The sequence below is a fragment of the Hippopotamus amphibius genome, chromosome 3, assembly GCF_030028045.1.
Source record: "Hippopotamus amphibius kiboko isolate mHipAmp2 chromosome 3, mHipAmp2.hap2, whole genome shotgun sequence".
NCBI classification, from domain to species: domain Eukaryota; kingdom Metazoa; phylum Chordata; class Mammalia; order Artiodactyla; family Hippopotamidae; genus Hippopotamus; species Hippopotamus amphibius.
The window spans coordinates 122163141-122302639 of record NC_080188.1 but is presented as its reverse complement, the minus strand read 5'-3'; the positions used below and the strand labels follow the sequence as shown (position 1 = coordinate 122302639).

The following is a 139499-nucleotide window of genomic DNA, read 5'->3' as shown; positions in this document are numbered from 1 at the left end:
GAACGAACCTGCGCCCCTGTGGAGGAGGCAGAGTCTTAACCATTGGACCACCAGGGAAGTCCCGCCTTTCTCTTCTTTAGCCTCTGCTCTCACGTTTCCCTGGCCCCCATCCTCTGGGATAGGAGCTCTCTGGGCTCACCTAGTGTATAAGCCCTTGGAAGACAGAGACCTGCTGCCTGGCTCAGGACTCCTTCCCAGATCAGGGCCTTGGTCAAGTTGGCTGAGCAAGGAGGTGCCACTGGAAGATGCCAGGAGAGGGGTTGGGCCAGGTTTCCTCCATTGCCTTTTCCTCTGTGGTGATATCTCTGAGGAGACAGTGGGTTCCTCCCAGAGGGGTCTGGGGCCAGGTAGGTGGCACCTCGTGGTCCCCTCATGATCTGGATACCAGATACCGTGATCTGGAGAACAGGGGCCCTGGGGACAGACTTCTCATTGCCTGGTCCACTGTGAGCCCTCTGACTTCCTCCCTCCCACATCCCCTCTTTCAGCCTCCCCTGACCTCCAGCCCTCGCCCCAGCCCTCAGCTCCCCAAGCTCAGCACAGTTGCACATAACCACTGAGATTCAGGGAACCTCTGGGGCCACCCTGCCTAGCAAGACCACTCTTTCTCCTTGTACTGTTCTTTGGCCAAAAGACAAAATGATCAAGCTGTTCCCTTGACCTGAAGGTGTGAGGTGAGGAGAACAGAAAGTGTGCACTGGAGCCCACAGACCTGGGGCAAACTCCAGTCTCACCATCCGCCAGCTGTGTGACCCATTCTGGCCTCAGTTTTCCTTATCTGTAAAATGGGAACAGTTAGGGTTCTACCTCACAGTGTTGCTGTGAGGATTAAATGAGATAATGCTTCATATGGAGGGTATAGCAAGTCCTCAGTACGTGGGGTTGTGATGGTGAATCATGAGGATGATGATATGATAGTCATCATCGTTATCATCCTAAACGTACATAAACTTGATCCTTACTATTCACTCACTCAGTCAGTCAACAGGCACATAATAGTGCCACCAAGCACAGGGTCTAAATATCCTACAGTGGCCTAGAGCAATGGAGACAGCCACAGACAGATTTCAATCAGCATCTGTGAGAAACACATTTGATCACAAGTCAAAGAAAGCCTGAAAACTGTGGCTTAAATATTTCAGGGCTTCCTCTTCTCATGTAACAAGCAATCTAGAGGTAAGCTGCCCAGGGCTGGCTTCATGATGTCTTCCACCATCCTCAGATTGTGGTTTTCAACCTCATGGTGCCACAGTGGCTGCCATACCTCCAGGCATCATGTCTAGGTTCCTTGCAAAAAAAAAAAGGGGGGCGGGGGAGGTTGGAGTCAAAAGGAAACCTACCAGCCCAGTCTGCCCCTTATTAAAAAAAAATAAAAGCAAAAACTCTCCTGAAACTCCACCGTCCACTTCTGTTTTTGCCTCATTGGTCAGCCATAGACTCGGGAGAAGCTGGGAAGTTGAAGAGCATGATTAGCTCAGATTAGCTCTGATCCATCCATGGGGATGGGGGACAAGGCAACCCCGAACAAAACTGAAGTGTGGTTAGCAAGGGGTGGGTGAGAATTAGGTGGGCAGTCAGCAGAGTTTGCCACAAGTCACACGATGGAGGGGGCTTAAAGTTCATCCTTCCTTATGTGTGTATTAGGGCACAGGGATTTAGAGAAGGGAAGTGACTTGCCAAAGGTCACACAGTAAAACAAGGGAGTACTAGAACCCAGGGCTTCTAGGGCCACAGGCAGAACTCTTTCCACCATCCTCCCAGGCCAACATGGTATGACTTCATTGACAAGCCTCCATGAGAGGACTCAGGAGCTGGGGACCCCAAGGCTCTGGCACCCAGAATCCTTCTGGAGGAGGGGAGACATGGGTCACAGTGGGAGGTGAAGGAGACCTTCCCTACTGTCCCCATCTCCCAGGGGCAGAGCCGGGCTGCTCGGGGTGGCTAGCTGGCAGGCAGTGAATTACCCTTGTCACCCACTGTTTTCTGGGTGAGACAGCCATATAATCTGCCTGTCAGCTGGAGAGAGGGGGGCCCTCGCCTCCACCCCCTGCTGAGGCTGACACTTGGCAGATAGGGTGTGGCAGGGCAGCCAGTGAGGGTGGGGGTGATGGGGGGCCAGCTGGTAGGTAGATAGAAAAGTAAGAGAAGACAGGGGCACCAGGGGCAGAGTAAGGATGCCAGGTGCCACAGCATCGCCATGATGGGTAAACTGAGGCAAGACCGAGGTTAGACCTCCGCCCCAGGGATAGAGTGAGCTAACATGTAGGACTTCCCACGTGGCTGGGTCTCCAGGCTCCTTGGGAGACGTCCCTGGGAGGCCCTGGTGGGGGACACCCAACCCCAGGTGGGGGCAGAGGGTAGGGAAGATGATGCTTCAAGTTGGAAGAAGCAAAGAAGGGCATCCCAGGCAGAGGGGACAGCGTGAGTGCAGGCACGGGGGACTGCCAGCCTGTCAGCGTCCGTTTTGCTGCAACTTCCAGTGAGGGGCAGCGAGAGGCACACGGTGCGGGTAGGAACCACTTATGTAGTACCTGCTAAGCGGATGATTTTCACCACCTTGTGAAACCCTCCAACAACCATGGGGGGGGTCCTCTTTGCAGTCCCATTTTACAGGTGAAGACGCTGAGGCTCAGAAGTCACACAGCTAGTCAGCAGCAGAACAGAGATTCAAGCTCAGATCTGCCTCCCTCCTGAGTCTGCGCTCTTAGCCTCCATGTGGCTCGGCTGCCTGCAGTTGGAAGGGCAGATGAGGGGCTGATAGAGGAGCCTAGACTTTGACAAAGGGCAGCCACTAAAGGTCTGAGCGAAAGGATCTTCAGCTGTCTTTCTAAACGCCAGCCCCAAAGTCCAGATTCTTGATTTTCCTCCTTGATTTTCCTTCAAGGGCATGTAGAATGGTGCATTAAGTGCATGGGATCCAGAGCCCAAGTGCCTGGGTTCAAATCCTCTCCCTGCAATACGCCAACTGTGTGACCTCAGGCAGACTATCCAACCTTTCTGTCCCTCAGTTTCCTCTTCTGTAAAATGGACATCCTAAGAGTACCTACTTCGCAGTTTTGGTGTGGAGATTAAAATTGTTATATAAAAAGTCTTGTAATGGTGCCAGGCAAGTAGCGAACACTCCGTAAAGGTCAGCTACTGTTAGCAGAGCGCCTGTCTGATTCTACACTTGTTTGTTAATGGGTCCCATCTCCCTTTGCTGCACTGCAAGCTCCAGTAGCTTAGGACCCTGTCACTCATTGTATTCATTTCCTAGAGCTGCTGTAACAAAGTACCACAGACCGGGGGGTGTCACAACCACAACTGTATTGTCTCACAGTTCTAGAGGCCAGAAGTCCAAAGTCAAGGTGTCAGCAGGGCCCTGGTGCCACTGAAATCTGTGGGGGAGAATCCTCTCTTTCTCTTCCTAGCTTCCGGGGTTGCCGGCAGTCCTGGTATTCCTGTGCACGTAGGCGCATCTCTCCAATCCCTGCCTCTGTGGTCACATGGTGTTCCCTTCTAGTGTCCGTGTCTTCACACGGCCATCTTCCCCATTCTTATAAGGACACCATCAGTCATATTGAATTAAGGGCCACCCTACTTCAGTGTGACCTCCTCAACTTGATTACATCTGTAATGACCCTGTTTCCAAATAAGGTTGTATTCTGAGGTCCTGGGGGTTAGGACATCAACGTATCCTCTGCAGGGACACAGTTCAACCCATAACACTCATCAAGGCATCCCCGGCACCTGGTTCTAGAGAGATCTGCGGGACAGACAATAAAAATGAATAAATGGGGTCTTCCAATTGTGAGCCCCCAGGGGTAGGACTCAGTGTCCCCATCTCCGTGTTCCTAGGACCCAGGGCAGAGGAACCTTCTTGGAGGGCCTTAGATGGATTTTAATCTAGATACATCTTGGGGAATTTTCCCAGCCAGCTGGCTGACCAAGCCACCCGTGACAAGAGTCCTCTGGGTCCGGGAGGGGTAGGGGTGGGCCCGGGAGGGGCTTCTGTCCCTCAGAAGGGCAGGCCTGACTGCTGAGCCCACAAAAGCTGCCAGTGTGCTCAGCACTGCTGTCACTCGGCACAGACGGGGCAATCCCTGGGGAGATGCCAGCCGGGGGCGACTGATGTCTCAGTGACATTGCTAATCTGGGGGCCCAAACTGCCCGTGAGTCAGGCAGTGACTGGGCGGGGACGGGGGGTAGCTGATGCTGAGTGGGTTCCCCCTGCCTGGTGAAGAGGCAGGGCCCAGCTCTCAGGCCCCCTGCCCAGCAGCTCCTGGCTCCCTGCCCCCTGCCCCTCCTGCGGTTCTACCACAAGCCTCCAGCCTTCTGGGGACGGCCAGCCAGGCTGAGCCCAGAGGCCTGAAAGGGGAAGGAGGACCGAGACAGCAGCTGCAAAGGTCAGCAGCCCTTGGGGCCGGGACCATCCGTGATGCAAATGTGGAATTTACACTCCCGAGTGCCCGCTGGCCAGCCTGCCTGCCTGTCTGTGTGCCAGCCAGCAGACTGGGCAGCACAGGCACAGCAGATGTCCTGGGCCGTGCCCGGAACCGGGCAGCTCTGGGAGTCCCCGCTGCTGCGGGCACCTCCCTGAGGAGGGCCCCGGGGTGTGGTGGGGGGAGCGGCCCTAGCAGGGCCCCAGGCAGCGGTGCTCTGGCTGGTGGGGTGGGGCCCATCCTGCTGGACCCTGGCTGTCTGCCTGGGATTTCCACCACCAGCTCTCCTGGATCCACAGCTGAGAGCGTCTAGGGGCCGGACAAGAACAACGGGACACCAGTCAGCTCTCCTTACTGCTTATCGAACTTCCCCCAGATTCTGTCCAGGGTCAGTTCCATTCAACAAGACTTTACTGACCTTCCTGGGCAGAATCGTGGAGCCCTGGCATGGGCCAGGGCCTTTCTTTTAAACCTGCTAACATCCTGTTATTTTTATCCTGCCGTCCCAGGAGAGGAAACTGAGGTTCAGAGAAGAATATCCCCTGACAAAATCACACACCGATGGAGTGGCGGGGCTGGGACTCAGACCTGGGTATCCATCATCTCCGACATTCAGGGAGCAGGTTTCTACGCTTTACTCAGAACCCACCATTCCTGGCCACCTTCCCTCAATCTGCTTTAGCCCAGCAGACCCAAAAAGATGTCCTCTCCACCCTGCATCAAGCACCGAGAGCCTGTGTGTGTGTCCCACTCGGCTGTGCGGTACGCGGTGCTCTGCAGCGAGCACTGGGCCAGGAGTCCCAGGCTCAGGACCTGATCCGCACTTGCCTTGCTGAGTGACCTCAAGAGCTTCACCTAACCTCTCTGGGCCTCGGACTCGGCAGTGACCCAAGGGCGATAGTCGGATCTTTCTAAGTCGGCCCCTGCCCGCTCCTCCGTGTGTCTGGAATTCCCCAGGGCTGAAGTGACCTTTTTCTCTCTTTACTCTTTCAGCTCCCACCTGCCCCCAGCAACCAGCGCAGAGCCTGACACCCCGTGGGTGCTTGATACAGCTCATCCCTGCCTGAGTAACAAACCTGCCACCCTGAGTCCCCCAGGACTCTGCCCACAGCCCCCTCAGAAGGCTTCCAGGCAGAACACTTCTCAGGGCTCAATCTTCGTTTGCAAACGTACTCATTCTCTATCTCTCTCTCTCTCCCCACCCCTCGCATGTGTGTGCGTGCACACACACACACACGCACGCATGCACACACCCACCCCGGGGAGCCATTCTCCACTGTCCATCATGTCACGTCACATCACTCTCAGCCACCGGACCACCAGAGCCTTTATTCCTATCGACATTCAGTTAACATTCTGCCGCTGTTGACAGAAGCCCCTGCCCCACCGTGCTGGACAGGCTGGTTGAGAGTTCAGAGTTGATGCTGGGTTTCTGGGGCCTCAGGGGAGGGAGGCCGGGGGAAAAGGCCTTAGCAGTGAGGCCTCAGAAGAGGCCTTAGTAGAGCTGCCTGTTGGGTAATATAAGGGGACCCGCCCCTCCTGGGCAGCTGGACCTTCTTGGGACCGAGGCCAGACTGGAAGAGGGGGCAGATCAGGAAGGCACTTGATGCTTGCGGGAGATGTAGGTGAGGTGAGGCTGGGGAGGCTGAGGGACCTGCCCAGGGCCACACAGTGAGGTGGCCTCCTGACCTCTGGCTCAGTGCCTTCCCTCCCCCACCTCTGGGCTGGCCGGGGAGAATCCAGAAACACTCACCAGCTGGTTGTTGGTTGTGCCAGAGAGATCTGGGGGCGTGGACTCAGAGAGCAGAGGGGCCAGGCCTGAGGGACCCAGCACCAAATGTGGACAGGCCGCTGGGGCTGTGGGTTGCCTGGGGAGGGCGGGAGGGGAGGGCTCCGGAAAGGGAGCGGCCTGGGGGAGCCGCCCACGGAAATTGCTGCTGGGAAACGAACCCCCGTGAGCACCACGGGAGCTGGTGTTGGCTCTGCCCTCCGGGGATGCCAAGCTGCATGGAGCTTAGGACCAGCGAGCCCACCTCCTTCTGAGCCTCTGCCCTGCTGAGACCCTGGGAGTCCTTCTCAGGGAGGCCCCACCCCCAGCCAGGGCTGTGGGGGACCAAGTCTTGTCCATCACCCACTCCTGGGGAGCGACATCCTCTAGTGGACCCAGAGCCCGGGTGGGGTTGGCGAGACCAAGGAGAGGATGGTTCTCACCCTGGGAAATCTTCAGCAGCCCAGCCGTGGACAGCAGCCAGAAACGAGGAAGGAGCATGGGCTCCAGGCAGACAATCTGGGTTCAAATCTCCCCTCTGCCTCTTCAAGTCTGGGGGATCTTAGGGAAATACCTAACCTCTCTGAGCTTCAGTTTTCTCCCGTATAAAATGGGACAATTGCTATCTGCTTCACAACAGTTCTTTGTCAGGAAATGAGATGTCACATGCAACATGTGCTTGGCACGGTGCCTTCCTGCTCAGGAAACAGCCACCGATATAATTGCTGTTTTAAAATTTCTAACCACAGTGACATACCATTATTCAAATATCTGATTGGCAATGCTCACAGAGTTTGATAAAACACTGTGCTGGCAAAACTATGGGAGGACAGGCAAATGCAGACCAGGCTGGTGGGAGCGTAGCATGACACTGACCCAGCGAGGGCAGTTTGACCCCCTCCGTTCCTTCGTAGCCACGTCCCACCCAGCCGTTCCACTTGTGGGAATTTCTCTACAGGTTTGAAGTGGCATACGTACATGGTTATTTATTATCATATTTAATGCAATTGCTCGAGACTGGAAACAAGCTAAACAAGCATCAGTAGATCAGTTGAATCAGGGGTCCCCAACCTTTTTGGCAACAGGGACCGGTTTCACGGGAGACAATTTTTGCACGGACGGAGGGGTGGGGGTGGTTCAGGAAGTCATGTGAGCGACGACAGGGAGTGATGGGGAGCGGCAGATGAGGCTTCCCTCGCTTGTCGCCACTCACCTCCTGCTGTGCTGCCTGGTTCCTAACAGGCCGTGGCCCGGGAGTTGGGGACCCCTGAGTTACATACTTTGTGGTCTCTCCATACAATGAAGTAATATGCGACCATAAAACAAGAACGGGGAACTGTTTTTGAACCAACATACAATAACCAAGAGATAGTTTTAAGGGAAGAAAGATAGGTACAGAACAGGATGTGTATGCATTTTAAAAGGAGGGCAAATGAGAACAGGTTATAAAAGTGATGCTTGATATATAGAATGTCTCTGGAAGAACACACAGGAGCTGGTGACGGTGCTCCTTTCTAGAGAGGGGACCTGTGTGGCCGGGCTAGCGTGGAGGAATGACCTTCCACTGTATGTTCCTTTCGAATTTTGAATCGTGTGAATGCATTACCCATTCAAAATACAAAGGTAAATTACTTTAAAAATTAATTTTGTAAATTATTATTTTTTTAATATCCATTTTAAAAATTAGACTCTCCTATGGGAATTCCCTGGTGGTTCAGTGGTTAGGACTCTGTCCTTCCACTGCAGGGGGCAAGGGTTCGATCCCTGCTCGGGGAACTAAGATCCCACAGGCTACACGGCATAGCACCGCCCGCTCCCCCCGCCGCCCCCGCCGCCCCCGCCGCCAAAAAAATAGACGCTCCTGGCTGAGACTGCGCTTCAAACGTGTTTTTGGCTCTATGTTTTCAGGGGTGGGAGTGGAGACCTGGGAAACTCAGAAGCTGGGCCTGAGAGTCTGGGCGGTGAGGTGGGACCTTCCAGCAGCTGGGTGGGCCAGGCCTGGGACCTCAAGTCCACCGCAAAGGCAGGAAAATGTTGGGATTGAGGAGCTGTGTCTGCACCTGCCAGGCCACGGCCCCAAAGCCAGTATAAAGTCCCAGAAGACAGGTCGGCCCCCGTTACATTCTGCCCACGTCCGGCTGAGGCTGGCACAAAGTGGACAAGCTGAGGGGGGAGTGGGTGGGTGTGAATAGGTATGGGGGGGGTTCTGGGACTAAGGTCACCGCTGTCCCTCATGTGCAGAAGAATGAACATGCCCCATCTTCCCAACCTCCACTGACAGATGCCCACTCCCTCCCCTGGGCATTCTGGCCCTACTGGCACCCAAAGTGCTCAGAATCCCATCAGAGAAGGCTCTTCCCACTCACCGAGCACCTGCTAGATCCCTGTGCCAGGTGCTTTCCCCTCACCATGGAACAGGCCCAGGGCAGCCAGGACCACAGTCTCACCTGCCCACGCTCCCTGGGCGGTGGGCTATGCTGTCACCTGCCCCTGGCACGTGCACACCTGGGCCTGGGCCTGGCCCTGTCTCCAGCCTCCCTGGCCGGACCCCCGGCCCACTCCCAGGGTGTCGTCAGCCCTGATACCAAAGCGCCTGTGGCCGCCGGGTGTGACAGCATCACAGACACCCATGCAGGGTGAGCAGCAGAGGCTGTGCTGCCAGGAGACCGTCTCCCTGGATTCTGACTCTTTGAGGAGGCAGCGATGTGGAGGAGGGCGGGTGTTGCCCACCCCCTCCCAGAGCGGAGGATGGTTGGTGCTGGGCTCTCAGAGATGGGGGGAGGGCCCTCTGCCAGGACTGGTCACTGGGAGCCACCTGGTGTATAGAGAAACCCCTTCCCAGTCCTGCTCTTAGTGATGGGACCAGAGCAGAGAGGGACTGAGGCTAGGTGGCTCCCTAGGGACAAGGGCCTCAGGTGATGGCTTTTCTGGTATTGCCAACAACAGAGGGTCTTCGCTGGACTCCACAAATGGAGGAGGGATCGCCCTACACCTGTCACAACAGGTGGTTCTAGGCCTAGTGCGTCAGGACTTCACCTACATCATCATTAAACCTCATGAGAAGCTGAGATGAATGTTTCCATTTTGCAGAAACTGAGGCTCAGAGAGATAATGACCTACCCTGAAGTCACATACCTGCTCCCAAAGCCCCCCATCTCTTTTCTGCCTCCCCCCAGCTGCCTCCTCCCACCGTGTCTCCGGAGGGGCTTGTATGTCCTGAGTCAGCTCAGCTACACAGGCCAGGGGCATTGGAGCCAGGTAGAACCTGCAGGAATGAGTATTCCGGGAAGAGGGCACAGCCCACGCAAAAGCGGGACCATCCAGAAAGTGGACAAGAAGTGCGAGGTGTGAGCTTGGTCTCGACAGTGTGGAACATAAGTGTGGGGAATGGAGGGAGGCCGGGAGGCTGGTCAGGAAGGATGGGGTTCAAAAGCCAGGCTAGAAGCATTGGGGCACCATGGAGGTTTCTGATTGGGCGACAGGCGTGATGAGACGTGTCTTTCTCGAAGATGATTCCTAGAGGAGTCACAGATGCCAGTGGGACACCAGTGGGGTGCCAGTGGGGCACGAACTCAGGAGGAGAGGCCATGGGGCAGATGCAGGGACAAGCAGAATATGGTAGTTGAAAGAGAGGCTTCTGGAGTAAGGATGCTCGACTGAAGCCCAGCTGTACTGCTCACCAGCTGTGGGACCTGGGGCCAGTTCCTTAACCCCTCTGGGCCTAAGTCATCTCATCTATAAAATGGGGATGTAATACACCTCTTAGGGCTGTCATGAAGACAGAGTGAATTAAAACACATCCAGCACTCAGAACAGAGCCTGTTAGAGCGCAGTAAGCACTGAGTCTCAGCCGTTGTTATTATTGTCACCCTGGTACTCAGCCCCAAGCTATGTGACATGTCAGTTCTCTGTTCCTGCTCTGGGGGGAAGATGAGAAGACAGGAAGCCCAGCGGGAAAGGAGGAGCTTCCCTCCCTGCAGACCGTGGTGTCTCTGACCTGGATCTAGGTGGTCCCTACTGTTTTCTGATGCCTGGTCAAGGTGACCAGACAGGCAAGGACTGGTCCTGCCACACCCTGTCCTTGCCCCAGTTCCAAGTGGATGGGGGGGACTTTATACCAGTTTCCCTGGACAGGGATCCTGTGCCCACCTACCAATGCTCCAAGGCAGGCTCCAGTGCCCCATCCCACCCCACCCCACCCCCCGCCAAGCCTGGGGAAGTGGGGGAAGGGTGATGTCTGAGCAGAGGGCTGGCAGGCACGCCCAGGACACTCTAATGAGGCGTGTGAAGGCCACAGAGGCTGCCTCGGAGTCGCGGTTCCTGGAGGGCAGGGGCGAGGCGTGACGGCTGTGGCAGTCTTGGTGATCAGCCCTTCGCTGGCGGTTGCTGGGGTGAGCAAGTCCGCTCCGAGTCATCCAGCTGTAATAACTCTAATCCGCTCATTACCACTCCTGGGCTGCCAAGGGTTCCTGCCTTCCTAACCCCCATTCCACCCTCCCTCCACCCCTCACATCTGTGCAACAGCTGGGCTCCGAGACAGCCGGTTCTTGGCAGGCCCCCAGCATCTGCTTCCCCTGGGGAGTAGGCTCCGCAGAGGGTGTGCCAGGGTGCGTGTGCCCCTGGAAGGGCGGGTGGAGCTGAGGTTCGCCTGGCCTGGGGTTCGGGCCTTGGAACCTCACTCTGCTCCCTACAGTGGGCCGGGGTCCAGGCTGGGGGCTCAGGAGGCTGGGGTCTGTCTCTGACCCCTGATGGACATTCAATGACTTGTTTCCCTGACACTTGAACCTCAGGGTCTCCATCTGCACAGTGGAATGGCTGTCCAGACCCCTCCTGGCTTCTCCAGCCAACTGGATCTAGTGTGTGCAGGTGTTCCCCTGACATGTGTTCCCTGGGGCTCCTGTGTGTGTTGGGGTCCAGTAGAGGACATTGAACTGCTGACTCCCCTGCGGTGTGGTGCAGTGGAGAGGGATGGGAGCAGAGGTACCTGTTAGCTCCACCCAACCCTGGGCTACTCACCAACTTTGGGGTCCTCAATCCCTTCTGTCCCCCTACTGCCTGGATCACAGGACTTGATTTCCACAGCTGTCCCTTCCCAGAATTGGGAGAAGCCATCAGGACCCTCAGGAATAACAATAGCAAATGAGGCTTACAGAGCACCCACCCTGCACCTTTTGAAGGCTTTATGCCAGGTGGTCTCATGGGTGGGGTGTTCTCATCCACAGGTGATGGGCCTGAGGCATAAAAGGCCCCAGAAGGTCGTACGGCTAGCAAGTGGCAGCCTGGGGTGTGAACCATGGCTTGTGTGAGCCTGGAGCCCCCTTACCAATCCACAGAGCCACACATGGCCCCAGTGCAGGCTCTGGGAGCAGGGGCTCCCCTTCTCAAGCGGGAACTCAGCTAGGCTGCCCCATTAGACTTCATACCCTCCTGGCACGGAGGGAGCACTCAGCAACTGTTCCGTGCAGGAAGGAATCCTCAGACGAACTGCTTAAAGCAGAACTGCTCTGGCCCAGGCTTTTTGGCACCAGGGACTGGTTTCACGGAAGACAATTTTTCCATGGGGCAGGGGGGTGTGGAGGGAAGAGGATGGTTCAGGCGGTAATGCAAGCGATGGGGAGTGATGGGGAGCGGCAGATGAAGCTTCATTTGCTCACCTGCCTCTCATCTCCTGCTGTGCAGCCCAATTCCTAACAGGTGTGACCCAGGGATTGGAGACCCCTGCTCTGGCCGAAGCAAAGATGGGATCCCATTGGAAAATTGCAAATGTGCTTCTCTCCCTGCCTCTCATTTTCAGAGAGTAAAACTGAAGTCAAGGGAAGGAAGGGACTGACCGGGGGGTCACCCAACAAATTGGTGGCAGAGTCAATATTAGACCCAGGTGGTGGGACTTCCCCAGTGGGACAAGGTGGAGACTCAGGGCTCTCTCGCCTCCCAGAGGGTGATGGTCTCGCTCCCCGCTCCCCGCTCCCCCTCCCTGGCCCCATGCTCAGGCTGAGCCAGAGCCCAGGAAGACGGCTGCAGACTCAGCTTGGGCCATGTTCTCTGAGCGCCTCCACTAACAGGCGGAAAGGGCTCCGTGGGTGTATCAGGCTTCCTGGGCTCCCACCAGCCGACGCCCTGTGTGGTGCCCTCCATGACTCGCTCCAGGGACAGCCCATGTGTGTGTGCAGTTCAAGGCCACCTCCTTCCCCAGTGTTGACACACCCTTCTCCCTTATTCCATCAGCAAACACTGTGCCTGGAGAGACCGTCTAATTGGCTGGCAGTGTCCTACTCCCAGCTCCCCTCCTTGCCTAAACACACAGCCCTGTTTGTCCTGTCTGCCCAGCCATCAGGACCTTGCTGTCACCCAGATCCCTGCCCCATCAGCGACTCACCCCCATCTTGCTCCCACAGAATCCCTGCAAGAGCAGGAGAGGCCCATGGAAGACTCCTAAGAGTCTTCCAAGCAACACCACCTCCACTTTGACAGATGAAACAACCTGAGAGGGAAGGGAGTGGCCTGAGGTCACAATGCAGGAGGACAGGGCCAGCTTGCAACCGCTCGCTGTTGTTTGAGCACTGCCTCTGTGCCTTTGCATGTGCTGGTCCTTTTGCCGGGAAATCCTTCCTTGGTACAGCCCCAGCCCACCAAATGAATGACCTCATCGGCACCCCCGCATCACCCCCCATGACTGACTCCTTTACAAAAATACCCACTGCCTTCTATGTCACCTTGCAAATTCCCAAAGGCCAAGACCCAGGTGATTCATCTCCAGGCTCCCAATCCCAGCCCAGGGCATCCAGAGTGAGGCCCTGGTAAAGGACTGGCAATGAGAGAATCAGTGGGCTTGAGCCAGATTTTCAATCTTGGTCCAGCCTGGCCCATCCTTGGTCCCTCAAGTCCCTGTGTCTGCTCCCCTGGCAACGGCTATTCCAGGAGCCCTTTTGCGCACCACTCCCCTGGTTCCAGGATCCCAGCGAGCTTTTCAGACCACGTCTCCCTCACTTCCCCAAGCCTGGGCCCAGCCTGGGCAGAGCCTTCGCTGGGCTGTTGTGGGTGAGTCACAGGCAGACTGTAAACAACTCTACAGAGCACTGGCTGTACCACCAAGGCCCTGGCACTCGTCTTAGCCATGCCGGGGGGATCTAAAAGAAGCCATGGCTGGCTCCCACGCACCCACTATGGAAAGGAGAGGGTGGAATAGAAACAGGGGAAGCTTCCAGATTTGCATATCAACCTGTGCACAGTGGTCTGCAAAGCAGCCCCACCCAGGAGGGGACTAAATAGAACCTGGGGGATGGGAGACCCCAGTTAATCAGGAAGGGACATGCCTGCTGGGAGTTTAAATTTTTTGAGCACCTACTATGTGACAGGTACCGCTGCAGTGCTGGGGATACTGAAGTGAACAAAACAAGACTCTATGCTTTGGGGAACAGGGAAAGCAGAGCAGGGTAAAGGAGGGTGTGGGGTGGTCACCTCATTTATCATTTGAAAGATATTGCAGAAAAATGAAATCTTGGAGTACTTTTCAGCCATTTGACAAATGGGGAAACTGAGGCCCAGAAGGCTAAGTATTTGCTTGAGATTGCACAGGGAGACCAGGCAGAGGCAGGCCCCAAGAACGTGTGTGTGGGCTCAGAGGTGAGGCTGACCCCAGTGTGGTCCATATCGTCCTGGGGGGTGGAGGCTGGATGAGCTCAGGACCCCTCGCCTCTGCCTCTTGGGGGATGGGCTCCCAGGCACTCAGCAGCAGCAGAGGCTCCTGGGTGAAACCAGGCTCTGAAATCACTCTGCGGTGGGTTCCCACGGCCATCCTCTTCCGTCTCACCATCCGCAAATGGGCAGCTCTGACTCCGTGCTCCTGAATGGCCTTTCCAGGACCAAAAAAGATGCTTCTTTACTCCCCGGGGGAGCAGCCAGCTAAGCCTGCCAGGATGGTCTGGCGTCTGAAAACTCTCCCACCTCCACTGCAGCCCGGGCCCAGAGTTCTAGGAACACTGAGTGACTCCGTTGCCACGGCTTTAACAGCCTTGGCCGCTGCAGGGTCAGCCCGCGAGCACTGACATTTCAGAGGCTCGCGCTCTGCTAAGTGAACATTAGACACAGCTTACTTAGCCGCTGAAATCTGTAGCTGCCTCCTACATGCTGTTTGATAAGCCTTTATTGTCACCTCCCTCTGGTGCTGCATCCCTGGGACCTGGGGCAGCTTGTTTGCCCGAAGCCAGGGGGCTGCCCGGTCGGGGGACAGGGCAGTGGATTGCACAGAGCCCTGGCCAGGAGCTGCTGCCCAGCTGTGTCAGCTTGAGCACAGGGCTTGCCCTTCTGGTCTCACCTGGAAATGGCTCTCCATAACGTGACCCAGCTTCTCTGTCCAGCAGCCCTTTCGCCAGTCCACTCCTGGGTGTGGCCCCAAGCTTGGGACAAAGCAACCTATCTTTGGGTCACTGAGCCAGCCCCCCACTCCCAGCCCTAACCCCTGACCCAAACTGTTTGTCATTTCGGGGCCCTCGCATCCCTTCCAGGCACAGCCTCCTAGGATCCCCTCCTCCAATGCTGCCCCTCCCTTTTTTGAGCTCCCTGCACGCTCTGTCCAGGCTCACTCTGGGGAGTGTCCTGGGCCACTGTGCGTGTGGGTGCCCCATGGGGCTTGGGCTCAGTCTTAGTAACCACTGGACGCCTTGCATGGGCCTGGGACATAGTTATCTCTATAGATGTTCATTCAGTCATTCAGTCATGCAACAGACAGCTCTTGGGACAAACCGTGTACCCCACTCCATGCTGGCTAATGGGATACGGATATCAGAGGCTAACAAGACACAGCCTTACCCTCAAAGAGCTCCCAGTCTGCTGAGGAGAAACACAACTACACAGCAGGCGATTAGCGCCCTAGTGGCGGAAGCCCAGGGAGAAGCGGGAGCACACATCAGGGCTACTGGACCCTGGGAAAACCAAGAAAGACTCCCTGGAGGAGGCAACATGTCAACTATGACTTGAAGGATCAGTAGGAGTTAGCAAGGTGGAGGAGTGAATTCCAGGAAGAGGGAACAGTCCAGACAGTGGTCTGGAGTATAGAGGAAGCACGGCACATTCTGGGAACTCTCAGCAGTTCTGGGAACTCTCCTGATTCTCCCTATTGTCTGACTCTTTCCCATCCTTCTAATAAAAGAAAGGGAGATCATTCTCTCCCATTGGGTGAGCTTCCCAAATTCCTATCCCTGCCTGAACAGACCAGAGGACTCCCAAGAGGCTGGCCATTTGCCTCATGCTCTCCTGATCTGCAAGTCACTTCTCTACTCTAAGCCTCTGTTGCCTCATCTGTTAAATGGGGTGGGGTCCCTCTGGCCCACATGGTTAATATCTTGAGAGACCCGAAGGAGAAGAGAGCAGGCTCAGTCCTTTCTCTGCCTGGCCAGGGGTGCAGCCTGAGTTGCGGCCTGGGTCCACAGGGGTGGGATGTGGGGAGATCATGCCCACCAGTATGAGCCCAGGCCGTGGACCCCTGTCTCAGGAATCTCTCTTCCTGGGCCCCCCTCTCTCCTAGCCACTTTGGATGAGGATAAAAAAAGAAAAGAAATGGTCCTCCCACCAGCTGGCAGGCATGCCCACGATGAGAAATGCCTTTCTGCTGAGCCTCGCCACCACCCAGCCCTACCTGTCGTGATCTTCTGGCTGCCCGCCCCTTGACTGACTGGGGGAGGCGTGGAAAAGGCATCCCTCACTTGGAGCCTGGAGCCTAGGTGTGAGGGCAAGAAGGACAGAGGGGTGAGAGGGGAGCCCTAGGAACAGCGTGACGTCAGTCATTCTTCCCTCCTGGTGTATAGGGAGAGTATGGGGAGTCCAGGACCAGCAGACACACTGAGCCCAGCTTGGTTCCCGGAAATCCTGCTCCCCACCCCCCACCACCACCATGAAGGGCTTAACAAGCTTATGGAATCACATTGGCGGAGTCAGGGGGGGCATCAGAAATGGTCTTCGTCCAATAAATGGGAAAACTGAGGCCCAGAGAGGAGCCAGGGCTTCTTCAAAGTAACACAGCAAGTAAAAGGAGGCAGAGTCAGGACTAGAACTTGGGCCTCCTGAGTCCAGTCCCAGGGCTGGGACCAGGAGTGAGGATGGAAAGCAGGGCCACCTTAAAGACTGTGACAAAGCCAGGCCAGGCTGCTGCGGGGTCAGGATCCAAGCCCGACCACAGCTCCTATGCCTCTCCTATGCTGAAAGATTTGTCCATAGGTGGGCTGGGTTCCTGTCCCACCAACTGGGGTGCAATGGTAAGTAGAAAATATTCTGGGAAGCCAGACTTCCAGAATCTTTTGACATCCAAAATTACAGAAATGCTAGAAGGAACCTTCTGGATCACCTATGATGGATGAGGGAATGAGGCCCAGGCAGGGGACGACTGTCCCAAAGCCCAGACCCCAATGAGTGGTCAAGGCAGGTCCTCTGACTCCCAGTCCAGGCTCTCCTGGTATATCAGTGATTAAGAGGCCAGGCTGTGGATGGAGTCGAACAGACTTGGGCTCGAATGCCTGCTCTGCCAGTCACTGGCTATGGAGCCTCACTTCACTCCCCAGTCTCTCTGAGCCACAGTTTCTCCATCTGTAAACTGGGGATAACAATACTACCCACATAGGGTGTTCTAAAGATTTAATGCCGTAACACGAGCCCCACAAGGGTAGACTTGGCCTCATTCACCACTGTGTTCCCAGCACCCAGAACGATGCCTGACACACAGAAGGCCCTCAGTAAAAGGCAAGAGTTATCGTCGCTGTGTGCCGTCTACATCTGACATGATATCACTAGTGGAAGAAGAAACAGGTAACTTCTTTAACTGCCAAGTGCCCTGAAGGAAAGTGGAGGAATCTGGCTGCTGAATAGGGAAGGAGCCAGTATCCTACAAAGGATGGCAGTGTGTCCTTAGGCAAGTCCCCTGCCCTTTCTGTTTGGTTTCTCCCCACAGTACAGGGTGGGCATTGTTGAGTGATAACTGAAGTCCTCCAGCTCCAGGAACTGTTCCTGGACTTTGTGCCATGGCCTTGCCTAAGGGTGCTGACCCTTACCCTCTGGGGTCTCTGGAGAGGGGGTGCCGAGGGGCAGGGCTGGACATGAGAGATGGAAATGGGGCAGTAGCCAGTCTGCAAGACTCCTGGGAGCCTGGGCTCTATGAGGCTGCCTGCTTGCAGCACACAAGTGATCAGGGCCCCGAGGCATCAACCAGGCCCGAGAGCCAAGCTGATGGTGGATGCTGCCTGTCCCATTAAGGGGGTGAGGGGCAGGACTAGGGCCTCGCTGAGCACTTCATCAGCCCCCACTCCCACTTCAGCCTCACCACCACCCGGCACTTAGCAGCTCCCTCCCCACCAGGCATTTGGGAACATAAGGAACATTGTGGATTTCATAACAGACTACAGAGCCTATTCTGGCCATTAGCTCTCACTCCTTGCAGGCCCCCGTGAGAGCGTCTACCTACAGGCTGTAGGGGGTGTGGGGATGAGTGAGGTTCCTGGAGCAAGAGGCCCCAGCTGGGTGTGGCAGAGCAGGTCCCCGTGCCAGGGCTGTGAGCCCCCTCCTAGGGATGCCGGCTCCCATCCTAAGATCTATCTTTCCGTGGTGTGTTGCCCCCATGAATCCCTCTATCCCCTCCCTTCATACACACACACACACACACACACACACACACACACACACCCCACACCCTCAGCAGAGCCCCCTGTATCATAGCCTCAGAGGCGGGGCTAGCCAGTGGTCTCTTTTCTAGGGGTACTGAAGGCCCACATCTATCTGGAAGTCTGCAAGTCTAGAAAACTCTGGGCTCTGGGGGCTTCCCTGGTGGTGCAGAGGTTAAGAATCTGCCTACCAATGCAGGGGAAAACGGGTTCGAGCCCTGGGCCGGGAAGATCCCACATGCCTCAGAGCAATTAACCCTGTGTGCCACGACTACTGAGCCCACGCGCCACAACTACTGAAGCCCGAGTGCCTAGAGCCCATGCTCCACCACAAGAGAAGCCACTGCAACAAGAAGCCTGCGCACCACAATGTAGAGTCGCCCCTGCTCTCTGCAACTACAGAAAGCCCGCGCACGGCAACAAAGACCCAACAAAGCCAACAAAATAAAAAATAAGTAAATAAATAAATAAAATTATATAAAAAAAAAATTTTTTTTTAAAGAAAACAAGAAAACTCTGGACTCTGGAGAGAGAAAGCAACGTTCTGTCCTGATCCCTTGGAGGAAATGGCCTCCAGGGGCCAGGGAGGAAAAACAGGAAGGGCCAGGCTGGGCAGGAAGCCCCGAGGGTGCGGCCAGGCCAGAGGAAGAGGTGCCAGAGAGTGGCCAGTGTGGCCCTGGCGAGGGCTGAGTTAAGGACTATCCTGGACTGTGCTGGGGGGAGTTTGTCCCCTGTCGGCTGCTGCCCACGTGAGCGCTCCCAGCTCTCCCAGCTCACAGGGTGAGAGCTGGGTGCAGGGCTGGGGAACAGATCTGACACCAGCCCTCTTCTCCCCACTCCTCGACGGGCAGGGGCCCAGAGCAAACTCCCCTCCCTTCATTCACGCCTTCACTCTTCACCCACCGAGCCCTCCTCCACGCCAGGCAACAACACTTACCATTGCCCCTAATTCACAGATGAGAAAACTGAGGCATAGGCACACTAAAACACTGGTCCCCCTTTACACAGCAAATGAGTCATGGAAGAGAATTCAAATGTTGGCTGCCTGACTGCACAGCCTTTGCTGGTAACGGGAATGCTAAGGAAGAGACCCTCTTCCGGAGGAAACAGGGCAGTAAACACCTAAAATTCAGCCGCCCTGGGAGCTGGGAAGTGGGCAACCGACCTAGACCTGAGCAGAGCAGGAAGGCTCACTGCCGCAGATCCCTTCCCAACGACCACCTCCTGCTCACGGGGGACTATTTCTCACGGTCTCCTCTCCTCACACCCACCCCCGCCTGCCCCACCCTCGCTCTCAGCTGTGATCTTGTATCCCACCCCCTGAAGACAATCCAGCCTCTCAGAAGTGCTTCCAGATTCGCAGGGGCACATCCGCCCCCACCAGCATCTGCACCCACTCGCCCTGCCTCCCTGGTCCTAGGAGACACGACTACCCACGCTCCCACCACCGCCACTCAGGAGCCCAGCCTCTGCTCCGCTCAAGGACATAGCTCCAGCAAGTCTCCCCACCCTGCAAACTCGCTCTCTCTCCCTCCCTCGGCATCACCGGTTTTGCCCTCTCCACCAGATCCTTCCCATCCGTGAACACACTCGCCGTTCTTCCTCCCATCTTAAACAAACCTGTCTTGATCCCACTTCCCCTGCCAGCTACCACCATTCCCCTGCCTCCCTCTGCTGGGCTGTATCCTGCTGTCATCCGTGTTTCTCCTCCTGTTTCTCTCAGAGCCACCCCAACCTGGCCTCCCCACCCCCCACTCCATCGGAAGTGCTCCTGTCCAGATCTCCAGTGGCCTCCGCATGACTAAACCCAGCAGTCAGTTCAGCGTGGCAACACTGGCCCTCCCCAGCGCACTGGCCAGTTTGACACCCCCTGCCCATGCTGTTGTGCTCCCCTGGTTTTCTCCAACTCCTCTGGACATTCCTCCTCAGGCTCCTCTGCTGGTTCTTCCTCTTCTCCCAGACCTTGGGGCACCCCAGGCCCAGTCTCTGGTCCTGGTCTCTCTCTATGCTCACTCCCCTGGGCCACCCTACGCATCTCACTGCTTTACACCAACCATTTCTCTCTCTCTCTTTAATTTTAGGACTCTCAATTCTTTTTTTATTTTATTTTGTTGGAGTATAGTTGATTTACAATGTTGTGTTAGTTTCAGGTGTACAGCAAATTGATTCAGTTATACATATATGCATTCTTTTTTAGATGCTTTTCTCATATAGGTTATCACAGAATATTGAGTTCCCTGTGCTATACAGTAGGTCTTTGTTGGTTATCTATCTTACACATAGCAGCATGTGTGTGTGTACATCCCAAGCTCCTGATTTATCCTCCCCCCCCATTTCCCCTTTGGTAACCATAAGTTTGTTCTGGATACCTGTAAGTCTGTTTGTGTTGTAAATAAGTTCATTTGTATCTTTATTTTTTAAATTAGGTTCCACGTATAAGTGATATCATATGATATTTTGTCTGGCTTACTTCACTTAGTATGATAATCTCTAGGTCCATCCATGTTGCTGCAAATGGCATTATTTCATTCACTTTTATGGCTGAGTAATATTCCATTGTATATATGTACCACATCTTCTTTATCCATTCCTCTGACGATGGACATTTAGTTTGCTTCCATGTCTTGGCTATTGTAAATTACACCAACCATCTCTATGCAAATGACTCCCAAACTCATTCCTCCAGCTTGGACCTCGAAAGCCCAGCTGTCTCTTGGACACCCCCCGCCCCGTCCCACACTGGCATAGACAGCTCAAATTCATCAGATGCTGATTGTGTTCTCACTCATGCAACTTGCTCTAACACAGGCATTCTGCATGGAGGCGCCGTCTCCCCCAAGGGAGCAAAAGTTGGTTTTGTAGGGAACAAAAATTCTTAGATATTGCAATGGTGTGTGACTCTCCAAAGGGCCAAAGTACATAAACATATATACATCACAGCTGTGGAATTACAATTTCATAGGGAGGGGGTGATTAGAGGAAAAATGTCTAAAAAGGCTCCTTGGGGGTGGGTGATAGTTTTTAAAAAGGCTGAGAAGCAGTGTTGCTCTAACACAGATTTCTCTTTCCAGTGGATGGCAAGCTCCTCCTTCCACTGCTCAGTCCAAAACCTTGGAAGTGATGTTGCCTGTTTCCTTTTCGTCACAACCCCACATTCAATCCATCAGGAAATCCTGTTGGTTCTGCCTTCAAAATAGATTCAGAATCCAACCACTTCCTTCCTCCCTCCCTCCAACCCTCCACGGCATCTACCCTGATCTGAGCTGCCTCATTTCTCGCCTGGATTACTGCAGCAGCTTCCTCACTGGTCTCCCTGCCCCTGCTCCCTTGACACATAGCCAGAGTGATCCTTTTACAACATAAGTCAACTCATGTCCCTCTTCACTAAACTCTGCAGAAGCTTCCCATCTCCCAAAGTTCTCATGACGGCCCTTGCTCCCAACTCCCCCTTCCTCTCCTGAACCCTCTGCTGTTCCTCTCTCTCTCACTCACTTTTCTCCAGCCCCACAAGCCTCCTGGCAAAGCCTCCAGGCACAGTCCCACCTCAGGGCCTTTGCACTGGCTGTTCCCGATCCCTGGTACACCCTTACCCAGACGGACAGCCACAGGGCTGAATCCCTACCTCCCTCAAGTCTTTGCTCAGATGCCACCTTGTCAATGAGCCATGCCCTGACCACCCTGTCTTAAGGTTGCAATCTGTCCCCAGCATTCCAGATCACCCTTACTTCTCCAGACCTTTCATTTTCCACAGCAACATGTCACCTTATAGCATACTAGGACATTTACTTACTTTGCTTATTGCTGACTGCCCATCTCCCCTTGCTAGAAGCCAGCTCCCCAGGGGCTCTCGGTTTGGTCACTGCTGTCCACTAGCATGAGGAGAGTGTTGGCACAGAGTAGGAATGTCTGCTACGCCCTAGACACCCACCCCACGCAGGTTGCGGACTTTTCTCCCACCAGGCTCCATCACATCTCCTATCTTTGCACTTGCCCTTTGCTTTCTCTGAAATGCGCCACACACACCACCCCCCAACTCACACACATACCCAGACACTATCCGTTACACAGAACCCTCTCAAAGAGCACTTTATCTCTCCTTGGCCAGGAAGGGCCCGGCCTGCTGCGCAGGGAGTGAGCTTTTCTCCAAGACCAATAGGAATTCACAGAAGGGATTTGAGCTGAAGAGCGACATGGTCACATTTGTGCTTTGATGCCCATGGATGGTGGGTGGGAGGGGAGCCAGCTGGAGGCAGAGGAGGGGCCCCGGGGAGACAGCTGGTAAGAGGTGAGAGGACCAAGACTAGGGCAGTCGATGGGGGATGGGGAGGGAGGGGAGGCTGAGGAGGACTAGAGAGGTAGCCAGGAGAGGGGAAAGGCCAGGCCATGCCACCAATTCACTGTGGCAGGTAAGGAAAACAGGGGTGGTAGGAACACAGCCAAGGTGTCCGATTTACAGGGTTGGATGTGGTAACGAGTTAGCCAAGCACAGGAAATGGGAAGAGATCACACACTTCCCAGGGGAAAGGAAGTTTATAGAATAAGCTTCCCTCTCCCTCAGCTCCAGCCTTCACCCCTTTTCACTGGGGCATCTTGTACCCCAACACTTCTGGCCATCAAGGGGGCAGCCCATGGGGATTTGGAGGATGGGGTTTCCCCAGAGGAATCCAGACCTTGGACCTGTGATGGCAGGGAGGACCCCACAAAGGGGGCTTTTTCAGAACACAGGCCTGGAGCCTGTGCCCCTAAATTTACAGGAGAACTTCCGGCTGAAAAGTCCACACTTGCCTCACTTTCTGCCTGGCCTTGTTTGACCAGAAAGACCAACAGGACAGGGAGTGGCCTTTGTGACATCATGGGGACTCCCGAGCTCAGCCCAGGGTGTGGTGGACAGGAGAGGACAGAGGGCATCTCCTGGTCAGACACAGCTGTCTGATAGAGCCCCTCCTTGGAGGAGTCAGACATTCAGAACCAGCTCATCTCACATCCGCATGTTGCAGATGGGGAAACGGAGGCCCAGAGAGAGAAGCAAGTAGTCGTTAGGGTACATCTGGTTTTCCCGGGGGGAGCTGAGGCTTCCTGGAGAGAAGGACTTACTACTCTGATGAAGATAGACTAACAATATCAACATAAAACTCATTTCTTCCCAAGAGTTCAGAGAGCTGCACATCCATGATCTCATCTGTCCACAAGACATCCCACTGGGATGGGTGGCAGGGCCACGTCATGCAGATGTTGTGAAAATGCTCAGTCATTGCCCTCCCCTCCATAACCTTCCTTTTCTTCTTCAGTCTCTATTATTTCCCCTTTCTTCACCTATCCAATTTAATTCAGCAAAGATTTAAGAGGCCCCCCCCCCAACTTCGTGCAAGGACTGGGCATTTGAGAAGCTTCTGGATTTCCCCAGGGCCAAAGTCACTGTTCTGTTTTCTGTGGTCTCAGCACTTTGTTCATACCTGCATCCTGTTTCTATAGATCAACAATCCTGGAGGGCGGCCTTGGTCTTATTCAAGCTTGCATTCTGCCATAGTGCCTAGGCCAGGGCCTGGCATTCACGAGCCTGGAGACATGCCTGCCTGGGCATGTTTGCCCAGAGCATCTCTCCATTAGTGTACTTGTCTCACTGTATGCCAGTTACCCCCCAGGGGATGAGCCCAGGTAGGGGTTGTGTATATGCAGTACCTAGCATGTAGCAGCACAATGTCTGCTGAACAGATCAAATCAAAAATTCAAAAAATGAAGGAATTGGGACTTCCCTGGTGGTGCAGTGGTAAAGAACACGTCTTGCAATGCAGGAGATGTCAGTTCGATCCCTAATTGGGGAATTAAGATCCCACATGCCGCGGGGCAACTAAGCCTATGTGCTGCAACTAAAGAGTCTGTGTGCCACAAACTACAGAGCCCACGCCCTCTGGAGCCTGTGTGCCACAACTAGAGAGAAAAAAAAATGAAGGAAGGAAGATGAGGATGGGTAGAAATGGGCTATCCTTGCCTTTAAAGAGCTCCTGATCCATTGCATGAGTGGGGGAGGTGGGCAGAGAGCAGGACTGGAGAGGTGTACGAACACTATTAGACAGTTCCATCAGAGTAGTGATGAAGAAGTACCGTGGGCCTGCAGAGGAGGCGAACCACCTGGGAGAAACAGGGGCGGCTTCCTGGAGGAAGTGGAATTTGAGATGGGCTTTGAAGGGTGGAAACACATGGCAGAAACTCAGGAACAGTTTTTAGCTGAAGGCAGGGCATGGGGTAAGACAAGGAGGGCAAAGTCCTCAGGTTGGTTGCGGGGGGGCTCTGTATCAGGCAAAGTTGCCTATACCTGACTCCACAGGCAGTGGGGAACCATTTACGTCCTCGCGGCCAGAGGTCAGCATGATCAGATTACCAGAAAATCAGTGAGAAGGACCCTGAACTGGAATGGAGGCAGGCAACTGGTCAGGAGCCACTGCTGAGGTGGGGGGTGAGGGGGTGAGTGTCTGACATAGGCAGCCGCTGAGTTTGCAGTGAGGGTGTGAAAGCCTCCACAAAGAAAGGGTCCGAAGGACCTGAAAACCCATTAGATGTGGGGGCAGAGCAGGGAAGGCTCTGGGGAACTGATCTGGAGTTTGGGAGAGTAATGGGGTCTTAACAAGGCATGGTGTGTTCCCAGGGAGGGGCTGCTTCCCAAGGAGAGAATGAGCTCACACCACCTGCGTGGACATGCTTCATTAGGAAGGCAGATGCCAGCTTGGGAGGGAGGTCAGGGCCCCAGAGACAGAATTGGGAGCAAATGCAAAAGCTGAGGCCCTGGCAGTAGATGGGCTCATGCAGGAGAGAGTGTGGGGTGAGAAGCAAAATGGGACTAAGAACAGAGCCTTGGAGGACTCTCGCAGTGTGGGGGGACAGGAGCAGGAAGAGAAGGGATCCGGGAGGAAAGGGAGCCGCCAGAGAGGTGGAGGTGGTTCCCCCACCTTCTCCCTCTTTTCCAGCTCTGCCCCACCTCTGTTCCCCTCTTACCTCTCAAGAGCGAGGCCAGAGGGACCCTGGTGCGTGCCCAGCCTCCAGAAGACTCCAGAGTGAAAGGCACTCAAGTCAGCGACTAGAGTGCTTGGGTTCTAGAACTGGTCGCAGCCAGGGAGGTTGGGGCGTGGGGACTGCCCCTTCCCTCACCCTTCGGCTGTGTGACCTCAGACGTGCCACACCCCCTCCGATCCTCAGCCTTTTTGGCTTCCCGAGGGGATCACAACAGGATTTCTTCATTGGGCTGCTGTGACTATTAAGTGGGATAATGCGTGTTATGCATTCAGCACTTGGGCCTGGCAAGCCCTCAGAGCTCAATAAATGGTGGCTGCTGCTATTATGATTATTACAGGGCCGGGATTGGATTCTGGCACTCGGGTCTGGCCGGGCCAAGGAGCCCAGCAGCCCCCGGAGCCTTTAGCGAGGAAGGGGGCCTGGCGACCTGAACTCGCCCAGTTCCCAGAGTGCTGGGGTCCCTCCTGTTACCCCCCCAAGCGCAGAGCCAGGCATCGTGGAACTGGGGCAGACAGCTCTCTGGCCGCAGATTACCCTTTCACCTGCTGAGAAAGGGGACCCCACCCCCACTGCAGTCTTCAGCTACAGATGGGGCCTCAGTTCCTGGGCGTGTCGTGTCCCCAGCTCGGTGCACCCTCGCCTCCCGCAGCGCCTCCTCCTCCGGGGCGGACGCGGACGCGTCCTCTCCCTTGCGCGGTAATTCACCAGCTTACGCGGGCTCCGCGGCGCCCCCTCCGCGCACGCGCATCCCCGCCTCGGCCCCCGCCCGGCGCGAGACTCAGCTCCGGGCGCTTCGGGTGGGTCCGTCCAAGTTGACGAGAAGGACAGCCACTCTGGGGGCGCCCGTCGCGGGGGCTTATGTCCCTGAACCTGATGCCTCGTCCCCCGCCCCCCACGGATTCTGCAGCAGGGGCCCACCCCAGCCCGCGCCTTCTGTGCAGACCTGGGGGGAGCGGGAGCGCGGAGGGGCGAGTGGCGCCGGCTGTGCTGGGGGCTTGTGGAGCGGGCAAAGGTCTTGAGTCGGTGGGTGCTGGCTCCTGTCCCCTTACACACCGAGGACCTGCACCAGAGACTTTTCAAAGCCTCATTTCCCCCTTCTCAGCCTCAGGCTAAGGGATCTTTCGCTGGACCCTGGAAACAGGTTAATCGATCTCTTGGGCCACGTGCCCGTCTATGCAGCCTCAGTAGGCAGGGAGGAAGAGGCGTGTTCACTGGAGTCTGGGGTATACTAACTCCGACCCCATCCTTATCTGGACCGGATGGGGGCTCCCTGGGAGGAGTGGGGCTTGACTGAACTGGCCCCTCTACCAGCTGGGCTCGGGTCTGGGGTCCTGCCACTAGAAGCGGAGCCGTCTAGCGCTGGACAGCCCCCGTTAACTAGGCCACCGCTGGGGGTGGGCGGTGGCGGCTGGAGCTGACCGGCTTGGGTCTCTGGGGGAGGTGGCTGCAAGGGCCAGGGCTTTGAACAAACCACAGAAGGTTTCTGCAATATCAAAAGAGCTCTTAGTCACTAATATATGGGGGGAGGGGGGCCGTTGGTGAAAGAGCCTCTGCTTGATTCCCATCAGCAGAGGATCAAAAAGCATTTGGTCAAAGAACCTTTAAATACCTTGAAAGGCAGGTGAAGCCTGTTCAGGAGTCTCCAGCAGGTACTGAAACGCTAGTCTGAGCTGCCGGCAAGCTGGCTCCAGCCACAGCGAGTGCTGGGGGAGGAGGCTCCTGGGGCAGGAGGGAAAAATGGTGGGGATAGATCACCAGCCCACCCCACCATGACCCAGGAATCACTGTGGGGAGGGTGAGTAGGGCAGAGAACTGGGCTTAGACTGTCACAGCTGGAAGCGAACTTGTAAACCTCTGGGTCAGGGTTTTTTTGTTTTTTGGGGTTTTTTTGCCCCAAGGCGATACACATGGGATCTTAGCTCCCTGACCAGGGATCAAACCCGTGCCCCCTGCATTGGGAGCACGGAGTATTAACCACTGGACCACCAGGGAAATCCTGAGTCAGGGATTTTTATCTGGAACCTGTAGGACCCCCTCCCACCCAATTACAGACAAGATGCTGTGTCTGTATTTGAATGTGTATTTTTCTAGGGAAGAGGCATCCATGGAGTTCATAAGATTCTCCAAAGAGTCCAACACCAAATCAAGACTAAAAATCAACATCCTTATGGTACAGACTGGTAAACTGAGGCTCAGAAGGATGGAATCACTTACCTCAGGTCACCCGGCTTGTAATCAGCAAGCCAAGGTGCTTCCACAGTGCATCCTGATAAGGGCATCTCACTAAGCCCCCATGGCTCTGTCTGTCTCAGGGGCCCAGAGCGGCCTGAGACTGAGGTAGGGGTGTCTCAAAACAGAGGCCTAAGGCCAAGATTCTGACAGTGGCTGGAGCTGTGGCCAGCAGAGGCTGGCAAGGAGAAAGGACACTAGCTTTCATCTTTTGGGGTGACAACGGATTTGAGCAGCTGAGTGAAGTCCTCAAGGGTGTCAGGGAGACCATGGAGAGAGAGAAAGGGACTCAGAGCCAGAATCTGGATGGGGAGGAGGTTACAGGGAGAAAGGATGTGGTGGGGTGGGGAGCAGGGAAGAGATTTCTGGTAGGAGAGAGTTTCTGGCCCTGTGACGTGACCTGAAGATGTGGAATGGGAGTCCAGGGCTATGGGAAGTCAACTGGGGGCAGGGTCTTTGGTGCTTGGTGTCACCCTCAGGGAACCAAGAAAGATACGCAGCTTTTGCCTTGCCAGCTCCCCAGTCTATTCTCACAGACCCATGTGGTGCAACAATTAGCCCTATTTTATGGATGAGAAAACTGAGGCCCAGAGGTGTCAAGTAACTGGCCAAGGCCAAACAGCTAGATAGTGGCAGAGGCAGGACCAGAATTTAAGTCTAGGACTCCTCCCTGGATGCTGAGGGCCAGACCCTGCCTCTTTAGCATCAGGTCTCCAAAGCACGACCCAGCAGAAGTTGTGACAAGTGTAGGCCCTTGGGTAGATTTCTGAGATTTGGGGGTTACTGGGTCTCCATTGTGAGGAGGTGGGCAGAGAGAGGGCTGCAGCTGCCTTCTAGGGGGTTGCCGTTGCATCCCTTCTGGGGAGAGGACATCTGTTAATGTTATGCTTTCACCTTGTCCAGATTCTTGCCCTCTGTAGATGAGGAAGGGGAAGCCTGGGGAGGGGGTAGCTTCAGGGATGGGAACAGGGTGGCAGAATATGTCGCTTCTGGTCTGGCACATCGACAGGCTCTGCTGTTGCCCTGCACAGCTGCCTTCTGGCTGATCTCTGAGACTGCCCCCCTACATCAGGAGAATGCTGAACCTGAGTGTCTTGCTACATGGATGGTGGCAAGGAGAGAGGTGTGTTTGTTCTGTCACGTGAACTGCACAAACAGCTTCCTCAGCATTTTATTAATAATTCAGCCCATGGCCAAGAGGGCGGGGTATGGGGGGACAGGAGCTATGGGGAGATAGCAGCATTGGAGACCATGCCAGCTGGAGGTCAGAGGGGAACCCAGGAGCCCTGCCTCCAACCGTGACCTAGCAACGGAGCCAGGCAGCCTCAGGGGCCCTGTTTAGGAGAGTGCAGGCCTGGCATCTGCTCCTGTGGGACAGAACGTCCCTCCCTGCTTCACATCCCTCCCAAAGCCGACCCAGGACATCTGGGCCCTGAAGACAGCACCAGATCAGAAACAGGCCCGAGGGGTCCACAGGATGCACGATGACACTCTTTGGAGAACCAGATGCTGCCAGCATTTCCTGCCATGTCATGGAACCCAGGACACAGGGCCAGCAGCATCAGAGAATGAGGGTGGGACGGGAAGGAGAGAGGCCAAATCCCCAGGCCCTCACCTGAGAGGGACCAGGCAGAGCAGGGGTGATTCACACCCTCTGATCTTTCTCAGAGGACCTGCTCGCTCCCCCAGGCTTCATTTCCTGCTTGTTGCCCAGCCCTCAGTGAGTGCTCAGAAGACAGGAACTCACAGTTGGCTTGGCTCTCAATGATGCTTCAGCAGGAGGGAGTAACCTTCAAATGCAGGAGACTGGTTCAAGGTTAGACATCTGGAAGAACTTCCCTGACAGGCAAAACATGGGAATGGGGAGTATGTGGTGTCCCTGTTAAGCATAAACAAATGGCAGTAATGGCATTCAAAATTGGTCAAGAATAAGTTCTGTGCTCCCAGTATCATTTTAAGTGCTTTAATTTTATCATCTCATTTAATCTTTATAATAGTTGAAGGAAGTAGGCGTTATTATCTCCATTGTATGGATGAGGAAACTGAGGCCCAGAGGTGTCAAGTAGTCTGCCCAAGGTCACACAGCTATGAATGGCAGAGCCACATACATCTGTATACTTTCCTCTTTCCAATGACTCTGCATCCCCTAGACAGAATGACTGAGACCCAGAGAAAGGGTGGCTTCAGAGCTTTTCCTGTGTCAGTGATGCAGGCAGATGCCCAATGACTGAGGTTCCCAATGCCTGAGGTTCCCAATGCCCCAGAGCTCAGTTTCCACAACTATACCTCATGGGGTTTATCCAGTATGTCTGAGGGACTGTCCAGCTCTGACAGTCTGGAACAATGGTTGGCTAATGCCTGCTGGCAGTGGATAAGACTGAGATTTTTTACTTTTGTAAGGCATAGGCTGTAAGCTCTCGGATGGGAGCAAGCTTCTCACAAATCTCAGATTGGTCGGCAAAAGGCAGGGAGTCAGGATCAAGGGTTCTACCCCTGGTTCTCTCACCAGCTCCCTGGGCTGTTAGCTCTGGGCCTTTAGCTTCCCCTCCAGAGGCCTCATCTTCACCATCTGTCACCTGAGGAGTGGCCTGGGTCATCTCTCAGAGGCCATCTCCCCACCAACTCTGAAAAACTCCATGATTCTAGATGCTTATAAAGATCTGTTGAGTTGCAGTGATGAATTCTGCTGTCCTCCTTCTGGATTCTCAGATTGATGGGTTCGGAAGATTCCCAAACCGGGAGTCTTTCTGTGTGGTACCCATTCACGACAGGGGTGTGGGCAAAGGGATGGGGAGGGGTGGGGGTGGGAGGGGGTGAACTATTTGCTCTTCACTAGGGCAGTGAGAGCGGCAGCTGGGGGTGGGAGCAGGAACTAGCTAAGCCTGGAGACTATGGAGTGGCAGCCTGTTGGCTTGGCTTTCTGGGGTTTGCCAAAAAGAGGTGTGTGGATAGTACCTGAATTCTTGGTTGCATGTGGGTGAGAGTGGCTGCAGGATGTGTGAAACATAATGGCCCTTGACCAGGGGATAAGGAGCTGAGATTTCTGGCCACTGAGGAATTATGGGCTAGAACCTACAGATGCTTTTTTTTTTCCTTCCATTTTTAATTAGAACATTTAATCCAAGGAAATCTGTTCTCCACCGGAACAGTCTTCATGGAGGTTTGCTTGGGGGAATTTCCTTGTGTTTCTCAACCAGAGAAGCTGTGGGTGGAGGTGAATGTGTGTGTGTGTGTGTGTGTGTGTGTGTAATAGGCTCCATGTGAGTTCATGGGGATGGGGTGTGTGTGTGAGTGTGTTGGAGGAGACTTGAGATGGAGGTTTGTCCCTGCGGATGCTGGCAGCCTGATGCGCTGTGGGAAGGTGGAGGTGTGGCCGGGTGTGAGCTGTGCAGTATAAAGTCCCTTTCTTGGGGGTGACAGTAGGAATCCTTGACTCTGGAAAGCCTGGTTCACCTGCGAATTGTGTTCTCAGTGGAGGGGAGGGGACGATGTGCAGGAGGCCCCGGGATTTTGCCCTCCTGTTTATGCCCTTCAGTTCAGGGTAGGGGCAGGCCCTGTATTGTGTGACGCTGCAGTGTCTGTACCTCTTTGTGCAGGAGGTGTATTTGTGTGCCTCTGTGTGTGTGTGGCTGGCTAGGGGTGGGGGTGGGGGCTGTACCTGAAACCACCAATGATTCAGTTCCAGGCTTTGCAAAGCCCTGGGATATGGGCCCTTTCTCCTCCGCACCCCAGAATCAAACAGCTCCAATTCTGTAGAGAAAAAGGAATTAGGGTTCACCTGATTTGGACTGTGCTGAGCTGACACAGGGGCAGAGAGGGCCAAGTGAGCCCCAGGGTTGGAAGGGGAAGGAGGCCTTTCCTTCTTACCCAGTGAAGTTCTGGGGTCAAAGAAAAGGGGGTGGGGGGACAGTGGAGCAGTCGTTTGAGAGAAGCAGGGGCAAAGGCTGAAAGATCTGTTTGCTTCTACTGTGCGGCTGGGTTAAGTGGCGAGGGTCACTAGGCCTAGTCCCTCACAGAGGGTGGAGATCCTAGACCTTTTGGCTCCAGCTGTGCACAAGCTCTGGGGATGGCCAGGCTGGCAGAGCCAGGCTCAGCTCTGGCAAAAATCCACTCCTGGTTTTTACACGCACCAGCTCCCCTTCCCGGGACCGCCGCGCTGTCGAGTCCCGAGCTGACGCCCTCCAGCCGCCACCTAGCGGAAAACCCGGAGTGGATCTCCACGCCTTTTGGAACGGAGTCAAAGGGCACCTCGGAGGAGGTGGCCGGCCGGGTTCGAAGCCGCCGCCATCAGGGGCTCACCGGCTGGGTGGGTCGCGCAGTGCGGCGGGACTCGCCGGCCCGAAGAGCCCAGCCGGCGGGCTCCGTGCCCTCCCTGCGGGGGCTGCGGGCGGGGCGCGGGGCGGCGGCGGTGCCCTCGGGGCGGCTCCGCGCGGCGGCGGGCTCTGGCTGCAGTGCGGCGCGCGGCCGGCAGCGGGCGGCAGCGGGCGCAGGCGGTGGCGGCGGCGCTGGGCAGCGGGGCGGGCGGCGCCGGCGGTGCCCCGGGCGCGCTCACACACGCGCTCACACACACACACACACACACACACACACATACACACGGCCTCGTACACACTCACACACGCTCCGGCGCGCACACGCGGCGCGCAGGCCGGAGGGAGGAGGCTCGGCGCGGCTCGGCGGCGGCGGCGGCGTGCTCGGCGGGCGGGCGGGAGGGCTGGCGGGCGGCCCCCGCTCCCCGGCTCCGCGGCTCGGTGCAGCCCGCGCGGCCCCCGCCCTCGGACCCGCCCCCGGGGGTCGCCCGGCCCCATGCCCTGCAGCGGCGGCGGAGCAACGCTTGGCCGCGGGCGGCTCTGAAGAGCCCGGAGGGAGCCGGCGACGAAGGGACCATGTACCGGGACCCGGAGGCGGCCAGCCCAGGTAAGCGCGGCCCCGCGCGGGCTGGGGCGCCCCGCACCGGCGGGCAGGACGGCAGCAGCGCCGGGCTCCGTCTCGGAGCCCCAGCTCGGGGCTGCTGTCCACCGGAGCCGCACGGACTGCCCCCCCCCCCCGCCACCCCACGCAGGGTCACCCCAGCCCCGGGAGCGCGGGCTTGAGCGACAGCAGCTCGGACCCCGGCCCCCCGCAGTCCAGGCACTGCCAAGCTTGATGCCGGGCGCCGGCTTCGCAGTGTCCCCACAAGGACCTCCCCCCCCAACCCCCAGCAGCCCAAGGACAACGTGTGTGGCAGAGCGAGGAGCCGCTGCCCCCGCAGTGCCCTCAGAGGCACCCCTAGGTCCCCAGCACCAGCGCCTCCCCGGTGCCAGTGCTAGGGGACCCCAGGACAAGGATCCCAGGTAGCTTTTTCGGCCAAGGTTGTGGGCACGGGGAAGCGGAGTGACATCGGAGGTGCCAACTGTGAATGGAGAGGGTGCCAGGGGGCAAGTGGGAATCTGGTGCAGCAGCAGGGGAGGGGGGCTCCTGGGAGGTGGTGAGCCGTGGGAGCATTGAGGAGGGAGGCAGGGGTACCTGAGGCGAAAGAGAGCAGAGATTGGTGAGAATAGGGGTACCAGGGGAATGTTCTCCTGGGCCTGGGGAGGGGGGAAGCAAAGAACCCCAAACTCACTCCAGTCCTGTCGGGGGTGGGAGGGGGAGGGGCCGCGCTCCTTTGCATTTCTCCAGAACCCAAGCCCCAAGCCAGGGAGTGGCCTGGGAGCCCACGTCTGCTTGGCATCCTGGAAGCCAAGCCGAGGAATCTTTCCACCTTCCTGGGGAAATTGCTCTGCCATTTCCTCCTTGGCTCCCGACGCCTCCTCACACAGTGCCCACCTGTAGGCAGGTCCCCTGCAGCTCCTGCCCAGGCTCAGTCTCAGCTCCCACCTGGGGTGCCCCACCCCAGATCCAGCACCCCCGGTCTTCCAGCTCTGGTAGCAGCAGGGTCTCTGCTTCTGGGTTTCTCTCTGCTGCTGAAAGCACGACACCCCAGCCTGAGGACTTGCTGCCAGACGAGGAGCCTCCAGGCTTACTGCTGCTGACCTCTGGGGGTTGGGGGTCCTGGGAGGAGGGACAGCTCTAAGCCCCTCCACAGAAGGGACCTAGAGCCCCAAGGCTTTTGAGGGCAGTCCAGTGGGCACCAGCTTTTCCCGCTCTTGCCCCGGCCCCACAACTGCTCCTTCCCTCTAGGGGCAGCCTCAGCCTGTCCCTGCCTCCGTCCTCACCCTCATCAAGTCATGGCAGCCTGAGCCCGCTGAGGAGGACCTCCTGGGTGCCAGGCATTGCACTTATTCAGCGCTTGCGTATATAGGTGGAGAAGTCTGAGTCTCCCTCTCTGGAACCTCATGCCCATCTATAAATGTCCTCTAGGTGATGGCTGAAGGGACATTGCCTTTGGAGAAGCCTCCCTTCATCTCTCTGGACCCAGGTCACCTACCCTGGCATCTTCCCCCAAGAAGATGCCAGCTTCGAGCGCTTGGACCAAGCACAGAGGCATTCTCTTGCTTTGATCACCCTCTCAGAAGCCAATAGCTTAGTTCAGAGACCAGTTCCGGGGCTTGAAGATGGAAGGAGGGATGCAGTGAGGACACTCCCCTCCCCCGCCCTGCCCTGCCGGCAGCCTCCCCTTTCCTGTTAGGCCAGTGGCCTGGGGCCCTGCCCTTGTCCCCTCTCCCTCCCTCCTCTTTCCTCCCACGACTGAGCACCATGACATCACCACTCCTCCAAGCACCTCTGCCCTCTCCACGGAGGCCAACTTGATGTGCTTGGCATCTTCTGGGCAAAGGGCCTGGAACCTAGTGCTGCCCCTGACATGCTGGAAGCCCCCAGACTTTTCCCTCTCCCCTTTGAATGGGCCTCCCCGTCTGGGCTGGAGACCTGACTTGCCCACTCCGGTTGCAGGACCCACCAGTCCTGTGGCAGGGCCAATTCTGACTGGGAAGCAGACTGGCCTGAGGTTTATGTCTCTCTGATGTGGACAGTGGGCTGGATGGGGTCAGCAATAGGCTGGAGAGGGCAGAATTTGCTTCTGATCCTAGTCCCCTGGGGATCTCTGAGGGGCCAGGGACCTCAATCTGGCCTCTGTGCCACCTGACATCCCTGCCCACCTCCTATAATCCCTACAGTGCCAGGCCAGACGTTCCCCCCTCCCCAGCTCACCCCGGGCTCCCCAGACTCTGCTCCCCCAGGCAGGATATGTGTCCTCCAAGGCTGGCACTGGGTGGGAGTAAGATATGCAAATTAATTCGTGTGTGATTCAGGCTCATCCCTCCGGTCTCCCAAAGGCCAGTACCTTTCACATCCTCATGCCCTCATCCCACTGCCTAGAACACCTGTGGCCCAATTCTTTAAAAAAATATGTTAATCTCCTGTCTTTTGCTCCTCCCCCATATTCCATCCTGGTTCCAGAAGGTCCCTGTGGTACCCCCTACTTCAGCCCACTCACTCTGCAAGTCCCCACAGGGCTCAGCCTACTGCCAAAACCCTTACCCCGACAGGGGGACAGGTGCAGTTCCTTCCCCATGGGGGCCCCTGGCCTCCAGGCAATTCTCTTCCTCATCTGTTGTGGCTGAAGCAAAGGACTGTGGGGGAAAGCCAGAGCCCAGTGAAGAACAAAGGCCAGCCCCCCCACCCCCCTCACTTCTGCTCCAAACTGTCCCGCCTCCCCGGCCATGCCTGCAACCTCCCCTCCGTCCACACCGACAGACAGGCGGCCCTCTCCCGGCCCTCAGCCTCCATCCTCTGTCCATCCCAAAGCTGGCCTGGCCAGGCCTTCCTGTGTCCCTGTCCCCCCCGGCAGGGCAGGGCCTCCGCAGGCCCGCAGGGGTCAGCGTTGCTGTGGGCAGGCAGGATAGCATCAGGGAGAGAGGGAGGGAGAGGTGACCTTGTGGTGAGTGAGTGAGCAAGGCCAGAGAGGGAACGTCTGGGCTGGTGCAGCAGCTCCAGGAGAGTTCAGGTCCTGAGGGCCACCAGCCCTGCCCCCAGCCCTCTGTGAACTTGTCCCTGGGGATAGTAGTACTTGACGTCCTCTCCGTCTGTCCCACCTGTTAGTGGGCTCTGCTGCCTACAGCAACTCTGCTGGGCAGTTCATCCCTGGGGAGTGGGGGGGCCTTGGCAGAGCGGGTCTTCTCTCTCATGGCAGAAAGATCCACACGATTGTCTAGGCCGACCCTCCACCCACTGGGCACACGTTAGGGGCAGAGGCTGTTGGGTGATGTGTGGGGCAACATTCAGGGCCCAGCTGAAAGGGCAAATCAGTAGTATATGCTGTGAAGGCCGTAAAGGTTAGGGACAGGGGCTGGGGGGCGGGATAGTCCAGGGAGAATTGAGTGACCGTTTCTCTGACAAACTCTCCCCCTACCCCCCACCTACCTCACCTGCACAGGCCCAGACCTCCCTGGGCTGCCTCCTGGGCTTGGGTCAGAGTCTGGGACTAAAGATCAAGGGACCTCCCGACGGACCACGGTCTGGAGGGGGACTTGGGGCAGAGCAAGTCTGAGATGCAGGGTTGGACATACGGCTTCTGTGGGGCTTGGGTCAGGGTAGCCAGTGCCCCCAAGCTGTAGTGTTTCCAGGGAGACAGGACCTCCCCCCTTGGCCTTGGGTCATGCTGTTCAGTGGCCTTGGGGGAACTGCTTGCCCCACGGGCTGGGTGGTCAGGACTGGGGGATGGTGGAGAGGGAGAGAGCCTTACAGCCCCTTCTGGTTGGGGAAGAGGCTGGACTGGGGTGGGAACCCACAGGCCAGCAGGTGACAGGTGAGGGACAGCTGGAAGGCAGAGGAACAGGTGGGTGTCAGGTGGACAAAGACAGGCCCTGGGCAGCTGGGCCTCGCCCCTGGCTGACCCCAAGCTCAGGCCGAAGTGGTATCGAAGGCAACACAGAGTGACAGTGGAGGACTGTCCCCTTCTCACCCCCTCCAGCCCTGCCTGAGGGACAGGCAGAGGAGGCGTGGGTGGTTCCCCCCTTCCCACGCCTTTCTCCACCCCCACACCCCACCCACCCACCCCCTATTCTCTCAGGGACTTTGAATCCTTATTGAATCTGATGGAATGTTTTCAATAACTGCTTCTCCCCCCAGGGGAGTGAGGCCGGGAACAGCAGGGAGAGGAGTGGTGAGGGGAGCCTCCACGTATGTGTGGGGGCTGGGGGGGCGGGGGGGGTGGTGGCGGGGGCAGAGGCCCAGTGCTGAGCAGAGGACTCTTGGCTGGAAGAGGAGTTGGGTGCACAGGCTCCTCAGAGGCATTGAGGCATCTCAGGTGGGCCTGGGCAGCCCTGCATGGAGCTAGTGCCCTGTCCCCTGCGCAGTGCCCAGCAGGTGACACATGCCACTGGTAAGGCCAGCGCTGTCTGTTGGGGCGGTCATTGGTCTGGCCAGGTGCCGGAGCCAGCCTGTGCCAGGCCCAGCCCGGGCACCTGCCTGCCTTGCCGGAGAACCCCAGCCAGTGGTACCAGGTGAACTGTGCCAGTTCCATGGACATGGACGTCCCTGACCTTCTGGGCAGCAGGGGCAGCCTTGCTGGGCCCTGTCCAACTTGTGTCTGGAGGGCAGGACTTCGGTCTCACCCAGCAGAATTCCCCAAGGGTTTGAACAGAGTTGGCAGACAGCATGGGACCTGTGGAAGGGGCTGGACGGCACCCAGAGCCTGTGTCTGGAACTCTGGACCCAGTTGGCCAGAGGGTGGGCTGGTTCGTCGGGCCTGCCCTGAGGGGCTCTGCAGCTTCAGCCTGGAGGGACCCCTTGGAAGAGGTGTCGGGCTAGGCCGGGAGCCGACTGAGCGGTATGGTGAGCTGGGACGTTTGGGGAATTGACATACCCGAGGGGTTGAGTGTGTGGGACCCTGGACAGGAAGCGTGGGGCTGGTGGGCAGAAGCGCTGCGCTGTGTGTGTACCTACGTGCGCGCGGCGGGTGGCAGCTGGACAGCCGTGATAGCTGTGCTCATTTGAGCGCCGTGCCCGCTGTAAACAGCAGCTAATGAGTGGATTTGTAGCGAGGTGCATCGAGGTGCACGGGGAGCTGTGACAGAAAACATTGGGGGAGGGTGGCTCCCCTGGCCCTGTACCCAGTCAGGCGGGGCCTGTGCCCTCCAGGGGCCCTGCCTGCCCCCTGCCACACCCTCCCACCTGCCAGCCTGGCCGCCTCAGGCCTCCACCTGCTGGGAGCAGGGCCTCACCTGGCTGTGCAGCACGCAGGGCCGCAGACGTGGAGGGGTTGGAGCTTTGGTGTGTACAGATACGGGCATGTCCCCAGCCACCTGTGGGTCTGTCAACATGTGTGTGTGTGTATAACGGAGCGTGCATATGTGTTTGTCTGATTCAGGGTGTGTGTGTGTGTGTGTGTGTGTGTACGCACTCCTCACCAGAGCCCTCAGAGGAGAACTGCCCTCCCCATCTTGGTAGTGGCCCTGCTCCTTTGATGCCCTTTCTGGAGTGCAGGAAGCAAGGGTCCTTCAGCTGGCTTGGGGAGCTGCCCATCAGAGGAGGTAGGTTGGAGAAATCTGAGTCCCAGCCCTGAGTTGCTGGTTCCATCAGAGAAAGGGGAGAACTTTGGGTCTAGAGAACCTCTCCAGCTCTGTGGTTCTAGAGCCCTCAGGAGCCCCCAGAATGAGAGAGGAGGGGTCCCCGGGGGTCTGTCCTAGCAGGCAAGGGTCTCACAGTGCTGGCTGGCAAAGCAAGCACCCTGCCTCCAACCAGGGTGGGGTGGCGTGGGGTGTGGGAGGCCAGGAGGGGCGCCTGCGTGAGGCCGTCCACGAGGGGAGCAGAGGAGAGAGCTGTGAGGCTAATGTGTCCAATTAAATTACTTCAAACCCTGCCGTGGCAGCTGCTCCCGGCGGGGCCCTGGGTACAAATTGGATCCGTCTCATTACCACAGGGTGTTGTCAGCAGGGCCGGAGAGCGGTGGCCAGCCCAGCCAGCGCACGGCAGGCCCTCTCCCGCTCTGCCCAACCTGGGCCTGCCATGAAACCCACGAGCACTCACTCACTCCAGCATCCCTCAGGTTCCTCAGGTCCACCAGGTCCAGATATTGGGGCTCCCTGTACACCTTCTTGCCATCCTGACCTCCATCCCTGGCAGCCCAAGAGCCCCTCTGAGCCCTTACTTTCTTTCTCCAGGAAAATGGGAGTCCTCTGCTTCATAGGGGGTCCAGCTAAGGAAGCCCCTCTTAGGTCACCCAACATACCCTGTTCCTTCCCCTGATAATAAGAATAGTACAGTAACAGCAAGTTCTTATTTGTGGACTGTTCAGTATGTGCTACTTGCTTTACGTCCACGCAGGAGGGGACAGCTTGCTTGAGCCAGGTCTCTGGGGTCAAACAGCTTCTGGCAGAGACATCTGCGACTGTGTCCCTGAAGCCAGTTACTCCACCAGCCTGGCCTCAGTTTCCTCCCCTGTTGAACGGGTATGATGATGGTTCTTACCTCCCATGGGGTTGGAGGATAAGATGAGGCAGAAAACATCTTTAGCAGAAAGCCCGGCGCATAGTAAACACTCAGTCAACGGCAGCTGTTCTCAACATCATCCTGCACGAAGTGACTGACGTCTGAGACGAGGGTTCCGGAAGCTCTGAGGAGGACCGCCCGCCTCAGCCCTGGTTGGGGAGCTGTGGGGTGGGCTTCACTGAGGCAGTGTCAGTCAGTTACCATCAGAACAGCAAAGATGTGTGGAGCAGAGTGTTCCGTGGGTGCCAGGTGCTGTTCCAAGCCCACGATGTACGGTAGCTCGTCCATCATGAGACCACCCTGGGACGGGGCCCTTGCAGTTAGAAGTTGATTTGGGATTCCAGCCACACAGCCAGACCTAGGAGCATGAGCGTTGGGTCCAGGGCTTTGGGTCTCAAAGGAAGAATAAGAGCTTGCCATGTGAGCAGGCAGGGAGGAGGCGTTCCGTGTGGTGGGGACAGCACGTGCAATGGCCCCAAGGTGTGACAGGTCGAGGCAGCGGTGACTGTCTGAGCGTGGGGGCTGGAAGGGAGGCCTGTGGGGGGCAGTAGTAGGAACGGAGGCTGGGCCAGATTATCAAGGTCCTGGCATTCTGAAATAGGAAAGCTGGACTTTTTATTTCTTTTTAATGGGCAATGGTGGGCCACGGAGAGCTTTCAAGCATATCTCTCTAAAGAGCTTTAACTCTGCGGCCGTGTGGAGGGCGGGAAGCCTGGAGGCAGGCAGGTACACGAAGCTGGAGTTCCAGCCGTTAACATATCTGTTCCCACCTCTGTCCAGCCCCTCCTGTCTCACCTGCACAGGGCTGTGTCCAAAGCACCCGTACCAGGAGGTCTGCGGCCCTGCCCTTGGAAAGCTTGTGGTGGGTAATGGCCAGTCAAGGGGACAGCCTGGTGCAGATGGGCGTGGATTTCCTAGGGGGGCTTACCTAGGGGCCTGGTGTATCAGAGAAAGCCTCCCGGGGAGAGAGGTAGAGCCAAGGTGAGCAGGCCCAGGGCCCGGTAAACACAGTTAAGATTGCTGAGAATCGCTTCTGCACCGCCATTCCCCCCCCCCCCCCCCCCCCGCCCACCGTGGGCATCAGGGCCCAGCCCTGGAGGAGCCACACAGCTTGAGCTCCAGCTGCCAGGCCTGAGCTCCAGCGCCCCGCCAGAGCCAACCTGTCTCCACAGCAACTAGGCAGGCCGCCCCCTTCTCCATGCCCACGGCCCCTGGCACAGGGGCCCATTCGCAGCAGGACCTGGGTATGTCTTCCCACTTCCCGGGGAGGGGGTCATCCCAGCGCAAACGCCCTCACACCCAGGCACGGGCAGCGTGCGAGCGTGTTGGCATGTGGGTCTGTGTGCACACGTGATATGTATATGTGCCCCGCAGCAGGAGGCAGGGGGGCGGGGAGGGTCTACATTTTCTGCCCACCTTCGCTGGGGATTTGTTCCCCTGGGGGAGGGGGTCTGGTGGGCACCAAAGAGCCAGGGTGAACTGTGGGCTCCTGACTCAGGGATCACAGTAGGGAAGGCAGCCCAGAGAAGGAATAGTTGGGAGGATTTGCCAGTAGGGGCAAGCAGCAAAGGAGAATCTCTTAGCAGTGCCTGGTGGGTCCAAAGACCACCTCGTTCTCCCCACACATCTTTCATTTAATCGTCACAGCAGTCCCTCAAGGGAGATATCATTACCACTGTTGTACAGATGAGGAAACTGAGGCCCAGAGACGTGGAGTGTCTCAGCAGGTCACTCAGTAGAGCAGGGATGAGATTGCAAGTCAGCCTCACGCCCAAGTCTAGCTCTTAACCACTGGACTACACTACCCGGTGCCTCCCTCATCCCACTAGGATCTGAGCCAGCCGTCTCTCGGCCCATCACTCAGAAGGGAGGGCTGGGAATTAGTATTGGCTGCAGAGCTGGACTCAAAGGGTGTCCCCTGCACCTGCTTTAGTGCTCCGTGTCCCCTAAAGCTTTGTTCTCAGGTCCCTGGAGTGGGGCAGAGCCTCCTTCCCATCCTGTCTCCTCTCCCTCTCTCCAGGCACCGGGGAAGGATCCTCTCACTCAAGGGGAGGCACCCCTTACTCCCTGCTTGGCACCTGCCAGCCCTGGAGGAGCCTGATGAATCGGCTGTGTGTGCCCCCCCCCCCACAACCCCATCCCTCTCTCTCCAGCCCCCGCCTGGTTAGGGAGGTGCGAAGGGAGCGATTTCACAGCCTGTCAGCTGAGGCCTAAAAATACCCAGAACTCCGAGATGCTTGGGCAGGGGGAGGAGAGAGCAGGGACCAGGGATGGGGTGGTGGGGGGTGCAATGGTAACTTGGCCAGAGAAGCCCTCTTGGCACCCCAGTCCTGCTCCGGAGCGATGAGCAGACCCTCTGCCCCTGGTCCCCCCTCTGGCCCCATATCTGGCAATGACAGAGGGGGGCTGGCATCTCTAGGGTCTTGAGTGCTCAGCTCTGGTGCTCAGACCTAAGGGAGGGCTTAGTCTCAGACGGCAACCATGGCCCCCGGGCCCCCAGAGCCTCCAAGTGATGCCTCTTTCTCCCTTTCCGCCCCCGGGTTGGCTGGCATCTTTGGGCTGTGGGAGCCAGGCTGGGCCGGTGCCTGCTTCCTTCCTGGAGAAGGTGCCTGCTTCTGTTAGGGGAGAGGCGTGAGGAAGGCAGCATGGATGGGGGTGCCGGCAGGTGCGTGATGTGATGTGTGAGCCACCCAAGCACTGGAGGGGGGCAGAGGAGAAGGGGTGTGGCAGCCCACGTCACGGCCACGTGGCCCTGTGCTGAAGCCTGGCACACGGCTCCCACGAGTCAGCCAGTGCCCAGAAAAGGGGGCCGTGTGTGCGCTTGCATGTGGGCCTGCTGGTGCTGGCCTGTTCTTGCGGACATGGATGGCCGTGTGTGGCTATTCCAGACAGAAACTGGGTGGAAGCACAGGGCAGGCGTGGAGGCATGAGCAAACGTATGTCAAGTCATGCGGACACATGACGGTGCTTCCCACGTGGAAACATGATGGCGTGTGTGCCTGTGCAGGGGGACACGGGCAGATCTCTCTGGGGCACCAAGCAGGGGCTGAGAGAGTCACTAGGGAAATAATGCAGAACAGCAGCCAGAGCATGGGCTCTGGATCAAAAGCAATGGGATCCAAATCCCAGATCGGCCAAGTATTGATTAGCTTTGTGGCCTTGGGCAGGTTACTTAACCTTTCACTGCCTCGTTTCCCTGTCTGTAAAATGGAGCCAGTACTTCAGAGGGCTGCTGGGAGGGTTCCCTGAGTTCGTGTCCGTACATTGCCTAGAACCATGCCTGTCACAGAGTTAGCACCATGTATACTAGCTCTTATTATCTCGTTCTACCCTTTGATGATATAGGTGGGAGCACCAAGGCCAGAGAGGTTAAATGATCTGCCCAAAGTCACACAGTAAGTTAGTGGCAGAGCCAGGACTAGAACCCAGACTCCAGCACCTTAAGACAGGGCTTATTCAAGTCTAGGAGCTCCTTTGGGCCACAAGAAGGCCCCACAACACAGAACTGTAACCCGATTGGCATCTGGGGCCTGGATTCTGCCAGGGCTGGGCTGGGATGTTGGGAGCTTGAGGATCTGATAATATGAGGCTGGAGAGGTCCTCAGAGCAGTGGCCAACTGCCTGAGTTAGAACCAGGCCACTGGTTAGTCTGCGGACTTGGCCAATTACTCAACCCCCCTGAGTCTCACTTTCTTTCCCATAATAGAATAACAGTAATATCTACTTTATAAGGTTATCGTGGGGATTAAATGAGATCTGCACATAATGTCTTAAGTGGCTGCAACACTGTACCTAGTAAGTGCTCAATAATGTTAGCTGCAATTATAACCCATGCCGAACCCTCCCACCCAGTGCTCCATAAATGTTGACTTCCTTTGCTTCCCTTCCAGCCCCTGGCAACCCTCGCTCCCTTCTACCTGCCACTACACACTCCACAGCTTAGACTGATCAGGGACTGACTTGCTCTCAACCAAGACCCATCTTGTCTCCTGTTATTAGCTTTGCCCAATAGGGAACAGGACCCACCATTGCAACTTAGCCCCTGAGCCCTTTTCATCTGGCCTCATCACTCACTTGCTCTATGACCTTGGACAAGCACTGTTTCCTCTCTGGGCCTATGATCCTCCCTCTGTAAAGTGGAGGGGCTGGACCACACAGTCCCAGAGCCCCTTGGTCATGTTGCTTTGTAACCCAGGAGGGTCCTGGCTTAGCCTGCTGGAGGGGGTGGCAGGTTGGCAGGAAGGAAAGTCAGCTGGCTGCCCTGGGTGAGTGGAGCATCTGGGGCCTGAGCCGGCTGGTGGCCTGCCATCATGCCCGCGCACACCTGTAGCTGCGTAGGAGGGCGTGCAGGCCCGACTGGCTGGGTGCTGACATTGGGGGAGGCTCAAGGACAATGACGTAGAGAGAGCCCTTCTTGGGGCCCTAGGAGCTGCCATTCTAGCCATCCTCCCCCGCTCTCCTCCCCTTCTCCCCGGGGCTTTCCTTCAGCAATTCCTCCTTTCTCTCTCCTTCCCCTTCCCGGAGTCTCCTAGTGTTTCCCCACCTCTACCTCTTCCACTTTCCGTAATCTTGACCATTTTCCAAGATGCCTTCTTTCTCTCCCTTTGCAGAGGGGAGATCTCTCCCTCCTCCTCTGTCTCCCTGCTTCCTGAGATGCCTCCTTTTTCCTTCCTATGACGTGTCCTCGTTTCTCTGGATCTTCCTGGCTCTCCCTGCTGCTCCTGAGCCCCGGTCTCTCTCTTACTGTGCACAGCATGTCTAGGCTTCTTCCAGCTTCTTGTCCCCTGGCTTTCTCCCACTTTAGTCCCTCCCCCCTCAGCATCCCCACCGCCCTTCTTCCCATTCCTTGGAGCTTCTTACTCCACCTCCAGTCCCCCTGCCCTCAAAAGTTTCCTGGCCTCCTACAGATGATGGGTCCAATTTAGGCAGATTCTGTGGCTGGTGCTGCTGCCTAGTACCTCAACCACCCCCCACCCCTGTGAGTTGAGAAAAGGGGTCAGCCCGGGGCCCAGGGACTGGCAGTCTTGCCTCCTAATTAGCAGGAAGTAATTGCCTGGAAAAAAATTTTCATTTAGAATGAGACTCTGAGACTCCAAGTTAGAGCTGAACCAACTGATGGCCCCCAGGGAGCAGGAGGAGGGAAGCAGCTCAGGTCAGGGCCTCAGGAAGCCCCTCAGGAGATGAAGGCCCATAAGACCCCCTTTCTGGCTTACCTGCAGGACCCCAGGCTTGAAGAAGTGGGGAGAGAGAGCACTGGGCTGGGAGAACCACCATCTTCATCTGAGTTCTGGCTCCACTACTCATTGTGTGACTTGGGACGAAACTTATTCCTTGGAGCCTTAGTTTTTTTCCCTCCTGTAAAATCAAAAGAGGGCCTCAGTATCATGAGGGTTGATTTGGACAGTGGCTATGAAAGCACTTTGCAGGCTGTAAAGTGCTGTGGGAGTGTAAGGTGTTACTGTCTTCCTCCATGTGACTCTCAGCTGAGACATGAGGATGGTGGGGGGATGGGGTGGTCTTGGAAACACCTAAGGGGCAGTGAGGCTTCATGAAGAACATGGAAGGATGGTGAGGTGGACCCAGCTGAGCTGCAAGACTAAGGGCAGACATATGTGGTTTCCATGCTGGTCTTAGTACTTGCCAGCTGCACCACCCTGAGTAGTCACCTCACCTCTCTGAACCCCTTTCCTCAGCTGTAGGATGCTAATGATGATGCTTCCCTGGGGGAAGGGGGTTTGGTAAAGCTAAATGAGATCATGTTCACAGAGCTCTTAGCACAGTACTTGGCCTATAGTAAGTACTCAGTATATGATATTAGCTATATCTACTGTAACTAATGGCTATTATATTTACTCCCTGCCTGGATCCAGAGAAGCTGATTTGGGGTGTTGTCTTCAGGTAGTTTTATTTATTTTGCTGTTTGTTTTTTGGAAGAGGGGAATTTCTACACCCAGTTAGGCTAATATCAAGCAGTCCCTAGAGACACCAAGCAGATCTACTTCTCAGAGCCCGTACCTGTTGGGTGGGGGAACAGGAGTGGGGTGCAACTGTGGCCTTCTCCCCCAACCCCCACTTCTTCCTAGGGAAGAGCTGTGGGCAAGTTTCTTACTTGGGTCGGTGTGAGGTAGGGAGCCTCTGCCCTGGTGGAGGCATATTACAGGCCTTTGTGTTCATCTTGCTAGGAGTGGCCCAGCAGCGGAGAAAAGGTTGTGTTTGTTTAAACAGGTCTACTCCACCCACCTTGGAGAAGGGAACAGGAAGTTTCACCTGGTACGATCCAGCAACGTGGGTTGAGTCTTTGCTGTGAACGGGGCAGTATGGCACCCCAAGGTGGCCGGAAAACGTTCAGACAGCCGGGAACGTTGGGGTGTTGGGCAGCGCTGCAAGCTCAGAGCTCCAGATTGCCCTCGGGAAGAGTGAGGGGGAGGCGGGGGCCCGACCGTCTGCCACTCCTTCCCTAAACGCCCAGCGCCACCGCTGGGGACCTTCTGTGTTCCTGCTCTGAGCGCAATACCCGCGCCAGCCGCCAGGAGGCAGTGCGGCGGGGCTCCCCGAGGGAATGGGATGCGGTATTTACATTAGCGGAGAAGCTCTTTTTGTCTGGAGTAGGGCTGCTGACTGGGGTTCTTGGCATCTGCGGACCTCATCCAAGAAAGGGGGCCCTCGAGGTTGGCTGCTTGTGGCTGTGGCTTCAACTCGGGACTTATCAGGGAGTAATTAACAGAGTAAGGTGGGACCGCTACGCTGCAGTCCTGGAAAAGTTTCTGGTTTCCTGAATTCTGCTCGCCCGGGGCAATGCACGGGGTGGTCTGGAGGAGGGCGCAGCTTCGGGACTGAGTTCTGTTTCAGCACCAAGGACAGAGGCAGCGTGCGGCTCGTTTCAGCACCGCGGACAGAGTTCAGAGCCGCGGGCTCCGTGGATCCGTCCAAATATTTGTGGTGCAAATAATATCCCCAGAATATGGAAAAACGGCACCTCCAAGAGGGATTCTCAGACACCTTATATTCTAACGAGGAGACTTAGGACTAGAGAGTTGAGTTAGTTGCCTAAGGTCACACAGCCACAGTGACAGTGGATGGCAGGACTGGGTTCAGATCCACAGTGGTCTCTCTCCATCCACCTCTCCCACACCTAGATTGCCACTAGTTATAATCCCTCCTTCCTGAATATCTCTGAGAGCAGCTTCACATTATTTTGCATCCCCAAGAGCCCTTGAGCTGGTGAAGATTAAATGGGCCCCCTCCCCCACCAAAAGCTCAAGTCAAGAATCTGAATCCCAGGATAGAAGATTCCTAGCCCCTGTGGCTTTCATGGCTTCAAGCCCCAGGTGGGAGGGTGTCAGGGCAGGACAGATGCCCTGTCCTGTAAGGAAGCCTATGACTTGGGGAGGTAGAGTTGAGTCATCAGCCTGAGGAACTCTTAAGTGCTCTGAGATCCTCAAATAAAATACAGCACACCGTTCCAACCCTAGCTTCTTTGCAGCCGTGTATTATTAATAACAATAAGATGCTGATTTAGTCCAAGGCACAACAATACATTATTCATAAGAGTAACTAGTGGTCAAGGCCTGCACTTAATCATCACACATCCCTGATTCTGCCCCCGCTCCACACTCCTGGTGGAGAGGCCCTCCATCTGATCTCCTCCTTTTCCTGGGCTCCTACTGCTCTGATGGACATGATCATTTTCATAGCTGCCCAGACAGCTCATCAGCTTTGGGATCAGGGTAGGTGGCAGGTTCTGGGCTAACTTCTGGCTGGACACCCTTCAGTCTGGGCTCCCTGCTCAGAGCTGGCACCTGGCCCTGTCTGTCCTGAATGGCTTTGACCCTGATGACTTCCAGACTCAGCAGCTCTCTGGGGTCTCTGTTACCCTCCACCCCCCCTTTTGAGGCTGAAGACTGAAGCCAAGTGCACCAGGCTTCCCTAAGCCAGGAATTGTGGAGTTGGGGGGGAGGTCACCAGGCAGAAGATTCCCCCATCACCTCCATTATATGTGACAGTGGATTAAAAACCCTCGGTAAACTCTGGAGCACTTTGTAAACTGTTCTGCACTGAACAAACCTGAGCCGTTATTACCAAAGCCATGCTGTCTGCTGGAAGAGAGAGCAGAGGCAGAGAAGGTGTGGATGAGGCCCTCGTATCTCACCAGGCCCCACTCCCTGATGAGGAGTCGGAGCGCTCGTGGATCCTAACATGTCCCCGTCCAATTTCTTGCTGGAACAGCTCCTGGCCCATCCGGATAATCCTTCATTCGCTGTTTACTCACTTGGCATCTCCTCTGAATTCTAAACCGTCTGCATCCAGCCGGCCTCTGCGGCCCCTGCCAGCACACTCTCCCTAGCTCACTCACGCATTATCTGTTTTTATTACAGTCAAGGTTGAGGAGGCTTGCTTGTGCTAAGCCCCTATTTTCAGCCACTTGTAACTTTCCAAAACAATTCCCCTCAGGCCTCCTCTTTTGGCAGCCTTGTTCCCGCCCCAGGTGAGGCTGGAGGGGTTTTGGGTGCCTCCACTGCTTTCTGAAGGACACTCAGAGAGACTGTCCGGAGGGCGTGGGGGCAGGGCCAAAGCTCAGTTCTCCTGGGAAATGAGTGCCAGGCTCTCTTTCCTCTCCTTTTTCTTCTTTCCTTCTACCCACCCATCTCATTTTCTTTTTCCTATTACGAGGAAGGAGCTGCCCCCGTTCCCAAGGTGGGTGGCCTGGAGTGGTGAGTTTTAGAGTGAAGAGAGCGCAGAAAATTCAGCATGACAGGAGGCCTGGAGCTTTGCCTGACAGTCTGGGGTTCAGAGTTTAGCTCATTGGTTTTCCGTGGCTTTCTCCCACACTCTGCCTTTTTCTGGCTTTTTTGTGCATGTTGGGTCGAGAAGAGGAAGGGAGGTGGCATAGGCACCAAAAATGTTCCCCCTTCCCATGCCCAGATAGCCCTGGGGCTGGTAGGCTCTGCCCTTGCCCTGCCACCTTCCTCTGTTTTCATCTGCTCTGCATGCACATGGAGGGGTTCTTCCTATGGAAACCTGTGACTCCAGCTTTCACTGTTCTCCACCTCGAACATCATCCTGCAGCCACCAAAGGATGGTGAGGGGAGGCGTTGGGGCTTGACACATTGTTGTGCAGAATCAAGTGGGAGGAGGCAGGATCAGGATGGGAATGTGATGGCAGATGTAGCCCCAACCACCCCCAACATCACTGCTTTATCTCTGGAACAGTGGTTGCACCCTAGTCAGCAGGGCCCTGGGAAAGTCTCTCAGGTACCCCACTGGCCTCTTCTTCCCGCTCCTACCCTGTCCAGCCCCAGGAACCCAACCCCCAACATGTTCTGAGACCTTTAGAACATCTAAGTATCTATCTAATGAGGATGCTTTACTGAGGCCAACGGCTGGAGCAGTGGAGGGAGGAAGGAGCCACGGCAAATGTGTGTGTGTAAGAGGGGTCTCTGAAGTGCTTGGGGAAGTCCGTGGGGAAGTGGAAGCTGCTTTTTATTTTGTGTTCACTGTTTCTTTCTTCCCTTCTGTCTATCCTTGGAGCGACTTATTTTAAGGCTTAGCTCTCATGAAGTGCAGAGCTGAGGTCTTCCAGACTACAGGTCCAATCCTGGCTTTGTCTCTCTTCTGCTATGTGCTCTTCGGGAAGTATTTACCCCCTCTGAGCCTCAGTTTCTGTCTTTGTAAAATAAAGATAAGAGGATTTACCTTCAGAGGGATGCTGAGGGCTGTGAACATGATCCAGTATTGCACATACATTAGTTACTGTGATTAAAAGCACTTGGTGAGGAAAGCAAGGGCCTGGGATGTGAGGATGCCCAAAAGAGGGGGACAGTCTAGGTTAGGAGGGTGTGGAGATGGTGAGACAACTTTGGAAGGGCTAGACATGGGGTGTATGCGTGTCAACATCTGAGAGTGTCAGAGCAAGTGAATTCTGGATAAAAGAGCCTGTGCGCCCAGATTTCCAGCATGTTTGATGGCTTCTCCATATCGTGTCCTGGGTTGTGGGCTGTGGGCGACCCCAAGCAATGAAGAGAACCCCTTGGCTCTGCTTGGAGGACAGGCCTACTCCCAAGAAAAGATGGCTGGACAGAGGCAGTTAATTCAAGTTTGGAGAAGGAAAAGACTTCTGTGAGCACTTGTCATCAGGCAGGGCTTCCTGGAGGAGGTAGACTCACATGGGGCCTTGAATAATTTCATGCATTTGTTTAGCATGTATTTATCCAGCCTCTCTTGTGTACCAGACCTGGGGCTACAGAGATGAGTGAGGGTCTCAGCCCTCCAAGTGTTCCCAGTGGGAGAAAGATATAGAAAATGCTAATTATTAATCCACAATGATGAATTGCTGTAGCTACAGGGGGTGCAGAAAGGAATGTGGGAAGGAATGAAGACCAACTTTGTGCAGAGATCTTGAGAATAGAAAGAAGAGAATAGAAGGTAGAGAATAGAAGGAAGGGCATTCCAGGCAGAGGGAACAGCTTATGTGAAGCCTCAAGTGTGAAAGAGGTTGGCCTTCTTGAAGGAAAGAGGGAAGTGGAATGTGGCTGGGTCACACAGTGTAGCATGTTACGGAATGCTGTCACGTGCTTCAGCTCAGAGGGGGGCAGCCATAGCAGGGTCAAGGACAAGTTCAAGTTGCCTTAATTCTCCATGCCTGTTTCTTCCTCTGGAAAATGGGAATAATAATGGTAAAGGTTGTGGAGATCCCATGAGATGGTGCATATAAACTTCCTGGCACCATGTCTGCCACAAAAGGCACGTGCTCAGTGAATGCTAGCTATTATTTGATCCTGATGACACCCCAGCAGGGGAGGTCAGGAGTTCTTATCATCATTTGAAGGTAAAACACTGAGGCCCAGAGTAGGACCTACCCTGGGTCACTGGCCAGGAGCAGAGGTGGGACTTGAACCCAGCTCATATGCCTCCATGTCTACTGCCTGTCCCACTGCTCTGCCCCAGAGGACAAACAACATGCGTGGGGAGAGAATTCCAGGCCAAGAGGAAGTGCATGAACACTTAGACCTTGTGGACAGCAGAGTGACCTAGGCATCTGTTTGTGACCGTGACCATGGGTGTATGTGTGTGTTTGTGTGTGAGTGTAAGCATGGGTGTCCTTTCAAGGGGTAAGTCAGCATGGCTTGTGTGTGTGTGTGTGTGCACGTGCACGCGCATGTATTTATATATTGGGGGGGTGGGTGTGGCATAGGTATCTGTGCCATGGATTAGTCTCCGTGGCTTGTGTACGTGTGTGTGAGCCATGGGTGTCCACATCTCTGGCCTGTACATGTGTACCTGCTCCCCCTCTCCCCTCCTGTTCCACTCTGGGCAGCTGGTGAGCTTGCCTTCAGAAGTCCATTCCCTCTCCGGCAGCTCCCCAGGGCATCCCAGCAGCCAGCGGCCCTGTTTGATTCTGTTCATCTATAAATCATGGCTTGCTGAGGAGATGAGAAGGAGATGGGAGTGGGGGCAGAGCCCTGGCAAGGGATGGGGTTGGGTCTGCAGTTCACACCTGAAGCCCAGACTGGCTTCCAACTGTTGCCACCACGCCCCACCCTCATGCCTCAGCCCTCCCCGTTCCTTGCCATAGGTGTTCACTGATGCATGCTCTTAGTTAAGCCCTGGGCCATGTCCTGGAGCAGAGATCAGGGGTGCACAGGATCGAGTAAGACGTGACCTCTGCTATCCTATGGGGAAAACTAAATGTGTATTCCGTATTTCATTCAACACTCATTGAGGGCCAACTCCATGCCTCAGGTGTCGCTAATGCAGGGCTCGATGTGGTAATGCTATAATAGCTAGCATTTATTGCCTTCTTATTCTGTGTCAGGCACTGTGCTAAGGGCATTATATACGCTAATTCCTTTAAACCTCACAATAGTCCTGCTAACCCCTGTTTACAGATGGGGAAACCAAGGCACACAGAGATGAGGTCACACAGCCTGGAAGAATAAGAATCCGAATTGCCTGATAGTCTGGCTCCAGAGCCCTGGCACTTAGTCACTGCACCATAAAAGAAGGGTGCAGGCATAGTGTGATGGGAGCTCAGAGGCAGGAGAAATTAATTCCCACTGGGGAGATTATGGAAGGCTTCCTGGAGGAGGTGCTTTTCATCCGGGTCTAGAAAAATCAGGACTTGTCAGGCAAAGATGGGCACGGGGGAAGACCAAAAGGGATTCTTGTGTATGTGTGTGTGTGTGTGTGTAAAAAGAGAGAGGCTCTCAAACTCTGTCACTGCAGCCCATCCCATCTCTTCTCTCCCATCTTGTCTGGGTAAAAAGTGAGATAATGTATGCAAGTATTGGGCATTCAACAAATATTTACAGAGCATTCAACAAATATTTACTGAGCACCTCTCATGGGTTGGCCTGTCACAGAGGTTATTGGGATGAGCAAAGCAGATACAGCCCTACCTTCACAGTCTGGTACATAGTAGGCACTTAATAAATGGTAGCCTCTTTTACTATCGTTATTCCTAGAGGCTTGGGATTCCTCCACACTCATTCTTTCAACAAGCATTTACTGAGCACCTACTATATGCCTCGCTCTATTCTTGGTGCTAGGAAGGCAGCGGTGAACAAGAGATCAAGCCCTGCCCTCGTGGAGCGGACGCTCTAGAAGGGAAGACTGTGTGTGGGCACCTTGTCCACCTTCAGAGGGGGGCCACCTCCTCGAGCACAGAGGTTTTATTTACCGTGAGAGCTCCCAGTGGGGTGGCATGGTCAGGGCCATGGGCTCGGCCCATAGGACTGCACCGATTGTCATTAATCCTGGGCTCTAATAAGTTGACATGGCCGCCACAGACCTGGGCAGAGGGGCAGGGACACGCCTGAGTTTACATCTCACTTCCTGGCACCTGGACTGGACCCCGAGGTCTGGCTCTCCTTGTTCCTGGCTCACCCTGCCTCCCAGGTCTCCCAGTGTCATCTGTCTGCCCTTGTCTGTGTCTCACCCCTGGGACCCAGATGTCTCCTCTGTCCAAGGATAGGTCGTGGAACTCAGCTCTGTCAAAAGGCTGACTAGGGCTGCAATATTTTCTTTCCCCTAATGTTAATATGCTGACGCTAAGGGGACTTGAAACCATGTATGTCATCGGAGGAAGGGTTAGAAGGGCTGGGGCGGCTTTGCCTGGAGAAGACTGGAAGGGGACATGAGAGCTGTCGGCAAGGATTTGGAGGCTTGTCATATGGCAGAGGGAGCCGGCTTGTCCCCAGCAGCTCCGGAGGGCAAGCTTAGGACTGTGGGGGAAAGTTCTAGGGAGACAGATTCAGCTCAGCTCAAGGCACAGCAGCCCTAGCTACCAATGCCTGTTTGTGGAGGGTCTGCCTCCTGCAGAAGCGGCTTCCTGTCCCTGACAGGGCTGCCCAGGGGTTTTGTTCATGGATGGGGCCTGGCTGACAGGCAAGAACATGCTTGCCCCCCCACCCCACCCCCACCCCTTGATGGCAATATCGCGTGCTGGCCGAGGACATCGTGTCAGTTTTGTTCACAGCATCAATGCAATTTGCACTGGCAACCATTTGTTTTACCCTGGATTCAAGGGCTGTCCAAGGGTTGCTTGGGGCGGGGGTCAGGGAATCTTTGGGGGAGGGGCCAGCTGCCTGGAAGATGACAGCATCCACTCATGCTGCAGGAGGTCCTAGGGTCACCGATCCAGGAGGGTTCAACTTCCTTTAGTAACACATCCCTTTCCTCAAATGGAAATTTCCGTGGAAGCCCAAGATGTGAAACAGGGAAACCATGCTGCTTTGGTTGAACAGGGCTTGAGGGGACACAGCCTCGTCTACTCAGCATCCATCTCCGTGGCCCCTGAGAAATTCCTGGGAAACCCTAGAACATGCTTGGAAAACTACTGACCACCCAGCTCTGTAGTGGGTGTGATGTCAAGAGTGTAGACCCTGAGTCAGACTGCCTGGGTTCGAACTCTGGCTCCACCACCTACTAGCTGAATGACCTTGGACAAAGTACTTGACCCCTCCGTACCTCAGTTTCCCCATCTGTAAAGGGAAAGTTGTTGTTGTGAAGGTGAAGTTGCTGCTGCATGTGGAATACCTAGAACACCTGCTCCTCATCAGAGCAAGGAAGGGTCAGCTCTTCCACACATGAAGGCACTGATTCCGAGAGGCTGAGCGCCTTGCTCATGGCCACACAGCTAATTAGTGGCCAGAGTAGGGTCTCAGCCTCATTCTCCTAGACTCCAGGCCCAGTGCTCATTCTGCATGCCCACAGAATGCTAATTGCTTAAGATGGGCATTCCCTAGGTCTCTGGGAACTATTCAGAGGGAACACTGGCTTTTGGGATTGACAGGCTCTGTCCTTGGGGGCTCTCCAGCCTAGAGCAGGGGTTGAGGAGCAGGTTTTTTTTAAATTAATTAATTTATTTGGCTGCACCAGGTCTTAGTTGTGACACACAGGATCTTTACTTGTGGCATGCGGGAACTTTAGTTGCAGCACGCAAACTCTTAGTTGCAGCATGTGGGATCTAGTTCCCTGACCAGGGATCAAACCCGGGCCCCCTGCATTGGGATCGCTGAGCCTTAGCTACTGGACCACCAGGGAAGTCCCAAGGAGGAGCAGTTTTTGATAAGGACCCTGTCTGGCAAAAAGAGGAAGGGGCTCCAGGGAGGTGACCCCTTGGAGAATTGCCCCATGGCCAAGAGATATGTGGGGGGAGGGTGGGTGCGGAAAGGGCACCAGGACAGAGGAATCACCTGGAGTGTGACCTCCTACCACAGCTCGTGAGCTTGCTGACCCGTTCTGATCCTGCCCCTCCCCTGCTCAAAAAACCTTCCATGGCTCCCATGGCCTACAAACACAGGAAGCCCCTCAGCCTGAAAGACAAAGCTCTTCCCCATCAGGTCCTTTTCTCATTCCCTGCCTGGTCTTCACCACTTCACTCCCCATAACCTAGTCTAGCTCCTGACCCTTCTCCCCCTCTCATGCCTTTGCTCTTGCTGTTCCTTCTGCCCAGATTGTCCTACCCTCACTTCACAGCCCTCTCCCAGAACACACCAAATACCACCTCCTCAAGGAAGCCTTCCTAGATAGCTCCCTACTCCAGCAATGACTTCTTCATCCGTGCTCCCAGAGCTCTCTGTATGCCTGAGAGAGAACTAACAGCAACAACCCTAACAATAATCCATGTCTACTGAGTACTAACAATAACCCCATGGGGTGGGTGCCAATATTATCTGCACTTTATTTTTTTTAATGTAGGTTTTTTTAATTTTAATTTTTTTAAAATTTTTTGGCTGCACCACGCAGCATGCGGGATCTTAGTTCCCCAACCAGGGATCGAACCTGTGCCCCCTGCAGTGGAAGCTCCGAGTCTTAACCATGGACTCTCAGGGAAGTCTCCTGTCTTCGCTTTATAGAGAAAACGGAGACACGGAGCGGTTAAGACACTTGTTCAAGGCCACACAGCTATTAAGAGGCAGAGGCTGTGCTCACTCTTGGGTCTTTTCTCAGGTATTTTGGGTATTTTCTTGAGCCTCAGCCTGGGTGTTATGCCACCCCCTGGTTCTAGGACACCTGGTGTGCTAAGAAATAATTAGCTGAATTCTCGCCTGTCCCTTGTGCTTCATGGTAGTTTCTTAACAGACAGTGGTTGAAGAAGGCTCAGCCCAAGTATGAAATTTACTGTATTTAAAAGTGAGTTCCACAAAGGAAGGTCTGCTCTCCCAGCCCACAAAGTGCCCCAACCCCCAGACCCTCCCTGTGGGGCAGGGGCAGCTCCCAAGGAGAAAGCTAGAAAAAGCACTAGCCCCCGTTCTCGGAAGCTATGTTTGCACATCTCTCTACCACAGGCCCGAGTCTGGGGGCCCTGGTGGTGTGCCCTGTGGTATTATGGTCCCCCCACCCCCAGAAGCCTGGAGGTTAAAGATGGAGGCCTCCCATTTGGCCTGAGAACTGTGACAAATGTGGCCCCTCCAGCCTTGTGGAGCTGTCCTCCTCCACCCAAGGGAGTGAAGGGCAGGACCTGTTCCTCGGTGTCTGCGGACTGTCTAGATCAGAGCTCCCGGGTACTGTAGGCCCTGAGGTTGACAGTGAACTGGGTACAATGGCTTCCTGGGGGCTGAGGCTGTAGACTCAGGACAGGATGAAGCTTAGTTGGCCTGGCAGGTGGACAGGGAGGGGCCCGGCAAGGGTGGCTTTTTCCCGCAGCTCGGAGGCTCTGAAAGTTGGGGTGGGGGGGAGGCAGGATTTTGGGGAGATCGGGTAGTGGACAGGTAGCCCAGGGCACTGGAGTAGAGGTAGGAAGCGGCCCAAGGGCCCTGAGAACTGGGGATGACTGCTGGGCCCTCCTCCATGAGGCTCCACAGCAAAAGAAGGGAGATCAGGCCCCCAAAAGCTAAAACCGCAGGAACCAGGACCAGACAGATATCGTCAACTCTTAATTACCACCATCGCTAAAACTGAAAAGCCCACGCAGGCTCCTCTGTAAATAAACAGTGTCTCCTTGACTTTAAGACACATCCTGGCGTACACATATTTACAGAGCACGTGTGATCTATGCCGGTCTCTGTTGACTCACTCCCCCACATGATAATTTCTGGTCAAGTTTTGCCTTCCTTACACTTGGTTTGGGCTCGTGTTTACAACCACCTGTGAGGAGGGAGGGAGGAGGTTTAATCTGCATTTACAGAGGGAGAAAACTGAGAGGTTAGGTGACTAAAGCCACACAGCTAGCAAGCGGTGGGATTTGCACAGAAACCTGGGGTTTTGCTCCCAAGGCAAGTCCATCAAGGTTTCCACTCCTGAAGCATAGGACCCCTGAGCTGTTAGAATGGAAGCTGCAGGGAAGCCCCTGGGAGCACTTAGGACATTGCCAGCAACGAAGATGGGGCTGAGCCGATGGGTTGTAAGGACTGGAGGTGAGTTCAGGGGCTATGGCGTGGGAGGACAGGGCATGCAGGGGCCAGTTGGGTGGGCTTCCAGCCCAAGAACAGCTGAGCTAAAGGGGATGAGGACTGGTCAGAGGGTTCCAGAGATTCCCTCTTTGACTCTACATATGGCTGTTGAGTCTTGGGCAACACTTAAGAGGGTCTGCCATGGGTCAGACATCCTCAGAGGGACTGTGGGAACTGACCCTTTGGGCAAATTCGGCTGGAGTTGTGGCTCAGAGTATGTGTGTGGGGGCAGGGGGTGGACGCATTCTACGCAGAAGCGGTGGCTCTTTCAGAGGCATTTGAAAGCCCAGTGGGGTGAGGCCTGGCTAAGCCAAGGGCACACTTGGCCTCTCCCTTCAAGGGTGTGAAGTTTAGGGAATGGTGCCGACCCTATGCAGGGCCCATGCAGTGAGGGGCTGGGAGAGACCTGCCGGAGACTCCCGAGGAAGCTGGGATGAGGAAAGTGAGGTGTGGAGAGAGGAAGAGACTTCCCAAGGTCAGCCCCCAAGGCAGAGCTGGGAATAGAACTTGGGACACAGAGCTCCTAGTGTGGGTAGGGTGGTTGTTCTGAGGGGACCCTAGGCTGAAGGAGGGTGGCTGGCCCTGGCGGATGAGGGTCTGACTTGTGCGTGTCCTCTCCAGGGGCGCCCACCCGCGATGTCCTGCTGGTCTCTGCCATTATCACCGTCAGCCTTAGCGTCACTGTCGTCCTCTGCGGCCTCTGCCACTGGTGTCAGCGCAAACTGGTGAGGCTCCTAAAGGGCCCCGGGGGCGGGGCCTGGCCCTGCACCCCGCGCCCCTCAATTACAGGCTGGTGAAGGTTCTCAAGGGCGCGCGGAGATGACCCCCTTGCCCACACTGTCAGGCCCACTTCCGTGGAAATTCACACCGCACGCACGCACGCACTGCGTGTGCTGGGGGCTGGCCCCATCTGTCTGTGTACCACCCAGAGCCAGACACCCAGAGACACACGGGTGGACAAACAGGGGTCTCACACGCGTTCGCACGCACGCCCCACCCCCCGCAGAGAGACCCGCAGGCACACACGCGCAGACTGAGAATCGACGCCCCCCTCCCACCCGGTGCCGCGCGCGCCCCCTCCCCTGCGCCCGCGGCCCCTCCCCAGGGCTAGGCGTGGCCGAGCCGGGCCTCCAGTCCAATGAGGAGGCGCCACCCGCCCCGCCCCCACCCCCGCGCCCCCGCGCCTGCACATTCATCCTGGTTCTCGGGGTTTGTACAAGCACAAACGGCTTCTTTTCATTTTTAACGAGGCCCGGGAAATTAACGAGCAGGATTAGGCCATCAATAAATAACGAGACCGTCTGGAGGGACATTCATCACCGGAGGGCGCCGGGAGGGGGAGCTGGGCTGAGCCGCCCTCCCTGCGCCCGCCCGCGCAGCCTCCCCGCTCATCCCCCGTCCTGCTGCCCAGCTTGGAAGTGCGACGGGGACTCTGGGGACTGCAGGGGGGATCCCCAAAGGTGGGCCCAGAGGTTTCCCAGGTGTGGGGCCTTTCTGGGGCTTAGGCGAAGTAGGGTCCCTGGCAGGCACCTTCCATGCCCCAGATTGAGAATGGTGGGAGTGAAGGCAGGGTGCCACACCTGGGAGCCCCATTTTCTCCCTGCCCAGCCACAGAGGGGCCGGGGGTCGGAGGGTGGGCCATGGGTACTGTGTGGGTGGGGCCTCGGAACCTCAGTCCTAAGGAAGAGAAGGGTCAGCTGCTCCTGGGGAGGGCCCAAGAGGCCCAGGGTGCTTCCTTCAGGAAAGGCAAACCCGGGAATTGGGAATGTGATTCTTCATCCCGGGAGGTTCAGCTCCAGGCAGCTTCTTTCCTTGGGGAGGAGCCAGGGAGAAGGCCAGCCCTGCCCCACATGCGAATGTGTGCGAGTGTGTGTGAGACTCAGGCCCACTCCTGGCGTGCAGGTGCCAGGCTGGCTGCCCTGCATTGTTCCTAGATTTCCTGTCTCTGTGTCTGTCTCAGAAGTTCAGGGGAGGTGGAGGAGGGGGCTTGGCCACGTGCCTGTGTGTGCGAGTGTCCTCAGAGGCCTGGGAGTGGCTGAGCGTGCACTGCAGCCCCGTGCGCCTCATTGCAGGGCCCGTTAGGCTGTCTGTCTGTCTGTATTTGAAGGCAGGGGAAGGTTGTAGGAACAGGCGCTGCTGGTGACCTTGAATAGGGGTCTTTTGTGCTAAACGTGTCGACTTTGAGGGCATTGGTAGTGTGTGTGTGTGTGTGTGGTGCAACGTGGATCATCTTGTCAGATCCCCATGTAAGTGCTGCAGTGTGTGTGTGCGTGCACGCGCCTGTGTGTGTACCTCTGTGTTTGTTGAGAGCCCCACCCCCACTCACCTGGAGACAGGAGTTCAGAGATGACAGCTTTTGTAGCAGGTGGGGGGCTGTCAGTGCAGGAAGTGCCTTGGAAAGCTGAGAGCTGCGGAACCTTCCCTGGCCCAGCCCCTCCTCCCAGCCTCCAGACAGGAACTTCCTCAGGGGTCCACAGGGCAGTGTGACCCTCTTGACTTGCTCCTCTGAGCTGCTGATAGAGCGTTACATTGCCCAGGACCCCCCAATTCTGCCACCCCCTTCTGCCCCCAGGTCTCAGAAGCCAGGGAGCTTTATGTCCAGGCTGTCTCCATGCTCCATGGAAGGGGCTTTAAAATGCCACCCCCCCATCCCCACACACAGTTGCCGGGCTCTCCTTGCCTGCCTGTCCCCTCAGCAGCAGTGACGTGATACCTGACAGCTCAGATCCCATTTCCAAACATTAATAACTTCCTTAATCTCCAGCTGGCTTTTTCCGGATCAGCCTGGCCATCCCCTCCCTGAGAAGCAGGCCGGGGGGACTGGGCTCCTTTGGAGCCATCTGATGTCTCCTGGACCCCACCTGGGCTTCCGACTGTTGCCCCATTAACTTCCCCCTGACCCCCAAGGCAAGTCCTGCCCCAGTTCCTGTCCCCCAGATGCCCCAGCTCCTCTGCAAAGAGATCATTGCAGCTGGAGGGGAAGCTTCTCTGAGCTGTGGAAGGAAGAGGGACAGGCAGAAGCTCCCAGAACTCCCTGGGTGAAATCAGGCGCCCGGCCTTGGGAAAGGGACAATGGACCAGCCTTAGGAGAGGGTGCTGACCGGAGCAAGTTCCCTGAAGACCAGAAAGGCAGAGGAGAAGGGGTGAAGGGTGGGGTGGGGTGGGGGGCCCTCAGCAGGGTGCTCCCTGCCCCATGCTGCCTGAACTGCTGGAGAACAGTGGGGGTGGGGCTCCTGCCTGAAGGTCGTGCCCAGGAAAGACCCTTGGCCACCATGGAGGGGCTCCAGGCTCCTGATCTGCCCAGTTGGAACTAGGAATTGTTTGGGATTTGAACTTCTGGTTAAGGATGGGAGGGACCAGAGGTGAGCTGAGAGAGGGCAGCTTTTGTGCACCCCCGGCGGGGGGGATCCAGCAGCTCTGTTTTTTAACTCTTAAAGTTCTGGCCCAGAGGCAACGGCCTGAGGCTCGGACCCCAGGGTGGGTGGCGCTTCCAGTTAATGGATTTGGGGAACTGCTGGGTACCGGGTTCCACACCAAGTACCAGAGCCCATACAGTCCCTACCACTGGGGACTACGTTCCCAGCGGTGGGATCTGAAGTAGGTAAGGAGAGAAATAATAATATCTGTAATGAGAACCTTGAAGGGTGAGGGACCCAGGGCTTATCCAGCGATGCCACACCATTTCAGAAAGGAGGGGAAAGGGAGGCCGAGAGGGCAAGGGACGTGAGCAGGGTGATGTAGGGAATGTGGGGCACTGCTGGGAAAGGACCCTGGCACCCCTGAGACGTGGGGATACTGGAGGTGGCACGAGGGTCCTCCCTCCACCCCCACCCTCTTCCGGGGAGCTCCGCTGTTGTTCTCCCTAAACAGGCGGCTCCAGTCCCGGGAAGGGGCTGCAGCTGGCAGGAGCGTCGGGGAACGCGGCTGTGCGGCTTTTATTTTGCTTTAGGGAGGATGGAATAATTGACTGTTGTGGCTGTGGTCTTGGCACACATGACGGGATGTTGGGGAAATGTGTGCCTGCATGCATGTATGTGTGTGTGTGTGTCCATCCCCACTTGGCTGGGCAGGGGCAAGCCAGTGCCCAGTGGAAGACAGCCCCGGCCCCGGCACAGCACCCCACCCCCCAACCACCACCACCCAGGCCTGTGGCCCCTGGGCGTGTGTGAGGCCACTTGGTGGCAGCCAGGAATGTTAATGGTGTCTGCTCTGCATGCGCTAAATTTAGAAACCCAAACCGAGAAGGTGAATGGTGCTCACCTTCCCAGCAGCAGGCCCTGTCACCGCTGCAGCCGTGGCCCTTCCTCTAGCCAGGGGACCTGGCGTGCCCACCCCGTCCTGCCCTGCCCCTCCCTCCACGTGTGCTGGGTGAGGAACTCAAGGGGTGAGCCAGGCTGTCCCCGGCCCTGGAGTCAGTGGGCAGCCTCGCTCCCCAAAGCTGCCTTCCTACAAAGGGAGGTGCTCAGGCCCTGCCCTGCGCCACGGACCCAGTGCAGGAGGACCCCAGGGAGTACCCAGAGAATGATGGACATGGCCCTGGCAGGACTGGGCATGGACGGGCCCTCTCCCCACCCCCGCCACTCACGTCACTGGCCACTGCCAACCTTGCCCTGCAGGATGCCACCCCCACCATCTGGGGGCGGTGACGTGTCCAGCGTGACGTGGCCAGGCGCCTGAGAGCCGTCTGTCCATGGCAGAGGGAGATATGTTTCTGGGAGCCGAGCCAGAGCCCCAGGAGACAGGCGGACGGGAGGGGCCTCATCCCTGGGGGTCAGGGATGGGGTGCAGGTCAAGGGCGTGGGGCAGGCCCTAGAGCTCTGTGGGGCCCAGGCGCTGCCAACCAGAGAGCAGGGATCGGTGGGGCTGGCACTTCAAGGTGGTGACACCCTCACACGTTGGCCTCTGACCCTGTTGCCGAGGCTGGGCTCCAGTCTACTCCCCTCCCCCCGGAGCCCTGTTCTGGGGAGGCAGGGAGGGTCCAGCCCCGTCTCCGAGCAGTGACCCTGGTGCTGTCTCCACAGGGCAAACGCTACAAGAACTCCTTGGAGACGGTGGGCACGCCAGACTCAGGGCGTGGGCGCAGTGAGAAGAAGGCCATCAAGTAGGTGCCAGGCTTCGAGGGTGGGGTGGGGCACGCAGGCAGCCCACGTGGGAGGACCCCGCCCCCAGGTCTGGCCACACACACATTCAGTTTCCCCTCACACTCTGCTGCCCTGCTCTCTCCCCACCCCCGTACACACACTCCCAGCACCTCAGGGTGGCTCCAGGGCGCCTCCTTTTCTGCCTGTGCCTCCCAGACCCTCGCAGTGTTCCAGGGGCCCCGGTCCCGTCTTCTGGCTGCTCTCCCTCCCAGCCCTGTCCGCCTCCTCCCTCAACCCCGGGTGCTGAGTCCTCACATCACACACACTGTGCGTAAGCCCTGCCGAGCTCCCCTGCACCTCCAAGCTCCTCCCCCAGCCCCTGGGCTGGGGAACACCTCTTTGGGGTGGGGTGGGGGGCTCAGACTCTTTTCTCAGACCCCACCAATGTTCTGAGGGTAACCTGGAAGGAGAACAGACAAAACCCCTGGGGACGCCCGCAGAACCCAGCCCTGGGCCGCTCAGGGGAAGCAGAGCGATGGGGAGAGACTCCTCCCTCCGCTGTCACTCCGGGTCCCCACAGCACGGCTTGCTGTCTCTGACTCACCCCGGTTTCCCCGTTTGGCTCTGAGATCCGTCTTCAGGTCGGCAGGTCTGCCTTGCACTGCAGACCACTGCTGCGTGTCACTGGGAGACACTGGGAGAAGGTTCTTACCTGGCTGGGGGCTCTGGGAAGGGGGCGGTGGGGGTGGGGCTCTCCCTAGAGGGCTCTGTGCCCTCCGGCCAATGGCCCAGACCTCCCTCTCTGCCTCGCGCAGGCCTTCGCTGGGCGGCTGCTGGGCGCCCCTCCATCTTAGCCTGCCAGCGTCGAGCCTTCCAGCCAAGGGCTCTGCCTGGAAGCGGGGCCTCTCCCAGCCCTCCCTGCCCCACTCTGCCCCCTTCAACTCAAGGCCTCACCTGCGCCTGCCCACGCCTTCCCTCCTGCCCTTCCAGTGGTCCATCTTCCCCTCTTCCTACTCCCTCCTTCCTCTCCCCTGCTTCTGAGGGCTCCTTCTCTGCCCCTCCTCGGCCCCCCTCCTCTTTTTCCATCTCTTGCTCTGACCCTGTTCGGGGCCTTTGCAGAAGCTGCGGGTGTGTGTCTGTTGGGGGGGCGGGTAAGTGGAGGGGTGGGCCAGGCCGAGGTTGAGGGTGGGTGGGAGGCTCGGGGAGGAGGCTGCGGGGAGCCTTTGAAGCTGGGCTTGGTTGCACACTCTCCAGCCTTCAAAGCCGAGAGCTGGCAGATCTCAGGGGCTGTTGCAGAGCCCAGGCCCCAGGCTTTCTGAAGGGGGGGAGGGACCACGTGAGGGGAGCGTGGGACCAGCCCAGCCCCTGCCACCTCCAGGCGAGGCCTCTAACCGAATCTGCAGCCACGGTGTGGGCCAGGGGGCCTGTCTCTGCCAGGTGACTGTCGCCTTCCTGGATAAGTGTGCGTGTGTTCTAGGTAGACCTAAGAAGGGCCCACAAGAGAAGGGGAGGGTGGGCAGTGGGAGGCGGAGCAGCTCTGTGGACTGGGACAGCACCCACGAGGGCAGCAGTGGGTCGTCCCCTGCCTCTCTGTGGCCCTGCAGTCCCTGCCCCTTCCCAGCCTGCTGAGCTCTCAGACCGGTTGCCCCAGGGGAAGGAAGCCACCTTTCGTGGCAACAAGCCCCCAGGTGCCTGGGCCTTTGTCTCTTGCCTGGGCCCAAAGCCAGGAAGTGGCAGGAAGCGAGGTTTACCTGCTGCACAGTCTCCCCATGGGCTTAGGACCTCCTCTGAAAAGATGGTGTTATCGAGGAATCCGGGAAGCTGCGTTCTTTAGTAGTGTTTCTCAAACTGTGTTCCTCAGAGCACTTGTGCCCCATAAGAGATTAACCCATGAATCAAGGGTTCCGTGACCAACTAAATCTGGGAAACACTGCACACTCTATCTCCCTCTTGGAGATACTTATATTCACTGGCACATTAAAGGCTCTGAGAAGTCGTGCAGTAAAGGAATCAGCGTTTTGTAAACTTCTTTAATTGAAGATCCTCTTTTCTGGTACCACAGTGCACAACATGGGGCACACTGGAGCTCCTTGGAACACAGGGTGGGAGACCAGCCTGGCAGTGATGACCCTGGGTGGATCGTTCCCTCCAGGACCTAGGGTTGGATGGCTCTCAATTTTGGAGATCTGGAGGGGACAGAGGGAGAGAGGCCTTCGAATCGCTCCATCTCTCTGTCACACAAGGGGAGGGGACCAAAGGATGTCTCTGGTGAGAATATGGTCTTCTGTGGGGGGAGCCACCCCAAGGAGCACCCCCCAAAAAGGGGTCCATCCCAGTGGCCTGTCCTGCCTCTCCCACCCCTGGCCCCCACTGCCCCTGTGAGCTGGCTCAGGGCTTTGGCCTTGGACCCTGTGCACAGAGTCCTCTGTAAGATGTTTCCAAGGTGCTCTCTACTGGCAGAGACTGTCCACACCAGGGCAGCCCAAGGCGGCCCCGCCCACCCTCAGGCCAGGGCCACTGTCACCTCCTGGCCTGGGGGCACAGCTCAGCTTCTCTCACTCTTTCTCTCCTTTGTTCCTGAGTCTGAGGCTGAGAACCCAGGTCAAGGTCAAATTCTGGGTGGGGGGAAAGCAGATCCCCCAAAAGCATGTTTCCTCCATCCTTAGAGGGTGTGCCTCCCGACAGTGCCCTCCCCCAAACAGGGTCCTCACCTTGGTCTTGAGCAGTGGCACGGCCTCAGCACATGCCAGGCCCACCCCTGACACTCCACCTGAGCTCCTTCCTGCAGACGCATTCCCGAGGGCTCAGTCATGGCTCTTTCCGGAATGTTCCTTTGGCCTGGGAGTTGCCCTTCTCTCTGTGTGCTCCCAGTTCTGCTCTTCAGGGTCCCAGGAGCCTGACGAGCTGGTGAAGCCCCTGGGCCTCAACTCCTGGGCTTTCCAGGCCACGCCTTCTGCTGAGGCTTCTGTGGCCCACCTCCAAAGGAGGTCTCCACCTTCTCTGCTTCTAGCGTATCGGCTTCTTCGGTACGACACGTCACAGAGCAGGAGGGGTGGGGAGACTGGGGCACACGGTCCCTTCCAGACCCAGCAGCTCCACTTTGGGAGGGGACAGGCGCAGGCCGGGTGCATACCCAGGGCCCGGGGCTGAGGCTACCCATTGTCCCCCCCGCCAGAGAAGGGCAGGCTTCCTCCACACAGGCCCCAGGCCTCCACCTGAAGAGCCCCAGGGGACCCGGCTCCCAACCACCAGGTCAGAGGCCTGGAGATGCTTCCCTTTTCTGGGGTGACCCAGCCACCATTTTTGCACTGAGCAGAGAATGTCTTCCGTTCAGCTGAGATCTAGCCAATCTCCTACGAAGGCTGCGTCCCAGCCTTTTGTAAGGCAGGGAGAGAGCAGAGGAGGTCAGGGGGACCTCAGGCCAGTGGGATGAGGAGAGACTGGAAGGGAGCTTGGGCTGTCCCAGGAGTGGCTCTGTTAGGTAGCTGGAAGTGGGGCGAACCTTGGGTATTCCAGAACTGGGGCCTCGACCCCGGCATGGGAGAGCTGATGGCCCAGCAGTTACAGCCAGCCTTCTGGCTCGGCAAGCAGGGAGACTGAGGCCGGCAAAGGCAGGGCCCAGCAGGTGCGCAACAGGGTCTGATCTACCTTTCAGCAATTTCCAGCCAGAAACCAGCACCCTGTCCTCCTCCCACTCCCCACACCATCGCCATCCCACCCCAAGCCATGTCCCCGGCCTCCCCCCCCCCCACTTCCTTCTCCCCTCCGCTCTCACCATCTTTCTCTCTCCCACCAGCTTCCGGGGTGCAAGGCTCCAGTCTTCCCACCTGCAGCTCGCCTCCTTTCGCGTGGCTTCTCCCGCCCTGGAGTGTGTGCGGGTGTGTGAGCGCGCGTGCGTGTGTGTGAGCGCGCGTGCGCGTGTGTGTGTGCTGCCCGCCTCTCTTCCTCCTGCAGGAGCCGAGCCCCCGGCCCGCCCCGCCCTCAGTGCCCCGGGGCCCGGCCCCCCTGCCCGCACAGGACTTGCGGTTCTTGTTTCTTCTTGTATCTCCCTGTTTTCTCCCCTCTCTCTCTGCCCCTCCAGTGATCTAGACAGAGACTTTTGGAATAACAATGAGAGCACAGTGCAGCAGAAATGGAGCTCCTACCCTCCCAAGGAGTTTATTCTAAACATTTCACCCTACGCCCCTTATGGCGACCCACGACTGTCCCTCAAGTGAGTGACTTTACCTGGTTTGATCATATGTACCGAGTATCCGCGCACGCCCTCCTTCCCCTCCCGGCCCCTCACTTCTCCTGCTCCTCCCTCATCTCCCCACCCCTGCACCCCATGGGCAGGCCGGCCATGGAGACGAGCAACCCCTCCTGCCCCCCCTCGCCTGCCTGCCCCTCTCCTGTCCCCTCCCCCAGGGCCAGCCGCCAGGAGCACCCCCTCCGCAGCCACACCTGCCCCCCCCCCAGCTGGTCCCCGGGGCCCCCGCCCTCCCTCTGTGCAGTCAGGATGGGGTTGCCCGTTTTTGGTCCCTCCCTCTCGGTGTGGCTCGCTTTTTTCCTCCCTGCTGTGTGCTGCTGCCCTGGCTGCTCTGGTGGTGGTCGGTGGTCGTGGCGGTGGTGGCGGTGATGGTGGTGGTGGTGATGAACTCTGACTAACACGGCTTTCTCTCTCTCCCTGCCTTGGGGCCTCCTGGCCTGGACAGCCCGCTCTTGCTCCGTCGTTAACCCTTCGTTGTCCTGTGGGATAGACTTGGAGGTGGCTGCCCTCCTCCTACCCCCGCCGCCCCTGCCCCAGGCGGTGGGGAGGGGCCCCCCTCCGTTGTCGTGGTGCGTTGTTCTCCGACCCCAGCCCGCCCGGTCCCCTCTCTCCTCTCTGCAGGCTCCGCTGGTGACCCATTTGCAGTGCTGATGTCTCTCTCTCTCTCTCTGTCTGTCTCTTGTCCGTCTGTCTCTCTCCTCCTCCTCTCACTGTCTCTTTCTTCCTTTTATCTGTCGTTGTTTTTCCTCCTCTTCCCCCCCCACCCCCACCGCCACCCCCGGTGCCCCTCTGGCCCGGCTGCCTCATGGTGGCTCCAGTGGCACCCTCCTGGCGGGCGCCAAAGTGGCCGCCGCGGCGGGGCTAGCGGTGGAGCGGGAAGGCCGGCTGGGGGAGAAGCCGGCGCCGGTGCCGCCACCCGGAGAGGACGCCTTGAGAAGCGGCGGGGCTGCCCCCAGCGAGCCGGGCAGCGGTGGCAAGGCGGGGAGAGGCCGCTGGCGGACGGTGCAGAGCCACCTGGCCGCCGGGAAGCTCAACTTGTCCAAGTGAGTGATGGCCCCACGGCCGCCGGAGCCGTGAGCTCGGGCCTGCCCCCGCCAGTGTGGACAGCGGGACCCCTGGCATGTCCGCTGCTGCCCCCAGTGGTGCCGTCCTCGGCCCCTGGCTCATCCCATCCCTTCACGAGACTCCCATCGTCCTTGCCATGGGGCACGACTAACTCAGCCATGCACCGTGCATCTCGGCCTCCGGCTGCTGCCCCCCTCAGTTTCTTTCTTTGCCAGTGACTAGCTCATTCCATTTTCTGCCCCCAGGGCAGCTTCATTTCAGTCCTTGAGTCATCACATCCTCTTTGATTGGCTGCCCCATCTCAGCCTCCATGGGCATCGGGCCGCAATTGTCAGCCATTGGACCATCCATCCCTGGGGAGCTGGCCCACTCTCAGCCTGTTTTCTGCCGCTCATCTGCCACTGGGCCTTCCCTCTTGCAGCCAGCAGATGGCTCTAGACCAGGGGTGAGACATTTCATTTTGACCATCAGGTGACTCCATTGGCTTGTCCCAGTCTTGCTTGCACCATGACAACATCTGTTCCACAGGCCCACCATGAGCAGCTGGGATGTCCCCATTGGTTCATCCTCATCTCAGCCATCTCCATTGGCTGTCCCGGTCTTGGTCAGTGAGCTGTCCCACTCACAGCTGTTGGGGGTTGGGTGTTCTTGGAGGTTGGGTCATTGATCCCCAGCTAACTTCTCTTTTCTGATGAGGGTGGTCTGGACGTCAGACAGAAGAGCCGTTTCCTTTTTAATAAGTGTCTCAGCTGGCCAAGCAGTCGGTCCCTCGCTGGGAGCAGCAGACGTAGGGCTGACGCCTGTTCTCAGCAGACAGTATGTCCCCCCCGCCCCCCGTGCGGCAGCCTTATTCTCATCTTGGCTCTTAGAACCTTCCATCTCCCCACGGCTGAGCCTTCCAGGCTCTAAATCCTTTGAACTATGACCGTTCTCACCCATTGGGATGTAGGTTCCGTTTTAAGCTTTTAGAACTGCCTCATTTCCAGCTAATGGAGCAGCCTCTCACTTAGAAGGCCTGTAACAGCCCTGACCCCTTCTTAGCGGTGGGGCTGGTTCTCTTTAGAAAGCCTGTGGTTCCCGCCATCGGGACCCCCGAGGGCCACCATGCTGAGACCTCGTTTGCTTTTAGCCGATTTCTCCCCTGACATGGAGCCTCAGGAGAACCCCAGAGGGAAGCCTCACACCCCCTCTGCGCGCCAGGCCCAGTGCCCCACCCTCGCCGGGTTGCTCTGGCCACAGATTCCAGGCTGGCCGAGGCCTCCATGCCATTCGCTGGCTCCAGGCCTGGAGGAACCGATTTTACTCTCCTGTGACTGAGAGGTTGTAAATTGGACTGATTTTGGATGTGATAGAAAACCAAAATGAGGTCAGCAAGGAGGAGGAGGTGGCCGCCCAAGTGCCATCCTCCGCCTTCCTCGGCCCGCCCCCAGGGAGCTGTGGGCCTACCTGGCCAGCCAGGCCTGGCCCTGCCCCTAGTGGCCGCCCCGATTCCAGGCCTGAGCCAGGCAAGGCTGCTGCCCCTTCCGAGACCCCAGCTAAAGCCGTGCTTTGCTTTTCTCTCTTTCTTCCTTCCTTCTTTCCTTGCTCCTTTCCTTCTTTCCTTCCTTCCTACCTGTCTTTCTTTCTTCTTTCTCTCTCTTCCTCTTTCTTCCTTCCTTCCTTCCTTTCTTTCTTTCTTTCTTTCTTTCTTTCTTTCTTTCTTTCTTTCTCTCTCTCTTTTTCTTTCTTTCCCTCTTTACTATTCTCTGACTTTCTCTCCCTCTTTTGCTCTCACTCTTCTCTTTCTCTGTCAGCCCACAGGGGCATCCTAACTGTTGTCCTTTTGGTTCCCAGGGTAGGCTCAGGGGGTGAGCCAGGCTGAGGTCTGGTTGCAGTGGTGAAAGTGGCTCCAAGGGCCCTGGGGCCTCCCTCGGGCAGCTTGGGGATACCGGCTGCCCTGCGGCCCTAGACCAGGGCAAGCTGTCTCTATAAAAGGCCTGATAGGAAATAGGCTTTGCAAGCCACATAGTCTCTTTCATGACTACTCAACCCAGCCCTGGTAGCCCCAAAGCAGCCATAGACAGGATGTAAATTAATGACAATGGCTGTATTCCAGTAAAACTTTATTTACAAAAACAAGTGGTGGGCCACATTTGGCCCACAGGCCATAGTTTGCCAAGCCCTGCCCTAGACGACTGGAATGGAAGATGGAGGGAAGGAACAGAAGACGAGGAGGTTGGGACCTCTGAGGCTCTGGCCCTGCATGCACTGAAATCGCTGCCCAGGAGACAAATCAGACAGGTTGCCCGGGGAGGCCAGGGGTCTCTGACTCCTTCTGCCTCCACCTCCTGAGACATTTGCAGCTTCCACTGGCAAAGGGAGCAAGGACCAATAGCATACTTCCCTGGGCCTGACCTCATTAGGTCCCCATGGCAACCCTGTGATGGAGGCAGCTCAGGAATTTTTACCCCATTATACAGAAGAGTAAACTGAGCGGTGGCCTCCCTCTGCCAAAGTCCCCCAGTTAAGAAGCGGCAGAGATGGGATTTGAACCCTGGGTCTCTCTGACCCCAGACCGCCTCTGATGAGCCGTGTCCTGTGTCCTGTCTGTCCTTGCCCTGTTCCCAGCGTGTTTCAGAGATGCTGGTGGTCCATGAGGCAGGTGCCCTCTTGCAGATGCTTAGAGGACAGGATAATCACCCTGTCCTTTGTCAAAACTGTGGCAAAGTGGCCAGCCAAGTGGTTTCCTGCCTCCCCTCCTCTGACTGGGAGTCATTCCCAAGGTACCGGAAAATGACCCTACGCCTCAGAATCAAGGAACCCCAGAAGGAGGGCAAAGATCTGCGCCAGGGCCTGAACCCTGAGTCAGCGCCAGCCACAGGGCAGAGGTCCAGGAGCCCGAGGACACGCCCCAGCCTCTGAGAACAAAGCATGAGAACTGTTGGCTTCCCCTGACTCACCACGCATTACTAGGCCAGCTCTGCGCTGGCCTGAATTTCCTCGCGTCTCCAAAGGCCAGTAGTACTTAGAACGCAGAGGCAGACTTTCCTGGGGTCCCCCAGTGAGACGGCGGCGGGAGGGGGTGGCCCAGCTCCCTCCGCCCCCTCCCAGTGCAACATGACAGGCAGCCGCAGGGCCCTGGGTCCCGCCTTCGCCACGCAGCCTCCGCGGCTCTCGCGGCCCACCCAGACCAGCACAGAGGTCGGCTCAGACAGGAGGTATCGGGCACTAGCTGAGCCAGGGCCAGGGCCGGGGGTGGGGGGGTGCTGGGCGGGGCTGACCTGGGGACCTCAGGGTGGGCGCGGGGCGTGGCAGCCTCCTGGGTGAGGTGGTGGCGGAGACGGCAGCGTTGGCGGCGACAACTCCGATGGAGGCCCGGCGAGGTCCGGCAGAGCGCGCCCCGCACTGGGGCCTCCTCGTCCTGGCCCTAGGCGTCTTTCTCCTCCACTGTGATCCCTTCACCTGCTTCTCCTTTCTCTCCTCTCCTCCACCCGCCCCAAGTTTCGAGGACTCCACCCTGTCCACGACCACTACCCTTGAGTCTATCCCCAGCTCCACGGGAGAGCCGAAATGCCAGCGACCCCGCACCCTGATGCGGCAGCAGAGCCTGCAGCAGCCGCTGAGCCAGCACCAGCGGGGCCGGCCGCCCAGCCAGCCCACCACCAGCCAGAGCCTGGGCCAGCTGCAGGCCCACGCGGCCTCGGTGCCGGGCCCCAATCCCCGGGCCCACGGCCGGGGCCAGGCTCGGCAGGGCTCCTCGGCCGGCTCCAAGTACCGGCCGGCCGGCGGCCGCAGCCGCTCCAACCCGGGCAGCTGGGACCACGTGGTGGGGCAGATTCGAAACCGAGGCTTGGACATGAAATCCTTCCTGTAAGTCCCCCCCTCGAGCAGCCCGGCCCCCACCTCCCCGGCCCCGCCTCTTTCCTCCCCGGGATGACTCTTAGCGCTCCGTCTCCCAGGCGGGGTGCCCGGCAGATTCACCCGCCCCCTCCCCATCCTCCTGTGGCTTGTGGCTCCTGCCTGCAGTCCCCCATGGAGGCACCCCTCTGAGCATCCCAGCCCCCCTCAGTGCCCCCAGGGCTTCGAGAAGCTCCCCCCTAAAAGTCAGTGGAGACACTAGGGCATGCCTCTGAGTTTCCCGCATCTCTCCCCTTCCGGGCCAGTCCCAGGCTCTTCTGGCCTCCCCCTGCTCCCTGTGCTCCTGTGACCTCTCTTCTCCTCTCCTCCCAAACCTGGTCTCCTTCCCTCCATCGCCCAGGCCTTGCCTCCTCCCCTCCAGTTTATATCTTCCCTGTAACCCGACTCTGCTCACCTTCCTGCCCCGCACTTCCTCCCTCCCTCCCACTTCCCCTGTCCCTGCCGTGGACCCTGTCCTCTGTCTCTCTGACCTTCTATAGCCACCTGCCCTCCAGTTCCCTCCATGGCTCCTGCCATGACCCATACCCTGAGGACAGACCTCGGATGTTCCCCCCAAAGCTTTAGAAAATGTTTCTGAATCAGAGCCTTCTTTCACGTGTACAGGTCAGGGAAGTAACAATGCACCGTCGGTGTCTGGCCTTAGCCATTGCCATCTGCTGTGTGTGTACCCTACCCCCACACTATGTGCCCCCCTTGCCCCACGCTCGCTGGTAGGGCCCCTGCCCAGGATGCCCTCTCCCTAATGTCCCTCTGGGCATCTACACTCACTCTCAGAGCCCAGCACAGGCCTGGGCTTCAGTCCCTGACATCACCTCCTTCCTCTGGCCTAACGTGACCTTCCTTCCAGGCTCTAGGGATTATTCTCATCACCCAGGTCTTTCCTGGGAGCACTTTTCACGGAGCAGGAGACCAACACACTAAGCCTGGGAGAGGAGAAAGGGAGGAGGAAGGGGAAGGCCAAGGTCAAGGCCCAGCTCACTGGCAAGATGTGGGGATTCTGAAGGCAAGCAAGTCCATCAGAGCATCCTGCCTCTCTGGCTGAGACCCCAGCCTGAGAGGGTGGTCGGGAGTGCTGGCCCTGGGAAGGGCACCCCAGTGGAAGACACCCTGGCATGCCAGCTTCCCATGTGCAAGTGGCCCGTGGCCCTGGCCCGGCAGAACATTCTCCCTATGACTGTACTTGGCGAAACCGGGCAGCGCATCTGCTGGGGCTTTCCCCCACCCAAGGACCCACGGGAATCCAGCTGGATGCCTGCATGAGGCAGGATGCCCAGCAGAGCCTCCTGGCCTCCAGGTGGCAGTTTGTTCTGGGACGGATGCTGTGGCACCAGCATGGATTGGGAGAGTGGTGGCCATTGGTTGTGCTGTGGCTTGAACAGGACTGAGAACCAGCCGGAACCCAGCACCCCTCCGCTCCCCCTGAGCGTGGGCTGCTCTCTGCACAGCCAGCCCCCTGCCTCACACAGGGACGGGGCCATGCCCAGGCTCTGGGAAGAAAGGAGCCAGCTGCCGGAAAGCCCCTGGGTACCCACTCTTCCCTGCCTACCACCTCTCTAGCTGGCCAGGATTTGCTGAGCATCACTCGTGAGGCAGCATCTTTGCCTGCCTCTGCCCACCGTGGCTTTTGCACCCGTCACCTGCTGGCCACCTCCAGAGCTCACCCCAGTCCCCCACCTCCTCCACTAGTAGTCCCTCCAGCAGGAGTTGGCAAACTTTTTTCTGCGAAGGGCCAGATTATAAATAATTTAGGCTTTGAGGGACACATGTGGTCTCAATCACATTTTTTTTTAAGCAATCCTTTAAAAAGGTACAAACCATTCTTAGCTTGTGGGCTGTACAAAAACAGGCCACCAGCTGTAGTTTGCCGGCCCCTGACCCCTGCCTTTACGGTTTAGCTGGTGTGCTTCTGATGCCCTTCTCTTGCCCCAAATACTGGTGGCCCAGGGAGAGAGTCGGGGCGAGAAGGCGAGCCAGGACCCCCGAGATCCCACCCCCTCCCCTTGCAGGGAGAAGGCATCGCTCCCGCTTTGTGGATGTGACTCCCCCCAGACACCGCCAGCTTCTCCCCCACATCTCCTCCTCTTGCCCTTCATTCTTGCCCCTGCGGCCCGTGATGCCAGAGAGAATGACAAATCGGGAACTTATGCAGAGCCGTTTTGTTTTTAAGGAGAGCAAAAGGAGTATCTGAAAAATGCATTAACCAGGGAAAAACATGTTGTTTTCGTTGAGTTTGCCTTCCCCCAGCACACCCAGCTCCCAAGCAGCCAAATGGAATTTTACCAACTCTGAAACAGTACCGGTGGGCAGGGAACAAAGGAAATGAGGATTCGTCCTGAAGGAAGGAGGGGAGTTGTTTCCCCAAAGTTAGATGCGAGTGTCAGCCTGGAGCCACCGTGCCCAGGACAAAGATGCAAAGACACAGAAGACGGCATCCACCTAGCTTCGGCCCCTCCTTGGACCCCGTGGCCAACCCACTCTCCCGAGACCCCCGGATCCCCGCCCCTCCCCTCGGCTGTCATTTCTTACTGGTAGAGTTCCCTCTTTGACAGCTTCTCTGGGAAACAGCCAGAGCCAGGGGTTCCTCTCTGAACCTTGCCCTCTTGGATGGTGGTTGAGTGGTAAACTTCCTGACCCAGGATCTCCCACCCTCCAGAACATTCCATCAGGCTTACCATCGTTCCCTTGGCCCTTCCTGAGACATGCTCTCATGTCTTCCCCATCTGAGAATCCCACTCCCCTTGTTCGGATGAGAGCCCAACACTGGAGGCGCTCAGCAAAGCACCCAGAAAACACCCACGAACTCGGATGGTTTTGAGGGGCAGAGGGTCACTTTTCACCCCTGGAAAGTGCAGACAGCCCGCAGCTGTCCAGTGGTTCTCAGAGAGAGCCTCGCACTAAAGATGTCACACTTTGACCTCTGGCCCCATGTTCCTGCCCACATGGCAACTCCTCGGCCACCTGGACTGAGCCTCCCTCAGAGCAGGATCCCTCCAGCCTTCTCCAAACCATCCTCAGCATGGACACAGGCTCCCTTGAGTCCTTCCAGGACCTCTCCAGTCCTTACCAGCTTCCTGCACTTTCTCTGTCTCCACTTCTGCCTTTTGATGCCTTCTGGACTGCTTCTCCAAGGAAAGGCCCCTGAACTGGACCCAAAAGCCTTGGCGGTTATCCCCTGGATCTCCAGGAAGGGGGGCACAGGAGAAGGCCTGCGATGGCCAGCACGCCATATGCCGGAAGAGACATTTGCATCCAATGGGCCGTGTGTCCAGGGACCTGGGGGAGGGAGCTCCTGAGATCCCCTCCTGGCATCAAGCATACCTGGCTGACCATGACACAGATGTCTTTATGAGGGACTTTACTGGGTGCAGTGCCCATTGGATTTCCAAACTTTCTAAGAACCTCCCGCTTGGGAGGCCAAACCCCCTCTCACAGTCTCCAAACAAGATGGCAGCAGAACCCTCCCTCTTCTCCCAGGGGCCCAGATGGCCTGAGCGAGTAGCCTCTGGCCTTTGTTCAGCCGGAGGTGAATCAACCTTGGAAAGGGACCATGTCGCAGGGCCTGGGCTCCACTCCCCCCCAGCCTTCCCTGTGTGTGTCCTCGGGATGCCCTGGTCACACGCCACCTTGCAGGCCTCTGCCCAGCCCTTTCCCCACGGCGCGTTGGGTCTCCAGCCGTGGACACCTCCCCTCCGTTATCCGCCACCCCTCCCCTGCCTCCTCCCTGCTCTGCTCTACAACTGTTGACAGTGGTGAAGTTTGGTTTCTTTTCTGCAGGGCCAGTTTCTTACGCTTTTTTCTTCTCTCTCTTTGTCTCTGTCTCTGTCTCTGTCTCTCTCTCCTTCCCCTCCCCACCCCTGCCCGTGGGGCCTCCTCCTTTCACCCTGGCTGGTGGGCTGCCCACCCCGGGCAGGGAAGGCCGGATGGTGGTGCTATCCTTGGTCTTAGGGCTTTCGGAACAGGATGACTTTGCCAATATCCCTGACCTGCAAAACCCAGGAACCCAGCAGAACCAGAACGCTCAGGGGGACAAGAGGTACGCGCACAGGCGAGGGCCTGCGGCGGCCGCGGCGGCAGAGAAGGAGGCGCGGAGAGGCCGCCAGCCTTGACCGCCGGCTGCTGGACGAGGCGGCGGCACCTTCAGCGGATGCTGGAGCAGGAGGACATCCCCCTCCCCAGCCAGTGCCCTCACACATGCCACCCTGGGGGTGTCCCTCGGGTCTGAGGCCCATGTGGTTGTCCTGGGACCATTCTGGATCAAGCCTGCTCCCCGGGCATGCCTGCCCTGGCCCGGAGCAAGCCAGCCTTTCTGCCCCATCTTCCTGCTTGGCTCCCTGCTGCTGCACCCTCATCTTTCATCTCTGCCCCACCCCGACCCAGAAATCCCAGTTTCTCCGGTGGTTGGGGGGCGGTGGGGATGTTAGGGAAGGGGCGCCAGCCTGTTCTCCCTCATCCCCGCCACCTCAACCTCCCTCTTGCCTGGAGGTCCCGCCGGGGTGATGGTCACACACCCCCCTGCAAAGGTGTGAGCCGGCTGCTCTCGGCTGATGGAAGAGGAGCCCCTGGTGGGGAGGGTCTGGGGCCTGGGAGAGGCCTGGTGACCACAGAGAACCAGAAAGGCAGCCCCTGAGCCCGAGGTACCAGGAGGAGAGGATGGGATGTGGGGCGGGGGAGGGGGGGCAGTAAGAACAGCCAGCAGGTGCTGGTCAGGGCCTCTGTCACTGGGAGCCCTGCTGCTGGTCCTCAGCGGTTGCCTGTGTGGCCACAGCACATGCTGAGCCGAGGGCTGGGCTTTCAACCATCTGTAGCCCTGGCCATCAGGAGTGCAGGGAAGCATCTTCTGATGTCCCATCAGAAGTGCTCTCACTCGAAAGGGGACGGGGAAAGGTCAGCGGTCCTAGGGTTCAGGCAGCATCGCTAAGGCGGGACGATCCTGCACTGGTCTGGCTGCCTTTTCTCACCTGGCCTTGGGCTGGGTCAGCCACACACCTGTAATTGTGGGAGGAAGGCTCCTCACCTTGGTCAGATGTCCTTTCCTTCAGATCAAAGGCCTACAGGAGAGTGTGGCCTGGCAGCCAGGACGCCTCCTTCTAGCTCTGCTGCCAGCCCCTTGTTCTGACGCCTTGGACAAATCACAGCCCTTCTCTGGGCCTCCGCTTCCTCAGCTGTTAAGTGAAGGATGGGACAGAATGACCCTTTCCAGCTCAGACATGCTAAGCCTCTAAGGAGGAAGCGGACCGTAGGGGTGGGGCACTTGTCAGCGCCCGTTATCCAGGCGGAGACCCTGACCCTCGCTTATTAAGAGGCCCAAAGATGCAGAAAGGGACTGTCCCAGGCTGCTGCCAGGGGCCTGTATGTTAGGGAAGGACAGGCTGAGTTAGCTGACTTGCCTGTCCCTCTGATGGCTTCTGGAAATGAACTCTCTTATTTTCTTCCCATCCCAAGTTCCCAGTTGCATGTCTACGGTGGGCAAAGCCAGAAGTCCCCAGAGAGTGAGTGGGAGGAGAGAGTGGGACCAGCTCTTTCACTCAGTGGTACAGATGGTGTCACACCCTGAGCCCAAGGCCTGGGGTGCGGGAGGAATGGAGTCTGCCACTTCCAACCCGCCGGAGCCACCGGAGTCCTGGCTTCCTGAGCTCAGGGCTCAGAGCTGGGCTGCAGGCGGGCCAGAGGGCCATGGGGAGAGGGCCAGGGGCCACAGGCCAGAGGCTGCAGGAGCAGGGCTGGAGCCCTCCAAAAATCTACTAAGAACTCAAGCCCCTTGTTGAGAAAGGTGTGAAGTGTGAGGGAGCAGATGCAGGCTGGAAATGAGATTTCACATCACCCATGTGTTAATTAACTGGCTCCATTTTCACCCGCAGCCTATTTTTACCTCCTTGCCACTTAGGTCTCACTCCATATTTTAACACACGCATCCCTTCTGATCATTACATCCGTCGACCCCTGCCTTCCTGGGAAAGGTAGGTGTGGAGGTGGAGGCCCTGCGCCCTCACCCCCACCCGCCTGACTTTCCACGTGGACACAGGCCATTCTCACCCGGTCACACCCACCCCATCTTGGAAGTTCATTTCTCATGGCTATTGGGGTGTTTCCCAGCTGATGGGCCCCTGCAAGGGTGCTTCCTGCCCGGCACTTTCCCCATCCCCAAGCTTGGCATTGGCACCACCCGCCAGGCACCGGGCACTCTAGGGTCCACCCCTCTGGGCTCCTGGCTGCATGGACCTTGGAATGGGGGGCTTGGGTCAGCTGTCCCTTCCCCTCAGCTACTGCCTCCAGACCCAGGGGCTGCCTTTTGGCCCCAGTGCCCCCTTCTCCACCCAGCTGCCCCTTGGTCAGATGTCTCCGGGGTAACAGGTGGGTGGCCCTTGGCTGTTGTTGGGGAGGACATGCCGCCCTCCGAGGCCTGTTAGCAGTAGGTTCCTGGGAGATAAGAGGGTCCCGGGAGGAGGAGTGGCCCCTCCGGTTCCCAAGCAAGGTGGGGGTGCATTTAACAAGTCACTGCCCCCCCACTCCCAGGGTTCTTGGTTGTGGCCCCGAAGCCCTCCATCCAGGATTCCCTAAACCCCTGGGCCTCAGCGCTGGGGCCCCAAGAACTTCAGAACACTCCTGGGCCCGGGAGGGAGAGAAGGAGGCCAAGGCCACCCCTGGCTCCCATGCCCTGCTGTGCCCGTTCCACCTCCCCCATGCCGCCCTGCATCCACGCGCACCTCATGCCCTCAGTCATCCTCTCACCATTGCTCCTTGGGATCCAAATGGTCTCCACCGTGGCCCCACCCCCACCGGAGTGGGGTTCGGGGCAGGGCGGGACCTGACCACCCCCCATCGCTCCCCTCGCTCCGAAGCCACCATGTTTCTTCTGTCTCGATGTGTGTCCCCCGCCTCCTCTCTGCCTCTCCTCTCGGCCGCCTCGCTCTTCCTTGTCCCCTTGTCCACGCTGCAGCCTCTTCACTCGTCTCCGACTAACCTTTCTCAGCCTCTCTCTCTCTTCCTCCCCCTCTTCTTCCTCCCATCTGCTCCTCACAGGGATGTCCCTGGGCCAGTGACGGGCCCCTCCGCCTCTGCCTCTGCCTCTGTGCTCCTGTCTCTCTGTCTGTCTCTGTCCTGTGACCTCCGATAGCTTCAGTGGCACTGACCATCTTTTCCCAGGCTGCTTGGCAGCTGTGCTGATGCTGTGGTGTGGCCAAAATAACTCCGAGTTTCTCATACCTTCAGCAGTCAATCTCGGCTCTCTCCTCCTCTCCCACTCTATTTTTAACCTGACTTTACCTCTCCAGCTATTTCAGTCTCCTCTTCCTCCCCGTGCCTGTCTGCGTGAGCACGTGTGCATGTGTGTGTGCGCGTGCGTGCGCGTGCTCTGCTGTGGCCGCGCCTCTGGGAGGGCGCCCTGTGCGTCCCAGGTGGGGTGGGGTGTTTCTGTGTTGTCCAGGCAAGGCCAGGTGCTCACAGCAGGTGCACCGTGCGTCTGAGTCTCAGGGTGTCTGTTCCTGAAACTGCTCCCTGCTTTTCTCTGTTTCAGTGTCTCCCAATTCACACGCACACCTTGGCATGCCCAGGCCTCCCCGAATGTGTGTTCTCTCAGGATCTAAGTGTACACATCACTGTATGTGTGTCATCTCGCTACTCTGGTTGACCTGCCTGGGGGCCCCTGCCATTCTCTCCCTGTTGCCCTGGGTGTCTGTCGGGCTTGTGTGCACTCTTGTGTGTTTGTGTGTGTGTGTGCGTGCACGCGCGCGTGCATAGCCTGCTGTTGGGTCCTGGTGTCTCCCCTCCAGGGCCTGGCCTATTCCATGCATGTCTGTCTGCGTGTTGTAGCCAATCGTGTGCTGGCGGCTGGTCCATTTCAAGGGCCATGGCTTGTGTCCAGCCTGTGTGTGTCTCCGAGTCTGTGGCTCTGGTACTCTCGAAGCTGTTCTACTGTAGCCCGTCCCGAGCCCCATGCTCCCCATCACTCCGTCTCTTCCTCGCTGCCTGCCCCCACCTCTCCTCCTCATGGGATGTTCCAGCCTGGTCCCTGGGCAGGCTTTTAATGCCCCCTTCCTGAATCCCAGCTAGACTGGAGACTGGGCTCACCACCCAGCCGCTGGGCCAGAGAGCCCAGCTTCCCAGGGGCAGCGTGGAGTTGGGGTGCAGACAGGGCCTGGAGTGGAACCGTCAGATCCGGGGCTTTTCAGTGGGACCCTGTCTTTCTCTGACCCTGGGTGAGAGCCTTATCAAATGTGCAGTCCTCAGAGTGGGAGAAGGGTGGGGTTTGGGCAAGGGGGTGCAGACTTGCCCTGTCCAATAGGTGGCCATTTAAACTTAAATTCATTTAAGTCAAGCAAAAGTAAAACTTCAGTTCTCAGCTGTACCGGCCGCATTTCAAATGCTCAGTAGCCACAGGCAGACATAGAGAGTTCTACTGGACAGAGCTGTGTGGACAGCAGTCCTGCCCTCACCTGGTCAGTCTCGTGTCTAAAGGGCACCTGTGTTCCCGTTGAGCCTGAACAAACAGGTGGGGCCTCCAGGAGGCAGGTGCTCTGGGCGTGTTTGCTGAGGGTAATGACGCGGAGAGGGGACCTGGACACGCCATCTTGGGAGCCTCCCCCCCAGCTTCCAGGCTGGGGCGCGCAGGGATGGAGGCAGCCTCTGGGGAGGGAGGATGCTCAGGGACCACCATGCAAGCAGAGACTGGAGGGTGGAGGATTTTCTGGGGATCAAGAGGAGTGGGAACACTGGCTGAAAAAGCACCTGCCAGGGGAAGTCAAGCTGGATCACGCCGGGGCAGAGGCGAGGGGGATGGACCCTGCTCCCGTGGACAAAAGCGTAGCTCCTGCTGGCCGGCAGGAGGTGGCAGCTGCTTGGGTTTCATAAGGTCCTGCCGCCACCCAGACCCGTGGCGCCCAGCCCAGCCCACCTCTGGGTCCACGTTCATTCGGATTCCTCCTGCCCCCAGGTTACCGACAGGAGGGAAGGCGGTGAACACAGCCCCAGTGCCGGGCCAGACGCCTCACGATGAATCTGACCGCCGGACCGAGCCTCGTTCCTCCGTCTCAGACCTCGTCAACTCCCTCACCAGTGAGATGCTCATGGTGAGCAGGGCAGGGGGCCTGGGGCAGGGGGAGGGGCGGGCATGGCGATGGGTGACAACGTGGGAGTCGTGCAGGGGAACCAGAGTGGTGGCTGGGCGAGCCTCTCTGTGCCTCAGTTTTCTCATCTGCCAAGAGAGACTAAGAATTCCCATCCTCCTCCACTCTCTGCGTTGAGCAAAGGCCTGCTGTGTAATCCTAGAAGGAAAGGCTAGTGGAGCAAGGACGTGGGGTGGAAGTTGTCCCCTCTCTTGGAGTGGCGTCCCATGGAGTGGTGGTCTCAGGTGGCGGCTCCCAGTGGAGTGGGTCTCATATCCCCATCCCAGGGACCATCCCCAACCCCCACGGCTGGGGGGGGCCAGCAGAGGCCCAAAGAGAACAGGAGAGCAGAACCCCTCTGGTCCTAGTCCCTGTGAGGGGACAGCTGTGCTGGGGTTCTGCTGTCCACCCGCCACCCTCCCCGAGTCCCAGCCCTGTGGATCTGGGCTGTTTTCACCCTGGGAGAGGGTGTGGCTTCACATGGCGCCCCCTGGTGGCGTCAGTGAGTCACAGCCATTTGCCCCACCTCTGCTTTCCAAAGAGCTCCCGGAGGGGCCAGGGCCCCACGGCGAGCAGGCATTCTGTGATGGGGCAGCGGGAGATTTCAGGCAGGCGTCAGTCACAGCCTTGGCAGCCCAGAAGTTCCAGGAAGGCTTGGAGAGGACATCAGGGTGGGAACCCGGGTGCCTGCTGGGTTCCTACGGTGCCAAGTCATTTCCTGTCCCTGGACCTGGGGCCCCCTCCCTCTTCCCCCTTCCCTCCTCCCTGTCCTCCCGCCTCCCTCCCACAGAGAGCGGGAAGGGGGTTTAGTGGGCTCTCAGGCCCTCGCTAGACCTGACATGGTTCCATTCAGAGTTCCCCTGCCCACTGCTCTGACACCGCAGCCCCCACCCTCCCTGAGGACCCCGGAGGTCCCAGGCCCCACCCTCCGGCCATTCAGGGTTCTGGCCAGCTCTAACCATCCACCTGCACTCCTCCTTTCTAGCCCGGCACCTCTCGAATTGTGATAGGCACATGAGTCACAGGCGAACCTTGTTAAAACGCAGATTCCCCGTCAGCAGGCCTGCTGCGGGCCCCCACATCCGCATTTCTCTTGGACACAGATTAAAGCATCAAATTCTCCATGTTCCAGATCTGGTCTTCCTTGAGTCTCCCCACCTCTCCCCTTCTCCCTGGGCCCTGTGTGCCTGCTCCTCCACCACCCTCTCGCTGTCTTCCCCTACCCGTGTAGATCAGCCTGGCTCTCTCCTCTGGACGGGCCATCACCACAGTCCATCCTGCCTCCCTGCACAGCCTCTTAATTGGTTACAGCTTCCTGGTAGCCAGGTTCCCAGAAGGGACGGCCCTTTCCCAGCCAGCCTGCCTGCCCCTCGCTGCCCCCAGGGAGGAGCCGACAGCCGCAGGCAGAGGAAGAAATTGCAGGCCCCAGTGCCCTCTCACAGGCTCAGCGGATGGTCAGAGGTGGGCAGGCAGGGTCTAAGGGCCCAACCCTAGGCCAAAGCTGGGTCACTGGCATTAGTAGTGATGATGAAGGTGAACCTGGCAGAAGTAAACCACAGGCTGATCTCTATGCCCCAGGCATGGAGAAACAGGAGTCGGGCACCCACAGCCTTACAGACAGAGGGACTGAAGGGGTCAGAGAGGAGGCTGGGCCTCATCCCTATCTGAGTTACTCCTGCCCTGCTTACTTCTATCAGAGCTGGGGCTCAGGCATCACCTCCTCCAGCCCTTGGTGGGGGTGACTAGCCTGGTTGCCATGGAAACAGATCCAGGAGCTGCCCTAGCTGGTTAATTAGGGCTCAGGGCTGTGGTTTGGGAAGGCTGGGGGTGGGCACGGAGCCACTGGCCCCTTCTGAGGTGAAGTCCACTGGCCCAGCTTGGGTCTTTCACCCTAGACCGCCCTGTTTGGGAACCAAGGTCCAAGTGCAGGTGGGGCTGGGGCCACCTGGGCTCCAGTCACCAGGGTCTCTACCCCAGGTTTAGAAGGAATGGGGAGGGGCAAGTGGTCCTGGCAGGGACTGCATGCCCAGGCTCTCAGTCCAAAGCCAGCCAGGCTTCAGAGCAGGACCACGAAAGGGGTATAGACCGTATAGACCCACTTAACCTTTCTTGGAACCCCATAACATAGGTCTGTCTCATGGTCCCATTCTACAGATGCAAAAACTGACGTTCAAAGGGAGTGGGGCCGGTAGGAGGAGAAGGCAGGAGCACCAGGGGAAAACTGGATCTGGGTTGGGAAGCCAGATTCTCAGCAGGCTTGGGTGGAGCTTACAGGGCTCCCTGGACCCCAAGGGGAGGGGCTGAAAGGGCCAGCTTCTGCTGTGAGAAGAGCAGGGGGGACCAGGAGTGTGGCTGGTGAAACCCCAGATCCGAGTGTGAGAGTGGGGGAAGCTGGAAGGGCACTTATGATGGCGGGTGCTGCCCTGGGTTCGGATTCCGGCTCATCTCTTAGGCGACTTGAGGCAATAATCTCTCTGTACCCCCAACCAGACTGCAGCACGGTAGTGCCTGCCTCATCAGAATATTGTAGGAAGTAGAGGAGGACAAAGCATGTGGGATGGGGCAGGGCCAGGCGCATGGTAGTTATTGTTAGTGTCATCTGGATGTTTCTCACCTTGGGCAGGTGAGTCCTTCCTGGCTTGGGGGGTGGGGGGCATCCCTCAAAATTTCCCTGGGATGTGGGCCTGCTTTGATGGAAAGAGTGGGCTTTCAAGTCAGAGAGAGCCCTTTCTGCTGTGCAATCTTGGATATGTGACTTTTAACCTCTCTGAGCCAGTCTCCTCAACTAGAGAGTGGTGGCAACTGCCTCTCCCAGCTCTTGTCAGGATTCAGTAAGAAGGTGATGTAAGAGTCTTCCACCTCAGTTGGTGCACACCACATATATTCTTATTAACTATATTAATTAGCATCAATACTTCAAAACCTGGGGCCACCTCTCCAGGAGGAAGGAGGGGAGCACAGAGAAGTCTCCTGCAGGGGAAGGAGGGAAAGCAAACCAGTACCAGCAGTTTTGTCTTAAATGTGGTACCCTGGGTCCTACCCCGGCTCTTACCCAATCACCTGCCCCAGGAGCTTTTTTTTTTTTTAATTTTTATTGGACTATGGTTGATTTACAATGTTGTGTTTGTTTCAGGTGTACAGCAAAGTGAATTAGTTTTTTATATATATATATATATATATATCTCCACTCTTTTTTAGATTCTTTTCCCATATAGATCATTCCAGAGTACTGAGTAGAGTTCCCTGTGCTATACAGTGGTCCTTATTAGTTATCTATTTTATATTTAGTAGAGGAGCTTTTAGAGACAGGAATGCCTGAGCCATGTGGACCCCTGGATCTGGGTGGCATCTAGGATGGGACCTGGGGCAGGACCCAGGTGGCTAGGGGATGGGCAGGATTCTAAAACCTAACCAGGTGTCCCCAATGATCAGCCACAGCTGGGAACACTTGTCTGCAGACCCTCCCCCTAATTACTTCCTATTTGTTCCATATCCTCCAGGGAATGGGACACCATGCCACCCCCAACGTCTGTTGATTGCTGGGTCAGCCCAAGTGCCACCCCCGGGGGATGGGGACTGAATGCAAATGTAGCCTCCCTTCCAGTGGTCCTCAGCCTCAGTTTGCAGCACTGTCATCGGAGGCTCCTATTAAACAATGGTGCTGCCCAGGCCCACCCCAGCCCCATCAAATGAGGCTCCCCCGGGATGGAGCCTGGGAATCTGTAATTTTAGTGTCCCCGTCTTACACAAACAGAGGTTGCTTCTGAAAACGCGCCTCTCTCGTTTTATAAATCGTATCATCCTCAGAACCCCAGAGAGTCACTGTCCAAAGAAATATCGTGGTAAACTCTTTTGAGATGAGAACAATCTCCCTCATCTATTTTGTGGCCCAGGTTTTTGTGTTGGTGTATTTCACAGGGGGCCCCATGGGGCTGTTGAAAGGGTGGAGAGCTGGAGGCGGGGGAGGCGAAGCAGCCTGCCGTGGAGCCGAGGGCGGGGGGTGGGCGGCCACCCCAGGGCTTCGAGGAGAGGCTGGGGAGTGGGGCGCACGCAGCTCTGGGGTCCGGGGCTGTCCCGGCTCTGCCCCTGCCTCCCTGTGCGGCCCTGGTCAAGGCACTCGCCCTCCGCCTCCGCGTCCTCGCCCAGATGTCACTGTGGGATGTGCCACCACCAGCCCCACGTGCGGACCGGGGGAGGAGGCAGCTCTTGGTAGCTAGACTGGCCTCCGGCACAGGGAGGCCTCCCAACCGTGCTGGGCTGTGGAGGGAGCTTCAGGGAAACAGAATCCTTCCCAACGCTGCCTGCCTCTCCCCCGCCCCCAGCTCTCCCCAGGCTCCGAGGAGGACGAGGTCCACGAGGGCTGCAGCCGAGAGAACCTGGGCCGGATCCAGTTCAGCGTCGGCTACAACTTTCAGGAGTCCACGCTCACCGTGAAGATCATGAAGGCCCAGGAGCTGCCCGCCAAGGACTTCAGCGGCACCAGCGACCCCTTCGTCAAGATCTACCTGCTACCAGACAAGAAGCACAAGCTGGAGACCAAGGTGAAGCGGAAGAACCTCAACCCCCACTGGAACGAGACCTTCCTCTTTGAAGGTGAGGCTGTGCCGCCCCTGCCCCCAGAGTCCCCTCTTCCCCTCTGCCATCCCCCGCCCCCACCCAACCATCCCCCCCCACGTGACCACACGCACAAACGCACGTATATAGACGCGCACACACATACACACACACACACAGCGGTGAGTAACTCGGCCCAGTTAACCTGCTGCGTTTTGTGTCCAGCTGGGATGAGGTTACAGGGCTGAGTGGAGCCAGCATCACAGCCAGAGGCCGAGGAGGAAAAGCTGGGCCACTGCCTAGGCACAGGCTGCATCCTCAGGTGTGCAGGAAGGAGGGAAGGCAGCCACAGGATCCGGAGGTGGGGCACCCGCAGTGACTACAGTGTAGTGGGTAAGAGCCCAGGCTGTGGCCCAGGCTGCCTGAGTTTGAATCTCAGCTCTGCCACTTACTAGCTGTGTAACCTGGGCCAAGTTCCTGAACTTCTCTGTGCCATGGTTTCCCCATCTGTAGAATAAAGATAATAGTGAGGGTTAAACAAGTCAGCGAATTGTAAAAGCACTCGCAACACCCAGAAAATACTTTATACCAGTTTGTTAAACACACTCCATCTGTTGCCATTCTCTGACCCCTCCCCCGGCTCGGGACAGGCCCCTCTAGATGCGCAGCAACCAGAGCTCTGAACCATGCCCCAGGGTCCTAGAGGCAAATATCCTTCCTCTCTCCTGCAGGCCCATCTTTATCTCCTATCTCTGAGGAGTCAAGGTAACCAGGAAACTGGGCGTGTGATCAGGGAGTGATGCCTGTCCCAGGCCCTTTGCGTGCCTGGACCCCACTTAGAGAAACCATTACCCTTTCCTGACAGCCCTGTTCAACCAGTGAGAATAAACCCCCAAAATGCCAGCTGCCTGGTGCCCTGGCTCTCCAGAACCTGCAGTGTGTGCCCCAGGGAATCAGGAATCTTCCCCACCTGGTGTCCCAGCCACTTGATACCCCACCCCTTCAGCAAGGTGACAGCCAGCTCACCTACTAAATAAACCGTTGAGGGTGAGCTAGTGGGCGCTTGTTTCTCCCCTCCTCAGTTCTGCATGGGGGCCGGTTCAGAGATGGCATAACCAGTGAGAGGCTTGTCTGTCTGTAGGTGTATGTAGCCAGCTGATGGGGTGAGATTTATGGGCAGAGCCCCAATCCACTGATCCTTTCCACAAACATTTACCCAGCATCAACTATGGGCTGGGCATTGTCCTGGGTCCCAGGGGTACAGAAAAGAATGAGGCACCATTATGACTCTCAAGGCATTCTGTGGAGGACACAGATGTGTAGATAATTAAGCCATACATTGCATGACAGATGCTGCAAGAACCCAATATAAACTCCCCTTGGTGGCATTGAAAAACATTTCCCAGAAGGGGGCCATTCACAATGGGTTCTCATGGATGAATAGGAGTTTGCCAGGTAGGAGACCCCCTCCTCTGGTGTTGAAGAGAGCTGACTCAGGTGCAGGGACCTCTTGGAGCCTTCAGTCTTTCCAGAACACTTGTCCTTGTACATTTCACCTGAATAGATGCCAAAGGTCACCTGGGGAATTCCCTGGGGGTCCAGTGGTTACGACTCCATGCTTTCACTGCTGAGGACCCAGGTTCAATCCCTGGTTGGGCAACTAAGATGCCACAAGCCACGCAGTGTGACAAAAAAATAAAGTCACCTGGACAGGTCCCTGGGGTACTCCTAGGTGAGCAAGACATAGCTCATAGCCCCCCTCAATATGAGGAAGGGGCCCTGAAGGAATTCAGAGGCTGAGGCTCAGGGAACATAGGATTTCCTCTTCCCGTGCACCTGCTCCTGTCAGAGGCAACTCTGTTTCTAGCGTCTTTGGCAGAAGGTGCTAGAATCCTCCAGAACTCTTCTCCCTTCATCTTCTCTACCAGTTGAGCTAAGGTATTAAGTATGCGCTTTCCTTCCTGCTCACACCCCGGTTCAGCATCTCAGCACCTCAGGCCACCAGGCTCGCCTGCACCCCCTGCCCTCCGAGGCCAGTCCCTCCCCGGACTAAGCCTCCCAAGGCCCAGTGACTCCAGCTTCAGACCTTCCCCAGCTCCCTAGTATCTTCCATCCCATCCAAGCTCATTCCCCTGGCTCTTTGCTCTGGCCTTATCTCTTGCTCCAGCCCGGCACACTCTAGCTGCTCCATTAGGCCCTTTCACGGGCATTTATTCATTTGTTCAATTATTGATTCACTTAACAAATATTTAATCAAGTGCCTACTACGTGCCAGAAACAGTGTTAGATGCTGGGATCCGGTAGTTTAGGACAGAGATGCCTTCCTGGAAATTCTAACCTAGTGGGAGAATCATACTCAAGGAAACAGATAAATCTCTAGCACAGCGTGTGATAAGTGCTGGGAAAGGAAAGTGCTACTGTATAAAACAGGGGCTCTGAGCCCATCTGGGGTGTCAGGAAAGAAAGCTGAGACCTGATGGAAGAGGATAGGCCAGGACAGGGCGTGGTGGGGAAGAGGCAGGAAGAGCCAGGGTGGCTGGAGCCCAGTCATTGAGTGAAGAGTGGTCACAAGATGAGCAGGGAGAGGACAGCGGGCCAAGTTGTGGAAGGACTTGAAGCCAAGTCAGGGCACACGGCTTTTATTCTAAGTGCACTGGGAGCCATTGAAAGGCTTTAAGCAGGAGAGTATCATGATGTGATTTCTATTTTTAAAAGATCACTCTGGCTGCCGCGTGGAGAATGGGCTGTAGGGGAAAGCACACAAGCGGGGAGGGCTATTTGGAAATTCTTGTGACTGTCTAGGCAAGAGGTGCCGGTGGCTCCTATGGGGAGGTGGCAGTGTAGACAGGGACAGCTGCTGGTCTGACCAGGAAGGACGGAAGGACAGGCTGATGCACTGGTAGGAGGCAAAGGGTGAGCGCAGAGTCCTAGATCAGGCGTCTCCTGCTTTCTCTTTGCCTTTGCCATTTCACTCTGCCCTGAGTCCCCCTGGGGCTTGCTTTCTGGCAGCTGTGCCCATCTCAGGCAGGGCCACTTGCCCAGACTTGTCTCAGGATGATTGGCAGTGGCAGGGCTGCCCAGAGAGCAAGCGGGCTACTCCCGGCCACCGAGACGGACACAGGATGAATGAGTGAATGAATGGTCCCAGTCTGCTCTTTGTTAGCTGTGGGACTTTGGGCAGATAACGTAAGCCACCTGAGCCTCAGTCTTCTCATCTGGAAAATGGACAAGATACCATCCACCTTGCAGAATTGTCGAGGGAGACAAATGAGACCATGACAGACCTTGCTAACACTTCAGGAAGGTCTGAATGCGAGTGTTGCCTGCGGCGCCCAGGTGGGGTGGCAGCAGGAGGACACAGTGCCAGCCCTCCCCTTCCTCCCGGGGCCTACCTGCCCAGGAGCGTTGCCCTGCCCGGGTCTCATGTGGCCACTCTGTCCTGCTCTTCACCTGCGCTGTCTGTCCCCCAGGTTTCCCCTACGAGAAGGTGGTGCAGAGGGTCCTCTACCTCCAGGTCCTGGACTACGACCGCTTCAGCCGCAATGACCCCATCGGGGAGGTGTCCATCCCCCTCAACAAGGTGGACCTGACCCAGATGCAGACCTTCTGGAAGGATCTGAAGCCATGCAGCGATGGGAGTGTAAGGCCCCACCTGCAGGTCCCTGGCTGGGAGGCTGCCAGATCTGGTCTGGTCCTAGTCCCTCCACAAGCTCAGGGAATCGGGAGGGTTATGGGTGGGGTGGGGCAGGTGGGAGGGCCTGACGGAGCAGAGTTCCCACCAGGCGTCTCAGCGCCCGTGCTCGGCACTAGGGGAGGCTAGGCTGTGATAAAGAGCTGGGGAGCCGGACCCAGACCTGCAAGATGAGAGGAGACCAGGTGTGCAGCCGGGACAGACAGAGGGGGTGGAAAGCACCCAGGTCCAAACGGAAGGGTCCTGGGGCGGGAGGGGGCCCCCCCACAGCCCTCTTGTTCTCCCTCCCAGGGGAGCCGAGAGGAGTGTCCCAGCCTCATCGCTCCTCTTGTCCTTCCCAGGGGAGCCGAGGGGAGCTGCTCCTGTCTCTCTGCTACAACCCCTCTGCCAACTCCATCATCGTAAACATCATCAAAGCCCGGAACCTCAAAGCCATGGACATCGGGGGCACGTCAGGTGCTGGCGCTTCTCACAGCAGAGGGCGGATGGGTCGGGGAGGTTCTGGTGCACAGGAGTCCCTCTGGATGTGGACAGCAGGGTCCTGGCTCTGGCCTTCACCCCGATCCCCGCACCCAACCCCAGTCCCAAGCCCGATACCCTGGAGCCCTGGGGGCTGTCTTTGGAGCACCCTCAGGGTCAGCATCATCTTGGACTCTGTCCTTCCCAGAATCGGGAAGAAAGGGAACACGATGGTGGGGAGGCCTGGGTTCCAGCCCCAGCTCTGACACCACTTGTCTGTGACCTCAGGTGAGATCTGGCCTCTCATGCATGTTCACAGAAGGGCACAAAGTGATGGCTAAAGTCCCGTGCAGCTCCTCCACCTGCGGATCCCCCAGATCCCCCTCCTTCTTCCTTAGGGCTTTCCTCCCTCTCTGGGGAAAGCACACAGCCCCTGCTGCCCCAGACGGCCCCCGGTGCTCTTCTGACCCATTCCCCACCCGTCCCCCAGACCCCTACGTGAAGGTGTGGCTGATGTACAAGGACAAGCGGGTAGAGAAGAAGAAGACGGTGACGATGAAGAGGAACCTGAACCCCATCTTCAATGAGTCCTTTGCCTTCGACATCCCTACAGAGAAGCTGAGGGAGACGACCATCATCATCACCGTCATGGACAAGGACAAGCTCAGCCGCAATGACGTCATCGGCAAGGTAGCGGGGCGCCCGGCAAGGGTCTGTCCTTAAAAGAAGCAGCCTGAGTAGTGGGTGAGCGTGCAGGACAGCAGGAGAGAGGGGGTCAGTCCCTTCCCCTGTCAGGGCCTCCGTTTCATCTGAAAACGGGAGGATTGGATGAGATTCTCCCTAAGTGTCCTACTGTGGGTCCCTCAGTTCAGGACAGACCACTGGAAAGGCAGGGAAAGAAGGAGGTGGTAGGAAAAAGTGCCCTGGATCCCCAAAAGAGGGTTTTCTGGACAGGACCCTCTGACAGGGTAAGGACATCGGAACAGTGTCACCCAGGGTCCCATCTGCAGAGGGTGAGCTGCGTGGAGCAAGTATTGAGAGCTATAGTCAGGCTCCAAAGACCTAGCTTTGGTTCCCACCTCATCTGCTGTTCAACAGCTGTGTGACCTTGGGCAAGTCACTTGCCTCTCTGAGCTTCAGTGTTCTCATCTGTAAATGGAGCTACTAATACCAACCCTACGGCACTTCACAGGGTGCTGTAAGAACTGCCTGAGATATGTGGACATTCTCCTTGTAGAAAGGGACCTCTCCTCATCTTACATTAATCCCAAATCCATGCCTGGCCTTGAGTTTTTGCAGGATGTGATTCTGTGACATAAACCCATCCGCCTTCCTACTTTGAAATGTCTATTCCTGTGTTTGTTTACGGCTTAGTGTTGAGAGTGTGGGCTTGAGAGTCATACTGCCTGGATCCAGGTCCCATTTCCACCTCTTAACAGTCATAACTTTTATGAGCCTCATTTCCTCCTCTTGAAATGAGAGTAAGACAATGTTAACCTCACGGTGTGCTGGGAGGACTAAATAACACAGGTGAGATGCTTAGCACAGAACTTGGAACATATACATTAGCTACTGTTATAATGAAAATTATTTTCGAGAAGTTCCTAGTAAGGACATGTGTGTCCATTCAGGCATGGAAGTTTGACCAGGAACAGTGTAGGAAGCCAGGGCAGGTGGAGGGGAAGGGTAGATGCCAGGAGTGAGTGAGGGGAGAACACGGATCACCCAGGGCATGGCCCTGTATAAGGGAAACGGGAAAGGGTGACCTGGACACCCACAGGGAAGGGGGCCGAGGTGGAGGCACCCCTCAGACAGACGGGAATGGAGAACCTAGCTATTGGGAGTGAGAGGGAAATAGCTGGCCCCAAAAGAGGAGAGCTGGCCTGGCTTGCTGTCTAGCAAGGCCCAGGGAGTATGACTTGCTGACCAGTGGTCACAGGTGGGACAGGTCCCCAAGACAGCATCGCCCACACCCCAGTGGAAGCGTGTGTTCTGAGCAGGGCTGGGACCTGCTGAGCCCTTCCTTGACCAGCTCAGGCCAAGTAACCATACCTACTTAGAAGTAAGCTCTTCAGAAGCTTAGCCTTTTGGAGTTGGGTGTTCTTTAGCTACCACTTATAGCTCCCTTTGAAACAGTCCTACCTTCTGTTGGCTGAACCAAGGTGAAGGTGGATTTGTTCTCACTTTGGCCTGGGTGGCTTAGGGAGCCCTGTGCTCTTAGCTAATCACCAGTCACAAGGCCGGGGTCAGCCGGGAGATCATGCACACAGTCCCCCGAAGCTGTGACGCCCCTAACACAGAGGCAGGTAGGATTGGGCCAATAGTATAGAGCCACAAAGACTTAGATTTCAATCCCTCTGCACCACCCATAAATCTTGTGATTATGGGGCAGTCTCTTAACTCTCTGTACCTTAGTTTCTCCATCTGTAAAATGGGGATAATAACATACCTGCCTCGCAGGTAAGGATTTGATGATCTAGGTATATAAAGTCCCTAGCTCAGTGCCTGGTGTATAGTAAGTGCCCAGGAGGTGGCAGTGATTGTCAGTAAGAAGAGACAGACAGTGCCCAACAGGTAGGGGAGAGAAGGGCATGGGGGAGACCTGCCTCCATCCCCATCAATCCCCCCCCGCCACGAAACAGGTTGGGAGTCTAATTTGGAAGGGCCAGGCAAGCCCAGGCTCCCGAGGGGAGGCAGAACAAGGAAACTAGAGGGGCCTCTGTAGGGCAGGTTGTTACTACAAGCAGAGATCCTTTGGTTCCCATGAGCACAGGCTAGGGTGCCACTGTGGAAACGGAGTGTCACCGCCAGTGGGGGCAAGGGACAATGCTTCAGAGCGTGCCACTAATGCTGTCCTCTTCCCTTTCTCCCCAGATCTACCTGTCCTGGAAGAGTGGGCCCGGGGAGGTGAAGCACTGGAAGGACATGATTGCCCGTCCACGGCAGCCTGTGGCCCAGTGGCATCAGCTGAAGGCCTGAATGGGGCCAAGGGAGGCCCAGGGGGCCGAGGGCCCAGGTCCCCATCATGCCCTCACCACTTTATGCACAATGCCCGGCACGGCCCCCCCTGCCATGGGTGAGGGAAGGATCCTGAGGGCTCGGCCAGGGAGGGGTCCCAGGAATCCATCGGGCCCCATTTCTAGGGAGAACCAGCCCCTTCCCCCACCGGTCCAGCTCTGGGGGAGGGGCTCTGGGAGCCATTTTCCTGCTTTGCCCCTTTCCTTCCTGACTTGCTGATACTAAAGAAGTGGGCGGGGGGGAGCACGAGAGCCAGACGGCCAGACAAGCAGATCCCTCCAGAGGCCCGCCAGGTGGGCAGAGTCCCCCGTTTTCTTTACGGCAGAGCCTGGAGTGGAGACAGGCTGCCCTCTCCCCAGCCCCCAGTGTGGGCCCAGGAGAAGGGAGGTCGAGGCGTTTGGCCCCGGCCTGACCAAGAGAGGCCTGTTCCAGGGCAGTTTCAGGCGCCAGCTGGGCCCTGAATGCCGAAGATAGTATATAGCCCGCTCCGGGGTCCTGGAGCCGCTGCCCTGTGTACCAGTGTTGTGTCCATCGTGTGTGTGTACGTGTGCGTGCGTGCGTGTGTGGGGGTGGGGGTACTCGCTCCCTGTTTCCCTGGGGCCCACAGTGCTGAAGATGGTGCAGAGAGGGCAGGGTTTCATGAAGTGCGATAGGGCTGGAGGCTGAGAAATCAATGCACAGAGCCGGGGGCTGGGAGAGGAGAGGCAAGTGAGGGGTGAGTGGGACAGGGATGGAGGAAGGGTGGGGTGGAGAGGAGGGGCAGACAGAAGCTGGGCTGAGAACTCTCCCCCCCACCTCCCCAGAGCGCTCGCCTAGCCCCTTCCCGGCAATTTCATCTCGTGAACGTTAGTTCAAGCCTTGTAGGCACCTACTGTATGTATCACATTCCAACAGGACTTCTCTGCTCCTTTCTGTCTCAGGGGTCCCAAGCCCCCACTAGCTTTCTTCCCTCACACCCTCATCCAAAGACACCCTCAGCCTTCCCAGATGTCGTATCCGAGCCACATTGGCAACATTCACCTCACCTTCCAGCTTCCGTCCCGTCCTCCTCTCTGTCTGTGCAGACCTCCCCACCTACACCCCTCCATCCCCTGTGCTCATGGACCTTCCCTTTCATTCCGTCGTGGCCTCTAATCTTCCATCACTTGACCTTCTCCAGGGCTTTCCTTTCACCTTCCACACTGCTCCTGGTCCCTCAGAGCAGCTCCTTCTGCCCCTCTCAGTTCAGGCAGAGGAAGCAGGGAAAATTCCAGGGTTCTGTGAGTTCTGAGGTTGCCCCCTACAAAGAAGCTGTAGTTTCTCTGCCTCAGCTGCTGCATAGACGAGAACTGGCATCCCCTTGGAGACAGCAGATTTCGAGATGATTCCTGCTTAAGCCCAGTCATCCCCAGGCAGGTCCCGGTATTGATACAAGACAAGCTGGTGACAGTCTCAAATCCAGGGGTCTGCAAGCCTGGGCCTGACATTCCCAGCACACACCGCCAGGTGGCATCCTGACACAACAGTCTGTGGACGAGGTCTGGGACCACAGTTCAACCCCAGATGGGTCTGACATCCCAGGAAAGGAGACTCTGGAAAGGGTGCCCCACTTAGCACAGCAAAAGCATAGGCAGTTGGGAACCATTTTCCTTACGTAGACATCCCTTTGAGCTGAGCGTTCTGCTCTGTGCAGTAGACGCTCATATTTTTGCCTGTATCAAAAGTTTCTTACATAGAATCTCACACCCCTCGCCCCTACCCCCTACCCCAAGGATCTAGAGGAATATCATACAAAGTAGGTGAATCATTTTGTAGAGTGACGCGTGCTAACGTAAAGCAAATAGTCACCCACATTCCTTGTAAATCCCAATTTTTCTATATTGTAGCTTTGCTTAAAATGGGGGTCTGCCCCAACGGCCCGGTCCTTATCAGGCAGGCTGGGGAGCCAGCCCCCAGGGGGGACGGGAGGGCAGCGACTCCCAGAGACAGTGGAAGCCAAGAAAGGGTGCTGTTGGAACCTTTGAGAAGTGGAGAGGAATCTGCCGCTCCCCATCCCTCCCTCGAATCCTCGAGGCCCCGGAGGCCGGCGGCAGAGCGAGCCCCGCCCCAGGCCCCCTTGCCTGCTACAGAGCCCTCGAGAATCGAACCAACTTGCATTGAGTGGGCGGGGCAACTGCATCCCAGTTTTCCGAGCCCCGCTCACGAAGCTCTTAGCCAATCACATACAGAGAGCATGGCCTTGCCTGTTACAAATCTGACCCCACCCAGGCACGTAGATGAACCCGGCCTGGGGTTCTCCAGTGGTGACGCGCAGCCTGAACTCCGGGACGGACACAGGGGAGGGGTGGCAAGTGGTGAGCCAAGGGCGGGGCGGGGGCTAGCCAGGGAAGAGGCGTGGGCTATGGGGTGAGGGCGGGGGCGGTCTAAGGCTACAGGAGAACAGGAAAAGGGGGAACTTAAGGGTGGGGGGAGGGCACTGGTGTCCTGTCACCATCCTAGGACCTTGGACAAGTCACCCACGCTCCCGGGGCCTCAGTTTCCCCATCTGTAAAACGATGGTAATAATACTTCACCTACCTCATAGGGGAGGTTGTAAGGCCGCCGTCACCTGACCTGGGGGTGGAGGCAGGAGGGTTCTGAAGGTGCTACCCGAGAGCAAAGTATTATTACCGCAGCCTGAAGGCAAGGCCCGCCTGCCCCGCCCCTCACAGAGCCTCCAGGGATTGCTGAGGCCCGCCTGGGCCCACCTATCTCTTCTCCACTGTGTCCCCGGTCCCATCATGAGTGTCATCTGCCATCTTTGTGGGCACCCTAGACTTAGTCGTTATCTTGTTCAGGTATCCTTTCTTGTGACCATCTCCCCCACGTAACTGCTGTACAAATTCCACCTGCCCCAGGACCCCGCACCTGCCCACCGGCGCCAGACGCCAGGGGAGGGACAAGGAAAACAGCCACAAAAAAATCCAAGGGGAGCCCCCAGAGTCCCCAGCCCCACTGGGGCCCCAGGGGTGGGGATTGGTGGTCACTGTTTGTATTGTGTTTGAGTCCTTGAGTGCAAGCGTTTTATAAAAAAAAAAAACAAAAAACAACAAAAACCCACTATCACAAAAAAATTTGCAGCGAAGAGAAATGAAGAAAAACTGAAGAAAAAAAAAAAGGAAAAAAAACCATACAAAAATTTTCCACCACACGCACCCTCTAAGCCAGCAAGATTTCCTCTTTGCAAAATCATATTTTTGTGGGAATGGGCCCTGCTTTTTGTGGCAAGGCCTGTTCTGATTAATAAAGGATCGTGAAAAAGTAGGGCCTTGGCTGTTTCCTCCGTGGGTCCTAGCCCTCCCTCACCTCCCAGGGGAAGAGGCAGTGGGGTGAGGGGGTGGGGAGCCTGGGGCTGAGTCTCCCCTCACCTGTCACCTTTGGGATTTGGCTTCACGGGTGATGAGGCCCTTCCAAACTATCCTCAGTTTGAGAATATGAACCCAGCAGCTACCCAGGAAGCAGAGGAGCAACCGCACCCCTGGACCAAGTCTAAAGCAAGGCTTTTGGGAGTGGAGTCTCCTCAGGGCCTGAGAGGTGCCCCCCTGGCTCACCCAGCCCGACATCCCCTTCCTCAGTTCCCAGGGGACTCTCACCATCCTCCAAGGCAGGTCAGACAAACCAAAGGGAGACCTTCACCTTGCCCACCACCCCCTGAACTCTGGCAGGGCCACAGTGGTTTCAGGCCCGCGTGTCCTCCTCCTTCTGTTCCCTGTGAAGCTCTGGGTCTGTTGGCTGGACCTGCAGCTTCTCTCCATCCTTTTCTGCTTTCATCCTTTAGGATTGGAGAAGTCTCTCCAACTCAAAAGCGCCCAAGGCCAGTCCCAGCCTGAGGACCTGGGAAGCTGGGCCCCAGTGTCTTCCGTCTCCAGACACAGTGGCCCCAGGCAAGCTATTTCCTTCCTCCTGGTCTCAGTTCCCTCTGTCCACAAAAGAGCAATAACCATTCCAGCCCTTTCCCCTTCCCACACACAGCCCAGGAGAAGCCGAGGCCTGGCAGCTGCCGGGGTGCTTCAGAAGGAAGGTGCTACATCTGTTACAGGCACATGAGAAATGAGTGCCCTCCGTGGTTGTGTGTCCACCTGCTGGCCCCTACCCACTCCGAGTGAAGGGGCCACTGAGTCTCCTGCTCCCTAGCACCTGGGGCTGGCAGCTGCGTCCTCGCATTGCGCTAAGTGCCCCCACCTGAAGCTGCCCGCCCTCTCCCCTTCGGCCCCATGAATTTCTGACAGCCTGCTTTAAATATCCCGTTAAAAGATTCTGATCTCCAGCTCAGAGACTGGAGGGGTGCCCGAAGGTCAGGTAAGTAGCCTCACGAGCACTCCTTGCTGGAACTTCTGTTCAGGCCCCCTCTGGAAAAACTAGGCTTGAAAGCAGGACAGCTCGGCCTGGCAGAGGTGGCAGCCCCTTGCCATGGGCTCCAGGCCTCCTCCTGGACTTTTTTGCTTCTCCTGCCTTCCCTTCGTGGGGTCTGTCTTCATCCTTGCCTACAGAGACTCTCCCCCATCCCTCCCTCTGCCTGGGACCACTGCCCTCTGGTGTTCTCTTTCTCCTGCAAGTCCCTCCTGGATCCTGCTGCTTTCTGGAAGGCCGTCTCAAGCCACATCCTGCTCTGCTCTCCCTCCCCCACGATAACTCGAAGGACAATGCTTGAACACACTGTGTGCCCCAGCCTGTGGCTCCCCGACCATCTGTGTCCCTTGAAGATGCCCCGCTCCCTGTGTCTGTGTCCTGCGTGTATGTGTTGTGTCACCTTCAGATTGTGAGCCCCCCTGGGCAGGGATCCCTGTCTGAACGCACGTTCTGTGTGGCACATCAGGTGTGCTAATAAATGTTCATCCTCAGAACAAGAACGCCCAGGTGTCTTAAGGAAGCTTTGGGGCGATGGCTGAGCAAGCCGACGTGGCGGCGCTGGAAGCAAGGGAGGTGCTTCTGGGCAGGGCCCCCAGTTGCCAAGCACCCTGTTCTCCTGCTTTCCAAAGCCCCCGAGTGTGTGCAGGATGAGGGGGATGGCGGTATTGAAGCCCGGAAAGTACCCAGTCTGGGCTGCTTTGCCAGCCGGAAGGTCTGGCTATTGGGAGGCTCTGGGAGGAAGACAGGCTATGATTCCCATTTATTCCACACCCAGACCTGACACCAGCCATGGACAGAGAGGATCTCCCGTGGTGCGGATTGAGCACTGGGTTAGGTCTAACACCCATTTATGGGCAAGTCATTTACCTCCCCAAGCCTGTCCCTTGTCCCGTTGCTGCCTCTGCCCTAGTCTCATCAATGTCCCGCCTCCCCTCCTGCTCTGATCTGCTGACTCCCTTGGCCTCTGCCCTGCATCGCTGGCATAGATACTTTGCTTTTCCAGGGACTTCCTGCCCTGTGCCCTCATGGCCCACCCACTCCTGACTGTCCCCTGAACAACATGGGGAACCGTCGATGTGGCCGTTGTTACAAGCGCCCCTACAAAAGTCATATCCCTTTCTCCCTGCTCCCCCAAGGCCAAGTGAGAAGTCACAGGCAGTTGGGGGTGGGGAGCAGACAGGCTAGGACTCCTAATACAGTGCTCTCTTCATCACCGAGGAGAGCTGTGATGCCCAACTTCCCTGGCAACAGCCCCTTTCCTATCCTGGTCTCCCCCATTTCTACACGGAGAGAGACCCTCAATAGTGCTCTCAAACCAGGCATCAGCACCCACTTTCAACAACTCTCTAACTTCCCAGGAGGAAGCGTCTCCTGGTATTGAAGAGTGAGCAAGCAGCAGAGCTGCTTCCCAGGCCTTGACAGATTTCTCTCCTTTCCCTGTGGAGAAACTCAGCCTCGGCAGTGCTGTTTGGCTGGCGAGCAGCCGTGGATAAGGGTGCCATCCTTGACAATGCAAAAGGCATGGCCCTGTGTGCCTCAGGAGGGCCCAGGGGGACTCATCACAGGGCCTTTGCCCAGACCTAGTCTTCCAGTGAGTGCAGCGAGGGAAGAGAAACAGAGAAAACAGACCAGACAGAGGAAGGGCGTCTGGGCTGCTAGGGCGGGCAGTTATTCCAGGATAACTGTGGCTCCTCCCCTTCATCCCCCTCCCCTACCTCTAACATTTGCATGAAGGGAAGGTGGACAAACACCAGGTTGCATGGAGTGAGTGCTGAGCTGCAGCATCTGCTCGAAATAAACCCAGCTCCTTGTGTGCAGATGGAGAAACTGAGGTCTAGAGAGCCATGACTTGCTTAAGGTCTCTCGGTCAATAGCAGAATTAGGACTGAAAGCCATGCCTTCTGATTCGAGGTCCAGGGGTATATGTCATCACAGGAATCACGGGGCAAGAGGACAGTCTGGCTGGCTGACACTCCTACCCCACCTGAGTGACCGAGGACTCAAGTTCCTCCAAGTTCCAAGATCCCAGGAGGGACCACTGGCCCTGATGGAACTTCTACAGGGGGAGCATGGGCACCTGAGGAGCCCTGGGAGGGACAAGGTCTGCAGCCAACCCCCGGACTCTTCTTTTTCCTTGAGGAGGAGGAGGTAGCCTCCAATCTTCCCCACCTACAAGCACTTTCTGTCCATTGAAGGCCTTCACTCTCCCAAGCTGACTCCTTCAGATCCATCCCCTGCCTCATCCTAACCCCCAGGCCCAGCCCAGCGGCTAGCAGAACTGCTGGGCCAGGCTTGACCTTTGAGTCTCATATGACATCATCCCTGTTGCCATGGTGATGGTGACCTGGCAGCATCTTCTCATGGGAGATGGGCCTCTAGGCTTGTGGTTTTACAATTTTCTCTCTTTAAATATTTAACCTTTTTTTTTTTTTCCCTGAACAATGAGCAGAGAAAGTAATGACTGAGTTAAAAAAAAAGAAGAAGAAAAAAAGAAAAAAAAGACTAAGAGGGAGAGAGAGGAAAATGGAGAAATGGAGTCAGGGATATGGAAGGAGAGAAGAATAGTCACAGAAGGGGAGGAGGGGGTCAGTGCCAGTGAAAGAATGGAGAAAGGTCAGCCCAGCTTGAGATTCAGAAACATATTATGAATCTATGAATCAGGAATCTGAGAATTAAGCTGGAGAAGACTGAGGAAGGGGGACTAGGGGTGGGGGGCAGTGGCTGGGTGGCAGAGAGTAAGATACAGCCAGAGAGGGGAGCAGTCTTGAGCAGCCAAAGCCATTTGTGACTGAAGACAAGCTCTTGTTCCCCAGACAGACACAACAGTTGGCCAGGGCCACTGTGACGCAGAGCTGGGGCACAAGGACAGAGGGCAGTGCCAGAGAGAGCCCAGGGTCCCCACAGCGACAGGACCCAGTGCTCCCAGGGCTTATAAATAAACAGGCATGTGGGAAACGTACATTCTTTCTCCGAGAAATATAATTTATGTTTACAGCCAGTTTTCTTTTTTTCTTCCTAAAGAAAACACTACCATGTGGGGCCCCCGCCCCCGACAGTGTCCCTGAGTGGCCCTGGCCTTGGGCCCTCCTCCCATTATTGCTTGGATGGGAAAGATCTGGCCCTGGGAATTGCAGAGCGAGGCCTCACTCCTCAACCCTGGAGGCTGTTCTGGTGACGGAGTGGAGGCACACAGTGCTCGTCCAATGCCCCACGCTGTGCCAGCCACCCCGATGGTGCCCATTTAAGGGAATGGAGAGTACAGGCAGTGGCTACACTGGAGCAGCCGCCCAGAGCAGAGAGCCTCTCTCTCCGGTGCAGGAGGCCCTAGAGGCACAGTGGCTTCTTTTCAAACTTGACAGCTGGAAGGCTCAGGCTGTGGGGAAGGGAGGGAGTGTTCTCTTTCCCAGCAAGATTCCAGGCACAAGCTGGGAGAACAGAACAGAATGAAAGGCAGCGGCAGAGACCTTGCCTTCTGAGTACCCCTTCCCCATACATGGGCCTGGGGAGGGAGGTATGTACCATGAGCCCCAGTGGAGGGGCAAGGGCAGCTCTGGTGTTAGGGCCCCAATTCCAGTTTCCCACACCTGTCTGTCCTGGGCACCGGCCCCAGCTCCAAGCTCCTGCCCCTGGGCCAGGCCTTCTGGGGGCAGTTCTGCCTCTCGCAGGCATGTGGTCCACCCCAGAGGTAGCAGCTCCTGCACCAGAAAGGGTGGACCTAGAAGATCCAAACTCCAAGAGGATGGGTGCCCTGGATGGACATCCAGACTCAGCCAAGGGGAGGATTTCATGATCAGTGGTGACCCTAGTTCCAGGATGAAGCTGGTGCCTTTACTGTGCTGTCAGTGACTCTACCAGGGACCAGATGGAGCTATAAGAACTGGGTGGAGCCAGGACTTGGCCTGACAACCGCCAAGAGACCAGCCAGGAGGCAGTTTTCTCACTATCCTGGAATGTCTGAAGATGGCCCGAAGGCCTGCCTGTCCCCAGCAGCTTGCCCAGAATGACCCCTCCTCTGCCCCAAGTAGGGACCCACCTTTCCTGCAAACCTTCCCAGAACCCCTCCTCCAGAGCAGCCGAAGCTCATCACCCAGAGCACCGGCTCAGGTGCCCAGTCCTGGAGCTGCTTCCAGGGCGCGGAGGCTGTCCCCGGGGGCCCCAAGGGCCCGGGAGCTACCGCCCCCTATGAGCAGGTCTTCTTCCTCCTCATCCTCAAAGGCCCGCACTGGGCGCCGGGGCGGCGGCCGGGGCGTGGGTTCGTCGCGCTCGGCCATGCGCTCGACCGCGCCCTCACCCACAAGGAAGACCGTGTCGGCGACGCGCGGGGGCCCAGTGACTGGATTGTGGTCATAGGAGAAGACGCGCAGGGCGCGCAGCGGGTGCAGGTCGGGGAAGCCGCCCAGGCGGTTGCGGTCGAGGTCGAGGATGTGCAGGCGGCCCATGCGCAGCAACGCGGACGGGAACTCCTCGAAACGGTTGCCGTAGAGCCAGAGGCCTCGCAGGCCCGTCATGCGCGGCAGTTCCGCGGGCAGCGCGCGCAACCGGTTGTCGCCCATCTGCAGCGACTGCAGCGCCACCAGGCGCAGCAGCGGCCGCGGAAAGCGCCGCAGGAAGTTGCCCTCGATCCAGAGGCAGCGCAGGCTCTGCAGCTGCGCGAAGTCGGCGGGCAGCGCCAGCAGCCGGTTGCTACCCAGGTAGAGGCGCGTGAGGCGCGGCAGGCGACACAGACCGTCGGGCAGGCGCTCGAGTTTGTTGAAGTCGAGCGCCAGGATGCGCAGCTCGCGCAGCTCCTCGATCTCCTCGGGCAGCTCGCGCAGCCCCGTGCCGCTCACATACAGCTTCTGCAGGCGACTCAGCGCGCACACGGCGCTGGGCAGCCGCCGCAGCCGCCTCCCGCTCAGCTCCAACTGCTGCTCGCCGTTGCGCAGTTGCTCCTCCGCGTCCGACGGCAGCTCGTCCGGCGTGGATTCGGCGATGCCCATGGTCACGGGCCCCGGCCGGGGCCGCCGCCGCCGCCCGGCATCGCCCCGCCCTGGCGGTCCCCCGGCCTCCTCGACGGGGCCGAGGCCGCGCCGGCTCCGGGGCCCCCCGCCCCGGCCTGCCCCTGTGCCGGGAGGGGGGCCGTTCCGGGCCGGGAGGAGGCGCCCGCCTGGGGCCCCGCCGCCGCGAGCCGCGTTTCGCCGCCCGCCCTCCGGCCTCCCCCGCTCCCTCCACCGGAGGCCGACTGGCTCAGGTTAGCTCTGACTCGCAGCTTGGAGACCCGTCGCCCTGGCAACCCCCGACGCGCGAGAAGCTGCCAATGAGGCGGAGGGAGGGCGGGGCGGGGCGGGGCCTAGGTGCCACCCGAACGGGGTCCCGGCGCCGGAGCCCGCGCCCCGCTTTCCCACCCGACCAGCCCCAGAGCCAGCGCTCGCCGAGGGTACCCAAGATCCGCTCCCCGCGAGCCTGGTGCCGTGCCAACACAGGCCCGACGATCGACGCTGACTACACTTCCAGCCACATCAAGCAGTTTGGTGTGCTGTTGTGTGCGTCCAGAGCTGCAAGTCCAAGAAGAAGGAACCAAGGACGCAGGAAACGTCGGCATGCGACCCAGGACTCTGGACACGTGGCTCTCGAGGAGGGACCCAGAGGCGCGGTCACTGCCGGCCGTTCGTGTCCAGCGGCGTGTGCCCAGTCTTCCCGCTGGGGTCACTTTAGGATAGTAACTCAGAACAGTGTTCCTTTCTGGGCTTCCTCAGGGTGGGTCACAACTGAGGATCTGCGGGGGCCCGGGCTTGGCTCCGCCCTCCTCCCCGCCCAGTACACCCTCAGGGCACAGCAGGTTTCTAGCTAGTGCACTCACACCCCCCTCTCCTGCCGAATCCCTCCAGCTGTGCTCAAGGTCTCTGCGTGGCAGCGGTGAACAGAGGACTGGAGCACACGAGCGCCTTCGAGCACTACCAACGATGGCCACTCTCCTTCTGTAACTCTTCCTCTTGCACATGCTCCCGCCAACAGCCTTTTTGCCCCTGATTTCTCCCCTCCTGCTCCAAGTGCTCCTGCCAGAGCTGCCAGCAGAAACACTCCCTCTGGTTTATGGCCAGCCTTTCATGTGCCTAGCACTGTGCTTAAAGCATTGCATTGAATCCTTGCCACAAGCCTATGAGGTAGGTACCCTCATTGCCCCAAAGATGGAGAAACTGAAGTTCTGAGAGGTTTGATATGAGCTGAGTGACTTGCCCAAGGTCACCCTGCTGGCTAGGGGCTGGGATTTGAAACCAGGCAGTCTGACTCTCTAACTTGTCCTCTTAACCATGTACCACTCTAATAAATGGAAACAATGACCCCACCTCTGACCATGAATTTCCTCACAGCAGAGCCTCTCTTATGACAAAGGCATTATTTTTTTAAGGACTTTTATTGAGATATAATTGACATACAATAAACTGCATATATTTAAAGTGTACAATTTGATTTTTTTTCTTATTAGTAATGTATATATGGCAATCTCAATCTCCCAATTCATCCCCCCCCACCCCAACCTGACAAAGGCATTATTAATCCCACAAGAAAGTGGCCCTAGAGGGATTAGGCAACTTGCTGAAGATCACAGAGTGATTACAGGGTACAGCCAGGGAGTGAAGTCTGCAGGCTCCAGGCCTCCTCCATCCTGCCTTCTTACCTCGGCTGGTGTGACCATATAATTGGATGATGGGACAGACCTCTAGACAGCATCTCGCCCCTTGACCCACCGCCACCCCCATCCCCAACAGAGGCAGGGAAGGCGGCCAACCCAACAGCAGACAGCAGTGGCCAATGCAAGGAGAAGATGAAAGTCACAACCCTTGAAATGTAAGCTGGGCAGAGCAGGCAAGCTCTCTCTCTCCTTCCCTGCTGGCCCAAGGTCTGGCACATGGTAGTCATTCAATGAAAAATCCACATTTTAAAAGATGGAGGCAAACTTTACATCCAGTGAAATGCACAGATCATAAATGTACAGTCTGGTGGGTTTTGAGAAATGTAAACACCTGTGTAATAATTCCACCACTCAGAATTCCCTCGCACACCTGCGTCTTCCAGACAATCCCCACCTCGCAGAGGCAACCATGAGCCTGACCTCTATCATCACGGATCCGTTTTGCCTGCTCTTGAATTTTATATGAATAGAATTATTCAGTGTGTACCTTTTTTTGCTGCTGGCACCTTTTGCTCAGATACTCGATAACTATGTGTTGGATAAAAGAATCAAAGGACAGAGCAATAGCAGTTATAACGGGGGTGATGGGGGACGCAGAGGCAGGTATGGCTCTGAGCCAGGAACCAGCCTCGGACCCTTGTCCTGGAATGAAGACTGACAAGGTGCAAGCTGGGGTACAGGACCCGAGCAGAGAGAAAGTGAGGCCCAGACCCCAGATCTGGGATGTAGGAGAATTCTGAGCCCCAGCCAGAGGGACTTCAAGCTCCTTCCAGACCCCACCTAAGCCCCAATCCAACTGTCTCCCTTCTACTCATTTGGGAGAACTTCTAGGAAGAGGTGACATCTCAGAGGCCAGAAAGCTGAGGAAAACCCAGCCAGGAGCCACCCCCACCCCCGCCTCCTCCTGCTCCCCCCACCGCCCAGCAGTTTCCCCAAGGGAACATTTGCTGTGGAGGAGGAAGCCCAGCCAGCCCCCTGCACCACATGCTCAGAGCTGGCACACCAGCACCAGGCAGCCCTCTTGGGCTCCGCCAGCACAGGCAGGAGCCACATGAGCCCCTGTAACCCCAGCACCAAGCTTGGCACAGCTGCCTGGGTTCAAGGGTACAGGGGACCAGCCCTCTTCTCTCTCCGAGTCTTTTTCTTGCTCTCGGTAGATGCTGTACCTTCGCCTCCCACCAGGCCCTTCTCAGTGGGTAAAGGTAAAATGTGCTGCCGTTCCGGGCCCACGCAGGCTGGCAGCGGGGCAATCGTGCTGATGAATCACACTGGCACTGCGGGCGCCCAGTCCTTGTTGAGGCGTCACTAATGAATTAGCTTCACCCACAGCACGGGGCCTCTCAGCCTTCCCCCTCCCTCCCCAGGAAGGCAGGAAACTGAAACCTGGGAGCAGGGAGGGGCTCTGACAGCTCCAGGAATGAGCCCGGATCCTGGCCAGCCCCTCTGCCCACACGCAATGGAAAAACGTCCAAAGGACAGGCCCCTCAGGCCCCCCGAAAAGACCTCTCCATTCCTAACCATGAGCTATAACTGTCCTGCCCACCTCCAAATTTGTATTTTTTAAAGAAATTTTTGAAATACAGAAAAAGTACAAAGCTCTCTGTGATAAACACCCATGCCCAGAACCCAGCACTGACAATTGCTCACATTTTGTCATACTTTCTTTAAATCTCTTTTCTTTTAAATAAAAGGAAGAAAACAGCACATGTATTGTAGAAGTCTCCTTTGCCACCGCTCCCATGAAGTACCCCAGCCCCCTTGCCCCCTGACCCTGCCGAGGCTCCTCTGGTTCCCATCACCCCCCATCTCACGCCCCCTACTGATCTTTGGAGTCAGGACCACTGTGGTTGCTGAGACTTGAATAAGATCATGGAATGCTGGCTTCATAGGTTCTTAGAAAGCAAGGATTTGCACCTTTTAGAGCCAACCATGAAATCTCAGAGCTGGGAGGGTGCTAAGCTCCTCTGGGAGATCACAGGCTCTGTTAAATGTCTGTAAGAAGACAGGACCCTCATCCCAGAAAAGTGCACGGAGCCCGGAACTCACTCGATAACTCACACAATTCCCACGGTTCGTGATCTCCTGAGGGTCTTGTCCAACGCCCTCATTTGGCCAAAAAGGAAAGTAACAATGTCTTCATGCCATGGCCCACTCCCCTTACCTGCACTAGCCAGAACTTGCATCCTCACCAACATTAGGGTCTTCATTCAACAAACATTAAGCCCCTACTTGTATCCCCAGGCACTGGGGATGGCTATGAATGTGAACACCATAGACAAAACCCCCTGCCTCTGGGGAAATTGCATTCCTGTGAGTGGAGATAACTAAGCCCCTGTTCCACAACTGCTGAGCCCGCGTGCTGCAACTACTGAAGCCTGTGTGTGCAGAGCCCATGCTCCGCAGCAGGACAAGCCACTGCACTGAGAAGCCTGTGCACCGCAAGGAAGAATAGCGCCAGCTCGCCGCAACTACAGAAAGCCTGCGCGCAGCAACGCAGCAAAAATAAAAAATAAATGAATGAATGAATAAATAAATAAATAAATAAAACAGAGTGGCCTCATCGACAGGATGGTGTTTGAACAAAGACGGGAAGGAGGGGGAGCAAGTTAAGCAGACAGACGTCTGGGGAAAATGCATTCTAGGCAAAGGGGGTGGCAATGCCAATTCCTCAAGTTCCAGAACTGCAGAAAGCCCCGGGAGCAAGCGGAACTTGGCAGCAGACGAGGACAGAGAGAGAAAGAGAAGGGGCAGACCATGGAGGGCCTGTGGCCTCAGTGAAGGCTTTGGCTTTGACTCTAGGTGAGAGATCACCGGGGAACTTTGAGCAGAGGAGTGATATAATCTGACACACGTTTTAACAGGATCCCTTTGGCTGCAGCTGCAAGAAAGATGTGTGCATGTGTGTCGGGGCAGGGGTGGGAGTGGGGGAGGAGTTTGCACAACTCACACCCCTCCCGTCTTGGTTCTTTTCCACAAAATGTTGATGCTTGTCATTTACTGAGCACCTACAGGTTGTCTAATTCACCTTTCTCCACAGCTTTGCCAGGCAGGTACTAAATCCCACTGCCCTACAGATGAAGAAACAGATTCAGAGAAGGTAAGTAGCTTGATCTAGGTCACACAGCTAGCTGATCAGGGGCAAAGCCAGGATTCCATCACAGTCCATCTTATTGCAAAGCCAAGCTTTCTCCTACTATGTCCGTTGCCTCTCTCAGCGAGGGTAAATCAGAGGAATCACCCAGGATGCCCAAATACTTGCTCCCATCCTACAAACAGCAGAAAGATTTCCAGGACTGCCCTACTTGGAGATCTCGATCCCAGGCCCTGGGACTCAATGTGTTTGCTCAACTGGGGGTGTCCTAGAACCCACAGGGCAAGCCTAGCAGGCCCCAGAACAGGCTGGAGAGGGCAGAGCAGAGGCGCCTAGGGCTGCGATCTGGGCTCAAGTTAGCAAATTCCTGGCAGTCTCTGGCCCCTCATTGGCCCAGAGCCCTTCACTAGACAGCCAAACTCACAAGGCTAGCCCAGCCCCTGAACATTTGCTCCCCAGACTCCCTAGAAACTGAAGCCTAGACATACCTTGGGGATCACTTTCTCCTGAAACCAGAGCTCTGAGAGTGACCTGCCTGATCTGTTGAAAGCTGAGTGTCATTTTCCAGTCCCCGCCAAATCCCCTTCACCTCTCCCAAGGACACAGGAGCTGGAGCAACAAGGCCAAGGGAATGAGGCTGACCTAATGGCCAGGGCCACACCTCCGCGCTGTGGATGGGAACCTGACCATTCTAATTGTCTGGTAGGTTACACATTCCAAAATGGCTTCTGAGCGTGATGGCTGCTTCCTTCTGGAAGAGGCCACGGTGGTCAAGGCTGGCAGCTGCCCACACCTTAATACCTTCCTAGATCTGTGGCCAAGTGCAAGTCCAATCTTGCTCCAAGACTACAGACCCAGGTCCCAGTTATGACCATCAAGGACTTGCCTGCCCTAGTCCCCCTCCCTGTGGCAGGGGCTGCTGAGGGTCGCCAGCTTCTGTCCCCCTCCCCCACTTCTTCCTGAGCTCTCAAGCTGATAGGGTGGGGCCCTGGAAAGAGCACTGGGCCAATGGATGTGGAAAGAGGGGATTCATGCTACATCTCACCTAACCCTCCACTCTCTTTTATTTTCTGCAGTGTTAAAGGTGGAAAGGAACTGGATCCCTGCGTCACCACTTGGAGATGTGCTATCTGACCCACATTAGACTGTGAAGCAAATGAGAAATAAATTTTTAATATGTTTAGTCATTTAGACTTAAGGGCTATTTGTTACAGAATTGGTCTGATCTAACACATTGCCTCTCAGCTTCTCAAACACACCAGCTTCTTTCTACCTCAGGACCTTTACACATGCTGCTCCTGCTTCTCCCCATTCTACTTGGCTCACGTTGCTTATCCTTAAGGTTTCAGCTGAAACCACCCTCTCTCAGAGAATCCTTCCAGATCCCCCCAGAGCACAGGAGTCAAGCCCCTGTGTTACAGATTCTTGAATTGCCACATTTCTCCTTCAAAGTACTTATTCCAATTATAATTAAATAAATAATAAACTGTGAATTAGTTCAAGTCTGTTTCCCCTGTATTAAGATATAAGCTCCATGAAGGTAGGGACCTTGTTCACTGATGTTCCATGGTACTCAGCCCTGTGCCTGATGCGTTGTTCCTACTGTGTTGAATGCATGAATGGGAAGGCTCTCTCCCACAGGTTCCCTGGGGCCATCTGTCCCCACTTGAGTTACTCAACCTCTCTGAACCTTAACTCTCACATCTGGAGAAAGTTCCAAACAGCGGGGGAGCGGTGCGGGGGATGGGGGTGGGGATAAGGGGGTGGAGGCAGAGGGCGGCTAGGGTGAGGTGAGTAAGGAACTTGCCCCAGGCACGAAATTTAAGGGAGCACCAAAAAACTCAGTAGTAATCAAGAGAAACAATAGTTGAATGCCACAAAGGCAGGATCTGTATCAGTGCTGTGATCCCTATTGGAGCCTGCAGCAAAAGGAAAAATCAGTGGTAGGAATCCTGTCTCTATTTTAAATTTTGATAGTGTGTTCATCATGAGATTTTTGCATTAATTTTGATTTTTTTAATTATTGCATTAAAGACTTCCCTGGCAGGCCAGTGGTTAAGACTCCACACCTCCACTGCAGGGGGCACAGGTTCGATCCCCGTTCAGGGAACTAAGATCTCACATGCTGTGCGATGAGGCCAAAAAAAAAAATTATTGCATTAAACTACTATCTGCATTCCTCAGTTTGGGGGCACTGCTTTCAATTTTGTGTCTAGGGAAATGCTTCACTCACCTCATCCTAGTCCCAGCCCTGGAACGGTTGCAACCACCCTCTCCTCAAAGGATTTTTATCTTGTCAGTGAGATAACACGGGGAGCTGGGTATTATCATTCTGAGATATTAACTGATGCTCCTCTGGAGACAATTTCCTTATATCCCTTCCCCTCCATTCGGATGCTAAATTGGCTTCTCATATTCCGCTCTCCAAAGGAAACTCAGAACAAAGTGTTAAATCCTTGGCTTTGAGTTGCAAAAGAGGCTTTGAAACGCAGAGCTGGGTTTTAAGAGAGAAATATTTTTTGCAAGTCAAAAAGCTTGGCTTTGAACTTGGCGAGCAGGGAACTGATGCTGTAAGCCCTGGAGTGGGGAAGCATGTATCATCACAGAAGCCAGGATCCCACCCAAAAGGAGATAAAGGCTCAACAGGCAGGTGGGAGAGAAGGGGCAGAGCAGCACTCCTAAACCTGGAAGCTGGCCCTCAAAGGGGTCCCCGGCCTACCTGCTCTGGGCTGAGCCTGAGGGTACCATGAAAAGGTCCCAAGAACATTCGGGGGTCACCAGGGCAGAGGTGTACTTCCCTTACCAGGTGCATCCTGAGGATGCAACAGTCCTCCCACAACCTCCCTCCCCACCTGTATGGAGAAGCTTCAGTAGAAATGGAGGTGAACTGGCCCCTCCCCAGAATCCTCCATACACCTGTATAGAAGGGGAGCATCCAGAAGTATATGGACCTCCTCTGTGGACCTGGTGTGTCTGAGAGTTGGCTGATGGACCTGGAGGGGCTGTGTGTGTGGTCCAGGGAGGGCAGCTGAAGGATTGATTGCGTGACCCTGGCAACCAGAGGTCAGAGTGTCATAGTTGCTTCCGGGCACGTGTGAAACTGCTAGGTGGCATTTGGGGGTGGGGAGTGGGGGCGCTCTGAGGTGCTTCGGTTCTTTATGTCTCAGTGCAGAAAGAATTCAACAAAAGGCAAAGTGATAGATAAGAAGTGATTTGTTAGAATAGGATGCTCTCTCAAAGCAGGCAGGTGAGAGGGTGCCATGCCCCAGGAACCTAATGGGCTACAGTTTTAATATCAATGGAAAAGTGGGGAGGAAGAAAAGACCACCTTCTTCCTCATCCTTGAGTAGATGTCCCAATTCCATCATTAGCTCCTTCTCCACAACAAGCAGGGGAGTTTTCTTATCCATACATGGTCAAGCCAGGACTGTCATAGAGCAATGGAACTGAGCAAAAAAGGCAGTAACATATGCTAAAAATGGCAAATCATTTCAAGTGTCAGTATAATGTCACCTTTCCTTATATTTTTGTTTTTAGTGTGCCCAGAGGAGAGTGTCCTAGGAATCATTAACTTACTGAGCTCATTGGTTGGGATGTGGGTCTCATACCATCATTGTTTTATTGTTTGGGGGCATGTCTTATGCTTCTGTTGCACGGTTTTGTTGCTAAGCAAGCCTGCTTGGTTTCGTGGTTAAGCAAACCTGCTTTCTTGAGTGATCGTTAACTTACAGGGGTGTCCCGTACTTTTTTCTTTCTTCTTCTTTTTTTAAATAAATTTATTTATTTATTTTTATTGGCTGCATTGGGTCTTCATTGCTGCATGCAGGCTTTCTCTAGTTGAGGCGAGCAGCGGCTACTCTTTGTTGCAATGTGCAGGCTTCTCATTATGGTGGCTTCTCTTGTTGTGGAGCACCAGCTCTAGGTGCACAGGCTTCAGTAGTTGTGGTGCTCAGGCTCAGTAGTTGTGGCTCTCGGGCTCTAGAGTGCAGGCTCAGTAGTTGCGGCCCACGGACTTAGTTGCTCTGCGGCATGTGGGATCTTCCTGGACCAGGGCTCGAACTCATGTCCCCTGCAATAGCAGGCAGATTCTTAACCACTGTGCCACCAGGCAAGTCCCTCCAACACTTTTTTCTTTTCTTACAATCCCCTAGTGGAATTAACTATTTCATTACCTACTTTGTCCCTTTACTCTGTCCCTATCAGGTGCAGAGAGGACAGGTGTGGATGACCAAAGCCCACTGAGTTCACATATCTCAGGGGCAGTCAACGTGGATGGACACTTCTTCCCCGGCAGCAAGCTCCACGTGTACATCCTCCTGGAGAAGGAAATGAAAGGGAGCAGGGGCAGATCCTGACCTGACTGGATCTGAGTCCTGAACGGACAGTTTTGCCAGCTACAAATTGGCACTTGCCATCTCCCTCAACAAGGATTAAATTAGGAGCCGCTGCAGCTGCTGACCTTCAACCCCCTCACCCCCTGAAAGGAGTTCAGGGTGGAGATCAGAAATGAGGCACCCTGTGCTCTGGGAAAAACTGGCAGAACAGGTCTTCAGATAGTTAGATATTTTCAGGAGCCAATTTTATGAGCCCAATTCTTGTACCTCCTCGTATCGAGAAAATCACTAAACTCCTCCTTGGTGACGTCTGCTCCTTGTGACTAGCAGTAACCTTCTGCAAAAAATATGTGCTTGACTGCATGTACTCCCCCTTCACCAAAATCACACATAAACTGACCTTCTCTCTTGCCTCTTTGGAGCAGTTTCTCAGAGCTATCTGAAATGCTGCCTCTTGAGCTATAGTCCTCATCTCGCCCCAAATAAAACTTAACTCACAGCTCTCACATTATGCATTTTTTTTTTCAGTCTACAGCTTAAATTCAAAGAGGACTGAGTTGGACTGGAAACAGAGAGATGGATGTCTAAGTTCAGTTACAGAGAAACCAAGGTATATTTCTGAGCTTCTGAGTATGTGCCTGCGAAATCCACACCTGCTGTGCACACAGCTGCACCAGGAACCACGTCCAAGGGGCCCCATCAAGAATCTGATAGATTGGTACACTGTTAGGGCAGTAGAGGAAGCGTGTCTTTTCCCATGCCTCACAACGAAAGGGTCCTTAAGGGCCAGCAGCATCCCTGCCAGGTGTGTAAGTTACCCCCCTCACAGCAGGAGCTCCACAAATGCTTATTCCCTTCTTCCTGATGGTAACCCACATGTGAAGGACATTTGCATTCTTTGGGCCTCCCAGCATTCTCCTAGGCTGGAGAACCCCAGGCGCTTTACAAAAACAGAACCCACACATCCTACTATGGAAGCTGAAAACCCTGGGAACTCCCAGCTTCCCTTGCAAGTTGGATGCAGGCATGTGACCTGGGAGCCACCCAGCAGTAGCACCTACCCCAGATTTTGAATCGGGAATGAGAGGTGCAGAGCAGAAGGGACTGTGTAGAATCCTTTCTGAGGATGGGTGGGGGCGGCGGCAGCAGGAGGAGCAGTGCCCAGTGCCCCACGATGGGGGAGGCACGTGCTCTCTGCGGGCCCAGCTCTCTGGGGCAATTTTGGTCTTGGTTCCTGAATGGGTAGCCTCTACGCTTCGTTCTCAGGTCCACCGGAAGATTCTGTGAGCTCCAAAATCCTCTTAATAAATTCCCTTTAGCTTAAAGGAGCTGAAGTTGGTTTCTGTTGCTGGCAAAGAGCTCTGACTGCTTGCGACCTGCCATGGTCAGAGCACTAAGGGAGTCGCGTGATCACAGTGGAGAGACCACTGCCCCATGTGTCCAGGGCCTTCGCTGTCATACCTAGGAAGCCCCCCACTGCCAGATGCCTCTTATACGCTCAGGCATAAGTTTGCCCATGTTTTTCAATGTCAGCCTCATGCCCCTGGTGCCAGAGCCCATCAGGAGAAAGCGGATCTGCAGAAAGGCTGTCTGACCATAGAGACCACACCTTGCTGGACTCCTAAAGTCTTTCCTGAGCACAGCTTTTTCAGGATCTCTCCCAGTCTCTCTCTTAGGACACCTCTCTTAGATGCCTTTCTGGCCTGTCTCTTCACCTGGGGACCTCTGAAGACACACACACTCACACACACACTTCTTCAGCAAATGAAAACAAAGCCCCACACTTCTCACCAGCTGCAACTCGAGACCCCCAGTACCATGGTGTGATGAAAAAGGCCTTGCGTTCTTAGCAGAGACCCGAGCATGGGCTCACTAAGCCGTGAGCCTTTGGGAGCTGACTGCACCCCCCTGGCTCAGGCTGACCTGGTTTTCACAAAGGTCTTTCCAGGGGTGAAATTTTATGACTCAAAGAACTTTCCTGGCAAACCCTGTCTGTAGCAGTGTCTTGAGAAGCAAGGAGCGTCAGGACGCCCCAGAGACCCCAGCAGGCCCTCCTCTGACCTTGAATAGAGGCCCCAGGTGGGGGTTTCCTGGGTCTGATCCTTCCTCTAAAATATTTGCCTTTCGGGGAACATCTCCATGGGAATGTGTGGCCCTCCAGATGGTCAGAGAGGAAACTGGGGATGAGATTCTGACTTTCGGTCCCTCCACCTGTCTGTGTGTAACAGACCCACTGTCCTGCAGCCTCTCCGTGCAGGGCTTCCCGCCACCCCACACGCCTCCAGTTCCCAGGGACAGATGCCTTTTCCCAGCTGGCCAGCTGTCAAGCCCATGGCGGGTCGCCACGTGACCCAGGCCAGATGGTGCCCGTCCACATCAGCTGCCACAGTGCCAGGACGGGCATCCGCCTCATACACGTCTGCGTGCGTCACAAGTGGGGCCCAATCGCGTGGCAACCGGCATCTGTCCCCATCCTGCCGTCCCATCAGCCCTCTGGGCTCCACACCCCCACACCAATGCCGTCAGCGCAACACCCACCTGTGTCCCCAAACCTTCCCCGGTGGGAGGCCCCTCTGCGTTCCTGCTGAAAAGATAAAGGCCCACGGAATATTCCCAGCACCCGGCAGGCTACGGGAGCTTAATAAAGGGTAATCATCACCATCGTACACCTCAGAACTGTTTCTAACATATCAGAGGGGGGGTGGGGGGGTGGGCAGAAAGCTTTTGGTAGCAGATTCATTAGGCACCCGCCTATGGAGGAGAGACTCGCCTGGTTACAGGTGAGCGGAGCAGCTTCCAGGAGGGTCTGGGACAATTGGCCTCAGAGACAGGGCCCCCTCGAGGGGCCTCCAGGTAAGGCTGTACAGGTGACTCATCCACCCAAACTCCCCCAGACAAGAGGAGGCCTGCTCCCACAGAAGGGGCCTGAGGGGCCTGTCCAGAGCCAAGCAGGAGGGGACAAAGACCAGACCTTGTGATGGTTTTAAGTCCCCACGTCTATCTGGGACTCGTGTTTCCTCCAACATTAATGCAGCCATTATTTGTGTGCCAAGCACTTTATAAACATCATCTCATTTAGCCCGCAGTGGGGGCACTGCTCTTAGCTGTAGCTCAGACGGTCAGCTGGAGGTGTGGGGAGCTGGGATTTGAACCCAAGCAGTCTGACTCCAGAACTCAGGCCTGGACAGCTACCCGCTGCGAACAGCCTGGGCCCAGGCGAGGAAAGGGTGCCGGGCTGATGCTGGCCGGGGCCAGGCCGGACGCTCAAGTCTCAGAGGGGTGAGGGGATGGGCCCCCGAAAATGAAGCCACATCGCCAGCTCCCACGCTCACCTGGCAGCACAGAGGAGAGTGACGTGGCAAAGGCCAGTCCCTCCCAGGGGGTTTCAGGAACACAAGTGGTCACAGGCTGAGTCGTGTCCACCCCTCCTGCCCTGGTGACGCACAGAGGATTGCTTGGCACTGATCCTGCCATGGCCCTGGGACCTGCCGGGGGTCAAGGTTGGAATGTAAGGCCCTCAGGCCACTGCAGGGGAACGTGGTTGGGATTAGTCAGAGGCTGGGCCAGAGGGGAGAGCCACAGGGCACATGCAGAGAGAGAAGGGGCGGCCTGGAGGGCAAAGCACAGGGGTCCCCGGGGGCCACAGCCACAGTATCCAGGCAAGGGGGTGGGGCCACAATAGGTCTCAGCTGCACAGATGCAGGCAGCCTGGGTGACTGACACCCTGGCATCAAGGCAGGTGGTACCTAGAACCCACATCTGGTGCCCCCACCGGCGGGCAGAGTTCGTTCATTCATTCCATCATTTACTATTTACTGAGCACCTGCACAGGTGCCAGTCACCACCCTGGGCTTTAGAATTTCAGTGTGAACAAAACAGATGTGGTCTGTGCCCTTTAGGAGCCTCATAACTGAGGAGGGGGGATAGAGAAGGAATCCACAGCAAGGCCATCAAGGCCCTTGAAACCTGCCCAAACCTCCTTCCCCACGGGGATGCCCGCCTCTCAGCCTCAATCCTCCCGGCCCCCTGGCTGAGCCTTGGCCTGGCCCCTCCACAGGGTCCTTGCCCATAGCCTCGCCTCCTTCGGTGCCCACTACTGGCCACTCTGCCCATTTAATTCAAGGTTCTCTCCCCCAGGGAGCCCGCCCTGAATGACCGTCTGGGGAGGGTGAAGGTCAGGAAGCGGGGTATGACTTGGAGTCCACGCACACCCCCACCAGCTGACTTCTACTCTGGGTTCCTGCTCCGTCCCTTACCAGCAGGCCCCTACCCACAATCCATGCTGGCTGGGTGCCCTGGGGCGCGTCGCTCTACCTCTCTGTGTCAGCCTCCTCACCTAGAGATGAGGAAATCTGTGTCCTGCACCAGGCAGGGGCTCTAGAACCACCTAGGTTTGACCTTGGTCCCTCCTGGACCCCCTTCCTGCCACCCCATGCCCTGGGTCACCCCATTCTCAAATGATCCCTTGGGCTAGAGCCCAGGACCCAAACAGGGAGGCCAGGATGGGCTGCCTAGAGAGAAGCTACAGGGGGAGAAGGCAGGGGCTGAGGGGAGTTCAGGGGTGGGGGTCCAAGCTCCAGCTCGGGAAATATCATGCGTGGCCCCAGGTCACGTCCTGGAAACTGGGTGCAGGACAGTGGGAGGGGGCAGGGGAGACACAGTGTCATCTGGCTCCCGTGTCCCCAACACCGTATCCCCTGTTGAGCCAGTTGAGGGAGGGTGAGCAGGAAATATGAGCTGTCACAGGACACTGGTGGGGAAGGACATGGAGAGGTGAAACGGGTGTGTGTGTGTCTGTCTGTCTGTCTGTCTGTCCTGGAGGTCTCTGTGCGTCTGTTTTTACATGTCTGCATGTCTAGGTCTATGAAGTGTCTGTAGGTCTGCCTGTGTGTGTATATATGTCTGCATGTACAAGCATCTTGGGTGTTTATGTGAAGGTGTGTGTGTGGTTTGTATTTCCATGTTTCTGTGTGTGGTTGTGTTAGTCTATGTGTACTTTCCTATTGGCATTTATGTGTCTGTATGTGTTTGCATGTGCGTGTCTTCAGGGGTCTGTGTGCATCTTTGTGTTTGTGTGTGATCTTGTGTGTGTGAGACCGTGGGCAGGAGGGGCAGGTTGACCCTCACTCTCTCCCCCACCTCACTACGGCCAGCCCAGCGTTGGGGCCCAGCCCTGCTGGTGAGTCTCTGGTTTGGTAACTTACCCCTGATGCTGGGGGCCATGGACCAGCAGGCCCCGCCCACAGTCTGCGGGGCTGTCAGTGGGTCCTGAGTCTGGCTGGGTGTGTAGTCAAGATACTCTGTGTCCCCTCTTCCCCTCCTGCAATGCTGGAGCCAGCCGGAGCCACCCACATCCCACATGGAACCCGAGCCAGGCCGTGGACAGCCCCCAGGCCTGCTGCTCAAGACGGCTGGGTATAGCCAAGCCCTGGGGGCCAGCAGAGCTGTTCCACAGACTCCCACTAAGGGGCAGGGGTGGAGGTGGAGGGTGGGGGACCAGCTGCTGGATCTTGGAGTCTGCCCCTCTGCACGCCGGGCTGGGCTGCAAGGTGCAGGGGTTATCCCCAGCCTGCGGCAGCTGCTGCCTTTCTGTCCTGTCTGACTTGGAGCAGCTCACGCGCCCTCCTCTCTGGGTCCAGGTTCCTCATGAATAAAACAAGGGGATGGTGCTAGCAGGGCCACAGCGTACAGTTGTACGGTTGTGCACTGCACAAAAGCACCCGGCAGAGGTGACTTAAAGCTCTGAGAGGCAGCCCAGATTCTGCCCCGCAGGCTGAGGGCTCCAGTCTCAGGCTACAGCACCTGAAGGAAGGGAGGCTTTTTTCTTCTCATAGGTCTTGCGCTCATGTGGGGCATTTGCCTAGAGGGTACCTTATTCTAATTCTCACAAAGGCACTGAGGCACCAGCCTCTGGGACCAGCCCCAACCCCTCCCAGTGTCGGGGTCTGGGGATCCATCCACAGCAGATCCCCTCCATCTGTCTCTGGGGAGAGATCTCTGCGACTCCTCTTCCTGCCCAGATGTCCTTCCCTCTCCTTTAAAGCGTCTGATGTGGGACCAAGAAAAGGGCCCCCAGCAGTCCTGCTCTGATCCCCTGCCCCATTTTACAGACCCACCTCCCGCCCACCTCTGCCTCCCCGCACTCCGGCCCTCCTGCCCCTCCCTGGGGCTTCCTCCCTTCCGCACTCGACAGAGCACTTAGCACAGGCCCTAGGAGACCCCTTCACAGGAGAAGAAACTGAGTCTCAAGAACGAAGTGCTGGGACTTCCCTGGTGGTCCAGTGGTTAAGACTTCGCGCTTCCACTGCAGGGGATGTGGGTTTGATCCCTGGTCGGGGAACTAAGATCCCACATGCCACGTGGCACGGCACCGCCACCAAAAACATGAGTGAAGTGCCCTGTCGGGAGCGTGACAGTGAGTCCAGCCAGGTATCCCTGACTCCAAATCTGACCTCGGCCCCTCCAGCCCTGCGCGTCCTCCCCACCCTCACCAGGACCTTCTGACGGTGCTGACACACTGCTCCGCTTCGCTGCTCTTTATTTCATTAGAAAAGTAGCCAGGGGGTGGGGGTGGGGGGGCCCAGGGCAATGTGGGAATAGGGACAGGAGCCGGCTCCTGTGCCTTGGGGTCAGCAAACCTGTGCGGAGAGAGATGAGGCCTGAGGGGCTCCGGGTGGTCTGTGCCCTCCCCCCGCTCCTGAGATGTCCCTGATCCCCATCCCCTGCTCTGGGGCTGGGGTCCCCAGGCAGGGCTGGCCTGACCCAGGGCTTAGGATGTGCGGCTGGCCTATGAGGACCACTCCTGTACAGGGAGCAGCTGTGGGTGGGGGTGCCCCCGGCCCCTTACCCAGGCCTCAGGCTTCGCTGGGTGCAGTGACGCGGCTGCGGCAGCTGCTGGGAGGCGCAGCAGCTCGGTAGAAGGGGTCAGCAGAGATCAGGGTTCTGCAGGGAGGAAGGGGGTGCAGGGGAGGGAGGGGTGGGGGCTGCGAGCCCGGACCTTCTCTTCTGCCCGCCCCTCCCCGCGGGGCCGGCTCTTGGCTGGGGCAGCCAAGCCACAAGCAGTCTTTGTCTGCCAACTCCTGGCCATTGCTGGAACCAATGTGATTTTTGAGGAACTGAATTGAGCAGAAAGGAGTCAGAGTGAGGCAGAACCACAGTCATTCAGCTTTGTGCCCCCAAACCCCACGCCACCCCACCCCAAGCAGCCTGGCAGGGAGCAGGTCAGAGCTGGCCAAATGTCTGGAGACGACAAGAGCCCCAGTGCCGGCAGGGGCGGGGTAAAGGGGAAGCAGCCATGCAGAGGGAGGCGTCGCTGGGCAGAAGAGGGCAGGAGCCCCTTCGGGCAGGAGAGGCCGTGAACAAACCAGAGAGAGGAAATGGGCCCCCTCAGACAGACAGACAGACCGTCCTTTGAGGGAGAAGCAGCCGGGGAAAGGCCTAGATGCAGCAAAGGACAGGGCGGCAGGGGCTCACTACCTGCCCGCGTCGGGGTGCGGGCGCCGCAGGCTCTCGGTGGGGTTGGGGGTGGCCTCCAGGCGGGTGACGGGCTGGTTGAGGGCATAACCTCCGGGCTTCTGGGGCTGGATGCCACCTCGAGTCCAGCCTTCACGGTCTAGACCCTTGGGGATCTTCTCGAAGTATCTACGGCACAGAAGAGTAGCTGGCTGTAAGCTGGCCTCTGTCCGCCTCAGTGGCCTCTCTGCCCTTCACCAGCAGGAATCTTGGCTGGCGAGAACACACAGCCTCAGGACCTTCAGCCTCCTTGCTTTTGCCCAGCCGTTCCCTCTGCCAGGCACTCCCGAAGGCCCTGTCCACTCATGCACCTGTTACCCTGGAGGCCTGCCCTCCCTCTGCCCCCGAGCTGGGTGCCCCTCCCCTCTGCCACCCCCGATGCTGAGACAGCACTTTGGAGTGTAAAGGACTTTTAAGAGATGCCTCCCTTCCTGGCCTGTGAATGTCTCAGGGGGTATGAGAGGATGGGGTGTGGGGACCTCATCTCATCCGTTTCTCTCTAGGCATTCGACTTTTTCTCCCATTTTGCCAATTTTCACTGAGGACTAGGCCAGGCTCTGAAGGTGCCAAGATGAGGCAAGATGTCAGCCTGGCCCTTGAGTTTACAAAGAGGGGGAGCAGAGAGATAAATGAGAGAATCAGTGATTACAACCCCTGGGGCTCTGGGCACACCAGGAAGGAGCAGCAGTGTGCCTGACGCCAGGTGAGCACTTAGGAAACCAGACAGGTGGGTGGAGGGAGGACCCAGCAGAGATGGCTGGGCCCTGAGGATCTGCAGGAGCCCGGGGAGAGGCAGGAACACAGTTGTTCCCCAACACCCAGAAGTGAGGCTCTGCCCCTCCACTTTGCGCTCTGTGGGAACTGGAGCAGCCAATCGCATCACAGATCTGCTGTGAGGCCCAGGCACCACTTCTACCCTCTGAGCCTCAGCATCCTCGTCCAAAAGAGGGGGCATTAGCTCCGAGGATGGGGGTGAGCAGGAGGAGCACCCTGGGAGCTGGAGGAGCTGACACACAGATGACAGATGCCACGAGGGGATGCTTTTGCCTGAGAATTACACCTCCCTTATCTCACTCCTGTGATGCCCTCCCCACCCAGTCCTGGCCCGGGGAGCCCCTCCCATGGCTCTAAGGCCACTTCCTCCTGGAAGCCCTCCCTGATGCCCAGGACACTACTCCTTGCCCAGGGCTCGCAGAGCATAGAGCTTACCATCTGAGAGTGTGTGGAGCCCACCTGCCATGGACTGGATGTAGTGTCTTTGCAGGTGCCCTGTTGCTCCACACAGACCCCATGGTATCCCCTGTACAGGGAGGAACCCCTGTTCCTCCCCTGCCCACCAATAGCCTGCACTGCATCTCTGGGAAAGCTGCCCTGGGGTTGCTGGAGCAAGGAGGTACCTGGGATTTAATATCGCCCCTGGGGACAGCCTTTAACCAAGGACTGATTGATGTGGGGTATGTATATCCCAGCTCTCTCGCTCCTTGGCTGGGATCATTCTGAGTTTCGTGTTTTGCGCTGTTTTCTAGAGTCTCCCCACAGGATTTCTGGTTCAATAACACATTGTTATTGGCTGCCATCCTTTTCCCACGCCACTACCTCCATCCCTGACACCCTCAATAAAGGGCTCACACCCAGCACCTTGGCTCGGGGACTGCTTCTAGAAGAACTCACATTAATCAAGTGTTGGTCTTCTTTACTCATTACTGTGAACTCATTACTTGTCCTAGTCTCAGTCTCCCTGTCTGTGAAATGGGTATCAGCTGCACAGCCCCAGATGTAGAGAAGTGGGGCTCACCCTTGGTTGTAGGTGGTCAGGTAGCGATTATCCAGGTCAGGGTCACAGGGGCTCCGGACATAGCTGGGGTTGTTCAGGCTGAATCCTGTGGGCTCCTGTACTAGAAAGACAGAGAGGGGACTTGTCAGATCAGGACGGGGTGGGGATTTAGGGGCGGGGGCTGGATACCCCAGGCCTCACCTTTTTTCCCACTGTCTCCCGGCCAAGCAGGGCAACATTTGTCTGTTGCATCCTCTGTGAGGGCTGGAATTGCCGGTGATTCAGGCTGCTGGTTTCTGGGCCAGGAGGGGGCATCTGCAAGGGGTAGAGTCACAGGCAGGGTGGCCAGGTGGCCAGAGTGAGACAGCAGGACAGAGGGAGGGCAGGCAGAGGTACACGCAGCCCCAAGTGCCCCAGCTCCAGGATGCGTCCTCTCTCCAGCCCCATCGAAGTCACTGCTTTGAACACTGCTGTCACTTTGGGCCTCTGGGCCTTTCCCCCTCCACCCAGAGGTCCTTCCTATGCATCCCCAAATATCCTGATTCTTCCCATCCTGCAGTACCCAGATCAAATGCCACCAAGGTCCAAGAAACCTCCCTGTCTCCTCCCCTCTGAGTGCTCCCTTCTCTGAGGGAGCACCCCGCCTCCTCCAACCCTGAGGCCACTCACTCTGGGGTTCAGAGTCCTCTCACTCACTCGGCGGAAGCCCGTCTCCCTCTCGGAGCCTCTGGCCACCACCGGCAGGAACTCATCCCCCTAAGGTAGCAAAGCGGCCCCTGGCACAGCTTCTAGCACTGTCCCAACTGCCCCACAGGAGGACCTCAGGTTGTGGCATAGACATTCCCCCCAAATCTGGCTCAGCTTACACGAGGGTGGGTCATGGGAAGAAAGTCCGACTTGGTGACACTCCGGCCAGGGAGGAGGACCTGAGAAGAGGCCAACGAGGAGCGACAGGCTAGCAGAGGCAACTGCTCCTGTGTCCTGAGTGCAGAGGAGGGCTCAGCACAAATGGGTATTATTGGACTTACAGAGAAAAGGGAGAGTTTGGGAAGAAGGAGGGGAGGGTGTGATGCTGAATGGGAACCAGCAAGCCAGGATTCTTGTCTGAACTCTCAGTGACCTGTGCTGCTTTTCCTCTTTGAGCCTCAGTCTTCTCATCCATAAAATGGGGAAGTTGGATCAAAGTGGCGGTTTTTGCTCAAGCTCTTTCATCTTGTGTTTGGACAAAGGCTTCTGCAGCTTATATATATATATATATATATAAAATTTAAAGCTAGAAATCCCCAGACTAGAGGGCTTCGATCACGTTGAAATTCTAGTGGGGTCCAGGCTGACTTACTGGGTCCCCAGGGAGGGCCTGGGAAGGCGGCTGGAAGATGATGGGGTTCTTGCTGGAATCTTCAGTGAAGCCAGTCTCCTCCTTGGCGCCAATTGATTTCTTCTGCAGGAGATCTGCAAAAGACAGCCTGCCCTGTGCTGGCCCAGACCAGCAGGCCCCACCCACGTGGCCTCCAGTGGCTCAATGTCCACTCAGTAGGTGAGCAGGGAGCCAGCTCCAAGGATCTGGAGGCCTGAGCCACCAGGATCATGGGCACCAGGAGGTCTCCGGAGTCCAGCGCAGAGAGCAAGAGAGGAGAGCAAAAGGGAGGGCAGGCCTTAAGCAGCCCTCCTAAGCAAGTGAGTTGTCCTTTGGAGATCGGCAGACCTAAAGCACAGAGGTCAGCCTGGGAAGGATGGCTTCCCTAAGCTGCCTACATATGTCCTTCTGTCTTCCACTGGTGGCTTCTTAGTCCTGTGCCAGCTCTGGGGTTCCCCAGAGGTCTCTCCCAAGGGTTGGGGGTTGGGAGGTGTAGTGCTCAGACTCACACCTGCCTACCTGGCTGGTCTGAAGCCTCCTTGAGATACTTGGAATTATACTCAGAAGTCATGAAGCAGGGGCCCTGGAACACACAGGGTGGAGCAATGGGGGACACAAGGGAGACAAAGGCCCGGAGGCGGTGGTGGGGGGGGGGTGCTGGCTCTTCGGTTCTCTGTGCTCTGAATAGACCTGCATGGTGTGTTCTGAGATGGGAGGGCCACAACAACCCCCCCCCCCCCAACACACACAAATCTCTCCCTGATTGGGCATCTAAGCACCAACATTCCACCATGAGAGCGCAGTTCCCCTGTGACAATGAAAACTAAGTCATATCCCACACTGGACTCCAGTAAGGAACAATGGGACCTGAAGCCCCAGGACCCAGAGCAGGAGGGGCCCAAAGAGAGGAGAGAGGCTGCTGGAAGGAAACGGGTGCTCACAGGGCACTGGGTCCCTGGTTGGGGTCAGGAGAGAAGGGAGCTCAGGTATTAAACCCTAAGATACACGTAAGGAAGCCCATGAGGACCGCCTTGCTGCTGCCTTGGAAATATCAAATATCAAATCCTTGGCTCGCCCCAGTCTTTCTGTGTGTGTGCCCTGAGCCCACATTTAGCCGCTGCTTGGGCGCGTCAGTGCAGACCTATCCTGAGGAGGGAGGCGGGGTGGGTCTGGCCCCCCTGGCCGGCCCAGGGCCATCGGCGGGGTCACCCACTCACGTGTCGGGCGTTCTCCCACTCTGGCGAGCCCTTGTTCTGCTGCTGGTGGAGCAGGGGCACATCCTTGGGCTCCAGCCCCGGGATGGCCTTGGGTCCACAGTCCTGGGTGTCAAAATGGACCTTCCTGACCTGGGAGGAGGGAGCAGCTAATTACCCTCCAGGTGAGGGGATGGCAGTCACTTCCTGACTCTGATTCTGCCCTTGATCCCTACAGAATATCTGCACAGCAGCCCGAGGGGTCCCTTTACGATGAAGCTGGGCCATGTCCCTCCTCTGCTCAGAGCCCTGCAGTCTTCCCATCATAGTCCAGATAGGATCCCACCACCTGAGAGCGGCCCACAGGGGCTCCGGCTCCTCACTCTGTTCCAGCCACCTGCCTCCCTCCTCCCATCAGATGTTCCCGCCTCAGGGCCTTTGCACGTGCTGTCTGCGCTGCCTGGACCGCTCTTCCTTCACTCAGATGCATCCAGAGGAACATTGACCTCCCTCAAGTTTTTGTCTAATGTCTCCATAGCAAGCTCTTTTCTGACCCTCCTGACTTGCAGGTGGTGCAAATCCTTCACTTCTGCTTCACTCCCTGCCTCTTCCCTGTTATATTTTTTCCCAGTACTTATCACCTTCAAAAACAGAAGTGTTTAGAACACACTGGTTGCCTGAATGAATGAATGAGTGAATGACAGCATCCATTCTGGTGGTGGTGATGTGATAAGGATGACGGTCATACAATGATAGAAATGAAGACGGTGAGATGATAAGAACAAAAGTGAAAGCGACGACAGCAGTGGGGATGGTGATGCAGGCGTGGAGATGTGGGTGGGACGGTGGAGATGGTGGGAATGGGGTTGGGGTGGGGGTGGGGAGGGAACAGGACTGGAGGTGGGGATGGTAGAGACGATGATGGCGATAGGAATGGGGATGGAAATGGAGGGGGAGGTGATGCGGGAGATGGGGGTGAGGTCAAAGGTGATAAAGGTGAGTGGACCCCAGCCCACACTGTGGCTCCTCCGTGCCCAGTCATCTCAGCCTTGACCAACCCTTGGCGGTGCAGCCCCACCCTCTGGAGGGATCCCCACTCTGTCCACCCTCCAGCCCTTCCTCCACCCCAGGCTGGGGTTCCCCCTCTCTCCTGGCCCAGCACTGACCTCCTTGGTGGGGGTGGCCGCACTGGCCTTCTCCCGAGAGTAGCCAGAGTTAGTCTGGTGCCTGTTCCAGGGCAGTGGGTATTTGCCCTCAGGCACCTCCAGGGGGCGGTAACTCTGATTGGTCACCGTCCGGAAATTGTTGTGGACTTGTTCCCTGAGGGTAGGGCAGGAGCAGGAGCTATTACCACCAGGGCCACCTGTCTTTGTCCCCAGGAGGCTTCCGCCTCCCTGAGACCACCCACAGCTGCCTTGGGAGTCTGCTTGCCTTTGGGCCCCAGGCTGAGGACCAGGCCCTGAGTCCCCCAGGACCCCAGACCCCATGCGTGGAGCCTGGAGTTGGTCTGATGAGGTCTGATGGCCCTGGGGACTAAGGCCCAGGAGGGCAGGGGGTGAGGAGAGGTTGGACGGACTGTACCCCATGGTCGGGTTGTCCAGGGCCTCGAGATTGGGTTGGTAGGAGACCACCGGCCGGTAGTTTGATTTGTAGCTTGTGCCTTTGTGACTGCCCAGGCGGGGCTTGAAATCCTCCCGACCTATCAGAAGGGAAGCAGGCAGGCAGGATGGAGGGTCAGCAGAGGGGGAGAGCAGTGACTGGGGCTTCCCAGGCAGGGCCAGTGCCCCCTCCCCCCCAGGTGCCCAGGAAGGCATCTCCACTCCTGCCCGTGTCCTGGGGGTGGCTCCTACCATAGGCTGTGCAGTAGCTGGTGGCGTAGAATTTTAGGGGGTCTGTGCAGCCGCCCGAACTCATCTTCACATAAGGGGAGACAACCCCTAGGGGGAGTTTCCCCATCATGGTGCTGTGGGGCAGGGCCCCAGGGGGGCCTAGGAAGGAAGCACAGGGAGCCCTGTAGGTCTCGCATCCCAAGGCCCCTGGGCCTGCCCCACGCCCAGGCTGCAGAGACCACAGAGGAGGTGGTGGAAGCCCACAAAGCTGCCCTTCCCCCAGGTCGGTGCCTTTTCACCGATACCCACACCCCAAATGGAAGAAAGGACCAGTAATTATCAACACTTATGTATCCTGTGTCTCATCTCACCTTCCCCACACCTTATCATCAACCCCCCTCCCCCATTTTACAGCTGGGAAACTGAGGTTCCAAGTGGTGAAGGATTAGCTCATAATAGGTAGCAGAACCAGGATTCGGACCCAGGGTCTCTGACTCCTCAGCCCCTGATCTTAACCCCCATACGCCCTCTTCTGGAGACTGAAAAGCCAGACAACCGTCCACCCTGAAAATTCTTGGTCACTCCAGCTCGCTCGGAAGCTCACTCCCAGCCCCAGGATCCTTGTGTCTCCCTGGGCTCCCTCAGCCTTGCCCGCCTCCCGCTAGAAGTTGGCTCAGCTCTCTCAGGGCCCAACCACAGCTGGCCCCACCCTCACCTGCCCTCCGCAGGGGCTCTGAGGTCGAGCAAGAGGCTGCAGGAGGCAGGAGCTGCTCCGGAGAAGCCTGAGCCCTCGGGGAGGTGGCCAGGCCAGGAGAAACAGTGCGTTGCCTAGCAACGAGTGCCTAGCAACAGTGTCCCCACGCCTCAGAAGCCCTTCTAAAGCCAGGGCCCACTGAGGGGCTGGCCTGACGAGGAGGGGAAGCCAGGAGCTGCCCAGGAAAGGTCCTGCCTCCGTGGCTCCGGCCCCTATTGTGGTGTCGCTCGCCAGAGCTGGGCAGAACTGCTGTCTGAGTGACAAGAAATAAAAGATAATTCTGAACAATCACTTCCATTTATTGAGTACCCACTTCTCATCAGACACTTTACATCTTTTATCTCCAGTCTTCTGAGTAGCTCTTCCAGGTAGCTATTATTATCCCTCTTTTCACAAGGGGAAAATGAGGCTTAGGCAAGCAAAGTGACTTGGCTGGCCAGAGGTCTCACAATCAGAAAATAGCAGAGAGGAGATTCAAACGTGGGTGAGTCCAGATCCCACCCTTAAGCCTCTGGGTAAATTAATGTTTACTATGTTCTGCCGGAGCCAAATCTGCGCCAAGCTCTTTTACACACATTACCTCGTGTAATTCCCCAAACCACCCTGTGAACTGGGTACTATTGTTCTAGGTCCAATAAACTGCAGCAGTGAAGAGTGTGAAGAGTCTGATCTGTTGCCTTTGATGAGATATTTATCCTTTTAACCCCCCCATATCCTCATCTTCACCGAAGGTTGTCACTGGACCTGCTTCCTAGGGCTGTTGGAAGATTCGATGAGAGTGTGGATTCAGCACCTGGCTGGTAATCGTCGTTCGGTTTTTAAAGTCTCTTCTTAGATTTATTTTGCGATGGGAAAGATGAGGCCCAGCCCTCACAGTTGGCAGAGGCAGAGTCTGGATTAAAAGGGCATGAGGGCTTCCTAGGTGGCGCAGTGGTTAAGAATCCGCCTGCCAATGCAGGGGACACGGGTTCGATCCCTGCTCCAGAAAGATCCCACATACCGCAGAGCAACTAAGCCCGTGCACCACAACTATTGAGCCTGCGCTTTAGAGTCTGTGAGCCACAACTACTGAGCCCATGTGCTGCAACTACTGAAGCCCACGCGCCTAGAGCCTGTGCTCTGCAACAAGAGAAGCCACGGCAATGAGGCGCCCGCGCACCACAACAAAGAGTAGCCCCCACTTACCTCAACTAAAAGAAAGCCCGTGCACAGCAACAAAGACCCAACATAGCCAATAAAATAAATAAATAAATAAATAAATAAATAAAATAAATTTATATTAAAAAAAAGGGGGCATGAGCTGACTATGGGACTTTCCTGGTGGTTCAGTGGTTAGGACTCTGCGCTTTCACTGCAGAGACCACAGGTTTGATCCCTGGTCAGGGAATTAAAAGGGCGTAAGCCAAATCCACAGTCCCTGCTCTTTCTGTGAGGGCTCTCACTTGCCTCACATTGGCTCTAGGCTTATGAATGTTTAACAACTGGATCTCTGGGCAGGGGAGCTGGGTGGTGGGTGGGAGGGGAGGAAGTGTCCTGATTTGTAGCATTTGTCAATTTCTATGGCATAAACACACCCATCAGTCTGCTTTCAAAGTACCGACACAATGTTACTGAAAAGAGAATTGGGAAGATGGGGTCAGTAAGCACCACAATATAGTATTTCCACCATATAGATACAGTAGATGGAAGTAACCCCAAGAGCATAAATGACAGAAAAATGTAGGAATGTAATGAGGAGCTGATGACTTTGAAGTATTTATTGGCATCATTTTTAATATAATTTAGTAAATTGTAGGTTTATATCATTGAATTTTTAACAATGGCTGCATTCAACAATCAGCTGGCAAATTTCCTGGGTTTCACCTTCAGCTCTCAGGCGCTGTACCAGCTGGCTCCAGGGCATCCCTGCCCTTAGGGGAGAGTGAGGGGTGAATGAAGGGGAGGCCGAGGGAAAGAGGGCTGCCCTCGCCCAGGAGACGCCCTTGCCGCGCTCACCCGGAGGTGACTGGCCTGCCGCGGAGGGGGCTTGTGTCTACACCTGACCCCCACAGACAGGCCCTGCGCTCGGAGGTGACCAGGACGCCGCAGAGGATCGACTGAAGGCACCCACCCTCCAGAGGAACAATTCTGTTTGGGGATCAGAAGCAGCAGGGACAGAAGTGAAGGGACACAGCCTGGCCCTTCAGCCAGGAGCTCGCAGTCTAATGACAGGCTCCCCTGAGCTCCACAAGAGAAACACAAGACAGGGTGCCTTAGGTGGGGGCTCGCCCCGGGCGGAGGGAGGGAGAGGCTCTCCTCAAAGTGTTCACAGGGAAGGGGTTACAAGCAAGGGCCCAGACTCTGAAGCCAGATGGCACAGCCCTGGCTCTGACACTTAATAACTAAGAGACATGGTGCATGTTACTTGTGCCTCAGTTTCCCCTTCTGGAAAGTGGAGATGATAATGGTACCTACCTTTGGGGCTGTAGCTGGCACACTGAGCTGGCACACTGAGATGGTAAGTGCCATCTAAGAGTCAGGGAAAGGTCTTGGCAAAGGGTTGGGCTCAAGGGTTAACAACAGGAATTCCACATGGTCCTGCCCTCAGGGAGCTCAGTCTACAGGGATCTCATTCACAGCTGGTGTGATGTAGCCAACGAAAGCTCAATCCAGGACCCTGAGAGGTCTGAGCTCAAAACCTGCTTCTGCCCCTCCCTAGTTGTGTGACTCTGGGATTCCAGGCTTCACCTCATTTTTTAAAATTTTTTTATTGCAGGATCTTAGTTCCCCCACCAGGGATCGAACCCATGCTCTCTAAAGTGGAAGCGTGGAGTCCTAACCAGTGGACCATCAGGGAAGTCCCCAGGCTTCTCCTCTCTGAGCCTGTTTCTGCATCTATAAGGAAGGAACACAGCCCCTATATTGCAGGTTGCTGGTGGATCTGAAATATCCTTTGCACCCGTGTCTAGCAGGCAGTATACCTGCACCAGGCGGAGATGAGGGAGGGCACTCCACGTGGAAGGCCCGGCCAGGACAAAGGTGGGACTACCTGGTCCCTTGTGGCTTGGAGCAAAGGGTGGAGGGGAGGGGCTGGCTCAGCGGGGGGAGGCAGCCTCGAGGGAGGCTGCGGCCAGGTTTTCCTTTTCGCAGTTGATGAGGGGCAAACGGGATGGTGAAAGGCTTGAAACGGTCCCGTGGCGCTGTGACGGGAGCTCTTGAGCTGCTGGGAACACCTGGGTCGGAGCCCATGAAAGACGGACAGGAATTCTGGGAGGCGGCGGTGATCCTCCTGGTAGCCTGTGGTTTTTTGCTGTGTGGCGACACCCAGCGGCCATTGCTCAGAGCTGCAGGTGATCGACTGGCGTTGCCCTCACAAGGCTGCGGGGCTCCTGGAGGGGCGCGAGGAGAGGGCGGAGCTCCTAGAACGCCCCAGCCACAGGCCACCCGCCAGGTTCTCCAGAATAGAGGGGCGGGCCTGAATAAGGAGTTTTCGAGAGCCCAAGGGCCCGGAGCCCACAAGGAGCAGGAGCCTAGGGGCTGCTCACCTGGTGCTGGCGCCAGTGCTAACCCGATCGCTGTGTGACTTTTGGACCCCTCACCTCTGGACCTCCGTTCGGCTAACTCCTCGTTCTCCCCTCCCCCCAGCCCCTGGAAACCCCATGCGACTTTCTATCTGTATGAATTTGACCGCTCTAGGGACCTCATATAAGAAGAATGGTACAACATTTGTCCTTCAGTGTCTGGTTTATTTCACTTAACATAATGTCCTTAAGGTTCATCCATACTGCAAGTTTCAGAATTTCCTTTTTTTTAAAGCTGCATAATATTCCATTATATGTATATACTACACGTTGTTTACCCACTCATCTGTAGGTGGACACTTGGATTGTGTCTATCTTTTGGTTAATGTAATTAATACTGCTATAACATGGATGTAGAAGTATCTTAAGTCCCTGCTTTCAATTTTTGAGGGGTGCACACCCAGAAGTGGAATTGCTAGAACTTACTATACTCATACTTCTGAAGTCCATGTGCTGGAGGCTGAGGCAGGCACAAAGAGTCCTGGCTTCAGGTGGACCCCGAGGCAAAGGGGTTGCTGGGGGAGAATGGAATCAGGTGTTGCTCCCAGGAAAGGCCTAGGCTGAGCCCCTTTAGGTGAAAGAGGCAGGGATGCCAATGCCTTGGGTGAGCCGAGCTCACACCTCTACTCCTTTCTGAGCCTCTTCTGGAACTTGGATTTGAGGTCTGCCTCTGGCACAAATAGTGCTGTGTGACTTTCCTTAATTAACCACCCTCTCTGGTCCTGCTGCCTGTGAAAGAGGGAGATAGGCCAGAACTGGAGGTTTGGCTTGTTTGTTTTTAGTTTGAGATGTTTGTGTGGCCTCAAGGTTCTGGAACTTTTTCTTCAAACAGATGTTAAAATGATGACTGGCTCCGTGTCTCCCCCACACCCCTCATCTGTGACACAGCAGGAACCCAGCCCACCCTCTTTACAGGTCCTTCCCCTCTGCCTTCTTACAGGGGAGTGTACACCCTAGCCCACATTCAGCCTCACCCTCTGGGGCCAGCTGAATCCACACTGGCAGTATCTCCCAGCCCAGACTCTGAGGTGTGTCTACAGAAGCCATAAGGTTCAAGGAACAGAGCTCATCAAACCCCTCATTCTGCCCCTGGGAACACTGTTTCTGAACCCAGATTCTTCTGAGCCCACCTGAAATCCTCATCCAGGCCAGGTGCCCCCCACTGAGTGATCACCTGGCTCTCATCTGTTCCGAGTGACCCTCTGGGATGGAACAACTTGAAACCGGAACATGGCATAAAGGAGATCATGACAGAAAGGGCTGGTTGGGACAATGCCAAGCCCATGGGCCCCACTTGTCCATGGCATGGGGGTAGCAGGGTTCACACAACCGCCTCTCGGTTCAGCCCTGGGTGGTAGGGGCTGCCCCCCTGAAGGGCTCAGGATGGCCAGGTACCTGAGTTGGGGGAAGTGGATCTGGAGGCTCCTGGATCTGAACGGCGTGGTGTTATGGTAGGAGCCCTGAATTTGGGGCCTCACCAACCTGCATTTAGATCCCAGCTCCATCAAAGGACAGTGTTCCAGGCCTTGCTTTCCTCCCTGTGATGGCAAGATGTTGTCTGCTCCCTGGGCTGTTTTGAGAATGAAAGGAGGACTGTTTAAGAAAGGGAATTAGTGTGACGCCTGCATGATGGGACCGGTGAGTGATGGGGGCTGTGATTATTCTGGGTGTAGACACTGGGTCCAGGGAGCAGGCCGCGGCCAGGCCAGGACGACTTCAGGTTTCACTATCGGTTTTGCCCATTTCCAGCTTCTCTGCACTGTGACTTGGGCCTCAAGGAAGGTTGTGGCCTTAATGAGGCAGGAGAGGTGCCCAGGGCTGGAGTCCTAAAACTCCCACGTTTAAAATGTGCCCTGGGGACTTCTCTGGTGGCACAGTGGTTAAGAATCCACCTGCCAATGCAGGGGACACAGGTTCGAGCCCTGGTCTGGGAAGATCCCACATGCCGAGGAGCAACTAAGCCCATGCGCCATGACTACTGAGCACTTGTGCCATAACTACTGAAGTCCATGCACCTAGAGCCTGTGCTCCACAACAAGAGAAGCCACTGCAATGAGAAGCCCGCGCATCACAATGAAGAGTAGCCCCCACTCACTGCAACTAGAGAAAGCCCGTGCACAGCAACAATACCCAACACAGCCAATAAATAAATAAATAAAACCGTGCCCTGGAGGCTCTGCTCACTGAGCTGTTGCTGCCAGGAACTGAAATAGCCCGAGTCTAATAGCCTAAGTCCAATCCCTCTCCGTCTCTGTCTTTCCTAAAAGGAAATGACTCCCTTGCTGGTCTGAGCGCTCTCTCCCCAACCTCCCACCAAGCTAGCATAACTTCCTTGTAGTTCATTTCCACTCCCGTATGTAGAGGTTTCCTGGAAGAACTCTACTGAGCACATTTGATAGCTGTTCTATTTCTGCCTGTTCTGTTCTTTTACTTTCTCCTCTGGGTGAACTTTTTGATCTCACACAAGGTTTAAAAATTCATGACTCCCGGGGAAGATGGAATGAGATGGAACAGAAAATAAGAACCCAATCCCAGTTTTCTAATGGGATAGAGATATTCTCGTCAGTGAACAGCAAGATACCGAGGACAGGGGTCAAGAGAGTGGCTTCTGGATGCACAGAGATCTGGGTTTGACTCTCCAGCCCTGTTTTTCTGGGATCTGTGCTCTGGGATGCAACTCCTCCACGCCTGTGTCCTTAGCTGTATGATGAGGTCACAGTAGGACTCAAGTTACGCTGAGGATACCGAAAAGACAATATTTAAGTGCTTAGCACGTAGCCTGGCATAGAGAAGGCACTCAATAAGTGTTTATGATTATTTTACATTTCCCAGCCTCCCTTGCAGTTAGATAAGGGCCACGAGGCCAGTTCTGGCCAATGTGCTACACGAGGAATTGAAGAGTACCACTCCCAATCTGAGGCAGTTAGCAGTGGCTGTGAGTTTCTACTCTCTGTGGGTGGAGACAGGAATGTTAGGATGAAAGAACCAAAAGATGGAAGCAGCCTGGATCACTGAGTCATTGCCTGGAGATCAGCTGCCCTGGAGAGCAGACGGGGATGTGACAGAGAGAAAACCTTGCAGCTTTTATGTCATTTTAAATCCCTGGCAGTCTGGGATTTTGTTTGCTGCAGCAGAATAAGCAAAGAACTGAAGATCTGAGGACTTCTTGGGAAAGAAGTTTGGATGTGATTCTGTGTGTTAGTCAGGGTTCTCCAGGGGAACAGAGCCAATAGGATGTATGTGTTCTTAAGTATATTATTCAGCCATAAAAAAGAGGGGAGTCTTGCCATTTGCAACAACATGGGTGGACCTTGAGGGCATGACGCTAAGTGAAATAAGGCCGACAGGGAAAGGCAAATACTCTATGATCTCACTTATATATGCAATCTGAGAAAAATCAACTTGAGAACTCCCTGGCAGTCCAGTGGTTAGGGCTCCAACCTTTCTCTGCCAAGGGCCCAGGCTCAGTCCCTGGCCAGGCAACTAGGATCCTGCATGATGCACAGTGCAGCCAAAAAAAAAAAAGGGGGGGGGGCGTGGTGGAAACAAACTCATAGAAACAGAGAGTGCATTGGTGGTTGCCAGAGGCAGGGGATGGGGTGGGGAGGAAATGAATGAAGGTGGTTCAAGGGTACAAACTTCCAGTTAAAAGATGAATAACTTCAGGAGATCTAACGTATAGCATGGTGACCACAGTTAGCAGTACTGCACTGTGCACTTGAAAGTGGCCAAGAAAGTAAATCTTAAAAGTTATCATATACACACAAAAGGTAATGATGTAAGATGATGGACGTATTAACGAACCTTAGCACGGTACTCATTTTACAATACACGCATATATCCGGTCATGATGTTGTACACTTTAAACTTACACATGTTCTATGTCAATTATATCTCAATAAAGCTAGAAAAAGAAAAACAATAAACCAAATTTAAAAATTAAAATCTAAAAAAACTCCAGTGACTATTTGAGACTTGACAGCTCCACGGGCATGAAGCGGACTGAGAAATTTGTACAACCCTCAAAGAGGGCAGAGCGGGCAGAACCCACAACCCCTGCTTCAGATGCGATCAGGGAGGATAATGGGAAAGGAAGAGACTCCAATGATCGCAAGCCAAGCGCCCCTGAAAGCAGGTGAAGGGAGTACCTTGTAGGAGAGCAGCCATGGGGCCTCCCCTGCCTCAGAGGAGGGACCTGCACAGTGTCTGCCCAGCAGTCTTCCAGACCATGGCAGCTGGTGCCTCCCATTCTCCCCTCCCCAAGGGCATCTTTACAGTGGCTATCCTGCCCCTGCTCCGTGTTTGTATACCGAGCATGTAGGGAGAGCAGATAACTTGCCTTTTAATTCATACGACTCTGGATCAAGAGGGGCCACATCTAGACCCATAAAGAGACCTCAGGGCATCCAAGGGACCCTGCACTGGAGGCAGGAGCTGGGTTTTTTCTCTTGGAAAGGGGGGATTCTGTGTGTTGTGTGTAGGAAGAAGAGCGAATCAAATGCAGTGTTTGGAGATAGAAGGGCAGACTGGGATAGAGACTTCTAGGGCTCAGCCAGGTCTGGTTCTCTTCTCTTCCCAGATCACTGGGAGAACGGCCCTTTCCAGGCTTCTTGCAGACAGCAGGGCCACGTGACGAGCTCTGGCCCACGGGCTGTGAGAAGTGACATGTGTCGCTTCAGGATTGAGAGGATGGGAGTCCTCCCCACTCTCCTGACCTCTTTGGTGGCAGCTGTGGAGGCCACACTCTGAGATGGCAGATCCTGGATGGCTGGGTCACCATGTGAAGGTCACCACAAGAAGAGATGCCCAATTCATACTGGACTTGGCACAAGCGAGGAGTAAACCTTGCTCTGTTAAGCCACTGAGATTTGGGGGGTTTATTTATCATAGTCTAGCCTAACCTGGCTAGTACACCTTTCAATTAGAAAGATTGTAGCTAGAGCATGCATAAGAGGGAGAGGAGACGTCTGGAGAGTGTGGTAAGTTTGGGATATTAAGGGAACCTCATAAAATACTCAAACATTCTCCATTAACGTGCTGGATCTCATGAACAAGTTCCATCGGCCACACATTTGAATGGTCTTGCATCCAGTAGAGACAGCGCCACAAAGAGCCTCCACCTTCATTTATCCAATCAATTAGTCATTTGATGAGCGCCAATGATGTGCCAGGCATTGTGCTAAAACAGGGGATAGAGTGGAGTGTAATATATGGTCCCTTCCTCTAGGGAACTTGTGGGGGGGTGTGTTTACATATAAACAATCTCTCCATGCCCCCCAGGGGCTATGGAGGGTAGCAGTATGAGCAAGGGGATTGCAGGCTGACCTGGCTGGGTTCTCCTCCCAGCTGACTTCATGTAATGTGCTTGCTTAGAACACTGCCTGATGGGTGGCAAGTGCCACACACACACACACACACACACACACACACACACACACACACTCTCACACTCTCTCATGCACTCATACACTTGCCCAGGCCTGGCTGACTCCAAAGACTGCAAGCTAACCCACCCTAACTTGAATATTTTGTTTTCTTTTGGCCACACCATGTAGCTTCTGGGATCTTAGTTCCCCGACCAGGGACTGAACCCAGGCCGTGGCGGTGAAAGCTCTGAGTCCAAATCACTGGACCGCCAGGGAATTCCCAAGCATTATAATTTAAAAATTGTATTGTTTTTTGTATACACAAAACAATATAATTATTGTATTATCATTTCAAAAATCAGCGCAAGAATTTTGGCATGATATAGAAAATCTTCCATCCTCCCTTCCAAGCCTCATCTCTAACCCCTCCCACCAGGTGCCCTCTGCTCCAGCCTCACAAGTGGAACCACTTCAAGACTCTGTAAACAGGCCCTGCACTGTCTCCCTCCTCTGCCTGGAAAGCCTTTTCCCTGGCCCCGAGCTCTCTCTCAAGCTCAGATCTGAGTAAGATCACTTCTGTGCTTATAGCTCTCTGACAGCTCGTGGAGGAAATGCCTCGAGGAAATCACTCTCAAGCTGAATCAGGGGGCTTGTTTTCATAGATGAAGTCCATTTTATTAAGTGGGACCTCGTGTGTCACCACAACTGGAGAGTGAGGCAGATAACACGGGGTTGGTTGCCTGGAGCAGGAGGGGTGGTTTCGCGGGGAGGGTGTGCAGAGGGTGGGAGAAATGAGAGTGCTGGGCTGCTGCACTGCTGGCAGTGGCCTCCAGAGGCGGTGACTGGGAGCGTACAGGCAGCGGGCCCCAAAGAGCAGTAGGGTCCCCAAAGCGGGCAGCCTCCCTGAGGTTTTAGACGGAATGTAGACAAACAGGTTTTTAACAACTTATATCTTTAAAGTGCTGAGTCATGGGAACAGCAGACATAAACAGCACACCAAAGAAAGCTCTTTCTTAGAAGGAGATACTGCAGCAGGTGAGGAGGGCTGGCTGGAACCATGCTGCCGGCGTTGCATCCCACCTCCCCACTCACCAGCTGACTGGCCAGTGGCATGACTTTTCTGTACCCGTTTCCCAGTTAAAGTGGGATGGTCAGAGTGCCTCTGCCTTCCGTTATGAGAAATAAATGAGCTAAATTAGAAGTGTGCTTCACACGATAAGCACATCTATTATTAGTGTCAGGATAGAGCCGAAAGAAGCATGGTCTCCGCTGTCTTCCTGACACTGACCAGGACACCGACCACGTGACCACGCGACTCTCCTGTCACGTGGTCAACGCACGGGGTGTGGGGGGGAATCCCACAGCAAATGTTACTCCTGAATGTTGAAAACCACTTTTTTTTTTTATGGGACAAACCAATAGATAATTGTATCAGAGAAGCCAGCTGAAATCTTTCAATCTCTCCACCTACATACATATGGCTGCTGGCATTCTCAGTGCTGGTTAATATCACAGCTTAAAAAGAAATTGTCTTAATGGAGAATTTCACCTTCATTTGAGATTTAAATGATATTAAACTAAGTATCCTTTGATGACAGATGAGTCCTAACCAGTTTCATTTTTCTCAGTAAGGAACTTATTTTTAACTATGAATTTTTGTAACTCAGACTACTTTCATGTGCATTTAATTTTAATTTAAACATTTTATTAATTTTTAAAAATTTAATAACATTGTTGTTGTTTATTTTTACAGTCACAGATGTGATTTTTGACAGCGATACCAAAGCAATCCAATGGGAAAAGCAGTCTTTAATAAATGATGTTAGAACAACTGGATATGTATGTGAAAAAAAAAAAAGAATCTCACACCTCACCTCACACCATATTTAAAAATTCAAGATATAAAGATATGTTCATGACTTGGGGATAGGAAAGGCTTCTTAAATAGGTCACAAAAAAACAATAACCATAAAAGAAAAAGCTGATAAATTGGACTTCGTCAAAGTTTAAAACTTCAGGTCTTCAAAAGTCACATTAAGAAAACAAACAAGCCACAGACTTGATAGAAAAGCTTCGCAAACGTATCTGGCAAAGGACTTGTATGCAGCACATATAAAGAACTCCTACAATTCAGTAATAAAATGACAAGAACCAAATTTTAAAATGGGCTAAACAGTTGAACAGACACTCCACAAAAGACGATGCATGAATGGCCAATAAGCATGCAAAAAAATATTCAACATCATTCATTGTCAAGGAGATGCAAATTAAATCCACCATGTGGCACCAGGACATACCCACCAGAATGGCTAGAATTTAAGGCACTGACAACACCAAATGCTGGCAAGGCTATGGGACAGCTGGATCACTCATACGTTGTTCGTGGGAGTGTAAAATGGTACATCTACTTGGGAAAAAGTCCTGACAGTCAAATTTCAATTAGTCATATACCTTCCTATGACCCAGCAATTCTATTTCTAGATGTTCACCAAGAGAAATAAGAACATGTGTAGTATCTTCATTCATAATAGCCCAATACTGGAGACAGCTCAGGTGTCCACCCATGGGCAAATGGATGGACTAACTGTGGTTGAGTCAGACAATGAAATACGTAGGTTCAATAAAAACAGGGACAGATACTGATGTGTGCAATGACATGGATGAACCTCAAAAATACTGTGCCGGATGAAATCAGGCACATGCAAAAGAGTCCATACTGTATGATTCCATCTATATGAAATTCGACGACAGAACTAATCCATGGCAGAGAAAAAAATCAGAGATATGGTTGCCTGGGCTGTGGGGTGGTGTGTTGTGGGCACTGACTGGGATGGCACATGAGGGAACTTTCTGGGGTGATGGTAATTTCTGCATCTTGATAGGAAGTTGATGTAAGCATTTCACATACATGTACATTTTATAGCAAAAGAAGAAAAACTTTACATGTAAAGTATCAGTCTAGTTGATATGCATTCTGACATATTTAGGGGAAGCATTCTGATGTCTGTAATTTTCTTTGAAATGCATCAAAAAGTAGGTGAATGAATGGGTGGAGAGAAGGATGGAAAAAAGGACAGATATGCAGTGAATCAAGTAGAGTAAAAAGCTAATGGTTCTCTGAGTGATGGATACATAGGTGCTCACTGTAAAACTCATTCAACATTGCTGTATGTTTGACATTTTTTATGATTTTTAGAAAAATGCAATAACATCTTATGTATTTGTTTTTATAGTTACCTTTTTAATTTTGGCAAGTGACACTATTGATATAACTTTTTCCATTTACAGTGATGTTGTAAAGTTCCCTTTTAAAATTAATTTGCCTAGGGAATTCCCTGGTGGTCCAGAACTTGGCGATTTCACTGCAGTGGTGGGTTCAATCCCTGGTCAAGGAACTAAGATCTCACAAGCTGCACAGCACGGCTAAAGAAACAAACAAACAAATAAAAAGGGACTCACTTAAGAAAGATAGTAAGTAGATGCTAGTATAGATGGTGCATGGATACAGCAGAGCTCACAACGGCAGTGCGTGAACAGGGTAAGTCTGGGACAAGTGGGGTGCTGGGAAACACACAAGTTCTGGGGAGACCTCAATTTAAATCCTGGTTTGCAGCTTCCCAGCTGTGCAGCTGTGGGCAAGCCTCTTTGAGTTTTGGTTTCCTCATGTGGGAATGGAATAATGCAATCTCCTCTGAAGGGAGGCTTGTTGTGAGATGACCCAGGGAAAGCCTGGCTTGGGAGGCCACAGTAAGTGCTACTCCCATCCCTGCATCTGGGAAGGGCAGAGAACATTGCTACCTGGGAGGACAGTTTGAAGGATATAACCAAGGCAGGGTGTATGCATGCTTGGTGGGGATGAGTGGTGGGGAGAGAGACTAAGAAGGTCCACCACACGGAACAGGGAGTAAGAAAGCAGAGAGTGAGCGCATACAGAGCACCCCTGCAGACATGATTACCAGCTACTTCTGGTTCCTTGTGGGAAGTGTGAGGCCCACCCTCAATAGGGGAGGATGGACCCCAGCAGCACTGGCTCCAGGGCCCTCTGGTGCATATAATTCCTGAAGCATGCCTAGCTTTGGGGGTTTGCTTCTTGTAGCATCCCTCCAGAGGCCTGGGCAGAGAACCAAGAACGCTCTCCACTTTCCACAGTGAAAGAGACATTTTTTAAAAAAATATTTATTTTTAGCTGTGTTGGGTTTTCGTTGCTGCATGCTGGCTTTCTGTAGTTGTGGCGAGCAGGGCCTACTCTTCGTTGTGGTGCACGGGCTTCTCATTGCAGTGTCTCCTCTTGTTGCAGAGCACGGGCTCTAGAGCTCAGGCTCAGTAGTTGTGGCACAGGGCCTTAGTTGCTCCATAGCATGTGGGATCTTCCTGGACCAGGGATCGAACCCGTGTCCCCTGCATTTTATCCACTGTGGCACCAGGGAAGTTCCAGTAGCCACCTTTTATTTTTTTTTTTATTTTTATTTTTTAAATTTATTTATTATTTTTTGGGGGGTACACCAAGTTCAATCATCTGTTTTTATACACATATCCCCATATTCCCTCCCTCCCTCAACTCCCCCCACACCCTCCCTCGAGTCCCGCCCACCCTCCCCGTCCCAGTCCTCTAAGGCATCTTCCATCCTCGAGTTGGACTCCCTTTGTTATACAACTTCCCATGGGCTATCTATTTAACAGTTGGTACTATATATATGTCTGTGCTACTCTCTCGCTTCGTCTCAGCTTCCCCTTCACCCCCCCCCAAACCTCGAGTTCTCCAGTCCATTCTCTGCATCTGCGTTCTTGTTCTTGTCACTGAGTTCATCAGTACCATTTTTAGATTCCGTATATGTGAGTTAGCATACAATATTTGTCTTTCTCTTTCTGACTTACTTCACTCTGTATGACAGACTGTAGGTCTATCCACTTCATTACATATAGCTCCATCTCATCCCTTTTTTTTTTTTTCAAATTTTATTTATTTATTATTTTTGGGGGGGTACACCAAGTTCAATCATCTGTTTTTATACACATATCCCCGTATTCCCTCCCTTCCTTGACTCCCCCACCTCGAGTCCCCCCCACCCTCCCTGCCCCAGTCCTCTAAGGCATCTTCCATCCTCGAGTTGGACTCCCTTTGTTATACAACAACTTCCCACTGACTATTTTACAGTTGGTAGTATATATATGTCTGTGCTACTCTCTCGTTTCGTCTCAGCTTCCCCTTCACCCCCCGCCCCCTCCCAAACCTCGAGTTCTCCAGTCCATTCTCTGTATCTGCGTCCTTGTTCTTGTCACTGAGTTCATCAGTACCATTTTTAGAATCCATATATGAGTTAGCATACAATATTTGTCTTTCTCTTGCTGACTTACTTCACTCTGTATGACAGACTGTAGTTCTATCCACCTCATTACATATAGCTCCATCTCATCCCTTTATATAGCTGAGTAATATTCCATTGTATATATATGCCACATCTTCTTTATCCATTCATTTGTTGATGGGCATTTTGGTTGCTTCCATGTCCTGGCTATTGTAAATAGTGCTGCAATAAACCAGTAGCCATCTTTTAAAAAGTATTAAAGTGAGAAGTTCACCTGCCCAGGGGACGGGATACTCACTCATGCTGGCCAGTCAGTGTTTTTTTTTCTCTATAAGCAAATCTACACAGGAAGCCCAATTACCATCTGTATCAGTTACCAACAGCTGTAATAATGCTGCATAACAAATCACCCCAAAAGTTGGTGGCTTAAAATAATAAGCATTTATTTAGCTTAGGGGTCTTTGAGTTTGCAATTTGGACTGGGCTTAGCTGAGTAACTCTTCTGGTCTTGACTGGGCTTACTTACCCACCAGCTAACTTTGGCTGAGGGAACAGGGATGACTTGGACACGTCTCTCATCCTCCAGAAAGCTAAACTGTGCAGGCTTTCAGGTGGTGACAGAAGAGGTATAAGAGCTTGGGCAAGCCCAACTGTGCAAGTGCTTTTCAAGGCCCTACTTACTTCATGATAACAGACATCCCATTGGCCAAGCAAGGCCCTGGCTGACCCCAGGGTCAGAGTGGAGGGCCCTGCAAAGTTACATGGAAAAGGGTGTGGCTACAAGGGCTAAGAATCTACCAGACCCTCATAAAATTGATCTGTGAGAGTGAATTCAGAACAAGGGAAGTTATTTCTAGGATTTTAAAAGAGGGTGTCTCAGAGCTCCACAGCCTGGTGTGGGGATGCACCTGCCACACGAGGCCAGACGTCCCACAGCCTGCACCCAGTTCAGTCAGTGCCTGAGATACATGGACCCATCCTCACTTCTCTTCTGTTCGCTTATCCCTCCATCAGAGGTCCTCTGGGGCACAGGCTGTATCTCATTCACCTCTGTCTCCTGGGCCTGGCACTGGCCCTAGCACATGGTGCTATGGCAGACAACCTCCACTTGTCAATCAGTGAAATAAAGAGTGAAATAATAAACAGTGAATTCCTCAAGGACAGACAAGATACATCCTCAGGAATTCCCTGGCAGTCCAGTGGTTAGGCTCCATATTTTCACCACTGAGGGCCCTGGCTGCACCCTGGTTGGGGAAGTAAGATCCTGCAAGCCACACAGCATGGCCAAATAAACCAAAAAACAAACAAGCGAACAAAACCCCACATCCTTCTCTGATCCCCAGCATCTAGTGAAGACCATCATAGCCTATCTTTCTAATCAGATTTCTGAGCATCACTTTTCCTGTTTGGACCAAGCCCACTGCTGTTTCTATTTGCGCTGGAAACACAACATCTACTAAAACCTTCTCTCTTTTTAAAAGGAAAAAAAATAAAAATAAAAAAATAAAACCTTCTCACCTCTGCATGACTTTGCTGAGGGATGGGAGAAAAGAGAAACAGGGAAGCAGAGGTCCTGCTCACAAGGCCCTGGCATCAGAGCCTCTGCTCTTAGGAGCAACCAGCAGTGGTTTGTCCACAAAAGTGCTGGAGCCGTGGGTGCGATGGAGGTTGGACAGCTCAGCTGGGGGCCCTGGAATGGGGTTCACAGGGTCTTTCTGACCAGCCACAGCCAGCTCTCAGACAGCCTGTGGCTTGGAGGGAAAGGACGGATAGTGACCACAAGACCCAGAAAGCTTCCATCCTCTTTTCTGCTGCTCAGTGTAAGGATGAAAGCCTTGAAGCAGGGAGAGATCAAGCCCTGCCCCTTGGCCCTCCACAAATCCAAAGGCAGTTTC

General features: G+C 55.9%; 3 protein-coding genes across 8 annotated transcripts; 1 reads left to right on the top strand and 2 right to left on the bottom strand.

Moving 5' to 3' along the window:
* Positions 1-31826: 31826 nt before the first annotated feature.
* On the top strand, positions 31827-91367 carry SYT7 (synaptotagmin 7). Of its 6 annotated transcripts, XM_057728783.1 has the most exons (12): positions 31827-31988; positions 55994-56097; positions 60394-60473; positions 64535-64666; positions 65521-65745; positions 69248-69616; positions 78594-78729; positions 83088-83358; positions 86790-86959; positions 87352-87466; positions 87960-88159; positions 90344-91367. In XM_057728783.1, the coding sequence occupies exons 1-12, from the start codon at positions 31958-31960 to the stop codon at positions 90446-90448; spliced, it is 1938 nt and encodes a 645-aa protein (XP_057584766.1). In that variant the 5' UTR covers positions 31827-31957; the 3' UTR covers positions 90449-91367. The 6 variants fall into 6 exon arrangements, with proteins under 6 accessions (XP_057584766.1, XP_057584767.1, XP_057584769.1 ...); XM_057728784.1 differs by lacking the exon at positions 64535-64666; XM_057728786.1 differs by lacking the exon at positions 65521-65745.
* Positions 91368-97822: 6455 nt separating this feature from the next.
* On the bottom strand, positions 97823-100087 carry LRRC10B (leucine rich repeat containing 10B). Its single transcript, XM_057728614.1, has one exon. It carries the CDS (start codon positions 99832-99834, stop codon positions 98956-98958), a length of 879 nt encoding a protein of 292 aa, XP_057584597.1. The 5' UTR covers positions 99835-100087; the 3' UTR covers positions 97823-98955.
* A 15390-nt stretch (positions 100088-115477) lies between these two features.
* Positions 115478-122996, bottom strand: SAXO4 (stabilizer of axonemal microtubules 4). Its single transcript, XM_057729241.1, has 13 exons — positions 122640-122996; positions 122371-122488; positions 121956-122109; positions 120814-120942; positions 120116-120179; positions 119579-119691; positions 119106-119165; positions 118909-118995; positions 118441-118554; positions 118261-118355; positions 116430-116594; positions 115801-115895; positions 115478-115591 (listed from the first exon to the last, which is right to left on the bottom strand). The coding sequence occupies exons 1-12, from the start codon at positions 122746-122748 to the stop codon at positions 115808-115810; spliced, it is 1296 nt and encodes a 431-aa protein (XP_057585224.1). The 5' UTR covers positions 122749-122996; the 3' UTR covers positions 115478-115591; positions 115801-115807.
* Positions 122997-139499: the final 16503 nt, after the last annotated feature.

What these genes read in the sequence shown, in the direction of transcription:
- SYT7 (XM_057728783.1), top strand. Translation starts at nt 31,958, where the DNA reads ATGTACCGGGACCCGGAGGCGGCCAGCCCAG. An exon ending in TTGGACATGAAATCCTTCCT is followed by an intron (nt 69,617 to 78,593) that starts GTAAGTCCCCCC and finishes TCCTGCCCCCAG; the next exon opens with GTTACCGACAGGAGGGAAGG. An exon ending in CGAGACCTTCCTCTTTGAAG is followed by an intron (nt 83,359 to 86,789) that starts GTGAGGCTGTGC and finishes TCTGTCCCCCAG; the next exon opens with GTTTCCCCTACGAGAAGGTG.
- LRRC10B (XM_057728614.1), bottom strand. Translation starts at nt 99,834, where the DNA reads ATGGGCATCGCCGAATCCACGCCGGACGAGCTGCCGTCGGACGCGGAG.
- SAXO4 (XM_057729241.1), bottom strand. Translation starts at nt 122,748, where the DNA reads ATGATGGGGAAACTCCCCCTAGGGGTTGTCTCCCCTTATGTGAAGATG. An exon ending in CTGGACAACCCGACCATGGG is followed by an intron (nt 122,110 to 122,370) that starts GTACAGTCCGTC and finishes CCCTACCCTCAG; the next exon opens with GGAACAAGTCCACAACAATT. An exon ending in AGGCCCTCCCTGGGGACCCA is followed by an intron (nt 119,166 to 119,578) that starts GTAAGTCAGCCT and finishes GCCTCTTCTCAG; the next exon opens with GTCCTCCTCCCTGGCCGGAG.